A 121,537-nucleotide genomic window follows, 5' to 3' on the forward strand; every position below is an offset into this window, starting at 1 on the left:
AGGTTTTGTATTTCTTGTGTGATATGGCATTTCAAAGCTGGGTCTACAGTATTGAAAAGAAACTTAACTTTCCAAAACTGTTTTGAAGGTACAGAGCTAACTATTTTGTCAACAATGGTAAACTCAAAGCCAAAAGACACTGCTTTGGTTAGGTTTAACACTTTGTGCTCAGTGTCGGAAGGCACTTCTTATTGGAGGAGAACATTATCATCACAGCGGTAATATTCAGTGACACATTTCACTTACATGCTGTGGATTTCTTGAAAATATTTTATAGTTTTTCTGCTGATATTAGATATTTTAGAGACAATGACCACTCACATAATTAATGTGTTTTTAACCATTATATAATCCTGTGATGGGCCATTTTATTAGTTTCCTTGACAAGAGTTATATGAGAAGATTAGTAGCACTCTTTATCCTTCATGCTTACTATAAAGTTTCAGCCAGCAGCTGGTTAGCTTAGTTAGTTTAGCGCAAAGACTGGAAACAGTGGAAAACAGTTTCCCTCGGTCTGTAACAAAATCCACAGACAACACCTCTAAAGTTCACTAACAAACACATTATATCTCATTTATTAATCTGTACAAAAATTTAACTGTAAAAATGACAAGCTGTAGTTTTACAGGTGCTTTGGACAGAGCCGGGCTAGCTGTTTCCAGTCTTTATGCTAAGCTAAACTGATGTCTCCTGGGTGTATCTTCATATTTAGCATACTGACATAAAAGAGGTATCATTCTTCTCATATAACTCTTGGCAAGCGCAGTTTCCTTAATTTCAAACTAATTCTGTAATGATTTTTGCCTGTTTTTGTGTATTTTACTGAGCACAGATTTTCTCAGTGAAACATATTGATGCTACTATTTTTTTCTTTTTTTTTTTTTCTAAGTTTTAATCACATACCAAAAGGCCAGAAATTACCATTATATTTTATTACCTTGCACAGCTTGCCCCATCAGGTGACCAACATCTCATTTCTCTCCTTTGGCTTATAAACCAGTTGTCAGATACTGTATATGCGGCTGGAGAAGCTATTAAAAATCAAACTGCACTGCTAGTGTAGTTTATTGTAGAGACGGCTGTGAGAAGGTTTCATTCTATCATTTCTGGCATGGCAGTCCACTCCTGTATCCTTGAAGCACATTTCTGAATGACTTCTTTCTTTTTGCTGGTTATAACCGATTGAGGGATTTAGCTGATTCATCACTGCCATCAGAGTCGAGGCTGTTTTTGTGTAAGGCATTGATCAATTTCACATTCTTGAGAGAAAAGGGAGTACAATAAGAGTGGGAGGATTATGTGTCGAAAATTGTGTATTTTTTCTTGAAATGCTTGCTGAGGCTGCACATTGTTGGAATGAGCTTGATGTGATTTTCTCAATTTCACAACAAAAGCCTTTTTTTTTTTTTTTAAAAACAGCAGACCTTGTTGTGTTAGTACCTTTATCTTATTGTAAGGTGTAGTGCTGTGATTTAAAAAAAAAAAAAAAAAAAAAAAAAAGGGGGGGGGGGGTAGTGCTGGCTTTAACATTATAACAACAACATGAAACACTTTAAAGCTACGCTTAAAGGATTTTTGGTGCAATCTTTGTAGCTACTGCTGCTGTCACTCAACATACAAAAAAAACATCCTTTTTAGGAACTCTTCATGTACTACTTGCTCTACAGTTGACACTAGTGTTAAAGTATCACCAGGAAATGATATATTACACATGTCACTATACATATTTCTACATCCTCTCTACGGTAGTGGGTAAAGTGTCCAGTCTTGGTCAAGCAATTCTCCGTCATTGACGGGGTCTCAGGCTGCAACTGGACTCACAGCCACCAGAGGGTGATGGTGCCTCTTCCTGGTGCTGGCTCTTGTCCTGTTCTGGCTCATCAGACAGAAAGCTGGGAAACGTCTGTGCTCGGGGGATAAAAGTCATTGTCAGGCCGGTTCCTGAGGGGGAAAAGAAAGTGGTGAAAGAATCAATGGAGCACTTCTTTTTAGCAGAATGACATAAATCTATTCTGTTTCATTTACCTGGATGTCACATCGAAACAATATGTCCTGTTTTCTTCTACAACATACTCATGGTGTAACTGGTTCCTTAGCTACTGTTCATGCTTATATCTTTATAAAGAAATGAAGATTACAGGATCATCCTGGCATTCTCCATTAAGGTAAAATATCTTTTAAAGCCCACTGATGAAGGGCAGTTCTCAGATAATACAAAAATATAAACCCTTAGTTTATAGTAACAGATGCGATGGAAATCAACCTTTCACCTTAAATACACAATTTAATGTCTCATCTTCTTGGACTGCTGTCTATTCATTCCCTGCTCTCTCCCTCTGCACTTTAATTTGAATTAATTGGATCAATTTGTTCTGCAGTGCATATTGGTTAAATGCACTGAGAGGGAGTAATGGATACTTGTGGGTGGAGGGCTGTTCTCTGCAACTGTAAGATCATTAATAATATATTAGAATGCTGTTTGGAGATGTGCACCCTAAGGCAGGTTGAGAATAAAGTGGCTGGCAGGCTGCTGATCATGCACCAAACAAGGAAGAATTGGTCAATATTTCAGGAGGTGCAAACCCAACACAACACTGTAATCAAATCTAACCTATAGTTATATGGTACCTACGAATGCAGCCTGCTAGGAGAAGCTGCTGCATGTCAGTACATTTCAAAATCAATTCACGCACAGATGTTAATTGATATTTGATTAACAAATTAAAATTTGACTTTGTTTTCTTCCAGGGCAATACTGACAAAATTGACAAAGAGATGATTTTCTCATCTGCTGTTGGTGCTGAAATGCTAATTAGCAAATATGATTGTTGTGCTAAGTTGTGCAAATCATTCATAATATCGTGAACACACATAACACACACACAGACACGCTGCATGTCCTGTGTGTGTAGCCCGCAGGACCGGTAATGATGCCACCAAAGGTAATTGGGCTCAGACCACGAGACGCAATGCCAACCCACCACAACGTGGAATATAAAACAAGACCTAGTCAGCCTGGCAATCAATGGCAAGTGGCTTGTGTGTGTGCTTGTCAGAGCCACAGACAGAGTCAAGTTAAAAAAAACGAAAAGTGTGAAGAGAATTGATGCACAAGTAAAGAAAGACACTGAGCAAGAAAAAACACAGACAGAGCATTTTCCTGTGTGAACAGCTTGCAGGAAGAAGCACAGAGGGGCCGGTGTGGGTGTGAGGATGAGACCAAAAAAGTACCAACCATAACAGGTGAGTCATACACACACACACACACACACACACACACACACACACACACAGTTTAAGTTTAAGTTTAAAATGCAGCTCAGTCCATGCTCTAGAAAAAACACTGCAGGTTAAGAAAAAGAAAAGGGGGGACATTTCTCTCCCCTCCCCGCTAAACTTACAATGGTTAAACGACTGGTGCGCAACCAGGCATATCCTTCTCCTCAACCAAGGCCAATTTGGGCTAGAAAAAAAGAAGCAGGGAGCCCAGTGCAGACAGGGTGAAGCAGATCTCATCATCTCCTTGGTCATAAACAGCGATGTTTGTTCTGAGTGCCAGACCCCTGATGAGAGCCACACTTTTGGACAGGAGACACGAATGTAGACACACTTGCACAAAAAATGAGTGATTAAAAAAACACACGGAGAGAAGATGGTGTCACCATCCCTCCTCCTGTCCTATCCCTATGAGAACCAGACAGTGACTTGTCAGTGTCTTTTCATTATCAGAAAAGGTCATGTCATCCTGTCTGGCCTGGGGTGGCAGCTGCTGGGCTGAGCACTAACACACACAAACACAAACACACAGACACACAAACCAGTCTGCACCTTCCTTCCTCACAATGCGATAACTCATATGGCATCCTAGTAACAGCTGTAAGAGAGGGTGCCTGTGCCACAAACTCTGGATTATGCAAGACTGCTGACATGCAGCTTTGTGTGTTTTGTGTAGTAGGCCAGCCAAAGGAGCAACAATACATTGGAACAAATAAAAGATCATCCAATGCATCCTAAAGATTGGGTCAGTTAATTTAAATATGAATTCAAATAATGCATGCTGATGACTGAGATTAAAAAAAAAAAAAACTTTTCATGCATCCGACAGAAAGAGACCAAAACAGTTTAACTCAGTTTTACCTAGCTGTAATTAATTTTCCATGCGATTCAATTTTTGCATCTACATGTACTGTATTCCATATTCACCTGTTGCAGATAAGTGTTATCATCTTGTTCTCCTATTATCTCGTCCCTGTGCCTTTGATACTTGCTCCCTCTCTGAACAGTGCTCCATTAGAATTGCTAATGCTACGGCACTAAACTGTGGAGTACAATGAAATGCAGAGAGAGTGTTTGAAAGGGCAAAAAAAAAAAAAAAACATACAAATGGGTCCAAGAAAAAATACAAGCATTCTTTTCCCCTTTTCTATTCCAATATTAGAGTTGGTAATTGAACCATTTGTGACAGGTGTGGCTGTCTTTTAAAAAAAACTTTAAAGTGCACTTACAGTATTTTTATGCATCAGCAAACACAGAAGTTTCAGTGAAATGCAGAAGCGTGAATTACATTAGCAGAGTAGGGGTGGAAGGCACTAGAAAGCAGATACATTGTATTTGTGTATAGTTTCTGGAGAAACAAAACACAAAACACGTGACAATCATGGCAGAGAAGGCTTTTGGGGTGTATTTGTGAGACATTTCCAGCTAAATAAAAAGCAGATGTAAAATATATTAAAATAAAGGAGTTACAGTCCTTCACTTGCAAGGTCCTCCATTAAATAAGGCAAAGAATTAAACAAATAAGTGAATAAGCGTCAACGGGACAGGATACTGTGTTCCTTAATTATTCCCCCACACCCGTAGGCTATTTGAAAGAAACCTGAGCATGACTCGGCAAATTGACATTGTTGATTGGATATTCATCATGCACACAGTGATACAGCCAAGCAAATGCAGCCAGCCATCATGGTCCAAATTCTATCAGCCAAAACATTAAAACCACTGACATGTGAACTGAATAACATTAATTATCTCATTATAATGGTACCTGTCAAGGGGTGGGATATATTAAGCAGAAAGTGAACAGTCAGTTCTTAAAGTTGATGTGTCTGAAGCAGGAAAAATGAGCAAGCGTAAGGATCTGGCTAGACAACTGGGTCAGAATATCTCCAAAACGCCAGGGCATGTGTGGTGTTCCACACAAGCACTGGTTTGTACCGATAGGGTCATGAGCGCCCAAGGGTCAATGATGCATGAGGGGAGCGAAGGCTGGCCCACATGGTCCAATCTCACAAAAGAGCTAGTGTAGCAAAAATTGCTGAAAAAGTTAAAGCTGGCTATGATAGAAAGTTGTCAGACTTTACTGCCCCATACACAGCTTGCTGCGTATGGAGCTAAGTAGCCACAGACTGGTCAGAGTGCCCATGCTGACGCTTATGCACCGCTGAAAACGCCTAAAATGGGCACTTGAGCATCAAAGATGGATCATGGAGCTTTGGGAGAAGCTGGCCTGGTCTGATGAATCATGTTTTCTTTTACATCATGTGGATGGCTGGGTGCATGGGCGTCGTTTGCTTGAGGAAGAGTTGGCAACAGGGATGCACTATGGGAAGATGTGTGATGCTCTGGGCAATGTTCTGCTGGGAAACCTTGGGTCCTGGCATTCGTGTGGATGTTACTCTGAAACATACCACCTCCCTAAACATTGTTACAGACCAAGAAAAAACCTTCATGGCAATGGTATTCCCTGATGACAAAGGCCTCTTTCAGCAGGATAATGCGCCCTGCCACACTGCAAAAATTGTTCAGGAATCTTTTGAGGAACGTGACAAAGAGTTCAAGGTGTTCACTTGGCCTCCAAATTCCCCAGATCTTAATCTGATTGAGCATCTGTGGGATGTGCTGGAAAAACAAGTTCGATCCATGGAGGCCCAACCTTCTCTTACAGGACTCAAGGATCTGATGCTAAAGTCTTGGTGCCTGATACCACAGGACACCTTCAGAGGTCAGGTCTTGTGGGGTCCATGCCTTGATGTGTCAGAGCTGTTTTGGTGGCACATAATATTAGGCAGCTGGTTTTAATGTTGTGGATGATCGGTGTATCTATAGACGGAGTCAGTTGTAATACCTGAACACTAGTTAGCAATCATGCAGAGTAGATGGTTAGCTAACGGACAAATAGATGGACAAAGTAATGAATAACAGTTAGGTAAATGTTATGGATAAACACAAAATCTATCTAAAAGTAAGGGATAAATTCGTAGATAGTTATTTAAATTAACAAATGATGGCTGAAATACTTAGGGTGAAATTATCGATAAATAGTTAAAATAGACTGCTAAAAGTAATGGAATAACAGTTGAAACAATTATCTAAATGTAATGAATACATAGGTAAAATAGAATGCTAAAAGTAATGGATAAAGAGTTGAAATAGTTAGCTAAAAGTATTGAAAAATGGTGAAAAGGCAAAAATATTGGACAAACAGCTGAAATAGAAACCTAAAAGTAAGGGATAAATGGTTAAAATATCCAGTGCCCCTCCAAGTGGTGGTATTACAAATGTAAGCTTGACCAACTGACCAGACACTGACAGCTGTATGAAAAAAAATACTGTAACTATATCCACTGTTATATAATTAATAGTGAAATCAATTGTTTAAATCAATTCAAATGAACATTTGGAACATGATGGGTGGTGTTGCTGAAGGAGTACATCTGACAGGGCTGGGGGGATACATCAAACATAAATGCCTGGGAACCACTGTGTTAAGAGTCTGTCTTGTGTGCATCACATAAGATGTAAAGGAGCTCCAGGGAGGTGGAGACCTTCTGCCAATGAGGAATCAATGCAATTATGTATATGGCTCTCCTCATCTAAGAATGGCTTGCATGGCTTTAAAAGCAGCACCAGCACCTGACATTTGTAAGGTTCTCCTTACATTCCTTTCATGGTCCAAACATCTCCTGTCACCACAGGAGTTAAACTCCTGTCACTCCCTAGAGTCACCTTTGTCTTCCTTCTTGTCTGACGAGACCTTTCACTGCGTCCTCAAACACACCGATGCATTCAATTTATTCATGGGAAAGAAGGGGAGATAATGGTAGCTCTGAATGTGTATGATCACGAGAAGGTGGAGGATTGTTTTCCAAATCTGACAGACACACAGAGAAAGTGTGGGAGGACCAGTAGAGATGCTGGGGTGATGGATGAGAAAGAAGCTCCTCTGCTCACCAGAGTTTAAAAAGGAGAGTTTATAGAGAATGGGCCTTTAAATAATGACCCTGAGGTGGAAGCTCCTCTATTTAGCATATATGAGTAAAAACATGTTGATGTTTGCTTTTAAACTTATTAAGCCACAATTAAATGATAATGAAAAAAAAATCCAGCCTTCGCTTTTCAAAAGAAAATTAAGAAATCAGAGCTACTTTCATCCTTGCCTGGATGAAGTGAAAGCCAAAAAGCCTATAATCCTCAGATAAGTTTACTAATCAACTAATACCATGGACAGAGCGTAATCTTATCAACCCCCTAAGCACCTTTCTGCCTCTGGTCTACATCTAGACGTTAGCACACTCTCACACACTCACACACACACACACACACACACACACTTACTTTTCCTTATGTGTATGTGTACATTAAGTCCCCAAAAAGGACATACTCTGCAGAACCTGAATGCTATAAAGCACCTACTACACATTTATCTACTTGACATTTATCTCTCTCTCACTTGCACATGCGTTTCCTTTCAAGAACACAGATAATTTTTGTCTCTCATAATCTAATTTAGATTATGGGTCTGTCTGTCTGTGTCACTGTTTTCATTTTTATTAAAGAAAAAAATGTTAAAAACAGAAAAAATGACTAGTCTTGGTCAGTTCAAAACAATTTTACAGAAGATTCATTTATGTTTAAACTCAATAAGAATCTGTACTGGTCTATTACTGGTTGAGTCTTGACCTCAGTGGTAATCGAATTTAGCGTGGAATTTTGAAGTTTCTATGTTACTTTTACTTGAATAAGAGTTTTTATTTGGAGGAATGATTTATAGAGGAAAGGTTCAAAACTGACCAGTGCATGTTACTAGTTTGAATGTGCCCTTTGCTTAGTTATTAAATACCAAGCTTTATTGCAGTAGTACTTCATAAGTTTTTTCAGGCCAAACATAAATTTAAAAGAAAAAGAGTTAAATTTCCCACACATTGTCAACACTTAATTAGCAATACAACATTTTGGTTATGGACCTTCATCAAGCATCAAATTCACAATATGAAACAACAACAACATCTTTACAATAGAGCTACAGACTGCAGCAACCAATCAAAAGAGGAGGCAAACCACAAACCTGTAACAATTACATCAGTAACTGATTATAAACAAAAAAAAAACATCCATAAAATGAGACAAACAAAACGTGTCAAGATCTGTAGAAAAATTTTAAAAAAAATCATTAAAATGAAGTATAGAAAAAGAAAAAAATAGAAAAGCTTAAATAAACAATGCAAAATAAGTAATTTTATCGACACGAGAAGTTCAAATAAGCGGAGGCAGACTGGACAAAAACCATACCATGTCTCAAAGTATCAATTATAAAATTTTTGTTCCCTTTCAATTGGTTGTTGCAACCTGTGGCTTATGAATCTGATGCCTAACAAGTTCAAGGATTTAAAGATTCAAGGATTCAAACACTGGAACATGAGATATGGATTGAGATATGATTTTTTTTTTTTTCTTTTTTTGGGGGTGAGTAATGGGGGACAGTTAGAAGACAGTAGCAGTATGTAATTCAAAATGGGAATGGAAATAAAAATAAATAATTTCTTTAATTTCATAATTCCTATTACCCATTACAACCAAATATACTTGTATAAAAGAAATGTGGTGGCATAATTTTGAAAAGTCAAGATTTACTTGTGAGATTCCACAATTGCGAAATATGATATTTTCCTCTTTCTGTGTCTTCCTGTCTCTCCACCTGTCTTTCCTGGAGCTCATCCAGTGTGCCACACACATTACCACTGACACAAGTAGGTAAAGAAATAGCAACACTGTGCATATGATAATTAGTAATTTCATGCCTGTACCTTGGTAACTGTAGAGATCTCCCACGCTGTTCTGACGTGTGATGTGCTGCCAGTAGGCGCTGCGTGGCAGGGAGATGGACTTGGTTAGCGTGTCTCTGGAGTGGATCTGAAACAGACAGAGAAAGCTTGCAGTGTCTTTCACTTTCTGTCATTCTCAGTCACTCACTCACAACAGGGGAAATTGCTCTGTGTACTTCAGTAAACAAAGAGCCTGCATAGTAAAGGTATATCCGGTTGAATTGCATGTTTCCACTCTGAATGGCTGTTTGGCAGGTAAGATAAGGATTCATTTGAAATCATGATGACGTTGTGTCATTGGATGATGTGTTTTTGTTTTTATTTTCAGTGTCAGTAGTAAATATGCTATTTCACCCATTCTGCAACCCTGAGTGGTGAATTAGAGCTGAGGGTAAATGCTGAATTTGGAAATGTTCCCAAATGGTGGGGTCCAAGAGCAAGGCCATATGGTCAAGGCTCATCAAACACTAGGCAGGCCTACATAAATAAAGAATAAAGATGACAGCAGGGAGCAGGGGAGGAAGGAAGTAGGGAGGAGGAAAGGAAGGGATGGAAGGGTATTGTGATGGAAGGAGGGAGTGGACGCCAAGACCACGGGGTGTCTGAGGGCTCCTGGACCAAGACACAAGGCAGCACTTTTGGGGGAGTAACCAGGCGGCAATATCTACAGAGGACTGTGTATTTGTGTGTGTGTGTGTGTGTGTGTGTGTGTGTGTGTGTGTGTGTGTGTGTGTGTGTGTGTGTGTGTGTGTGTGTGTGTGTGTGTGTGTGTGTGTGTGTGAAGATCTTGTGTGAAAATCATGATTTATTGCCTTTGTGTTCACTGTTTTTCTAAAAACAATTCTGTGAACAGCCTCAATTAAATGCTTGTTTAATCTGATTAAATCAAACAGACAGTGATGAAACCATTGAAATACTAGAGAAACAAGGCATTTTTTAAAATTAAAATGATATGTGCGTGTGTAGAGATGCCATCTTTGTACAAATGCTTCTTGCTCAGTGTTTCTTCTAGCATCAGGTACAACAGGATATTTTAGCAACTGTATGAAAGTGACACACAGTAACTGCGCATTAAATAATTATTCCTAGAGCAATGACATGTTGACATTTGCACTCAATGTTAGCTGTTAGTAATGTTCGCAGTACAAAAATACTGTTGGCCTCATTGTCAGCTGCTATGGGTATCTGATAAACAACCAAAAATGTAAAAATGTACCTGAGAGCTCTTCTCCATGTCCTCCATCATCCTCTCATGCTGCTGGGCAATGGCCAGCGTTGCTGAGTGGACCCGCTGGTAGATCATCTCCCCCTCCCGCGTCTGGAACGTGAACAAACCCTCTCCTGTGTCACACATCCTGCGCCAGGAACACAAACAAACAGACAGATAGAAGTACACAAAATTTGATCGCGCTCACTGTTGGATTGCTGATTTACAAATATGCATGGTTGAACGTGCACTTACAGAGAAACACATTGATGTATAGCCCACTATAGTCAAACACAGCCTGAAGGGCTCTGCGGCAAAAGTTGATATCCTTGGATATTCTGGATATCCAAAGTTGCTTTGTATAAGTTTTTATGACATTTTTCAAAACAAAAGTTTTTTCCCTCCCGTTGACAACATTTCAGTCACACGAACACAAACACAAGACAACACAAGCACAAATCTGCATGAGCACACACCTTCCGGACTCAAAAGTAAACCAGGTGGAGTCTCGACCGTATCTGCGCAAGGAGCTGAGAGGCCACATGACCAGTTTGAGGCGAGCGTTGTGAATGTCCCACAGGTAGATGTTTTCATGGGTGATCTGCATGGTGCACTCCCCGTAGATGTCCAGGTTAGGGGTGGGCATTAGGTACACATTGAAACGTTCTGGAAAGATTCACACTGTACTTCTTAAAAGGTGGGATCTCAATGGTCCAACATAGAATACTGTTAAATTGAGCATAGACTTCTTTATACATCCAGTGTTAAAGGGTTTGTTTGTTTAAATTATAAAATAACATTTTCTTACATACTTCTAGTGGTATCTAACCATGCAGAAAGTTTTGGTTTTATCTGCCAGTGTTTCAAAATTTCTCCCTCTATCCCGATATAATAAAGGTGAATAGATTTTTCTTTGTGGTGCTCACTGCATTAATAAAATCACATTTAAAAAACTAAGAGGCACTATCATCCATAAACTGTCCATGTAACTCTGGATAACCTGCAGAATGTTGTAAACCAATAGTTTAGTTGAAATTAGGGCAGCCAAAGGGAAAATACAATTCTAAACTGTTTGCATGGCAAAATACCACAGGGATTTGTGATAATATTTTAAAATGTATATAACCATATATTTGTTATTTGCACAAACATTGCAAGAAAGGAATAGTTTGACATTTTGCTCATTATGAAAATATGCTCATTCTCTTCCTTGACAATAGTTAGATGAGACAATCAATACCACTATCACATCTGTATGCTAAATATGTAGCTACAGCCAGTAGCTGGTTAGTTTAGCTTAGTTACAAAGACTTGAAACGGGGGACATCCAGCCTGGCTCTGTCCAAAAGTAAAAAGACCTTTAGAGGTACCGGTAGGCAGATATTTTTACCCTTGGACAGATACACACTAGCTGTTTCTTCCTGCTTGCGATTTTCTTCTTCCGCATCATCAGAGCTGTGCTTCCCACACCCGCGAACTTGAACCAGTGGATTGGAGTAGATCTATCATGTCTGCTCTACAAAGAACCAGCAAATCTAAAGCATATTCTTACTGGCTGAAAAACCAGTCTTTTGTGAGGACGCTACCCCTAGAGACACAATCAGGTTCTCTGGCAACTGGCATGTATCCTGGAGTACAAGAGAACTGTTGCCAATGCCCTGTCTCCCCAAAAAACTGGCTTCTCTCTTTGTACCAGCAGAAAAACTTCCAAAGCTTTTAACTCCAAGGATTGAATCAAGCCTGCTGGACACAGCCCGTGACTGAAAGACGCAGCTGGATCTAGACTAGAAGCTCAACTTTCCGCCAGAGATCATGAAAACAAATCTCAGATCAGACCTGGTCTTGTGGTCCACCTCACAAAAGGTCCCTATGCATTGTGGAGCTAACTGTGACTTGGGAGGCTGGAGTGGATGAAGCATATGAATGTAAAGACTGTAATATGCACACATAGCAACTGAAGCAGGGGAGCAGGCTGGAGAGTACCAGTGCTACCAGTGGAGGTGGGCTGCAGAGGCTTTGTGGCCAAATCAACCACCAGGCTCCTGAAAGATACGGGAATTCGAGATTGGGTCTATGGCAAGCCACCAAGTCATTGTCAGAGGCTGCCGACTGTAGTAGCATCTTACTTTGGCTGAAGAGAAAGGACCCAGTCTGGGCGGCAAGGTGACCATCAACCGGTACAAAGGGCTAAGAGTGGAGGGCAGCAAACCTGGGATGCTAGATGTCACCTTTGAGCCCTCTGGCAGTGTTGTGAACAACATTAAATGTGGCAAATGTAACTTGTAAACTGCCTGAGGTAAGGTTTGGATCACCAAAATATGAAAATCATGTAAATTTGATGTAGAAAGGGGATTGAATAATTGGTTAACTTAAGGTTAAGAGGAAGGGTTAAAGCAGAGGGGGGACACCTGGGATGCCAGATGCCCTCTGGAGGTGTCTTGGGCTTATCAGTGAAACACCAGTGAAGTAAGGCGCCACTCAAGAAATCAAGGGAGTGCTGATTATCGTTTCTGATTATCACCTAGCGTTAGCTTCACATTTAGCATAATGGCATGAGAGTGGTATCAATCTTCTCATCTAACACTCAGCAGGAAAGTGAAATGTGTTTCCCAAAATGTTGCACTAGTCTTTTAAGCTTTAATAGACAGAATATCAGATTTCTGAGGATGTTCAAATATTCGAATTTAGCAAGAATTTAAAAATATCCATTGCTAGCCAGTGTCAAAAAACAAACACCAGATTTCATAGGAAAAAATTAAAATTCATAGTAAATGATGATCTGCCCCAAAATTTAATGGGTTCTTCCGTGGCTCCATCCCTCCGCCAAGTTTAGTGCAAATCAGTTCAGTAGTTTCTGCGTAATCCTGCTGACAAACAAACAAACAAACAAAAAACCAGCAAACAAACAGACATTGGTGCTCACATAACCTCCTTGGCGGAGGTAATAAAGTCTAAAGATGAATGAAAGTTAAAATCAAGTCACCTAATTTGAACAGCTTGGGATGTAGCTTTGTTTAAATCTTAAAAAGAGTTGAATGAGAACCTGATTAAGATAAGGGATCAGATCTTATCAATGATGGATTACTCTTCAATCTCTGCTGTGTGGATCTATGATATGGAATATTAGAGGGATGGGAAGGTTTTGATTTTACTACATCGCTACTGCAAGACTGTAACAAAATATAATTTTCATATGATGAAACAAATGAGTGGGGTTTGCCTCACCATTTTGGATAGAGTCAAATATTTTGTATATAAATGCCCATCATATAGCTTATTAATACACAGTAACAATACACTAAATTAACTTTTACCTACTGTACTTACCCATGACTCACTTTTACTTTGTGTTTTCCTGCCTGATGTGGCAACAGTAGAGTAAAACAACACTTCATAAAAAGTAATTCAAGTCAAGCAGTAATTTGCTTGACTTCACATACAGTGGGTCTAACTAGCCATCCTATGACCTGGACTGGGATCAAGGAGCCAAATCTGCCCGTTCACTTTAAACTAACTTAATGTGGCAGACAAAGAGAAAAGAAGAGACATAGAGAGGGAGAGAGGTCTGCATAATCTAAATTAGTTCTCACTAATTACGCTTAATGATTCAAAATAAGCCATGTGTCTGCAGTGGATAGAAAATGGCAATGTCATAGTGTGGCGTATTTTTAGGGACAGTGAAAATGAACTCTGATCTAATTATCAGCCCCTGCTGTTTGGGGAGGGCTACAAATTGAAACATGGTTGCAGCCCCAAGCCTCTTGTTTCATTCATTCATTCAGCCAGCAGAGAGCTGCTGGCTCATTTTGTCCCCATAACACACCACTGAAACTTTTCTATGAGCACCAAACAGCAGGGCTTCAGCCACAAGAGAAGGCAGAGGAATTGTGTTTTTACAGTTCAGTTGGTTCACTGCAGCAAAGTCAAAAACTTGTGTATTGATATCTTAAATAAATGAGGCCAAGTTATGTTGAAGAATACAATTTAACTCTACCGCTGCAGTGAAATGAAATGGGTTGAAATGATGCCAGATTCTTTTCGATTACTCAGCCTTTTACAACTTTAAACTGCTCTTCTTTGCCTGTTGCCTTTTCGATTTCCTCCGCGAGTTTACAAATTACAGAGAATGAGTTCCACTGTGATAGCTGTGCCCTGTTGTCTCCTCTCTTTTCCATTTCCATTTCCATTTCCTGTGAGTGGAATATGTGGGGAAGCACATTTATTTCACATGGCTTTAGGAGCCATAATCTCATCCATCTCTGTGACAAGCTTCATTATGAGGGAAGCCAGTGATGCACAGCACTTCTCATTAGGCCTGGAACAGAGCCCCCACCACAGCCTCCTGTGACCTGTGTTCTAACACACACACACACACACACACACACACACACACACACACACACACACACACACACACACACACACACACACACACACACACACACACACACACACACACACACACTCAAATGTACTTCTGAAGCTGAACAAACATGCTAATGTTTACATCAAGACTGTAACAGGAGACTTCTGATCAGATACTGACCCAAAAAAAAACAAAAAAAACCTATTAGCCAAGCCTAATTGGACAGTGACTGTTCTGCTCCCCTAACCGTCTGAGGGCTCAGTTGCATTAACACATAGGGGCCCAGACTGCAACCACTAACTGCTTGGTGGCGGGCTGAGTGAGATAGATTGACCTTGAATGGCTGTCTTTGTTAGCAGAGACTAATTGGGCACTCACCGTTCTGCTCCCGCTGCACCCCCGCTGCTAACAGGTCTGGCTCTCCCAGGCTGATGTCGTTGAGACGGCAGCCCAGGCACTCCATGCACAGCAGTTTATACCATTCCTCTGCATCCAGCTCTGCACACAGCCACACAGCGCCACAGAGGTAAGGCATGTCCACCATCAAACACACACTTTTCCTCCATATCCAACACAACAGATATGATAAAACATGCTGTCCAGATTATAACTGTGCCTCTAGTGTGTTTACACATGCGCGCACACATGCAAACAAACACATAAATCACTCAAGGAATTTCAAAATAAAATGCATGTACAGGACATGAGTACAGCTAACAGCAACCGGGGGGAGAAAAATCAATCTGATCGATTCGCTGCAGATTAAAAGAGGCAGTGTGTTCAGCAACAGCCAGTGACAGGTGAATGCAAGGTTTCTCCTCCCTCTTTTACCAATACTCAGTTTAAAGTAGCTCTGCTAGAACAATATGGCCATAGTCACTGGTGATCATCTGTTTAATCAATGTTCAATCAATAAGCTATTTTCCAAATTGAAGAAGGGCCTTAGCTTTAGCTTGTTAGTTGGAACAGAAATGTACGCATGAAAGAAAATAAAGAATATTACAACAGAATGAGACGGTTAAAGGAATGAGTACACTTATTTTATTATTATTATATTACTATTATTATATTACTGTTACTTATTTGAAAGTTAGATTAGTAAATAGATAACCCCTCTCACGTTAAATACTTTAATGTCATGTCTTGTATTATTATGGACTGTGAAAATGAACTCTAATCTAATTATCGGCCCCTAGCTTAGTTTAGCACAAAGAGTGGGAATGATGAAACAGATAGCTACAAATGTCTACCAGCACCAGCTCACTAACGTACATGTAATTTATTGTTTGTTTAATAAATAATGCTAAAACTGAAGCACAGAACGTTGGCATTTTACAGGGGTTAGCTAAGCTAACTGGCTGTTGGCTGGAGCTACATTTTTTTTTTTTTGACATTTCCGCTTTATTGACAGTGACAGTAGAGATAGACAGGAAGGGCGGAGGAGAGAGGGGGGATGTCATGCAACAAAGGGCCTGGGCCAGATTCAAACCTGGGCTGCTGCAGGAAGGACTCTTGATATGTGGTATGCGCTCTACCAGTTGAGCGAGTGGGGTGCCCCAGTAACTACATATTTAGTGTACAGACACGAAAATGGTATCAATCTTCAAACTCTAGAGAAGTAAGCAAAGCATATTTCCTAAAGCTATTCCTTTGAGGGTTCACAGGAATAGTAATTTTTTGTGAAACTTATGACTAAATCATGACAATTTTGATTACTGATTCCTTTTAAAGAAGCAGTCTGGGTTTAAGAACTGAGCTTTGTGTCGAAAGTTACAGTATACTCACCACACGTGACAGCCGGCACTAAAAGAAGGGAGGGCATTTAGTTTGAGACTAAATTTTTTTATTTGGAGTAAATGGAGACAAATTTCATTAATAAAATCTGGAAGTCTGCTTGGCAGTCTGTTATTTGTGGATTCCAATTTTCCTTCCTGTTAAATCAGAAAAAAAAGTGTTTACAATGGAGAAGATCTCCAATTCTCTTATGTGAGCTTTTGGTGGGAGTTAACGAGGTATGAAATGAGGCAAATGCTAGAGTTGTTTATCTTTGTGAAGCTCCTGTGTAATATGTGTGTGGAGAGGTTTTCTCACTTCATTCACTTCAAACTATCTTGTGTAAGTGCTGGCAGAGTGAGACAGCCTGTTTGTCAGATCAACTCTAGTGTCCAATGGGACAGATCTACACAACTTTGCAAGGTGAAGGAAAGGTCTGCTGCAGCCTGAAGCATTTTATTCAGGCTTTATTCAACAGAAAGCAGAAATACAGATGCACACAGACACACAAACTTATAGGCAGCTACAGCAGCTCTGCACTTTAGCTCACTGCTCATGCCTCCCCAGATTCAGCTCTTGTCATTCAGTTACTATGGACTTTAAGTGACTCTAAACTCCCACACTTTTAAGGCCACTGAGTGGAAAATCGGCTAAACAAACACTTCATTAGCACTGAGGCAGTCTATGTACCATGCATGAAGAAATATGGTAGGAGGATGTTTCTCTGTCTGTGTGGAAGTGTGGGTGTACGATGGAAGAGGACGGAGAAGCATTTTATGTTAGCATAGTGTGTGAGAGAAAAGAAAAGAAGCAGGATGAGGTTGGAGTGAGACAATACATGAAAACCGAATAATGAGACAGTCAGTATACCTTGTTTTTCCTGCTTTTGCAGCAGGCTGTGGTTTGAGAGAAAAATACAATGTATATATACAGCTGTATTAATATTTCTCTGACCTGATTCAGCTGTGGAATTTAAGGAGCTGACACATTTGTTACTATTCATATCTCATTTCTATCAGATCTGCAGGTCACACTGTCATATCTCTTTTGGATTCATATTTGACAGATGCATCCAAAGCACACAACTGTCAAAAAAATGTAAGATCCATTACCATCTGTCGTTCAGTTCCTTGTTTCACTGACAGCAAACTAAAAAACATGACACTGCTTTGGTGGAGGTATCAAAAAGTTATTTTTAACAATAAATTATCAAGAGATCTTCATGATGCCTTATTACTTTTTGAATCTTTTAGTCTTTTAGAAAACCGTCAACATTTCTGATTTTTTTTTTTTTTTTGCACATTTGTGTAAAGGTCTTCAAACAAGCTTGCAGTTTGCTTTCAAATTGCCAGGTTTAGTTTTCAGATCCAGATCCCATTGATTTTGCGCTGCAGTTAAAGGCTGTATGCCAGGTTAACATCCGAAGTAGGTATGCTCTCATGTAACCTAACACAGCCCTTTTACTTTTTGACTCCATTCAAATTCAAATAAGAAAATTTAAATATAAAAAATTCATGAATATCTTGTATTTCTTCACATACATTTGCTCATATGAGTGTGAATCCCCAAAAGAGGTACTTGGTTGCGAGGGGTGCAAATGTAAAGGGGGTGCAGGAAATGAAGATTTATGAGATGTAAGTGGCCACGGGATGATAGAGTCATCCATACGGTGGTGTGAGAGGGAAGGCTGTGGGCATGGAAATAAGCCAAGAGAGAGAGGGAGAAAGAGAATGAGTGAGCGATCATGGGTAACAGAGCAAGAGAGACTTTATCACACCAAATTCAATAATCTTACCCCTGAGGTTTATTGCTACATCTCTCCATCAAGTATTTCATCATCACACACGTGCACACACACCCACAAGGCTAGAGTGAAGAATTGAGATGTTCATCCTCATCTGTCTAGTTGTAGCACAGTAATGGACATCCACCTTTTCTAGCCTCTTTACATCCAACATTTGCACCTTAAGAGTTGACTCTTGCATCTCAACTAACCATGTACAGATCATCTGGCTTCCTGTCCATGTATTAGAAGCAATCTATATTGTTACAGTCAATAATTGGGTTGAAACACACTGTAAATGATGCCCCATATCATTTTTCATACCTGCGGTATGAAAATCAATATTTCAGAACAGGTGCTCCCACTTCTTAATATACCAGCAAATGAGCATCACTTGGCCAAACTCCAAGTCTCTGCTGCTTCTTTGACCTTTCTTTCTCTTTCTGCCTTTCACATCTGAATGTTCGTCCACTTCCTGCATAACTTTTCACAAACCACCCCTGCAGTCCTAATCTAACACGTACAAGCATACAAACATGTTTTAGGATGCAAAAAAAATCCTAATAGTGAATGCTTTCCTCCCTAGCTGAAAAAGACTTTTTGAATCGAGGAAAATGAACTTACCTGAGTCACAGGAAAATGTCTTGGATGTGTCATCACAGAAGATAATCGCCACAGCATGCTTTTTTGTCTCCCGCGGCATCCGGGTAATGTTCTTGATGTTGTGGAGCTCAGTGATCTAAGGATGAATTGGAGAGTGGCAGCAGCACATTATTTGAATGAACATAGCCAGCAGCTGCAGCAGCAAGACTGAATTGCCAACTTGCACTGCTTCACAGTGCAATAGTAGTTCGAGGCTTAGCATATAAAAAATTGCATAGTAAAACAGAAATGTGTGAGATCTTAAGGGATAAATACTAATAGGCTCTGTTCAAAAAGTAAGAAATCATACATTGTGTCAGCTCGTTGCAGCTTGGTGTCTGCTGCAGTGTTGTATGTAATGTTGTGTTATTTATTTTAAAAGCACAAATGTGACCTGATGGTCATACTATATACACTTTGCATCCAATGTTCAAGTCCCTCTCCTTGAAACTGCTTTTGCAGTCAATAGGGAGGAGTGTGATCAAAAGCATCTTAATCACTTTAGCAGGAGATTGATTGTGAATGAAAAAAGAGAAGATTACATTTAATTAAATATCACCCCCATTTACAGGCCATTGTGTTCAACAGTCTTCTATGAGTTCAGTCAGCCTGGGAGATAAGGCCCATTACATTATTGGAGTCCATTGTGTGCTAACTGTGGGCCCTTTGCCAGACTGTTGGAAATGAATTATCTGGGCTCACTGCCCGTATAGTAATCCTGATTGTTTAGGGTTAACATATACAACATATGTGGACTAAAGATTTCTTTGCTTGAAAACATCCTGTACAAATCAATTTCCTCTCTATAGTCAGATATCCTCTGCTCAGCATTCAAGTTATACATCGAAATTCAGTGAAGTATTTTCTAACAACAAAGCAAGGAGACACAAAAAGATGGGAAAGGGGGGAGGAGGCAATGAATATTGAAAGATTGGAGATATTTTTCATTTGTTATTTCTTAACGCCCTCAAAAATAGTATTTAAATATTTTATAGGAGATAAGTTGATTTTTTCCTTATGAAGATCCAGTATTTATTTGTCCTCAGGCAGGCTATTCATACATATAACTGACAAAAAGTAAGCATTAAGAGTGGGGATTTCTGAGCCATGAATTCCACCAGCTTTTTATCTCTTTCTCTGTTTTTGTTTAGTGTGTAACTGTGCATGTTTTAGCCTCCCTTTATGTGTGTGTGTGTGTGTGTGTGTGTGTGTGTGTGTGTGTGTGTGTGTGTGTGTGTGTGTGTGTGTGTGTGTGTATAAAATACCATAATACATCACATACTACATATACACACATATAAACACAGACTCTGGCCCAATTCTGTAGAGTCCAAGCAAAGAGAATATCCTCTCTTCTTCTTTCCTCTCCATCTTTTTCGCCCTCCTTATTCAAAAGTGTAAGTTAAATCTCATATTCAGAAGACGACTGCCAGGCTAGCGACTTTGTGAGGCTGCGTTCATGTCATATCATTTAAATGCCCATAATTACAAGCAGCCGTGCAGGAAAAACTATTCACGTCAGCCTCCAACTTGTAATTCCAAGTCAGAGGTATCAGAAATTTCTGACGATACTATCTCCCACTTTGTGAAAAGAGCTACAAGTGTGTCAACAAGCTGTTGGCAGGATGGGTGCAAATGCACCACTGCTGGCAGTAACATCAAAATAAAGTCTAATATTAACACTAATATTACACTAATACAATTGAATCAGCTAATTTTACAGAAGATATACACTGTCTGTATCTGGTTTCAATTAGTAACAAACTGCTACAAATACAACACCACAAAAGTAGCTTATTTAGGCTATTTATCTGGTGTGACTGCAAGGTTAGCACTAGGGCCAACAACCTTGGAATAATGCATAAACACTCCCAAGTCAGAAAAAGAGCTGTGTTTCCTGTTCTTTCTATTCTATTTCTTTAAGTGCTTAGAGTTATATGCTAACGCCAGAATGCTAAGATGCTCACAATAACAATGCTAACATGCTGATGTTTAGCAGATATGTTTGCAATGTTCACCATCTTAGTTTAGACCCTGTTAGCATGCTAACTTTAGCTAATTAGCACTAGACACAAAGTACTGATGAGGCTGATGAGAATGTCATGACAGTAGTTTTGCAGGTATTTAGTCACAAACAAAAGTACAATTACAATGTATCCTGAGGGGAAAATTAATGTGTGTACCAGTTTTCATGGATATCGATCCAATAAGTGTTGAGACATGCCATTAAAAGCCAAAACAGTCAGTCTCATGGTAAGCTAGAAGTATAGTGAGGTGGTCATAAAGGAAGTTGGCTTCATCCTCTGGAGACCACGAATATCTGTACAAAAATTCAAGGCAATCTATCCAATAGTTGTTGAGATACTTTACTATAGACCAAAGTGGTGGATCGACAGACTGACCGCACTAGCATGACTAAAAACAATCCCCCTCTTTGCTTTACCAGTTATTTCCAGTACTATAGGCGTCTGTATTTAGACATTTAAATACAACTCCAACTTTCTACTTTTACTGTTTCTGTCAGGGGCTCAGGAGAGCTTGAGAAATGTAGCACATAGAAAAACAACTTTTCAGAGGGCTAAAAATATTGCCAAAATATTCAGGGATTCAGGGAGAGAGTTGGGGAGGTGGGGGGTGCAGAGAGACAGAAAAAAATGGAAAGATAAAGCCAATCCCCTTTGTGTTGATTCTGTAAATAAGCCACCAGTGCAGACTATTTCCTCCCAAAGCATTACAGCGTTGAATGAAGCCTTCAGACGGGACCTTTCTTGATCTTTGTGGCGATGCATTACCAGGTGCAGTGGTGCATGTGTGCACTCATCGCTCACTCCTGCGCTTGGTGTATGAGATGCCTTTGGGGGGGGGTTACAGCCACACAGGATGCCCTGTGTAACAGCATAATGTAGTAGGCAGGGAGATACCTCATTCACAATAAATGGCTGATACTGTAGCAGCGAGGGGTTGCTAACAAAGTGGATTAAAACATCTACCTATCTCATCTCTCAGATAAAAGTTTGTGGTCACTTGCATTCTCGGAAATTTCTGAATTTACAAAAAAATGCAAAATCCATAATCACAAGTTAGTAGAAAGTCTGTTACAGAGTACTAAATCAGCCATCAAACTACAACCACATAAGAAACCTGGTGTCAAAGTCCCCTATCATGTGCCCTTATTCCCTCTCATAATATAAACCACTACTCCTTTAACATCATCTACCCTCACCATGATAATGAGCCATAAATGGGGTTTTTCAAAGGGTCTAAGAGGTGGGAAGAGCAGTAGTAATTTTGATTATTACTTTAAAAGGGAGGGAAAAGGCCCCAGAGGGCAAGATAAAGTTGCAAAATGTATCTTAATGGTAACTTAACTCCATCATCTGTGGCCAACTGATATAACTTTTTACATGGAGATGAAAAGGTTCTTGGTGGGTGTTTTTTTTTTTTTAATCTTTCTTTGAATACAATGTAAAAAGCATCCAACTTTAGTACCTTAATCTCATAATAAATGCTGCATTTTAATATATTTCAAAATCACTTTCTTTAAGATAAATTTGTATCACAATATTTCTGGAACATTTTTCTGTTGTTTAATTAACATGGAGGTCATGAATATCCATGGGAGATTTAATGGCATACGTGTTTTTTAAGATACATTATCCAAGACTTTGTTATTTGGTGGTCTTACAGAAAAGATCAGGGTTTGCCAAATCATTAGGAATCATACTCTGAAAATTATGAATATTGATTCCTAATTTCATGGCAATCTGGTCACTACATGTTGTGTGATCTTAATTGACCAAAGGATTGACTGATCAGCATCCTTAGGCCTTACCGCTAACAACAAAAATGTAAATTGAAACCCTTTGCTTAGTGAAACATGGCTTGTATACCAAACAAAAATAACAATTCATAAAGATGCACAAAGCACCAGACACCACATCCTCCTAGTTGTTTGTGTTTTTGCTCCATTGGCTTTTATTGTGAAGCACTGTGTAAATTTTGATTTAAGAAAAGTACTTTCCAATATGATTTATGGTTTAGGGCTGCAACCAACAATTTTTTTTTTTTAAATCAATAATCTGCCGCTTGAATTAGTTTCTTGATTAACTGGTTTATTGTTTGGTTCATAAAGTGTCAGAAAACAGTGAAAAACACCCATTACACAATTTCCTAAACCCCAAATTGATGTCTTCAAAATATTTTTTAAAATATATTTAGTTTGTCATTCCAGAAGATTTAAAAAAAAAAAAAAAAAAAAATTCTCACAATCGAAAGGATGGAACAACTAGGGAATGTTTAGCATTTTTGCTTAAAAATTGATTTAGAAATGAAAATGAAATGAAAAAACTTGTTGATTAATTGATTAGTCAATAACAGATGAATTAATCAGCAAAGATTTTCAAAATTAATTAATTGTTTAAGTATTTTTTTGTTAAGCAAAAATACCAAAAGAAATCCCTTGTTCCAGCTTCTCAAATGTGAATATATGTTAGTTTTCTTTGTCTTCCAGAACATTCTTGGGTTTTGGACTGTTGGTCCAAGCAGTTGAAGATATCATCTTGGCTTCTGGGAAATGCATTTTTCTCTATTTTCTGACATTTAGGTATTAAAAAAAGACAAGATAATAGATTTAGAAACACTGAATGATAACGAGTGATCAGAATGAAATTTATAATGTGTTTCACTCGTGTGTGTTTACCTTGTGGAAGCTCCTGAAGTAGGCTGCCTTCTCGTCTGGGTACTTCTCTAACCGGCGGGGTCCTTTACTGGAGGCTTTCTTGAACACCAGCCAGCACCTCCGGAATATCTGACAACAGAGAACGATGGAAGCCTCATTGCAGACACAACTCCCCTGACGCAAGGAAATACACTATAGTAACTGGAGATATAGACCACAGCAAAACACAAACTCGCTGTCCAGAGAGGTCCACCCCCAGTAACTGCAAAAGAACCAACACGAGGAGAGGTCAAGATGAAATCAAATCAAGAAGACAGAAAAATCTACTCCTGCTACACCAAAGCAGAGAAATCAGTGCCAGCTGCCATCTAAAATTCAAGCTCACTATAAACCACTAAAATCAACCTAAGCAAAATTTCCAAACATCAAAGCAGGCTTTGTATGGATTTCAAAATATGGATTGGCCCTTAGGGTTCATTACTGCTGTTTACTATTGGAGGGCACTGACACAAAGTAGATAACACTGATTCTTATCCTGATTATGTACTAAAACAAGATGATTTCTAGAGAATGGTGTTTTAACTCTCACAGAAAATAACAAACAGAAGACTTGAGAAAGGAAATTAAACTATTATGCCTCAAGAATCAAACACCTCTGCATACATAACTTTCGGAAAAAATTTAATTTAAATGTTTGAATCTCCTTATTTGTGCATTTGGATAATATCCTGAGATGACTGACAACCAACAACTGGCAACTCCAATTACTCTTCCTTTGATTGTATTGTATGGAATTTGTAATGCTGGATTATTATGGGCTCACAGGACATTAAGACACTGCACCTACTACAGTTGTTAGAGCAAAACATTTCAAATTCACCAAATGACTTGTGTTCCTGAGAGCTTTGAACAAACTGCAAACAAGCACTCTGTACAAGCTTAACATCTTTATAACTTAGTTTCAACCTGGATAATGTGCTTCCTTTTCTTAAAGACTTTGGAACACAAACAATTTCTCTTTCTTTTGCCACACAATGTGCAGACACAGGATCGATCTCTCTCTCTCTCTCTCTCTCTCTCTCTCTCTCTCTCTCTCTCTGGTTGTGAGCGTGAGTGAGGGTGGACGTGCGAGTGGCGGGAGTTGTGAATTGTTTTGTGTGTGTTTCTGGATTATCTCTGCACCTTTTCCTCTGTACATGATCAGGTAAGCTTTATTTTTCTAAATTGGTTAATTGATTTGTTTGCCGATCGATCGGTGGACCTGTCAGGAGGTCTTCGGGAGTGATGGCGTCCTCCGAGACGCCACCTCCGTCTATCCGGCAGGGAGTGCGGATAGTCCCGCCGGATAGCACCGTGACCGTAGAGGAAGTTCTGCTAGCCGCCAGTGAACAGGTGGGATACAATCAGCTGTGTTTTGCCTCCAGAATGAACCGAGCGGTGGTTGTGTTCCTGAAGGACGAGACTCAGGTGCATCGTCTGACCGAGAGCGGTGTGTTTATCAGGGAGAATTTCGTACAGGTCTCACCGCTGTCGGTGCCCTCCACGCGGATCACCGTATCCGGTGTTCCGCCGTTCATCCCAAATGAATCGCTTGAGACCGAACTCCGCAAGTTCGGTAAATTCGCCAGCGGATTTAATACAGTGAGTCTGGGATGCAAGGATCCCAAACTGAGGCACGTCCAGTCTCGGAGGCGGCAAGTGTTCATGTTCCTGGACTCGTCGACCCAGACGCTGGAGGTGTCTTTCAGGGTGAAGCACGGCGATGGCCACTACCTGGTCTACGCCAGCTCAGGCCAGCTCAAATGTTTCGAATGTGGAGACGTTGGTCACAAACGATTTGCGTGTCCACATAGACAACAACTGGTGGAAGCGGCGGCGGGCGGATCCGCCGGGGCCGAGGTGACGGCGGGCAACCCCGCCGGAGCCGGGGTGACGCCGGCGGGCGACCCCGCTCGGGCCCGGGAGGCGGGTGGGCCCGCAGCCTGGACTGAGGGGGTGGAGCCGGTTCACGGTCAAAATGTAACAGCCAACTGCAGGCTTCTGAGACTGCAGAGAACCTGAGCAGCTCTCAGTCTGCAGGGGCTGAGGCAAAACAACAGTCAGAAGAAAAAGCTGAAGAAGCTGCTTCCACCAGTCTAATAGTCAAAGATAATACCGAAGGACAAAGTGTATTCAGTAGCCAGGTATCAGATGCAGGAGGAGACATGGAGTATGACTCTGAGTCAGACGCTGTATGTATTGGTGAGACTCCTAACAGGAACACAAACCTCTACTCTCTAGAGGAAATAAATCAGTTCCTGGATGAAACATTTGGAAAATCTGTTAAAGTGACTGATTATTTCAGAGACACTGACAAGTTCATTAGATCTGTTGGCATATTAAAAAAACTGGTTTGGTTTGACATTTTGGACGAAAAACGCTTCCGTCTAAAAAAACACATCACAACTTTGAGGAAAGAAGGAAAAAGTAAAACTGTTAGAAGGACTAGAAGGTCGCTGACATGATCATGTACCACAAGGTGTTTTTTCCTCTTTACTGTTCCCTGCTTGTCCTACGTCTGATGTTTTTCTCTGTCCCCTCAATGTGGAGCCTCAGAATAGGGTCTCTGAACATCAATGGTGGGAGAGACAAGCACAAAAGAGCTCTAATATCTGAGGTCTCTGCTCAAAAAAAGATTGATGTGCTGTTTTTACAAGAGACACACACAACTCAGACAGATGAGGTAGATTGGGGTTTATGGTGGGAGGGTTCATATGCCCTTAGCCATGGCACCAACTTCAGTGCAGGAGTAGCCGTTAAAACCAACCACAAATACAACGGTTCTGTCTACTAATGAAGTAGTGAAGGGACGGCTGCTGATGGTCAGAGCAGAAATAGAGAAATCTGTGTTCTGCTTTGTCAACATATATGCCCCGAACCAGGGGACCGAAAGAGTAGTCAACTTTACTGCGGACAGGACAAGCGAGGAAACCCACCCGCAGTCATCCCAGAACCTAAACAGCATTATAACACAACTAGATCTGCTGGACGCGTGGAGGGTCAAACGTCCACAGACCAGACAGTACACATGGGTGAGGGTCAGAGATGACACGGTCAGTACAGCCCGACTGGACAGAATCTATATCTCCCAAAGTCTCAGCTCCAGACTGGTTGAGAGCACAATTAGTCCAGTTGGGTTCACTGACCATCACTTAGTCAGCATAGATTTGTATATTTCACCGGGTGAAAGGGTTAAATCTTACTGGAGTTTTAACAACAAACTCCTTCTAGACAGGACTTTCTGTCACTGCTTTGAGCAATTTTGGCAGCAGTGGAAAATTAAAAAAACTGACTTCAGTTCACTGAAACTGTGGTGGGAGATTGGCAAAACACAAATTTGTGTTTTTTGCCAACAGTACACCTGCCATTCCACTGCTAAAAATCAAGTTAGCAGTGCAAGAACTTGAAGCCAACATTAGGGAAATTGAAGAGGGCTTGCATGGCAACCCAGATCCTGCTAAGGGCCAACTGTTGCGGGAAAAAGGTTGGAGCTGAGCTCCTTACTGCAGGAGAGAATAAAAGGAGCCCTCGTCAGGTCCCGCTTCCTACAGCTGAAGGACATGGATGCTCCAAGCTCCTTCTTTTTCAACCTGGAAAAATCGGTCGCCCAACGAAAGCAGATGACCCGCCTTAGGCTGCCAGGAGGCAGAGTGACCGCTAGTCCGGATGAGATGAGGAGCCATGCAATGGATTTCTACACCGACCTCTTTGGTGCAGGCCACTGCAACCATGAGGGTCGCGAGGAACTTCTGCAGGGGCTTCCTCAACTTAGCCCGGACGAGAAGGCTGGTCTGGATCGGGAGCTGACTCTGGAGGAGTTGACGGTCGCCATCAACCAGATGGCATCGGGACGGGCACCAAGAATCGATGGTCTCTCCAGTGACTTCTCCAAGCATTTCTGGAACACCATCGGACCCGATTTACATGGTTTCCTGTTAGAGTGCTTTAGAACAGGATCTCTCCCAGTCTCCTGTCAGAGGGCTGTGCTCTCCCTGCTACCCAAGAAAGGAGACCTGGCCCAACTTAAGAACTGGAGGCCAGTTGCCCTCCTCTGTACAGACTATAAGGTGCTTTCCAGAGCCTTATCAAACAGACTTAAGGACGTCCTGGAAATAATTGTAAATATAGACCAGACCTATTGTGTACCAGATAGGACAATCATGGACAACATTTTCCTCATACGAGATGTTATTGATGTTTATAAATATTATAATGTAAATTGTGGGATATTGTCTTTAGATCAGGAAAAGGCTTTTGACAGGGTGGATCACTCCTACTTGTTTTCTGCACTTAGGGCTTTTGGTATTGGTGATGGTTTTCTGGCTTGGGTTGGTTTACTGTATAAAGGTGCACAATGTATGGTGAAGATGGGGACAGGGCTGAGCCGGCCAATCCCTGTACAGCGAGGGATAAGACAGGGTTGTCCTATCTCAGGTCAACTATATAGCTTAGCTATTGAGCCCCTGCTGTGCAGGCTGAGAGGTCGGCTCAGTGGTCTCTCACTGCCGGACCTCGATCGTCCTCCCACTGTTTCTGCTTATGCAGACGACATTTACATCTTTGTTTCCAGTCAAGAGGATGTTCAACATCTGCAGGACACCCTGACTCTTTATGAACAGGCCTCATCTGCACGGTTGAACTGGAAAAAAAGTGAAGCTCTGTTGGTGGGACAGTGGCGGGATCAGGCAGTGCCCAGTCTGCCTGGAGGACTCCAGTGGGGGAAGGAGGGGCTGAAGGTGCTGGGAGTGTTCTTGGGCACTGAGGGCTTTCAGAGAAAGAACTGGGAGGGAGCTAGGGAGAAAGTGTGCACTCGGTTGTCTAAATGGAAATGGCTTCTACCCCAGTTGTCATATAGGGGAAGGGTTCTGGTTGCCAATAACTTGGTCTCCTCGACTCTCTGGCACAAAGTTATCGCTCTGACGCCACCAAGGGGCCTGGTAGAGGAAATTCAGAAAGCCATCCTGGACTTCTTCTGGTCTGGTTACCACTGGGTCAGAGCAGCAGCCTTACATCTGCCTGTGGCTGAAGGGGGGCAGGGATTGATCAACATCCAGATCAAAATGGCCTCATTTAGACTCCAGACCGCACAAAGGCTGCTGTACAACTGTGGCCCAAGCTGGTTCGACACAGCTCGTCTGCTGCTGAGGAGAGCCGGTCGAATGGGCTACGACAAACAGCTTTTCCTCCTCCAACCGGAAACGGTGGACCTAACTGGACTGACACCTTTTTACAGCTCTGTCCTACAGGCGTGGCAGATCTTTAAGATCACACGTCTTACAAATGAAACTCCAGGTATGTGGTTGTTTGAAGAACCGTTGTTTTTCAACAACTTTATACAGACCCAGACATTGCAGTCTGCCAGCTTGCGAGCCAGTCTCAGGGAGGCCGGCTGCACCAAACTAGGACATCTGATGAAGGTGACGGCAACATCAGTGGACGACCTGGGAAGGAGGAGCAACATCACCTCTACCAGGCTGATTTACAGAGTGGTGAAGGAGGTCTGTGCTGCCCTGCCACAAAACCTGAGAGCATTCGCAGAAAACAGAGACCTGTGCAAACAATGGAGCGAAGGCTGCGAGTACAGCTTCCCCTCTCTGTCCGTCACCCCAGCTGTGGGAGAGTGGCAGGAAGGAGGAGGACAGCTGCTGACGTTCACAACCCCACACCTGGACCAGTTCCAGGCTGTAGGGAAAAATGCAGCCTATCAAATCTGCGTGAACGTTCTGAACCTGCGCTCTTGGGGGGGATGAGGGAGTCGAGGTGGACTGAGTTTTTCGGTCCAGGCGCTTCCCCGAAAGGCAGCTGGCGGGCCCTGTACAAGCTGCCCATTGAAAAGCGGACAGCAGACCTCCAGTGGAGGGTTGTACACGGGGCGATAGCTACGAACAGATACAGAGCGCACCTGGATCCTGAGCTGGGGGAGGAGTGTGTCTTCTGCTCTCCGGCGGAGACCCTGGAACATTTGTTTGTTCAGTGTCCTCGGCTGGTGACGCTGTTCGAGCTTTTAAAAAAGAGGTTTCAGGGTATCGGGGAGAAATTTTCTTTTGAGTTGTTCATTTTTGACCCCAGGTACAGTGCTAAAAAGAAGACGGCACATACACTGGTGAACTTTTTATCTGGTTCTGCCAAGCTTGCCATCTGCCTGACACGCAGGAACCGGGTCCAGAACACTGGCAACGTGGAACCTGTGCCGATTCTGCAGGGACTGTTGAAGGCCCGTCTGAGAGTGGAACATGCTTATTATATAATGATGGACAACGTGCAGGACTTCAGGCACATTTGGGCTGTGGGAGGGGTCTTATGTTCTGTCGGGGGGGGGGCTGATTGTTAATTTCTGATAGATAATTTTTTTTGGCGACAGTTTTTTGCTTCTCTTTGTTTTGCTATTTTTTCTTTCTGGTCTTTGGGTGATGATGTGGGTTTAATAAATGTTTTTTAAAAATCAAATCAAATGAAAGGAACACACAAATGCACACATAGAAACAAACACACACACAAAAAACAAAACAAAGCCTTCTCTCTGAAATGTTCTTTTGTTCGATTTTACACAGACTATTATTTTTATTCCATGTTTATTGTTTAAATATAACATGTTTAGTTTGATAAGCTGTTGGCTAAGTGCTCCATTATATCAATCCTTTATAATGCTTGGGCGGTATTAGGAAAAGCCAGAATTCCAAAACACACCCTCCCTTTTTAAACAGCTGGTGTCAAGGTGTAAAAACCCCAATACAGACAGAACAGTGCAGCTAAAAGGCAGAATAAGTGTGATGGCCAATAGCTTATGAGTCCTGTGTGGTTACCTATCTTTAATAGTAGCACCTTTCTATTTCCTGGTGGAGACAGCCACCATCACTCTGGCTGTTGTAGGATTGCCCTGGGCCACATGGTTGTGTTGGGGAACCATGGATGTATGATTAATTTGTTTACTTAGCTGGTGTACTTCATAAAAGGCCCACTGAGTTGAACTTGGCACTTTGCAGTAATTGACTAGGATCCCTAGGTCCTTATCAGTCTGCCTTGATGGGCCTCCATTCTAGTTAAGTGTTACCCAGGTACATTACAAACAGCAAACAGCACATAACAGTGCACTACACACTCTCTAATGCACTGTGGATCATCATCCACACCGTCCATAAAATGCTTTAAAAAAAAAAAAAAAGTAAGGAAACAAAGGGGCGATTAAGTCTTACTCCAAATTGAACTTAGTGTATTTATTTCCATAATAATGTCTATAAAAACTAAACAAAACTGCAGCTTTGACAGAAACATAGGAATAGATATGAATCCCTTTTGACAATGGCCATTACCACATTTGTTTCTTTAAAACAGTAAAATTAAAGCTACCCTCAATTCCCCTTTGGGAGCTTGAGTCAAAGCAATGCTGCCTGCTTGCCGCACACAAAGTAATTCAACCTAGGAGTTCTCAGATTAAGTAATTATACCAGCACAATAGCAAGCTTAGTTAGATAGCTTGTGCATAATAAGAACTAGTGGGTATGAATGGAGAGGCCTTAATTTAGCCTGTTCCACAGTTGTCATTGTTTTGTCAAGGCAGTCCTATTCTTGGGCTGCTGGTGGGTCTTATTCAGAGACTCTTTTACACTGATTGTAATTACACAGACATGAATGAGACTCTCTGCTGGTTTTGGTGTGACGCATAATGGCATAACAGTATAAAATACGCTGTTTGGCCCTGAAAACCAATTCACCAGTTCAAGAAAAAACAAAAACACAAAAACAAGGAAAAAGGTGAAGAGGACAGCTCTGATGAAAATAAAATCATTCTTTCTTTTTTTTTTTACTTTGAGCTTGTTTCTGCTTTCTTCTGTGTGAAAGCAGTTCCACCTCCACCCATCTGTGTTATCCCTGTGGCCAATTACACAAACTAAACATGGCAAAGCTGTCATTACAGCTTTGACCAAAAATAATATCCCATGCATAAATAAAACTACAAACAAAGTTGACTTTGGCATGTTTACATTGGCAAAACGGCAGGCCTGTGACTGAAAAGCAACAATGCCTCTGGCTTTGATTGCTGCGGTATGCAGAGGCCGGCCAGCCAATTTTGTTTCCACAGGCTCTGTAATTCTGATTGCCCCTGGAACTCATCAACAATATCATGTGATTGGTTGAATTTTTTATGTTAGGTCCTTTGAGCCTTGAATCTTTGATTTACTTCCATCAAATTGTAATGTTGTTTGTCTCTTTTTTTCAGAAGTCATATCCTCTCCAAACACTACTCACAATCAATCAAGCCAACTTTATTTCACTGAGGTAAGATACAAGAAGTGAACAAGAATGCAGATGAATAAAGACACTTTGGCATTGACATTGACTGTGAGGGGTACAACCCTGTAAGTAGTAGCCATTCAGAGAACCCCCTGAGGAACTGCAGACCAGGCATTAACAATGATGGTGGTAAGGTGGTAAAAAAGTGAAGCCACAATACTGCAATGAAAGCAGAGAAATGGAACAGGTACAGTGGTTTAAATATTCTTCAGCTAAGATCCTCATTGGTCCCAATTATTTTATAGGATATTACTGTGACTGAGTGGTGTAGACCTAGAGCAATAAAAAAAATTAAAATTATAATTGTAAAATTATAATCTTTTTGTCAGAGACTTTTTCACAGAATTTAAAAAAAAGGTATATTTATTTATTTATTTATTTATTTATTGTGTTTCTACATAAAAAAGCAGATTTGGTGACACTCCCCACCTGAGTCTTGAGGTTTATCTTCTAATCAAGGATAATACTAAGAACTCTAGGCTAGGGCTAAGTCTAAAAGAATTAAAGTTCAGGGGCCAGTTCCTCCCTTTAATCCTTGGCGCCTATAACTGATGGTTCAGTTTTATCCTGTAAATCTGGTTGAGCTGTAAATGTTTTGTGACATTCAGACATTAAAATATATCTTAAAAGAGCATCAATTTCAGTCTGAACCTTTCCCATAAGCCTGATCGGCAGGTCCAATATCAAAGTCTGGTTAATGAATGACAGGCATGTCATTAAAGAACTGTCAGAGAAGTGTTTCTCTCCTGCACACTCACATCCCTCACTCGACATCTGAGGACTTCTCCACAGTGACAGGTCAAATACAGCATTAACATTTTAGTCTGTTGAAAACAAAATTATTCATGTGATCCATTGGTCGAAATGGTACTTTATGTGAAGAGCAAAATTCAGCAAGTTACAAGGATCGCAAAAAAAGGAAAACCTTACATGAAGATTTAAGGCAGCCATTTCATTGTGTATTCATTTAAATTCTGAGTGGTGGGATGAACCCACAGGGCCACTGGAATCCAAATGAGATTGGGTCATTAAAATTTAATACTTTAACTCAATCTTAGAATGATTTATTAAAGAAAATTATTTTTCAACACAAGTTACTCATGACTATGCATGGTGTGTGTGTGTGTGTCTCTGTCCTCTTAATTAATAAGTAGACATACCAACAACAGAAATGAATGTGAGGAAAATAAATAATCCTTTGCCCTTTTTTTTTTTCTTAAAAAAATTCCTGTATGTTTGTGTATGTGTGTTCGTATGTGAATTAATGCAGCAATACAATGTAAAGTTTATTATCACATATGTATCACCTTATTGGAACTTTTCTCTTAGTCAGCCAGCTAGTATACTGCCAGCTACACGTTAACTGTTTAACTGACAAATTTAACAAATCAGCTAATTGTATAAAATTTGAATTTGCCCAATAAGTAGTCAAATGCATACCAGCGACTATTCTTAGCATTGATGACAGTCAACGCATACCTAAAAACCTAATCATGTCTTTGTGCAATCTCTATGATTTGGTTTTGACTTGAACTGATCGGACATAATTCTGAAGAAAAGATTTTTTTTTAATCAAGAGATTACAGGTAACATGTACTGTGTTGAACACATACAATATCTCATGTTTTATTTAACCATTGTAGTTTTGGAAAGTGTGCTAGCAAATTGTATTTGTCAAGCAGAACAGGACAAGAGGATCTACACTTTTCAATACAAGGTTATGGAGAGCATCTCCAACCACTTTATACTATACAGCATACATCTTTTTTCTGTTTTACAATAGAACTATATTATAGTGCTATCTAAATATACTGTATATCAGCTTAAAGATACAACTGTTGCAAGTTCACAATAGCACAATAACTTTAAAAATTTAGAACTTAAGACATTTCCTAGTGCTATTCTCCCACCAAACTGAGCTATGTGATAATGACCTTGACCTATTTGAATTTTCTTAATAAAATATCTACAGTATTTTGCTGCAGTGGGTGACATAATAGAATAAAAATCAGACATGTGAAGTATTCCTTGAACAACATATTCTGAGGTCAAATGAATCAAAAACCAAATTTTTCATTATGCAAAACTAGAAAAGCCAAGGCTAAGCTCCTAATCCGATTAAACTCTCTTCCATGAAAAACAGTGGTGGTAACATCAGCTGAATCCTTCCTCTTGTAATGATACAGAAAAGAATAAATAGAGTCATATCATACAAACTGTTGATGCTGTTTCAGAGTAGTCAAGGTCTTTAGTTAGGATGACTCTCAGCAACCTCTGAAATCAACACTGAAATGGCTGTGGAGTGGCCGATGTATAACAGAATTGCTTGAAAATCGATTTTCACTATCACTACCCACTCAATTTGTCTGACCTTAAGCAAACGTGTAAATTTGAATGGGGAAAAATATACCAAAACTTCCAAAAGTGTGTTTTCATTTTGTCAGCATATTGTACTTTGTTTAGAGTGTTATCAAAAATGTAAGAAATCCATTTTGTATCCAAGAACACAATAAGATGTGAGAATAGTCAACAGGTTGAATACATTCTGAAAACATTGTACTAGATACGAATAAGACACTCTTCCTTCAGTTCTGAAGTGAATCTCTAGGATTCTATGTTATGAAAAAAAAATTGAGAACATCACCACACATAGCAAAGCAGTGTGAAAACTAGGCAGCAGCAAAAGCAACAAACTGGAGAGAACCTTTTCAAGGTCAATCCCTTCACTTTTAAGGAGATCTGTCTGTGGTGAGGAAAACACCTCAGGAGACACTTGGCTAGGTGCAGCTAGTTTATCAATACCAGCTCTACGACAAAAACCACACTGAGACAGTAGTACGAAGGGACCGGAGGAGGGATTAGAGCCAAAGTATGATCACAGACAGACAGATGGAAGCAGACTGTTTGATGGTGCTCTTATAAAAAGATTCAAAAGGAAGCATCTGTCCACACTTAAAATAAAATAACAATGTACAACTTGGGTTCCTGACAGGTAGTTTTGTCATATAAAAGAATATATAAAAGAATGTGTAAAACCATGACTGAGAGGTCTGTTAGAGAATTTCGGTCTTTAAGTCAGACACCCCATGGACCTCAGTAATGAGTCATCTCTGAAGTCTAAGTCATTTTCTGTAAGTGGCCTCAAACACAAAGTCCATTCACTTCATGGAGCATTATCATACTTTAGGCATTATTGAGGAACTGCCTCACCTCTCAATAAAATATGGGCCCTATTCCCCCCACAGGCAAAATCACTCATCATTTGGATGAACTGAGGAACTGTCTGAAGACAAGAAAATGATTTCCAGTGACAGCCTGCTTCAGGTAAATGACTAATCACACAGCAGAATAAAAATAGCCATCTGTTAAAGTCTCAGAAGCACTAGTGAATATTGAAACACTATCACAATACCTAAGAAATGCAAATGCATTTATTATTCCTCAGATATTTGATTAAAAAAGGGACGGATGTAGGTTTGTAACCTCTTGATGAGTCATATGTCCTGCACTTACTTGGAAATAGAAGACATGAGAGCACTTCAATCAAAGTAGTCCTTCAACACTCAGGCACGATGGTAAAAGACCAGATTTAGCTAGTGCTTAGCATGTAGAATACTGAGCCTTTTAAAATGATTCTGAACAAAGGAGATACATTTTTAGCCATGATAGAGGCATTGTTCTATGGAAAGAAATGTCAGTCAGTCCACCATTTTGATCCAGACTGAAATACTTCAACAACTACTGGACTATATTGAAATACTAACTATTGAATTTATACACACATTCATGATTGCCAGATGATGAACACTGACTTTTCTGTGGCACCATCATGAGGTTGACATATGTGGTTCAGAGTTTAATAGCTTGTTAACGATGGATTGCCGAGAAATTTGGTTAAGACATTCATGGCCCCTAGAGGATCAATTATAGCGACTTTAATGATCCTCTGGCCTTTCTTCTAGCACCATCAGCAGGCCAGAGTTTTCACCTATTTACTGAAATATCTCAACATCTAATTGATGGATTGCCCCAAAAGTTTGTACAAACATTCATGGTTTCCAGATGATATTGTAATGACTTTGATCCCCCGACTTTTTCTCTAGCACCCCCAGAAGGTGGACATTTTTTGTCATTTGTCATCATTCTTTTGTTTTTTTATTGAAATAAATAATATAGGCCATGGAATTTAATAAACTACACGTTCCCACAGGATTTATTGTAATAACTATGATCCCATGAGATTCATCGAGTGCCATCATTAGGTCATGTTTTTGTCCAATACTTTTGCTTATGACCAAATACTTAAGTTTTACTTCATTTAAATTAGGACAAATACAATCAACATAAAACAACCACAAAATATAAATAAATCAGTGAAAAAAAAAAATCAAGAAGAACAAACAAATCATACAAAATCAGACATAAACATCAACTCAGACATAAATGACACCCATTTACTACCAAGCCTAACAACAAAAAAGAAAAATTAAATACTAAATCCTCATTCTCATGTATAAAATATTAACATTGTGTGGAATATTGTGTGTGGAATGAAAAATAGAGACAAATGTATTAATAACAAATAAACACTTCTTACCAACTCTCAGCTACAATGAACTTCTCCCAATGCTTAGGAAACTTTCTAGTCTCAGTATTTCTATTTTCTATATACCCTTCCAAAATAAAGTCTTGTTTGAGAAACATTCTAAATTGATATTCAAAGAATCCACCCCTTCACCTTTAAACATAAAAACTTTTCTCTAAATGAATAATGAAATTAATATAAACTATTTGTTTTTAACAACACCCATTAAAACCAAGAAAAGGTTTGGCTGGAAGCTCTGCTTGATTTTTGAACACATCTCCAAAAAGGCACAAACAACATGACAGAATACCAAAAAAACAAAACAAAATGGTTGATTCAGACTCCACAAAAAAAAAAAAACAGTACTCATCTGACTCAATAATACCCCAAATCTCTAGCATTTTCCTCCTAACGAAAAAATTATTTTTTTAATTAATAATTTATACCAGGCTGGCGTACTATCAGTTTAGTCATACCACTTTTAATTTTTCATCTCCAGTCTGTCTAAAACAGAGATCAATTCAAATCAATTTGTGTTTGGTGCTAATTAGCAATTGTTAGCATGCTAACACACGAAACTAAGGTGGTGAACATGGTAACCATTAAACCTGCTAAACCTCAACATGAGATTATTATTATCATTGCTAGCATGTTAGCAAGCTGATGTTAGCCTTTAGCTAAAAGCACCACTGTGAGTACAGCCTCACAGACCCACTAGCGTGGCCACAGACTCTTACTAACCTTGTGACCACAAAGAAATCATTAAAAAAAATTGATAGAGCATGTCCACCTGCTTAAAATGTATCTGTGTGTTACTTTTTTGTGTCCACCAGTTCACTCCAACCAGCAGTGTTCATCAAGTCTTCCTCCTCATTCAGCTCTGCATAAGGTTTAGTATATCCTGGTGATAATGACGCCTGATGGACTATGATAGACAAGGCCCGGGAATATCAGCTCCTGGTGCTGGCAATCAATTTCAAACACTGGCGGGGTCTGTGCTGTGGTCTCCATCTTTATAATTTGATTTGTTATCCCGTCAGACAGTTGTTACAGCAATCACTGCAGCAATCAATCCACAAACCACGACCCCAGTCTATGGCTTCTCTCCTCAAATCCTTCCAGGACTATTCCGCTATTTCAACAATTCTCTGACAAATGTGATGGCTACAAAAGTTTGTCTTAAATGCACCCCTGCTTCCTCTGTCACTCTCCTCCCAAGCCGCCGGCCATCACCTTTGACTTAATACGTAACTTTCATCCCACCTTCTCCCCCCTTACAGAAATATATTTCCTGTCACATCTAAAATGTTTGGACATCCCAAAATTTTTTAATTCGCCCCCGAGTACAGCTGTTGGCAGGGTGGTGAGCCAGCCGCGCCCCAGTTAATCATAGATTACTTTATCTGGGCCATTCCAAATCCTCATGTGTTATGCAGTGCTACCTCAGCAGCAAGTTATCACTACCCCCCCACCCCCACCCACACCCAACTCCATCCCCAACACACACACTCTCCCTCCTCACTTTCTCTCAAAGCCTGATTTGTCTCTGTCTCTCCTCCAGCCCTTCTCTCTCTCTTCTAAATTTCTCTTCTCCCATTCCTCATCTCTTTCTTGTGTCTATGCATGATTGGACATTCTCATCAAACATTCATGAGCCAAACTGGTCCCCAATTGTAATATCATAGTCTTAGTAACCCTTATTTCATTTTTTAAGGCCTTGGTTGGGACTGGGTGATATTACACAGAGAGTAATCATAGCTGAAAACTAGATCCCGGTTACAATGTGGCATGATATATAAATGACAGCAGATTCCAGCTGATTCCTCGCCAAAAGCGAATGGTCTGTCTATCCAATATAACACAGACTACAAGGGTAGGTGGTATTAAAATGAACATTTAATGGAGAGAAAATAAAAGTGGGCAATGGAGAGATTGAGAGAATGCAAAGGGAGAAGAAAAAAAGAGTATAAAATCAAAAGATAGAAATAAGAGGCCAGTAGAGAGCAGGAGGAAAGACAGTTTACTTGATAGAAAGCTTCAAGAAGTAAAAATGATCATGAGGTGATGGAGCAGAAGTTGAAAAAGCAGAGGGTCTGAATAGGCCAGAGCGATGGTAGCAACTGGCTACAGCCCTATATTAGGATATATGATAAAATACACTTAAATACGACTTGTTGTCAGAGCATTGATGATCAGACCATGATGATTACCTTTGCTGTATATTTTAAAGAAATACTCTTACCCCAAAATTTCAGACATAACATCAAGTAAACTACTGTTTTCCAAACCTTGGAAAACTACAAGATGAGCTTTCTCAAGCAACCTTACAAAACTTCTTCAGTTCTCATGCAAATAACATCAGTGAGCGCAGGGAAAGTATTTCTATAGTTGGTGATTACTCTGGTGGAGACAAAGGAGATGTTTGACCCATGCTGGGCAGCACAGCCCTAAGCAGAGAAATGTTAGTTAAAATGTCACGCTGTGCATATCCAGCCATCATGGCTACTGTAGCAGAGCATTTTTTAAGTACAGCAAAAAATAGCAACTGAATTATTCTGAAGGAGATGTAGGTCACTATCTTTCAGGTGTGAGGAAGTGAAGAAGAGTAAGAGGGGTGGATTTTTTTACGGCATAAACAGGGTGGCTATTGCTCATCAGCGTCGAGGCTGATGAGCAATAGCCACCCTGTTTATGCCGCCACCCTGTTTAGCCACCCTGTTTATGTTTATCCACCCTTTCGGAGTATTGGGCATGAACAGAGTCAAACTAACATAGGCTAGGAGAAGAAACACTGATTTTGCAGGAAAGGAGAGGACAAATTTTCACCTATTACATGGCAATCATAATCCCATAACCTACTCCATTGTGGTAAAGTTATTCCATCGTATACTTTAGCCACTGTTGACTCTAGCGACACTGAGGTTGGCAGTCATGGTTTGCTACAGTATATAAGGCTGCAGTGAACTCACATGCATGTGTAAAAACATTTTTATGGTGGGACAATTTTGCTTTAAGTTATCATTATGAAAATTGCCTGTTCTTTAAACCATCCTTCATCCAAACCTCTTTATGTATTACAGCTTTAGTCAGCAATCCTCTGCACACACACACACACAAAGCGATTTCCATTTAATCCATGTACAAGGCTGGAGCATTCACAGACAATATAATGCAGACAAAGGAGGATTTGGGTATGGGAGAAAAACCTCGCCGACAAGCATACGGAGACCACAATAGACAGAGACCAGCAATAAAGAGCAGTGTTATTTCCTTTACAAGACTGGATGAGTTGTACACCACTGTGTATCCTCTAGCCAGGCTGAATGTTAAACTGAACTAAATCCATAAACGAAGGAGAATATGGTCTGAATGCATAAAAGCACAAAATCCCATCTAGGTTTAGCTATAATGTAGGCAAAGCCTTATTTTTCACCTTAGTATGTTGGTGCCCACGTCAACAGCGGCTTCCAGACAAGCAAAATTAGCATCTAGGCCAACAGGTGAGGGGTTGCTACATGGAAACCAAATACAGTACTTCAGAGATGACCAACTAGCCTGTGTGGGAAGAGAATATAAAATAAGAGGATGAAAGGAGCTCTTGCCCAACACCATGATGCAACTCCACCAATTGCCTAGCTTAATTACCATTAGCTGACCACTTGATTTTCATAATCAATAAAGACTGAAATCAAATGAGGCAAAGACCACTATGCGATGTTCCAGCAAATATGTGCACATTTAGCATGATATTATGAAACACTGAGTGCACTTTGTGCAAGCATTTGTTATTTGAATTTTATCACAAGCCCTAAAAGCAGTAATCCTCATGCATTGGTGTAGTACCTCCCTCCCCCTTCAAGGATTAATTCTACTGTAAAGAGGTGCTCGCTCACTGATATCAGGGCTGCTTCTGGTTACCTGGAAAAGAAGCAGCCTCTGTGTTTGCAACAACCATTCCCTAACAACCAGAAAGCAGAGATTTGTGCCACATTTGGTCTGCAAATCAAAGAGGACACTGGGGGAATAAACACGCATGTGTGCAAGGCAGGGAAATGTGGAAGTACACTTACATTGGTATATATATTGGTTTTGTCTCATTACCCTTCAAAGACCACACTCCCTTGGATTAAATGGACTGTGATTCAGTGCCCCTGTGTGTCTCAACATGAAATCATTCAAGAATGCAATTATCACTTCGTCCAAAAGACATTTCTCTGAAATGAGAGCGAACAACTGAGAACATAACAAGGGAATGGGGAGGGGGGGGTATAAATGGGGAGAGAGTTGAGTAACACCAGTTAATGTTGACCCCAGTGTATGCTCTCGCTTCAAACTTCCTTTTTTTTAAATTAGTTAAATCCTAATCGGCTGGCATATTAGGCCCCCACTATGATTCATGATGGGTCAAAAGTTTGCCTTACTAACTAATCTTTCCTATTTTATATATTTCACTCTAAAACTCTGTCCAGTAACCTCATGTTTTCAATCGTTTTATGACTCTTAAGAGCCATTATTTCCCCCATGACGTTTAAATGTTCTGCCCAAAGTGCCACTGCCAAGGCTACTATTGTGTGCTCCATTTCCCTTGGCAGACCTTATCCAAAATTCATTCCCTGAACAATAATTCTTTGGTAAATATTAAAAGCTGTTTAATAGAAAGGGGATCAGAACGCCATGGCCTACACTTGAGGTCAATTCAGCTCATTACAATGGAGTGCAAATTTAAAAAGCAGGCAGATTTGGCAACGTTAGCAAGTCAGCTGTTGCCTTTCATGTGGCGCTGGGCAGGTACCAAACTGTCACACCGGTGCTCAGCGAGAGGTAAACTGTCATCTCCTTACTATTAAAAGAACTCCCCTGAGAAAGAAAGAGGGAGGGAAGGAGAGTGGAGAGTCATCTCCAAACAAACAGAAACAAGCATTTCTCCCACACAGGTGGGTGACATGAACGACCTGCTTTTTTATTCCACTTACACAAGACTCCAAGGTCAAGGTTTTTTTAACAGCACATTAATAATAAAGTGCTTATCAATTAGTGACACATAGAAAAAGTATTGTTTATTCGACAGCTTGGACAAATTTACATTATTCAACAAGGCTATTTGCTCGCTTTTCAAGGTGATCAGGTGTCGTTTTTAATTATTTTTTTTAGCAAGACTGTAATAATATTTACCCATGCTCCGCATTGAGTAAATTAAGAAAACAGGCACAACGACAAGCCCCTTAACACACAGACACACAGCTGAGGCTATCTTTGTCAGCACACTGTACTGAATGTGCTTGGCAAGCAGGCTGATGAATAATAACAGCAGGAAAAGAACTCATTATAGATCGTGATTCAAATATAAAAAGGTAGGTGGAACTTTTTTTTTTCTTAGAATAACTTAATCCGGTCCACTTTTGATACAGTATACAACTGTGCTTGTCACCTTTGACAACTCATTTCATGAAACCTGATTTGATACAATTTCTCCAGATCAAATAATGAAGCAGAAGCAGTTTGAGAGGGATGACTGACTGTTATCATACTGACAAGACTATACAAGACTATACTGACAACAATATCTGGGGGAATCTCTGAAAAATCTGAGGGTTATTCTCAGATTTTTAGTCCTAGATTTAATGGCAAGGATTCATACAGAACGAAAATCCCTTTGGAAACTGGACATCTTCACATATCAGAACACACAGTGCCCACATACTGTATGCACACACACGCAGACACACAAACTGAAAGTGAGCTTAGCTGCAGGGTAGAGCCCTGGGGGCTGGTCTGTTGATTAATGAGGGGAGGAAGGCGAGGAGAGGAGGAAGAAACAGAAGTGTTAATGGAGCTATGATAGTTTCCTCTAGACCTGGTGTTTTATAGGTGATTCTCTGGTGTATCTGCAGAATGTAGCAATACAGTACCACAGAGAACTGTTAAGCCCAAGCCCTGCGTGGGAGGTGAAATATGTGGATCAAATAGACTTGAATATGGGGGAAAATACATTCACCTTTCCAAATCACACAGCTAACATTATTAAGGGAATTAATTTAACTGTGAATGAGTATTATTGCAACACTATAGGTGTTTTTTCAGCCAAAAAGATAGAGAATCAACTCAAAAATACAAATATATTCACTAACTTTATTGAGAACATCTTTATCAACACTAGAAAAAAGAGCAAAGATTCTCTTGTAAAACACTACTGAGAGAAACATCCTTGACTAACCAACTTTCTGACAACAGTGACAGCATTCTTAGCGACTTAGTAGGAACAGCCAATGACTGTTAGCACATTGCCGAAATTTGTATTTAACAGCTTGGTGAAATGTTCTGAGTCAACAGTCTGCCCTCAGTTCATTGTCAGAAGCAAGAGAAAAATTATCTCAATGACACCTCATCACAGATAGTACTGAAATAGTTTTGAATTTCCGAATACTCACCGACCTGAAAAAAAGTGATAATGCAAAGCTAAAATTAAGCAATTTGGGCTAACATAGAAACTTTATCTTTGAAGAAAAAAGTGGGTACAATCTAGGACTATAATTTGAGCATGATGTGACTCATTGTAGTGCTTTCATTTGCAGTAACTACCAGATTAATTATATAGACAAGAACCCACAAAACAGGGCAGGAAGCTTTTCACTATTTGGCAGTGATGTGTTAGCTTTTGCTTGATTGCAGCTTTTAATATTGTATTCATTTGTTTAAATGATTTGTTGTACTCTTAACATATAACAAGGAGCTACTGTCATGCTATTGGCTCTATAAAGTTGTGCTAAACACCACTTAGGTACACCAGTGCTTTGAGCTAAATGCTAACATCAGCATGCTAATATGGTCATAACATGCTCACAATGGATGCTAAAGCATGCTAAAATTTGCTAATTAGAACTGAACACCAGATTTAGCTGAGGCTGATGGCAATGTCATTAGTTTTGTGAGTATTTTGTCATAAACCAAAGTATTGGAAAAATTACAATTTTGACCTTATGATGGTCCTACATGAAAGGTCAGAGTAATCACAAGTCATCCTGAGGGGGATATGAATGTCTGGAGCAAATTTCATGGCAACCCATCCATTAAATTTGTCATATTTCACCCAAAACCACAAAACATGAACATCATGGTGGCACTGGAGGAAAAGTCAGATGATCACCAAAGTCTGTAGGTTTCATCCTCTGGAGGCCACAAATGTCTGTACGGAATTTTATGCCCATCCATCCAGTAGTTGTTGAGACATTCAAGTCTGAACCAAACTGGCTGACTAACGGACAATAGATTGACATTGCCATCCATATTTGATAGCATGGCTAAAAAACATGAAGTGAATGAAACAAGAAAAATGATAGAAAAATCTAAATTTGCTTGGATAAAATAGTTGTTCTTTCTACTTTTGCTTAAATGTATGGTGTCGAATGTGCCTTGTGTGTTGTCAGGGTGCAGGGCCTGCTGGGATTCGAAAGATTCAATAGCCATGAAGAGACCTCTTCTACTGAACTATGACTTCTCCCCCGGCAGGATTATAGAACTTTGCACTCTACAAAGCAGCTCATCTGAAAAAATTGGGAGCACAAAGCTGTTATGGACAGTGCAGACTTGGTGTAACGTGTTTGTAAACGGATTTCAGAGGTACAGAAATTAAGCCTGAGATAGCAGGAGAGAGAAAAAGAGAAAAAGTGGTAAGGACTGAAACTAAAATATATTACACAAAATACAATACATAAAACACGATGGGGCCGTATTAGCCACCAGGCTTTTTATAGTGCATTACTCAATCAATTGGGTTTTTGACATTACTAACTACTAATAACAACATTTGTCCCTGCTCACGACAAAAAGCTTTTTTGATAATTAGAAACAACGGGAATCAATGATGTGAACTGCTCAAGTGAGGTTCAGGCAGAGATTTATTTATGAAAGTGACTATATAATAGAGGCACATTTTTCACAGCAAATAATGGCTATTGGGCTGTTATTCCTATATCCTACTCGCAATGCAATTCATCAGGGCCAATAAGAGCTGGTAATTTTTCTTCAGATCTTTGTCTGATGGAGGAAGCTGATAGAAACCAAAGGAAATGACCACACAATGTATTGGCCTGCATATCTGTGAATTAATGCACCGAGTCCAAAAACATCTATCATAAAAAGAAGAGCTGAAAATGGGTGACATGCACACCCAAGTCACAAATAAAATCATAAACAAAACTAGGCATATTAAAAATCATCTTTCTGCTACATTTTCAATTCTATTTGGTATCATAAAGATGGAGTGGAAAATACAGCTAACTGTGGCCGTTGAATGTAAGAATCTAATGATTTGGCACAAGTCTAACACAGCGGACTATATCTTTTCTACGGTCCACTGACAAGTACAGTTCCTGTGGTGAAAAATCTCCTGACATCCACCATTCTAGACAGCCTGTCATTGTTAATAGTGAGTGCATGAAAGTGGCAAGGTCCTATCTTAAATGGCTGTGCCATCTCGGACAATAGACACATTGTTCTCCACTTCTTTGCCTCTGCTCTGGTGGGTGCTTGTTCACCAAGAACATACCCACACACAAATACAATACACGCTGTCCACATAAAGGCCACTTGTCACTGGATACAAATACCCACTTGTAACTCCAAAAGAGTTGAGAGAGAAAAAAGAGAAATAATAACTGATAATGGAGGGAGATATTGTAGACAGAGATAAGAGGAAAGCAGCAGTGGGTCCAGAAAAGGACTTTAAGACTAATAACTCTTGCTTTTGTCCTCAAATCTAATAACCATAACGACAAAAAAGAGCTTTATTTGCACTGTTACTGTCTTTATCAGTGACCACTGAAATGCAGTTTTTCTCTATAGGTTTAGCATTCGGACTTAAAGGTCTCCAAAACCTAACATTTTAAAAATTTTTATTAGCTTTTCAATGAGATTTTTGGAAACAGCATGTAAGAAACCTTATTTTTTATTCTTGTCACTTAATGGCAGCCATCGTTTAAAAGGGAAATTGTAAAATTGGCTTTTGTTCTGCGGTGGATTACCTTTAATGACTGAACTGCTGTAGATGACTTGGAAGTTGTTTACTGTGTTGCTTGAAATTGATTGCAAGTGGACAAGCCTTAAAGTTAGAACAGAATTTATTTAACATATTTTGTTTTGTGGTATATGCATCAGCAATTAAAAAAATAAAGACAACTCAAACTGCAATGAAATTAGGGCTGCAACTAATGTTAGTGTTCTTTATTGATTAATCTGCCAATTATTTTCTATGAAATGGCAAAAAATGACAAAAAAAATTACATCCCAATTTCTGTGAGTGACGTTCAAATTGCTTTTTTCATCTGGTCAACAGTCCATATAACCCAAAGATATTCATTTTACAATAATATAAAACAGAAAAAACAGCAAATTTTCAGATCTGAGAAACTGGAACCAATGAGAATGTTTTTTGCATGTTTGCCTAAAAAAAAACTGAAACAATTAATCAGTACAATTATAATCTTCTGGTTTTACTGCACATTTGTTTGTATTTAAAAAGAAGCCAATGTTGAGTTTGTGTACTATGTGTACTATTTATTCTGGTTAAAATACAGTGGTGTTTCTGTGATGTGAAATAAAATTTTAAAAATAACCTATCTGTGAGTGGAGTCTACATGTGAAGTGCTCTGCGTTCTCTTAAAATATCACATATTTGCCCCTGAGCCAGTATCGAATCTACAGCTCCTTTGAAGTGTCAAAACATGTTTGTGGATGGAGACACTGAATGGCAGACAGACTGACCTGCAGCAAACTTGAAATGACCATTTTTGTTAAGGCTCGAAGAAAAGTTGAACAGACGGGGGAAAATATTAAACAGCTGACCTTTTCTGTTTGCCACAGTGATCCTAAACCTGGGAAACATGTACCTGCACTGAGACTGACACACACAAATTACTCAAAGGTCATGTTATTCATATTTTCAAGAGGAGTCCATCCCACTGATAGCATCAACCAATTTTCACTGATAGGGAAAGATTTTATGTTTTTCTCTTTGCGGAGACACCACTTGTTTTTGGCTTTTGTGAGCATTTAGTCTTCATGTAGTAAAAAAAAAAAAAATACTGTACGGTACAAAGAAGCCACAGGATTAAGATAAATTAGAATCCACACGCTGGCCGCAGATTGTTTACTTGTTTGTCGGATGCATGTGTGTGCCAATTCTTCAATGCTGAACTAAGCCAACTTGTGCGTGTGTGTGTGTGTGTGTGTGTGTGTGTGTGTGTGTGTGTGTGTGTGTGTGTGGTCACAGTGTCAGAGAGAATAGCCTGTTCGGGTTATGGAGGGTGCAGTGTGGGGTGATGAATAGGATGCATTTGTGCTCAGTCTCTAAACTGTCTGCAAACCAGTGAAGGAGAGAAAGGTAAGGGAGAGAGGGGGATGAGGTGACGGAGATAGTCAGATAAAGGGGAAGAAAAGAAGAGAGATAAAGTAGGGGAGAGGAGATGAGAGAGACACTGAAGTGTGGGGAGTACAGGTGAGACGCTGGAGGACAGGAGGTGAGAGAATGGGTCGTAAGGTGAGGAAGAGGAGTGGACTGTGAGAGAGGAAAGGAGAGAGAGACTCCTTGTGCATGCAAGAACACTGCACCGTTGTCTCCTCGGCCAACAGTGAGACAAAGACGTTGGCTAATGTAGGAAATCGTTACTATTCATGTCAGTGGAAAAAGAAAACAAATGGCCCCGGATAGAGAAAAAAGACAAAAAAAGAGAAAGGAGAGAAAGTGCCCTGGCTGGTAATTTTGATCACTCTGCAGAACACAGACCTGACCTCATGGCCTCAACCTTCACACATGATGGGGTTTGGAAATGAACCAATCATACTGACGGATGCTGTTAAATTCACCTAAAGCTGCTGGTGTTGGTGTGGCCACTTTAATACATATCGCATAAAGAGAACCATTCGACTGTACCACTTTCTAATAAAAAATAATGTACACTAAATTTTAAAAGACACAGCATTACAATAGAGACTGAGGTGGGAGCATTAGAAGGTCAACTGTGATGCAAAGTCTTGATACGTGATATTTGAGAGACCAAACCAATTTGTGCTTTTTTGTTGAACACTTAAAAAAAACAAAAACATTAAATAACCATCACATGAACAGGAAAACACCCAAGACCTTTATGGCCTAAAATTCCCTCTGAGAAGGTACATTCAGTTGCTAGGACAGGTAGGGCTGGGTATCAAACATTAATAGTTTATTGGTACCACAAGAAATGCGTCTGAGCAATGATCATCAAAAACTGTCAAAAACTGAAAGTTGCCATCTAAAGATGAAACAACTATCTGATTCCTGCTTTTCTTTATCTCGTGATAGTAAACAGAGTATTTTTGGGTTTTAGACTCTTGACTAACAAAATAATATTTTCAGATATTTTATAATGCAAACAATGAATCAATTTATCATGAAAATAATGTGCAGATTAATTGTTAATGAAAATTATTTGTTAGCTGCAGCTCTACTGGCATCACGTTTGGTCAGATTTGTAATCTGTTTAATCCTCTGAGCAGATAGTTCCTTTTTTAAAATCAAATTAATTTTGCCAGTCCTAGACTGTTTATTTATGCAACATTCCTAACCAGCTGCTTGTGTTTATAAGTTATACATTTCAGATTTTGGTTTTGAAACAGTTAGTTGACTAATAATTAGTAATTGAAAGAAATTTTAATTTGCTGGTTTCAGCTTCTCAAATGTGAATATTTGCCAATTTTCTTTGTCTTTTATCATGGTAAATTGAATATCATTGAGTTTTGAACCATTTGTCTGGGCTAAACAATATGAAAATGTCACCATGGGCACTGAAAACTTCTGATGGGCGTTTTAACTATTTTCTGACATTTCATATACCAAACAATTAATCAATTAATTGAGAAAGTAATAGATAGAATAATCCATAATGAAAATAATCTTTAGTTGTGGCCCTATTTGGATTATTATGTCAGATGAAATATAGGAATTTGTTGAAAATAAATCTTATATTCCTCAAAGTAAAAGCATTTTAAAAAGTATTGTTTTGGTATCAGTAACAAAACTTAGGTATCATATCGCAGAGTACTGAAACATTTCAAATGATACCCTGTCATAGTGACAGAATTGACCATTGGATGGAGGTCTGTGTTGCACTTTTGACTGTAATTTTATGAAGCGAAGAGGGCAGTGCATCTCTGTTTACATGTTACTAAATCTGGGTCTGCATGTATCCAGTTATCCCTCCACTCTGGCACTATGTACGGCATTTTGTTATTTTTCCATCTAATTCAGATTGAAAATTGTCCTGTAATAACTAACCCTAGCATGGACATATAAATATTTTCTTTCTACTCCCACCAGGGTCCTCTGAGGCCATCGCAGCATGGCTTTTTTATGATGAAACAGCAGTGAGCAGTGGAGGGCTGAGGGAGTGGGCGATCAGGACACTGTTTCCCTCCGCAAACAGCAGGATGAGATGTGGAACTGGCAGAGATATGGCATCCATACCTTGGACACAGCCAACACAGCATGCATACTCACAAGCTTTGCAAAGTCATACGCTCTCAACACTCACACTGCCTCTTTTTCTGAATGCATCAAGCTAATGGCATATGCAAAAAGTAAATAAACTGAGTCAGCTGTATAGGAGCAAGTTAATTTGCATGTTAACAATAACAAATGTCTTGTGCTTTCATTTTTTATATCAGGATTATGTTGTACAAGTCCTTTAGGGGACGAAAACGTTTCTCTTACTTAACTATGATTACTCTCAAAGAGTAATCAAAGATAGCCACAATAGCAGCAAACAATAGTAGAATAGTGTTGATGAAGCCAGGTGATGATGTGAGGAGACAGACATCATTAGCCTCCATCATCACACTTCATCAGAGGAGGAGTGTGCCCGCTCTGTTAGTGTAATGAGCTGGAAGTATTAACAAAAGCAGATGGCTTTATGAGTCAGACAATAGGGCATTCATAATTGAATATATATCATTCATTTCAATATAAGCAGTTGGGCAATTTTTCTCCTTGCTGTATCTCAGTGGAAATCCATTATCATGGCATGGAGGAGCTGCAATCTCACCTAATCAGCTGGAGTTCAATGAGACTTTTCATTAATGGGAATAATAAATCGAAGCTGAAAGAGAGTTAAAGTAAAGTAAGGCTGTGCTGACTGATAACAGGCTGATGATCATTTGTGTAGTAATACACGACATCCCCAGTATTCCTATTATGTTGTCCATCCTGGAATTCATGTGACATAATGTTGATTTGCTCCTGACACTATAATGAAGGGATGTATAGCATTTCGAGCTCAGTTGTAAGTGAACTTACATTTTATCTCTTTATGGGTAGATTACTCTTATATAACTACAGTTCTGGTTGTAAAAGTATGTTATATGTCTAAAAATATTGCTACTTAACACAGTCAGAACACTAGATATAACTCAACTTTCTAAAAGAAAAGAAAATTACATGCCAGAAACTGGAAAACAAATAGGAAATATGATTTTCAACTACATGCACATGACACCGAGCTTTCAATCATTTAGACTTAACCAACATCTCAGTATGAGCAAAAGTATTTTTGCACAAAGCTCTGAGTGAAACTTAGCTGCTGCTGCTAGCGCTGCTCTAATCTGTTTTTCCTCTTGAAGAGCTCCCAGCAGGAGCAATTAAAAAGCCTTTTTCTTAATCCAGCCGCCCCTGATGTTAAAAAACCGCAAACAACTGGAACTCCTCATCCTCTTCATCTTCCACCGCCACATTCTCCCCTCAGTCCCCTATTTCTCCTCCGCCGAGAAAGACAGCAAGTGCAACAGTACTCACCCCCAGTTTTTTGCTCCGTATCCTCACGTATCCCTGTTTGACTATGTCGTTGAAGTTGGAAGCCATGGTGAGGGGAAGCGGGTAGCTTCCTGCCCGAGGTGAAAAATGAAATAAAGTAACCTCTATTTTGGGTATCGAAAATCTGTTACTTGAGGCTAGGTCGGCGAGCGCTGGGCAACCTGCTCCTGTGTAAGCGCTCAGGCTGCCCGGCTTCAGCGGTGCGATCTGTCCGGGAGAGGAGGGAGATACCATTCGTCAGCTGATTCATTTCAGCCGGAGAGGAGAGCAGAAGAGAGGCGCTCTTCCTGGACCACACCATCCCCGAAACAGTGAGGGGGTGGGGGATATTTGCAGAGGAGTGCAGGGAGGTATCAAGGGAGGTGGCCACCACTTAAAATGCTCTTACTTGGATTAGGATTTTTTTTTTTTTAACCATTGTTATTGTTCTAAAATTGTCAGAAGGATACTGTAGCTGGGGTGATAAGAACTCATTTTCCCAGAGTTGAAAATCGACTTTTCTCAGTTGAAATCGAACTAATCAGGGTTGCCTATGGATTAGTCGACTGATATTTGTACTTGGTCGGTAATTTATGTGAAAAAATAGCTCAGTCATTATATCATAGTTAAATCTCTGGAGTGAAATAATAGCCTATTAAAAATATACTTTGACCTGAAAAGTCACATTTTGTAACCTTTGAATGAAGAAATAACACATTCTTCCTCTTGCAAATAAAGAGTTAACTTAATTAGCAAAGTTTTTTTTTTTTACAGCCTTATTTGGTCAGGTATGACGACTAGCTTATGATTGCTCGTGTTAGCTAATGTTAGCATTATTAACAGTGGCTAACTTTAGATGGATATTGCTCTATAAGTGACATTACATGAATTTTTTGTGATCAGTTATTTATTGAGTTTTTCATGCAACAGCAAATTACATGGTAGAGTTTGCTGACTTTATGAATCCTCTCTACCTGTGCTACTATGACACTTTAGCATTTAGCATTATTAATGGTCACTAATGGCCACGATATTCAGCAAAAGTTATAGGCTCGCTTTTAATTAAGTGCCAAATTTAATTCCTATAAGTGACTGCATTCATATGAGTGACTACAATACAGATTTAATACAGAAATATTAAGATTTTTCTGTTTAGGCTAATAGTAATAAATAGAAATATATATTTTATGATTAGTCATTGAAGAATTTGGTTGAACTATTAGTTTTAAATAGAAAAGAATAATATTACTAAAGAGACAACTGTCAAGAGATTGGGAGAGAATCGGTGACATGATCAAGTGAAAAATTAATCGAAAACCATTTAGTAATTGATTATTCATTTCAAGCAATAATACCAAATATTGATTTGTTCCAGCATGTAAAATGTGAGTATTTACTGCCTATCTTTGTCTTATGTGATAATAAACTCTTTATTTTTGGGTTTTGGAGAACTGGTTGCACAAAACAATCAATCTGAAGATGTCACCATGGGCTTTAGGAAACTTATAATCCATTAATAGATTATTAGAGAAAATATAATCACCAGATTAGTTGATAATAAAAATAATTGTTGGTTGCAATTGTAAGCAGCAGCCGTATTTTTAGACACCATATATTGTCACTGTGAATTTCAACAAGGAATTTACAATAACTTTTGCGTAGCAGTGTAGGGTTGATAGGTCACAATAGGCCTACCTGGAGTCAACCCATATTATGATGTTTTGCTATATACTTTACAGTAGAGGCCTGGGCTGCAGTGAGTTTGGGCACATGTCATTTATCCTTTTGACCACTAAAATCATGTAAACAAGTGCTCAAGGTCAAGATCAAGATGCCTGCCTTGATAATTTATAACACTCAGCGTATTTAACAAAACTGCTTGTTTAGTGAATTTTGATTTACCTTCTAAAATCTGAAATAACCATTCAAATGTTGGCCTCCCCTTTTCCCCCAACAATATGTTCAAAGAAAATATGCAAATATACAACAGAGCTTAGTGTTTAGACTAATTTGCAACCCACTTTGTACCTTGCCTTTTGTTTATTATGTATCTGAGTATGAATATATTTTCCATATTTTTCACCAGACAGCCCTGCTAATAAGGAATGTGTGTGAGGACTATGTTTTGTCATTATTAGGTGGCCTTGAATTGATGTTGTTTGATTTGTTGAATAATAAAACCAGATAGTCCAGTGCCCTATTAAAGATTCAAACACATTGTAAGCGAACCAGACCATACAAAGCTCACAACCACCGCCTGCAGCTTGTATATTGTAGACACATTGCTGCAGATTAGCAATCAAAAAGCACTAGAAAATAAAAAAACAGAAACAAACTTTGATCCCTGCCAAAGCTATAATCCTGATCGGGATGTTGATGTGAGAGGCATAGCTCTGGTTGTGCAATAGTACATAGTAATATCCTTGGTATTAGACAACAGATGTCTCAGGTATGTTGACATGAGGGGATGCCATTACTGATGTTGATTAAAATGTGGAAAAGAGAGATGGCTTATGTAACAGAGTTATACAAACAACTACATGATTAAGTGAAGATCATTGTCTTTTATTTCCAGAATACCTCTTCAGATTCCTAAATTTTACACTTTTCTAAAAAACAATAAGAAAACACTGTAGATTAATGTTGCATCATCAGAAAAAAGATTTGCTTTTATAAATGAGGACGTGGCTGTTCCAGCACAGCCTTTTCTTTTGTAGCTCTGCACAATTATCCTATTGCTCATACTAATTTATTTATTTGTTGTGTTGCACTGAAAGAAAATATCCTCTGCTGAGAAAGATGGGTGGCTTTGTTTTGTGTGGCATAGATGGCTGCCACTTTGATAGAGCTATTCAGTCAAGTGTCAGCTTCTGAGTCCAGAGGTAAAACTCAGCGTCTGTATTTTCCATCGTGTTCAGCGTATTCACAAGTGCACACAAAACAGAAAGCTGCCACCCCTCCAACAAACAACTTGACTTTGATAGTCTTCATATCTCCCTGGAAGTGTCCTCAAATTTCAGACTCGTCAAAGTTGTTTTGTCTTCATAATCTTCATAAAACACATCCCGGTTCCATTCCCACTGCCTTGACATCTTCTCTAAGAAAACAATGCTGACAGCAACACTGTCTTTTCATTGCACTAAATATTGTGATCTTGTGACTGTCATTAACAAGAACTGTCCTAGTTTTGGGGAAGTAATTGCCTGCTGTGATACAAGACTAACAACCGGTCTGGCCTTGGTTGGTCTCAGGTAGAGAGGCTGCATGCTCGGCATGCAGGATGCCACACAATCCAGCATATGGCCCTGACATACATGAATGGCTGCCAACAGGGTCAGATGTGTTGAGAGTCACTCAAGAGTAGAGAGACCTTCACCAAGGTTACGAGCAAAGAGGCCAGTATCTGCTGAGCTGTAGAAAATAACTCTTGTCCAATACAGCAGTTTATCAGGTATTGACCTCATAATCATCACCATTTTTCATAGACGTTCCGCATCGCGTATCCAAGTCCCTTTATGTCTTTGAGGATTAATACTGGGACGACTGAGCTGCTCACAGAGAAACCATGCCATCCATTAAAGCACTAAGCATTCTTAAAAACTACCCTGAACTGTTTATTTAGTCACAGCCACGGCAAAAAGAAATTTTTAAATCATTTTGATGGTCTGGTGAAATGTTAAAATTGCCTTTCCATTAGATGCTTAGCTTGTCTCAGTGCTATTTGGCAAACATTCATAAGCACAAACAGTTCAATAATTAACACATTCTAAAAAGATAAGCGAGGTGAATGAGTGGAAGGGGGAGAGCAATGCCTCTCCATGCTTATTGTTCGCCAAGTAAGCATTTTTACATGTGGGTGGAGGAGAGAAAATGATAATGTTCTGCTCTGGGTTCCTGTGCTCAAGCTTTTTACAGCAACCCGTATCAGCCATATATGTTAATAGGCGCAATGGGATTTGAGTTTGATTAAATGTCAATGCCTGGAAGAAAAAAAGCAAGTGTGGACACAGGAAAAAAAAGGCACATTTCTCAGAATAAGAGATGTGGGCTGATTTGGGCTCAGTGGGTTCTTGGCCATGCAAGGAGGACATTGGTTAGTCATACAATGCCGTTCAGCTAAGGTTGTGTGTAGTCCCAGAGGATCGGGGCATGACATGTTTTTGATTTACTCCATAACAGTTAGAAGTAGAAATGGTTGGAGGGCCTTTCTGTCATTCTGTAGAAGGTGAGTCGTGAGTGTCGGCGATTTGAGAGGGTCATTTACTTCAATCACAGTTGAATGTGTGAGTAGCACATATCAGCCTATTACAAGGGTTCTTCGCATTACCAAATTAACTAAAATATTTTATCAGAACAGCTGAGGATAAGGTTTAATTTTCAGCAGCATGTCTTCTTGTGCAAATTGATTTGCAAGGTAATCTGGCAGGTACAGTTTTAATTGATTGTCCATTTAAATTCTACCCAGCTAAAATGAGATGTGTGCATTTGCATTCAGAGAAGATTTATAATTGTAAATGAGTGCATGAGTCAGAAAATAAACTTTAGAGGTAAACTATGTAGGTACAAAAATGATTATTATGGTAATGGCGGAGGATGGATGGTAAGGAAAGTGAGTTAGGGGGAAGATGGGAGGAAAACAGGAAAGAGATGCAGACAGATGACAGTGAAGCAGAGGGGGGAACACAAAAAAAGGATTTGAATCCACAGTTCATCACACTCGGCTCCTCGTGGAAGATAGAGGAACTAACTACTATAGGTTCCTCGCTCCAGCCCAACAAGACTTCTTTTTTTTCTTTTTTCTTTTTTTTTGTTAAAGACAGCAAATTTGGAAACCGGAGGGTGAATTCATCAACTTTCTAAGTCAAGGAGTGGCTGGTCTTGGATCATTGACCAGGTCCTTCATGTGACCATCTCATTCATTTTAATTGTCATTTATACTCAGAGACACTTGATAAATTAGTGCCCATGTTCCTAGAATAAATTCATATCATGTCTTTTGGAGTTATTATACTGATCAGTCTTCTTAATCATTTTTTAAATTACATTTCACATTATTAAAACATTATTATTTTTGTTGTCAACATATTAATTTGATATTATAAGACTGACATCATGTTTGTTATAGATGCCCTTACTCTTTAAACTGTTTTGGAATTGTTAATTTCCTCACTATTTTTATTTCTATTTCTCTTGCACCCTCCAGAGTTAGGCCAACTACAGAGCACCACATGTTAAACTAAGTAGGGATTAATGCTAAAGGACACCCCAGCATGACAGATGCTGGATTCTAGAGGTTGTGAGCCAGGGTCTTTTAGGTCCTCACTCTGCCACTCTGCAGCCCCTGATCCTCCATCTCTCTAAACACTGTGTAATTATACATTCATCAACACTTGTGGTGCTGTGTCTCTTTTAACTCATCACAGCATCTCCTTGAAAAAAGAGTGGTGACAGACAAGCGTGATGAATGTGTATGCCCTGTAGAGGGCAATATTGTCTGCAGCGTAAGGAGGAGTACTTTAAAGGGGCTGTTTAAATGTCTTCATGTTCCTACTGTATGATAATGAGATACTTGTTCAAAAATTTTATAAGGAGATGAATGAGCAACATATATACTGTGTATCAGATGGTTTATATTGCTGTTTAAAAACAAAAAATCAGTCTGTTACAGAGCAAGTGCTTTGTCATATTCATTTTAAATCCAGGCCTAAAACAGAAACTAAGATACTCTGTAGTTTGTTGTAGCTAGGTCCCCCACTTTGCATCTCATTTAATATGGCAGTGCATCAACTGGTCATGTGCAGATTCATGAATTTCTTTGCAAAAGGTATCCTGCCTGACCCTCTACTCAGCTTGAAAACAGTTTTAACAAGCATGATCAGTGTAGCCGAGGGTCAAATTTGACTAAAACTTCACCTTGAGAGCTGCAGGTTATTGGCTTCCTTATTTAATCTGTGTGATTTAATATAAAACAGATGATGCCTGTGCTGTCCTCAATGGTCATGGCTTGTGGGCACTTCATCGGGATTGGCAGAAGCACATGACTCCAGTGCTCACCGTCCAGGTTGGGACAAAGCTACTCTTTTACCTCCACAGCCCTCTTCACAACGGCTCATGTGTATGTGCATGGAAAAAGAGTGGAAATCAAACCTCCTCTGTAAATACACGAAAGGTCAGTGATGACGTCAGAGTCCAGGGACGGCCTCCTCCATGATTTTGCGGCCCATCGTCAGTGCCTGATTCGTTGCACCTCTTTATATTTTGCACTCTGTGCACCCTGACCATGATCCCAATATAAATGCAGTAGCAAACGTCTGTCATAGACTTGTGTTTGGTATATCACCCACTGCTCATAAGTCTGTCTACTGTACCCTGTGTTGCAGTCAGCTACAAAAGGAATAATTTTTGCTGACTTGCACAAAAACTTGAAAACAAACTTATTTTGGGATTCCTTTTGAGATAGTGTACTATGAACTGTAGTTTTTCATGAGTTTTTTCATTTTTTATTTTTCATGCTCTGTTCTTCTTCCACTACCCCTGGGCCCTCTAAGCCTTGGCTCAACACTCTCCCACTTCCTCTTTCTTGTATTATGACTGACTGCAAAGGAGTGTTTGTGCCTGTCTGCCAGGCATTGCCTTATTGTTTGTCCATGACCCTCAACTTCACTGTATGTAGCTTTTCAGACTGTTCCTTTTTGTCTTACCAGGCATCTTAGACTTTGTTCCAGTTCTTTCTCAACATTTATATTCCTTTCTATTGCAAACAAGTGTTTGATTTACACACAGGTTGTCCGATTGGGCCTTAGATAGCAAAGGGTCTTTGAAACTCAGTCTGTTTCCTCTACTATGGATGGTTTTGTGTGTGGTGATTGATGCCACATTCCTTAGCTACAGTTTTGTTATTATTGTTATAATAGTTGACCCACATCTGGAGGATAAACAAGAAACCTTTGCCCAGTTAAACAGCTGACTTATAGAAATGTCCCGAGTAAGGCATCTATAAAACATTGATCCTCTGAAGTATCTGGAGACAACTGGGAGGCTTAAATAATGGCCTTAAACTCTCCTGAAGGAAAGATCTGAATTTGTTTCTTTAAATGCCCAGATTTTTTTCAGACTTGCCATTATTTATTCTGAGGGGCAGATCTAACAGCAGAGCAGTCTGGGAGGCAGCCAGCCCCTCCAGGAGAGGTACTGTAAGCACAACTTTCCCTATTCCACAATGCTTGTTTTAGGAAAGCCTTTTACATGTGGCCCACATCTGCATCCAGAGCATAAATCTGCTTCACTCACACCCATTTATACAGGAACAAATGTCAGTGTTAGTGTCTTTTGTGTGCAAATGGTTGACAATAAATCATCTTATATTTCCTTGGTAATCAAGCATATAATAATATGTCTGTTGCCCTGCCTGTCATGCGAGAAGTAAGATGACATGGTTTGCATACAAAGACTGTCATGATCTGTTCCTCTGTTCCCCTCGGCCCCTGTTCTTCAGCCCCTTCTCATTTCTCTCAGGCCATGTTTTCCCCCCAGATGTGCCAGTCTCCTTCCACCCACCTGATGTCTTCATTCTTTCCTCCCTGATCCCATTCACCTGACTGCCCCGCCCATCTGCACACCTGTTCCCACTTATCATCATATACAATGTATACCAGGTCTTTTCTTTTGTTCCTTGTTTAATTGTCTGTTTCTGTTCTGCATTGTTTCCCTGCTTCTCTGCTACCTGTGTTTTGGAATCCTGCTGTCTGTATCTGCCTGCTGGTTTGCCAGCCTGTTAACATGCTTGCCTGCCTGTTTAAAAGCAACTTCATTACATCAGCCTGCCTTTGTGTCTGCATATGGGTCCTCCTGATCTGTGCCATTATCAGCAAATAGTGACAAAGCCACCTGTGTACAAGAGGGAGGGAGACAGTGAGAGACCATAGAACATTTAAATACGTAGATGTACAATACTGTGTTTAGCATAATCTTTAAGGAGTACCTTTGGCTCGATGTCCTTAATTGGGTTTACTCACCTTAGTATACATGAACAAAATAATCTTGCAGCAGCAAAAGCTCAAGAGCAAGAGCAAAAACATTTAACACATCTTCAACCATCCCTCTTTCAGTCCCTGATTGACACATTTAAAGTATCAATTTGAATATCTGGTATTCTGATAGAATTCAGTAACTGAATGGACTGACACAGTAAATTGAGTGCATGCTTAAAGATTTTCAATTTCACTCCAACAGTTGGGTGGGATAGTCACAGGAGAGCCAGTTGGTAATGAATGGTTATTATAAATCAAATGTCTAAGATTTGTCAGAGGTTTGTTTTTGAAAACATAGAGGCCTAAAATAACTCAATAATTATGAGTCATCTTGCCATTCAGGAAAAACTTATTTTTTTGGGAGTACCCACTCCATCTTTGCAAAAACACCTTCACAGTGTGGCTATGTACATGTAATATTTTTGGATCATGAGGAGAAAAAACCCACTCCCTGTCAAATTTTATGTTTTGTTCATCTGCCAAAGTAAAGGTTTGACAAGAAGGAACACAGTCATTACCACTGGCAACCATAACTTTCCACATCGGTGCTGATGGCTTCCCTGACTGCATCACTGCTATCTGATTCCCATCCAACCATTGTAAAACTGGCAGCACAGACACAGCACAGAAACAGGTAAGCAAAAAAATACAATTAAACCCAAATATACAGCACATGCCCACAAACATATACAGTGCAAAAACAAATTCAGAAGCAAACACAAACTCTGTCTGCTTCCTGTCTTTCTTACCATCTCCTCAGGTATATATGGTTTCTTTGATACAGTCTGCCAGTGTGCTGCCATGCAGTGCCACATTTAGCTCTGCAAGAAGCGCCAAACTGCAGCGGAGCAGAGCACAGTGAGGAGGTTATTAATTGCCTTCCTCATTTTAAACGACAGAATGAAAACACTGTTGGCACCATGCAGACCCTGTTAGCTGCAAGCTTGTCTTTCATCCCATCTGTCTTCACGGCACTCAGTCTCCTCAGTCCTAATGGGTCCGTACCTGTCACTCTGTCAGTTTACTCCTAATGCACCCTAGTCTGTCTGGCAAGTCACATATGAAGGTACACAGGAAGTTCAAAAATTTCCCCAAACAAATTTTTACTTTGTGAAACCAGATTTTTGTATTGTTTTCATTAACTCTAATAGGAAAAGTTAAGGAACTCTGCAGATGGTATTCCAATGTCATGCTCATGAAGGTGTCAGAATCAAACCTTCACGCTGTTTTCTCTAGCCTTCAAGTCATCTCTCTGCCCTTAACTCTGTCAAGAATTTTCTCCCCTTCTCTGTCCTCCTCTTCCTCTTGCCTTTCATTTGTCAGAGCGTCTGAACGCCACCTATCACCGCACCCTGCTGTGAATTTTGACACCTGTCTGATGCATGCCTCTCTTTTCTCTCACAGGACCTATGTGCACATGGATGGCCTATCAATCACTCCACATCCCCTTCTCCTGCAGAGCTCACTCAGTAACAAGTGACTGGCTTTCATCTAAACACGATGTGTGAGAGCGTAAATGAGTGTGTGCATGACTGTTTGAGCAAGCAAATGCGCACGTGTTTGAACATGATGTTTTTCATGCAGAGTGTGTGTTTTTGGGCAACTGTACGTTCAAAATGAAGTAAGAGAAGATGTCAAACTCCTACAGACACACATACACAAAATCTCCCCTTTCCCAAGGTTTAGGACCAATAGGTTGTTTTCCATATGTTGTGAGCGTCAATGTGAATGTACCATGTACTTTACCATGTGTGCAATGACATTTACTAATGCAAATAGATGTGTAATTACTATTCCCGAACCTGTAAAACACATAAAAAAATCATTTAACAAGATTGCATTTATATTGGGTCACATTGGTGTCACTGGGACAGTGGCTGTATATTCAACCCATCAAGATTTAGTAGCACTACAGACTGGCAGCTTGAGTCCCAACCTACTGCAGCCCTCCAGACATCATATAGTAGAACCCATTATGGATTGGTCATTTTAGTCTACTGCTGTTTAGAAGCAAATGAGGAGTGACGACTTTGTTCCCTGGTGACAGACCCTAAGAGGGAAGCTGGGTCATTTGAAATCAAATGCTTCCTCTCTCCAAGGTTTAAATAATTAATTTGTACGGATATTGGGGAGAGTTGTGTCACATCCTGAGAGACTTTCACATCAGGAGTGCAGGCTCTCCCTCAAATGGAAGTCTGAGGGAGTGTGTTCAGTCTTCATCCAGTCTCCAAAAACTACCACCTCAGTGCTTCCCTGAGGTACTTTCATCTTTGGTGTTTTGGCTCTGCATGCTTGGGTTAATTGGGTTAGAGCCAATGTGAAATGACTCACTGCCACTGAGGTTTTAGTGCAGATTGTCAATTTTAATATAAGGGTATTATGACTCATATCAGATGAACTATTCAAGGACCAATGACACCCTTCTGTGGATATAGTTTCCTGGTTTCAAAGTGCCAATATTCAGCCGGTTTAAGACATGTTTTGTGTAGCTTTAGTATTTGTGGACTATTAAGAGAAGATTTCCTGTCAAAGTCTGCAGCTACAAAATACTATTTTACGGGTTCATTTTCAAAAGATCACATTACATGCAAGATTTATCTTTGACTATGCTTAGAAATAAATCTGGGGCAGTGTGCTGTGTGAGGCTGGGATTAATCAGTACACGTAAAAATTAATCTGGGTTATGTTCATGATACTTTAGAAATCTTAAATAACAGGAATAAATATGCAGCACCACCCCCCATCCTCATCACCACCACAGGTTTGACTTTGAGTGATTTGAATGCCACAAGCAAATGTGAGAGAGAGTCACAGAGACTGTAATATTTTATTGCAAAAATGAACTTTTCCTAACAACCTGATGTAGGAAAATATCCTACATAATTAATAATTGTTATTATTATTATTATTATTATTATTATTATTATTATTATTATTATTAATTGCCAATTATAAAGATTGCAGCTTGAAAGAAAGCTGAGAGCTGGTAAAAAATATGAGCAGGTATATTTGTTGCTTTACAGTCACCACTCCCCAAAATACTGCATGAAATAAAACTGCTGCATAGTATTGTTTCTGTTTATCATGGCAAAAGGAGATGAACAGATATGACCTGAAAACAATCCAGTAAAATTCAATGCAAGATAAAGTAAGGCACATAAGTTTTGTTTTAGGAATGTCAACTGTAAAGGAGTTGAGTGTACTTCCCGACCTGCGGGGGAGTTTAAACTAAACCAATTTATCTGCAAAAAAAAAAAGAAAGAAAAAAAAATCCATCACACTGGCAATTACAATAACAATACAAAAAAATATATAGCAGCATCCTTTATAAATCATATCGACGTAAAGTATAATCATATAAAAATAAATGTATAACAATCTGTTCTCCAATCATTAAAAAGTAAAAAATATGACAAGTAACCTCCCAAGAGCACCAGTAAAAATGTGCCGGACAATAAAAATAATAGTCATCCTTAATACAGAGCTATTTTTTAAAAAGGCAAGGCAATGGCACAAAACGTGTGATACTATTAACATATATGTACAACAAAATATTACTGTAGCAAACCATTCAGAGATATTTACAGTTTATAAAATTTCTCGCTAAGGATGACAAAATTAAATTTCCATGGAAGGGAATAGAAACAGGTTCTTAATTGTGTATGTGTCAAGTTTTTGTTGCTGGGTTCACACTGTCATGGAGATGACCCCTAACCCCTGAAGTGTAGCAAAGCCAGAAACATTTCACTCATTGAGTTTGACAACAGGGCTTGATTACCGCCTATTCAACAGCCCAAGTGCACTTTCTGTTTGGTGAAGCCGCCCTCTGGGGCACTCAAATAACAGCGAACACTCGGAACGCCTTCCCTCCAGGAGGGTTTTGAAGACTGCAGGGAAGAGAGAAACCAGAGGGAGAGTAAGTCTGGGTGTGGCGTGTCAGATACAGAACATGTCCCAGCCTTATGCAAAGAGACGCAGATGACAGATACACACAAACAGATAGACTTCGGGTTTTACAGATATACAGTACATCTGCGTCAGTGTGTTTACTGACACTCTGATGATAGATTGGAAACAAACAGATAGAGGCTGAAGCTCCCTGAGAAAACAGATAAACCAGCCATTTTTACACAAACATTGGTGTTAATCCAACAAAGACAGACATGTTGTGGGGTTAAAGGAGAGAGATAAATGATGGGCAGATAATAACGGACGTTAAGCATCTCACCAGAGTGACAAAGATAAATGTGGTGGAGAGAGACAAGGGAACAGATGGAGAGGAAAGAGAGAGAGAGAGAGAGAAGGCCACAAAAATAAACGAAACTGTGTGTGTGTGTGTGTGTGTGTTTCTGTCCTCTACAAAGGTCATTTTAACAGTCATTCTGCAGACCACAGAGCAATTGTCAGAACAAAAAGTTGGTGTAATTTAATATCTCTAAAAATATGGAAAACTATATGCTGTTGTAAACTGGTACATGGATTCAACACATGCTCTCACCTTCTTAGAGTCTTTTCACAGAATCCAGACTGACCAAACACTTAATGAATAATAGTAACTTCCTTACTATTAATTAATCTCTTGATTCAAAAAGTCAAAGCTACACAGTCTTCTTAATGCAGAAGAGCTCTATGACTACCAGGAATAGTAAATTTTACACTCTGCATAGACTTGAATTGGGTGAGTCCTCTATTGCCTGGGTTAAGCTTCTTAACATTCCAATAGCCAACTTACAAACCAATGATGTCTCTTGTTTCCTACTCTGTGTTAGCATGTGGCATCAAATAAGGTTGTCCACTCTCAATCCCTCCTCTTCGAAGTAGACATGAAAAATGCTGGGGTGATATAAGCGAAAATATACTTCTGTGCAGACAATGCTCTTTTTGAAAACCTGCCATTTTCTACTTGAGGTGCTTGATCCTATGAATACGTTTGGTGTTTCATGGAGTTTTTTCACAGACTATGTAGACAAGGTATCTTACTGTACATTGCCTACACGGTCAATATGGCCTCAGTGCTTTGGTCCCTGCATGGGTGCAGAAAGTCTGTTATGCTTCCCACTACTGAGAAACCATTCCTTTTATACTCTAATAATAAAACATCACAGAACTATAGAGACTGTAGTGGTCATTTTAGGCCACAGGTAATGTCTGTACACACTGTGTCAAAAACGTCCCAGGCCTTCCCTGTTTTCCATCCTTTTATTTGATAACACATTTTTCACAAGGTTCAAAGGTTTGGTGAGACAACATGCCACCATCTAAAAATTTGCAGATTGGTCTGAAAGGTTGATTTAGTTTTTAGGTGGCTGTTTCCAGACTTAAATGTCAGTTAATATCAATATCAATATACTGGTTGTAAAGGTATCTATCAATAATCAAGCAGTTTTAAAATGTCTAAGACAAATTTCTCAGACATATAATAAATCAAGATTTTGTCTTGGAGACTATACCATTTATAGTATAAAATTTACACAACATCAATCTAAATATAACCAGACAAAGTTCTAGACTACAAAACTAGTGTCTACACAAAATGAGTTCCTATTCAAAGTAACCTGATATTCACTTCCATGTTTTCTCCAACTTTTTTGGTGAGATAGCACTTAGAGACCGAACTTTGAACTTTGTGTTTTCACAAAAAGAATAGGAAAAGAAAGAAAAGGAATAGTAAAGAATAGGTCTGACACAGAATCCATTCCCTCTTTGTAACCATATCTGGTTTAAGTTCATCCACCATAACAGTGGGGCTAAGTTAAACCTGTCTAAAATTTAACATTTAACAATATTGATCTCTTATGAGATCTTGTATTCTCAATGCATATGTTTTGGCTTCTTCTTTTATCTTTATCTATCGTCTTTATCTAAGCTGCTGTACTAAGCTTTTGTCCGGTTGTTGCCCTTTTTGGTTTACTACTAAAATACAAACCCTCTCATGGAAATGCACTCATCTTCTCTACTCTAAGGGCCAAGCAATTAATTATCTTAAACTAGAAGCATGCTAATCACCCTCCTATGTGTGCTGCATGAGAGATGTAATGAACTGCCTGAATCTTGAAAAGATTAGGTCCATAAGGGAAGGCGGAGTGGATAAATTTCTCTCCACCTGAGAGCCATTGATTTCTCATTCCTCCTCTCTGAGCCCCAGTAAATTACCCCTTCACTCCTCTCCCAAAATCTGAGAAAGAATGCTGACATAGGACTAGTTATCTCCTTAGACAATTAATTCTATATTGTTATACCAGACAACCTGATTTTTAATGTTTTTTTTTCAATCATATTGATTTTATAAAGTATACCCAATATAAGGTATTACTATCGTCAGCGCAGATACAAAGTGGCATAGTGGGTCTTAAATGTGAATTATATCTGAAAATTAAGATTTTGAAGAATAGTTCTGGTAACTCCAAAACTGCAAACAGCACTTGAAATCCATATGTGCTACATTCCAGCCTGACACATACCAAACACTACTTCCAGATGAGCCATGAGTCATCACATACCTCTCTGAGAAAATGCCATTTTGGTATGAAGCAATGTAGTGTTTTCGTTTGTCCACTGCCATCACATCAATGTAACCACCCACATTGTTCCTGATGACCCCGGCGTGGACTGCTGCCCGGCATACACTGGACTTCTACAAAGGAAAGGTAACATGAGAAACATTGATTCATTTCTGTCTCTAACTTCATTAAAAAAAAAACACACAATTAGGTTTTTACCAATTCAGCTTCAAAAAGAGGGACTTACATCAGAGTATATTCTGGTGCCAATAACTCTGGATATGTGAGGGTTCTCCTCTAAACAGCTTCTTGGGCAGTATAACCTACAAAGAGAACAATTGGACATGGATAAAGACTAGAATTAACATAAAGGTGGAAACCTTACCAAAGAGAACGACATGAAGGCAGACACAGTATGATTCATACCTTGGACAGTGCTTTGTGGGCTTTTGGTAAGGACACAGCTGTGCAACTGTGGTCTCACATGTGATGGCTTTGACTGTAGGAAAGAAATACAGTCAGTGCCAACAAACACATCTTCAGCACAGCTTTTAGTGAGCGATTTAATACAAAATGTAACATATCTGTAATTATAGTGTCACAATGTTGTCAGACTAACCTGTGACTCTGGAAACTGTGAAGGAATTAGCACTTTGATATTTTCTGTCAAGAGGAAACACACAACATTGACATGAGACTTCATTATTTTTACCTATTGTATATTTTACCAATCTTGCTATCAAATCACTATGATATAATTAATATCATTAATATGAATTATATTTATATATTTAATTATGATATTATTGTCTCACCCTAATGAATGGACTCCATTCTTGTTGGATTTGATGAAAAAGTCCTTTCTGCCTTGTCTTGTTACATCCATCCATCCTCCATCATTATCTATGACACCAGCATGTAGACCAGCTCTGCACACACTGGATTGCTGCAAAAAAGAACCTTCATGACATCTGCATTGGAGGTCCTTTGTTAACACACCAGTAAGCAAGTGTCTCTTGGATGTCTTATCCAAGGACACTTAGGTCAGAACACATAGCTGTGAACTGGCATAATACTGAACCCATCCAATCAGACAACACAATTTTGGACTTGCATCAATTTGTGTACTCACCATTTCATAGTATACTGTTCCAACTACTTTTCCTGTAGCATCAAGGCACCCAGCAGTACACTCATATCTGTAGATTAATACAAAAATAATGATGAAAATCATGTGAAATGTACTGTATACTCCATTTTGTGTTGTTGATTTTATTATAGGTCATCTTACTTGTACCTATTGCATGGCGTTCCTTTACACTGATCTCGAAGCTTAGTGTCACAGCTCACAAGCTGAGCTGAAACACACAAACATAAAGGCCTTTGAGTGCTTGTACAAGAAACAACACGCATGAACTGAGTGCTCCGATGCAGACGACTAACATCTAAAAGCCTGGGTTGAGTGAAACTCAGAGAAGACTATTGTTGTGATGCTTCAAGAACCAAAGAAAAGAATTCCTTTCCTGCAGCAAGGTTCACGGTTTTCAGTAATACTGGGGGAAATGTCTCAGCTTACAAGCACGGGCCCCATGCACTGTGGAGAGGAAGCCATTTAAAAACCACAGCGAGCCCCTCTCGCCCCTCAACCCCTCTCAGCCAGGCAAAAGCAAACACACACTCAGGGGATCATGCTAAAAAAAACCCCCCCTGCTCCAAAGAGTGACTTGCAATATTGAGTACACTTCAGAAACTGTCAAGGGTAATCAGGGAGATGACAGATAAAGAGTACAGAAAATCAAGGCAATTTAAGATAAATTGAAAGTAAAATATTTCCGGTCAAGGCGTATGGCTTTTTTTTGTTTTTTGCTCTTGTTTTCCATTACTGCTTCTTCATCACTGAGCGGACAGGTATACACAAATTTTTTGGTTTTGACCCAATTTTAAAAAGCTGTTTTCCCTTTTTTATTTATTTATTTATTTTTACAGTAATTCTTGCCAATCTCTGCACCTCCCATCCCTAAAACCAGATCCTAAACCCCCAATTTTGAGATGTAACTAGATCCAGAGTAAACAGTTCAATGGCAGCTTACACATCTGCTGTGTGTTGACCACTTCATTTTTCTGCAGGTCCTCTGTGGGGGGCTTGGTGGGAGCTGGGGCAGGGAGACTGGGAGGCTCAGAGTTGGAGGCCTGCAACCATGGCTTTTGCGGTGTACGGGGGGCCTCCTGCTCGATGAAGTTGTTTTCTTCCGTTTCCTCTTGTGGAGGATAGGAACTGTCATCTTCAAGTAAAGTCACAAAATCAAGGTATAGTATGCACATTTCTCCACATGCTTTCTTACTCTGACTTTCTCTACTTTTCCCCACACATACCTTTGTAGCAGAGGTTGTCCTTGCAGCCACCTCCATAGCTGGGGGGACACGCAGAGCATGGGGTGCCATGTTTGTAAGGCGCATGGCCCCACCAGTTTCCCCTGTTCAGGTCACATAATAAGCAAGGCTTATTAAACAGATCACATTGAACTTAAACAAAACTGATATTCCATACTTCTTTCTGTATGACCATTTTGAACATCACTATGAGTGACAAAACATTAGGAATTTAGCCCCAAATTATACTGTCACATCAAAATGACACAAGGATAACTTATGATTCTTGTTTTCTTGCAGTCTGTATCTCAGTAATGTATCTGTGAAAGTGAATCAAAATAAATGTGCTTACTTTGGTGAGTAGTTGCAGACAAGATAGACAGCTTTGGCCCAAATCTGTCCCCACACATTCATGTTATAACACAAGTTGATGGCACAGCCAATCCGACTGCTTGTGGACCAGACCAGCTGCAAAAGAATGACAAGTCAGACATAGAAATACAAATTACAGTACTGATTGTACATCCTTAAATCACTTGAGTTTTCAAAATACAGACAAAATGGTATGATGCAGACCTATAGGAGCTACCTGTGTGTAATGAGTACAGACTGGGCCAGAGCATCTGAAGGGGCAGTAGGGGTTACACTCCTGAGGGTAAGGGAAGGAGTAGTCTTTGACTTCATCATACCAGGCCTGCACATGGGATGTGGGTGGACGATACCTGGAGAGATGAGTAACCTACATTGTCAACCTATCATGACAATGTTCAAAAAAAACATTTCTATTGTCTTGTCTCCCTGTTGGTGTGGGAGTAGGTATTATGCATCAAAGCTGTTCTCTGCTTACTGCAAGTCCTCTTTCAAGAACCCATATGTATATCAATACATGATACCCATACAGTAGGTAACCTTTATGTGTTGGCTTGTATTTAAATAATTGCTAGCAAATATAAATGGTAAATGAACATTCACATATATCCTTTCCAAAACATTATAAAAATGATCTTCCAAATGTGCATAGAAATATAGCTGGTAGCAAAGGAGAAAAATACAGCAAATCCTAACTTCAAAATATGGCCTGACAGGGTGACTTGAGACCCTGTGGGCAACCTACCATCATATTACAAGGCTTCTGGACCAAGGAAGCAATTGTCTATTTGATAAAGAATATGTGTAATAAGAAAGAAAGTTATTTTGGACTATGCTCAGTCATACGACAAACATATGTAGTTACCATCTGCAGTTAGCATACATTGGTACCAAAGCAATGTAAACACATCAAGACTGCTTTTAAGCTGGCAGTCAAGCATTTGTGCTCTTTAAATAAATTGCAGTAACCACAGACTGACAGTGATTTGGCACCAGGTGTTGCTAGTTAGTCTGATTAGAATCAAGTGGACATCTTGACTGTGGACTTATATGATAATATGTGGACCAAAAGTCTCTTGTGTGAGGCAGTGCTGTTTTCAGATGCTCTGTGGGGGGCTGAGTGAACAAATTAACAAAGGAACACATGTAACAATGTCTCTAGAGTGTGTGATTCTACTTGCCATATAGCCGGTAATTCACAGGTTTGTTGGCTCTCCGTTGCATAACTTCGACAGGTCATGAGAGACATGCTCAAGGTAGGTTACATAGCTCAGCGCACAAATGTCACAAATTCATATTAATTTGTGCTCTGTATGAAGATTTTAGTGTTTTGGCTTATCGAAATGCTACTACAAGATGTAACCACTGGATTTACTGCATTTTACAGTGCTACATTGGCATTATAAAGTAAAACACAGCACATGGCAAACAAGCTACCTAGCAGTTGTGCTGGCTAGCTTTTTACTAAGTTACTAAAATAACTTTGAAAAAAGTTACAAATTTAAACTATTTAAAATAACAATCTGAGCCGATGATGAATAGCTAACTGTATGACTAATCGGTATATTTATGGTGTTCCTAATCAGGTACATATTTTCTTGCAAGTGTATTTTCTATTGTATAACATAACCATATCATGAGAGATATGCCTGTGTGTGCTGCACCAACTATAGGACCAGTATATATATATATATATATATATGTATATATATTGTTGTAGCCAATATAATAAAAGGCAATGCAGAATTAGGCACAAGCATCCCTTCAGTCATTCTTCCACCCAACACAACGCAGAGTCAAGGGGTTGATTGGTGTCTGTCATCAAGTTAGACCTTAAATCTTTTTTACCCTCAACCTTTGATTAAATAAAAGTCTATATGCAGAATCTTTTCATTCTGAACATCTTTTTACCTTCCCCAGTGCACTCCCAGGTTCTGTCCAATCTGTGGCAGTAATCCAGCAGGACCATGCTCCCACAAACAGGTCTCAGCCCATTCTTCCGCTGTACGCTCCAACTCTGTGTCCCACACCTGCACAAAGGATGACAAAATAAAACAAAATGAGGTGCTTTTTGGACTATAAAGTACATTTGAAGAGCGGAGGAAATAAACTGAAATACACAGTGCAATACAATGCCACTTACATTGCTACTATTTAGCTATAAGATACAGGAATGTCTAATGGATAACTGGATATTTTCACTGCTGCACAGAGTTCGCTCAGCTCTCAATAATGTGATGTGAGGTGTTATCTGAACACACACTGAACAAGTGTTACTTATCATGAGCTGCTGTGGCTAAGTGACTGCACTGATTTCTAAACTAAATGCAGAACTACAATGTGCTGACCTTTTGTTGCTGCTGTATGAAGAGCTTTCTGGCTTTCTAACCTCCCCTGAATGGGTTTTTCCGTAAGATTGGGCGTTATTCAAAAAATCCAAAAGCTGTTTTTTCTTAAGTAATAACTTCCATATGTCTCTGGTGGGATGTCTGGGTCAAGCTTTTGTTTCACTTTACCTCTCTCTGAATTGCCCTCTCAGTCAAGTTGGGCTCTGGTTGGATACTAAGTTATCATATTCCCATTCTGGGATTTTCTGGGAATGCAAAGAGTGTCCTTCCTCTCTGCTGACCTACATTCTGCCATAATAAAATGTTAGAATAACACTAGCTGTAATTTCTCTGAAGGACACTGTATGCAACTTTAATTGCACACCTTCACTTTCACCTTTGGAGTGGGATTTCTAATGCAACAGCTTTCTAAGAGGAAGTTAATTAGTTCACGTGTGTGTATATAAATGTGTGAGCACATGAATTACTATACCAATGCAGGTGTCAGATGTTTTCACATTTCACACGTTGAAGCCCTGGAAGTCACAGCTCTTTGAAATATCATCCAATAACAGACACTAAAATAACTCCCACACTACCACCACCTACAGCTCCTCCTCCATCGTCCATCAACCACTTTCGGTCCCACCAGAAACAACTGCTGTTCCCTGCATTACATCCAAAACGCACACCTACCTAACAACAGGATCTCTGGCAGTGCTGCAAATTAACTCTTACCTCTGAGCAGTTTCTTTCACCCTTCCTGTTGGCTCTTGACTGGATTTATTGGTTTAAATCAACAACACCAAGGTAATATTGGTTGACCCACATACAGTGTGGTGCGTCAGATTTCAGGACAAAGCCTTGTAGAAATGTTACATAACTGGTATACAGAACAAATAAAAAGTTGGAGGTGTGGTGTACATTCTTCATTCATCTCTACACCTGCAAAGAGGGAGCATATCAGTGTTATAGCAACCTCATATGTATCTGCCTGTTATCGGTCTTGCACAATAACGATAAATGATGAATGACAGAGCCAGGGCTAAAAGAGAAATGAGAATTTATTTAGCTGAAACTCTACCTTTGCTCAGAAATTACCTTTATTGGTAGTGAGCTGCAAATCAGTGTCAGTATATCAGCATTGCCATATCTAGTTTGTAATCCCTAGTTATATGTTTTTGCCACTACAATAGCTAATGATGCTGAAACAGAAACACAGAAGAGATCCTGTTCATCATCAGTAGTGGGAGACTGCTGATAGAACCTTGATTTCCATCCATGTTATTTTCCACTTCGATTTCCTTGACGAGTGACTTCCTTGCCCTAAAAAAATCAATGTTTACACTGATAAACAGTCTGAAATGTATTGCATTGTGCTGTGGTAGCTGCCAAATGAGCTGCAGACCACAGCACATAGGACATTCTGTACTTCAGCGGGGTCAACAAAATGCTTTTGACCAATAATGAATGTTTATGGGTCTGAAAACATTTTTTTTCTGTGACCACAACTACAGTAGATTTCCAACCAAAAATCACGAAAATTTTGGCTACAGGGTCTTGTTGGGGAATGTTACTGATCATGGGTTCTATCACAAAGACATGATTTGTGATGTCCCTATGTCTTAATAAAAATACAATAGTACCTTGCCAGCAAAGGAACCCATTCCATTGTCCACAAACTTGCAGAGAAAGCAGACTCAGAATGTGTCGAATGCATCACATATGTTTCGGCTGTTGAATCTGGTACAGAGTGCAGCCGGCTTGTCAAGCTTTGTACAGTTAGCCCAGCAGGGAGACATTGCAACCAAGACGCCCCCCAACTCACCACCCATCCCAACCACACTTCTGCTGGGGCCCGTAAAGAAAAACACCTCCCTTGCAAAAGTCTTTCAGCACACTGTGCACACTGCATTGTTTATTTCGCTTAACACTTCATTTGTTGCAGTTTTTTTTACTCCTCCTTGGTCATCTGGTTGCAGTCCAAAGGGTACAGAGGGATACTCTCTTTGCAAGTTTGGGTTTCCTGTTCATTATCAATGGTGCATGCAGAGAAGTACTGAAAAGAAGGGGTAAGATGTGGGAATTAGACAAAGTGAGGCTGAGAAAAAAGTAGATAAGTAAAAAATCTGACGGAATAGAGGGAAAGAGGCGATAGGATGGTGTGAGAGAGAAGAAAAGGAGGCAAAGGGGTGTTTTAATAGGAAGCTTAAAGGTAGGAAAAGTAATAGTTTAAAAAAATACTGTACATGACATTAAGGAAAAATTTATATATCCTTTGCCTGCACCAAAATACTTGTAGAATTTCCACCAGCAATATAGAGTATACTGAATGGTGTTTGCATGTGTTGGGTATGCCATTTTTCATCAACAGCCCACATCAACTCACATCAGAGAATAGCATAGCCAGTTATTGTAGGCTTAGCATGCAACTCAAGATTCAGTGCTCCCACAGAGGTTTTAGAGAAAGTTGGTGAGTCAGAAATGAAGGGCAAGAGTTTGAGGAGTTCCTAAACCCAAAAGACATCCCCATCTGTACAGGATGCAGAACTATGAGATTTGATCTATGGCCAAAGTGGGTACTTCAAAAAGAGGAACCAGAAGATGTTTTCCTGGAGTGAAGGTATTCCAAGGACGAGTAAACACGACATTAGGAAAAGTGTCAAGCCTCAAGTTGAAGGGATGTAAGTTTTGTCCTCTTGGGCATGAAGCTTCTCAGATCAAGTATCTTAGGGATCACTGGAATTTGCCGATTTGATCTACGGGTGCTTTGTGCCCCTGCAAAGTTACTATAAGTATTCTGTGAAAGTGTTATTGTGATCCATTCACTGTAAGTGTATTTTACACAAGAGCTATGTTTACATTCTTGTCATTTCATTAAGTACGTTCAGCGTGGCCACTGGACACTCACTGGGATATGCCCTGTTGCTTCTACTGTCTGTATTATTTGTGGTTTTGATGCAGCCAATGCAGAAGAGGCCTGGAGACTGTCCAGTTTGATGACATAAGGGTGGCATCTTTGCTATCTGAGATAATGTTGTCCTTTTAGTTTCACTGGAGCATGACCTTGGACGTTGACTGGAGCACTCTTAGAAACTACAGATAACATGGTATAAGCTGCTGCTCTCTACATATAGAGAAGCCAGTGGATATGTATTGAGCACCTGTTTCAGATCTCCCTTGGCACCTCCCTTCGGAAGTTTTCTGGATGTAACCACCTGACTGGAGACCCTTGGGCCGACCCAAGACACATTACAGTAGTGAGGATCAATCTTCCACCTGGCCTGTGAGTACTAAGGGATCCTGCAGTAGAAGGTGACAAAGTTGCTGCGTACAAAAGAAGTTTGGACTGCTCTACCTAATCTTTTACCACTAGGGTCTCATAATTACTTTCTACATGAATGTATTTGGCAATTATATTATTCTAAACCAGTTTTGCCAACAGTGAAGCTGCCTAAATACTGTTTCAGATGCTCGTCCACATGATCATAATTAAACATCTCAGATTAATTCAAGACAAATTTATTAGTCTACACCTTAATTATTGTGTAATTGGCCTTCATAGGTTGTTAATCACAACAGCCACATTATCCAACAATAAATTAAAATGACTGACATTGGCAGCACAACTCTGAATCATACTGAGCAGAAAAATGTCAATATAGCTTCATCCTAAACAACAAATATCACCACCACCTGAGTGCAGCCCAGCGAAGCCAACTTACACATCAAGACAGGTGGGGCTCTCTCTCCCAAGTTGCCATCTGTTTATCTTACAGCACTTCAAACACTGACACCTCTGTGTTTATACCTGTGGGTCAACGTTTGAGTGAGAAGCAGAACTGCTGTCCCCCTACTCAAGCTGCACTTAAGCTTTGTGGACAGCTACAGAGTATGAATGCTTATCCAGGGAATTTATGGGCCTCTGTGTTGGATAATGACAAAATGGGAATGAAGCCACGGGGATAAGGGAGAGGGATGCAGAGGGAGAGGGCAAGAAAAGCAAACAGGTTAAGGGGGAGGAATGAGGGGGATCAGAATTGATGTTATCTCTGAGTTGCTCTGATGATTGCCACAGAGGGTCACTCAGGTTATGTTCTCATACATTGGCAGACAATGACAGAGCTGATGGGCACATGGCTATGTATGTGCACCAGGATTTGTGTGAGTGTGTGTGCATCTGCATGCATAAGTGCATAGGGAGAGCAGAGGAGCATGTCCACGAAGTCTTCCAGTACAGTGAAGCTATGAGGTTTCTGAAAGATGACAGCAGTTCAACAAAGACAGAGGGAAAATTTGAAAAATATGGAGCCCCTTTCAAAACAAAGCACAGAAAATCACTGAAAATCCCCTTTACTTGTGACCTGAACAGTTTTGTGCCTGAAAGACATTGACATCAACAGATTTTTAAGTAAGATTTCCATGCTTATTCTTACAAGTCATTGTCTCTTCTTATTTTGTGCCCCTTTAACATGTCTCTTTTTTTTCTCATTTCCTCTTTCCTCACTTTTATTCAATCTACATCTTATTTTCAGTTATTTTGACACCTATTATCTCTTTCTCCATCTGTTTTCCATTGCCTATCATTTCTATTTGCCAATCTCCTTCATCACCATCACACTTCTATTTTTCTATTTTTATTTACCTACTGTATTCCTTGGAAACTTTCACTATCTTTTTCTCCCCTCATGCCCTCTTTTGCATGCCTCTCCATATTTCACCCCTGGGTGCCCCTGTAGCTAAAAACAACCCAGCCAATTGTAATACGAGACAGTAGAAAAGGAGCTGTACACTGCTGGCTCAGCATTTCTCTACTAGAGTGTGCCTCAACCAGAAGCCTGCCAGGCAGAGCTTCACACACACCCTCTCTCTCTCACACACATACACACACACACACACACACACACACACACACACACACACACACACACACACACACACACACACACACACACACACACACACACATACACAAGGGGTCCTCAAGTCCAATCTCTCAATTATACAATTACACAGTCCAGAAATTTCCCCCCTGCACGAACTGTTTATTTGTCTTTCCCATAGAATAATACTGCCTTTTGTTTCTGCAACGCTTTAAGTGGAGATGAAACGATGATAAAACCTCACTTTCCGCTGCACAATGTATTGATTTTTAACCTCCTAAGTACTGTTGGTGGCAATGCACTGTGGTAGTTAAGCAGTGCCTACACATGTAGTGTATCTGGAAAACTTCCAAATCTGTGGAGCACTAACTTTTAGAAGGTGCGGTGTGCCTCTGTGAGTATGTGTGTGTTTAGTAGGGGGTGAGACAGCTGCTAAAACAAGCCGTGGTGCCGTGCTCCGATTCTAATTGCACTGTGAAAAGTGATCTGGCGCTGTACACACACGTGACAGCCAGAGAATAAAGTCAAACAAATCTGTTAGCATGAGTAAAAAAGAATTTATTAGTAATGTGATCGTTGGCAAGTTGGTGGAATTCTTCTCTCCTGACAAAACAACCAGTCACATGTGTACAGATTTGTGTGTGTGTTTGGGTTCATGTCTGAAGGTGCTTAGATACTGGCATGCTGCTTGTGAGTGAGCCAAGTGGGCCAAGTTCCAGCTGGTCTGGTGACTGGGTCAATTCACTAAGCTATATGGCCCACAAGTGTGCATAACTCTTGGGAAGTTCAAAATGGGGTGAAAACATTTTAACACATATAAACTCCATGAAGTATAAATGTACTACTTCGTGGGAATCAATTTTAAGATGCACAGACGACACCTCTGCATCCTCCATCTACCTACCATGTACTCCATGTTAGAAGCAGGAGGGTAGACCTGGCCTCTGAGCTTGTTGTGAAGGTCCAGAATGAGCTGAGCATCACTGTCGGTAATGGCCCTCTTCCCCCTCTGCTTAGCTTCCCACCAGTCCCCATCTTCGTCCAGATACTTGTCCAGAATCTTCTGCCAGCCTGTGGAGTTAGGAAGCATCACCATGGAAGTGGCCATCTGGAGCAGCAGGAGCATGGACACGCCCCTCAGCCAGTTCAGGGATACATGCCTCATCCTTGGAAATCCTGTTGATAGTGATGGTGTTGATCCTTTCAAACTCAAGTGGGATGGGGTGGTAACAGTTGTATGCCAACACAAAAACACACTTCTTCGTCTACAATGTGAGCTGGCAAAGGAGCTGAGGAGAGAGAGGAAAACAGGATTATTAGAAGGACTGGAATTGGTGTTCTGTATCAAATCTGCTGAATAATTTGGGTCAGAATTGGACTTAGTGAGGACAGTGCATTGGCATGCAGACACTTGGTCTGGTCCTATGCCATGGTTAACCTCATGGAGTTCACTGAGGGTAAGCTGGCAGGCTGAGGATGACTAGTTCAAGTGGGGATGAAAGGAATCCCTACCAGTGTTGAACATCCTGGAATATTTTACAACCTTTTTCCCAAATCAAGAACTAGTGAAGACAGCTTGGGAGCTGTTAAAAAGAAATGCTGCAATTCAAATCACAGTTAAAAGTACAGCTTTAACAAATGTAGTTAAGTACTCAGAATGATTCATAATGTAGCTAATGTATTCACAATATCCAGCTGAACATTTTGGTATGCATACTGCAATGCTGACAGAGGCTGATAAAACGAGCCAATACCTAATGGAAAAATGTGAAGAGTAATGCATAGTGAAATAGAAATGGAGTGGTGTGATTTAATGTAGACTTTGGAAATAATTTACCTTTAATGAATTAGAATTGAGCCCGCTTCTTTAGATCCTGACAGAGATCTGGCTGTGAGAAAAGTTCTGCAGCAAGGAGAAGAAAAAAAAAAGAAAAAAAAAATCCGCCTTCAAAGTAATTCACAGAGCTCAGGTGGAGCGGGGATGACTGTCGTTGGCTGCCATATGATATAAATCAAAGATGTGATGTGGTTTCTTCACTCCGTTTTCATCAGTTTTAAAGAGAAAGCTGATCTTACTTCTTTCGGGATCCTTCCACTGAAGCTGCTATAGCATCACTTATCCACATTTTATCCTCAACTTGGCTACGCTTCGAGAGTGCCGCCCCTGACCACGCCTCTCCAAGGACAGAAACGGCCCACATTCGTTCATGCCAAGAGTGTAACCTATACAGTATAATGTAAGCAGAATCTTTTTTTCTCCCTCTGTGTTGTGCTCAGCAAGTTAAACTTTAGACCCTCTGACACACAAATGCACAGCATGTCTCTGTTCCCCTGCATAAACAGACAATCCAATAATATTCCTGCAAAGACTTTTAGTGTTTACTATAGCCAGTAATAAGTTTATATTGACCTTATTACTTTTATTTATTGGTTATGGTATTCGATCTTCAATATACCTCTATAAACTTTAAAAAAAAATTCCATTCAATTTTTTAAAATCTCAAGTGTTATAATACTAACTTATATTTTACTATGATATTTATCTTAAATAGGATTACTGTTATTTATTTGAGAATGTTAAATATATTAACTTAAACCAGATCTGCCTCCTCTGTGGGGCCTTGCAGCAAGAGCGGCCCCACTCTGCCGGGTCTAACTGTTTACAGGTGACTCCTTGGGGGGATTAAAACACAAACCAACTCTCTGTTAATTCCAAACCCTGAATTTACCATCACTGTTTCCCCTCCTGGCTGCAACACAGTGCAAATTCCATAATGGAAACAGGCGAGTTTTGTCTTTTGTCATCTGGTCATTTTCACTGGTAACTGTGGCACATGTGGAAACAGCACCTTATCACCAGGCCTCGGTCCCTTGTGTGGACTTACATTCCACAAGGGGAGACACAATCTTCCTGTATTTTACCAGACAAACATAAGTAACCAAGCTGGCCAAGCTTGCATCGATTTTGCTGTCTTTTTAGTAAATCCTCCTTTTTCCATGACTCCTGGATGTTTTTTTTTTTCCTTTCAGCCCTTAGCCATCATCTCTCTCTCTCTTATTTGTGGATATGTTTGACTATCAATAATACTTGTAAGATTCATGATTCAACATGATCGCTGGAAGCTGAGAAGGATATGGATTGGTAGATAGTGGGGTGAGAGGATAGGGTATGCTATTAAAGGTAATACTCAACAATACAGTCTATAATATAGACTATGTATCCTCCTTATCTTCCCCTAGTCAGATGCTTTACTAAAGTAAAAATACAAATACCACAGTGTGAAACTACTCCACTAAAGTTAAAAATGATGCATTTAGCTGATTATTCTTACTTTGAAGAATTATCAGCCAACTGTACTTAAAATATCAAAAGTAAAAGTACTCGTTCCACAGAAAAAATGTCTGCTCTGACCGATGTATTATTATATATATTGGATTGTTAATACTGATGCATAAGTAGCATTTCACTATTGTCTCTGATTGAGGTGGAGCTAGTCCAGTGTTTTCCAACTTAGGGTCTGGCCCCCTCCAAAGGGTTGCAGGATAAATCAGAAAGGATGTGAGATAATTTTATAGGGGTACAATGGCAGAAACAAATGAATTCTGCAACATAAATTTGTGTGCACATTTTGGACTATTCTCTAATCTTTGTTTTTTGTGAAATAATGGATTCTACCTCTTTGTGCCTTGAATAGTTACTTAAATTATACAATTTTAAAATTTTAGAGGGGACATTGTTCTTTTGTGGAACTGCAAACAACTCTCAATATCTGAACCCTTCTACAGTTTTTGGGGTTTTTTTGGTAAAGAGTAACATGCCAGAAAGGGTGGGAAACACTGATTCAATCTTTAAAAATGTAATGTATTTTATAAATTTATGATAGATTTTTTTAATGTAAGGTCTTAATCAAAAATTACTAGTAACTGTAGCTATCGGATGAATGTAGTAGAGTAAAAAGTACAACAAATCTCCCTGAAATATCAAAAAATAGCATAAAATGAAAGTATAAGTACTTTGAAACTGTACTCAAGTACAATACTTGAGTAATGTAATTACATTAATGTAGTTACATTCCACAAATAGTCCCTATTAAGATGCACCAGATCAGTGTGTAATGGATACTATAGACATGTATAAGAGCCTCTCTTTTCAGGGCGCTGCTGCTGTCTAACCTACTTGTGTAAATGTGATACAAGAGCTCTCTCGATTTTACTGTCTGCTCCCTGGGTCAGTAGCAGGGGCCTCGGCCACAGCCCCAGCAGCGGCCCTCTCTCTGCGGTCAGACCCGGCAAGCTTCCCCCCTTCTCTTCCACTGCAGCTGAAATAGCAACATTCTCACTACCAACTCCCAGGAGGGAAGCACCGCCGAAAACACTCATTCATTTGCTATTGAATTAATGCTGCTCTACATTTAGATGTTTGTGTGACAGGGAGGAAGCGAGTGCATTTGTGTGTCTTTATGACAGTAAGAGAGTGAGAAGTGAGGCAGCAAAGGAGCGACAGGGTGCATGTGTGTGTATTTGACAGGAAGAGTTAGTACTGAGTGTGTGCATTTTTTACACATGCCTCCGTAATGAGAAATATATGAGTCAATACATAAAACATGCAATTATTTTAAACACTCAAAATAAGTTTCATGGGCTTTGGATATGAAATGATCTATATTACATTAAGGTTTCAGCTGAAATATACAAAGATTGACTGTAAGTTCATGTCTCTGACCCTTACTAGGAAAATGAAATTGTGTGGATAAAAGAAATATTTACCAACCGCTCAAGGATTTGTATGATTTACAGTGTGGTAATTTAGGCCAGGCCATTTTCTAACAGACAAGACATTCTCTGATTAATGTTTATTACAATACTTGCCAGTAAATATACACTATTTGTGCATGTGGTAGAGCAATATAAATGATTTCATGCTTGGGCTTCAGGTATTAGCAGCCTTTCATGAGATTTCTTTCTATCACTCCTATTTTATCGCATCTATTGTTTTTCTGTCATTCCCACTGTGCTGTCTGTCTTAATATTTTATGTTTTTACTTTCTGTTACTACGTTACTAACTCTCTACCTGTATGTTTCTACCTGTACACACACACAATCACTTTCCGTTTTTCCCTTGTGTCTCTCACACACAAACATTGACTTTGCAGTCCTCTGCTTGTCCTCCTTGCTCTCTGTTGCCGTTTCCCCCTTGCTCTTTCTATCTCTCCCACACACTCATTGTTAAGCCACGGGTCCAGATGCTATGTCCGGTGCCTCCTCCATTCAGCATGTGGTCTTGTGAGAAACCCCATGAACCCAGCAGAATGCATGAGCTGTGCCAGACCCGGCATCCACACAACAGTAGCCTCTGGACAAAACAGCAAACCACACAAACACTCTTGAAGAACACTTTTTGTTGGCCCATGTTATCTGGCACATTGCTCCCTAATGGTTCTGGTCCAGCTGAATTCAGGTCAGAGTGTTGGAACGGCGTTGGGGCAAGAATGGGAATAAAGAGCATCAAGGTAATTTGGTAGACATTCTACATCATTGCTTTTGTGACATTATCAGCATTGTTTAGCAGAAGGCGGCCTCAAATATCCACTTCAAGTCAGTTTGGGCTTAGTTTGTCTGCCTCTACCCCCTTGTGGTGAATAGATGTCAATGCATCTGTGAGCAATGAACACATAATTGTACTGTAAATTCTTCTTTGTTTGATTCGCAGGTGTTACTGAAGACCTTTAGGGTTGTAATGACGGCACTAACAGGCCTGGGACAGCGGTTTCATTCAATAAGATTTTGCTATATTTTTGCTGGAACCCATATTTTCAATGAATGTTTCTTTCTTTCATTATGTTACCCACTATCCTCCCAATGTGCCATAAGTTACGTGTAAAAATAATGAAATTTAATTCCAATTCAGACCTAATTTATACACGAAAAACTGTTTCTCATTTCAGAATAAAGTTTCACATATATCTATACTTATATATATTTGTATATGGGCATATGTGTTTCTATCTATGTGTGTTTTCCACAGCAGTGTCTGTCACAATTGGAAGAAAACTTCCTTAATATCTTCCATATGTTCCTCTATGTGGTTTATGTGTTCCGAAACATGAGGCATTAGTCTTGCATATAAATGCAATGGGTAATAATACACAATGGCCTAAATGACCCTGAATAGAGATTCACACATTTTAAATTTCCTAACAACATACAGACAGCACTCTTTGGTCTTTAATTTACTATCTATCAAATAGCAGTGACTTCCCATTGCAACAGTGGATATAAGTCTAAAAGATGTATGCATTTGGATCTTTAATAACATGATAACACTGAATACAATCCACATATGACAGTCTTCATATAACATAAAGCAGTTAATTGAATTACACTTATGTTTTTCCTCTTGAACAGCGGTGGCTTTGTTTGGTAATAGATTTCTCATGGTATTACTGTTACATAAGGCTTTCAAGGAATTTTGTCAGGAAATGTTGACATATTATGAGAAAATGCAAGGAAAAGAGCACACTCTTCAAATAGCCACCAGGTGTCAGTGTGCCTTTACACACAAACAGCATGCTGTGGCTTTCAGACAAAGTGCATCTATTAGGCTGGAGGGAGAAAAAAAGGAAAAATTAGCTCATGATGATGAACTACAATGTTTCAGCTCCCCCACTTTTAATCCGCAAAGGGAAATATGGGCAAATTTTTGCAAGACTGCAGCACCTTATCCATCTCCCAGTGTATTACAGTACAATCTTGAACAACAAACAAAAAGGCTAAAGTTTTGGTAAACTGATAATGTAGAGGCACAGGACCTGGGGGAATTGTGAGTACCCCAAACCCCCTTGTTTTACATCATATTGTGTGTTTTCTGCTTTGTGTTGAAGGTTCTATGGATTGCTGCTTGTGGTGCAAACCAACTAAAAACCAAGCAATTTCCCAATAATGACAAATGCAGTCTGGTCTAATGTCACCTAATACCATCGTCACGATAGAATGCAATAATCATGCATTTTGTTGGATTTGATATATGGTTTGGTTCCCCATGTTGGATGTCAAAACACTGTCTCTTTAATCTTCCCAGAAATAATAAAAAAGGACATTGAAAAGAGTTGTTTTTATGAGCTGAGGTAATAATAGAGTGCTCATATTTTGTGAATTTCTTGTGTTTGCACAGAATGTCCCATTAGAAGTTATTACATAATGCTGCAATACATCATGAGAGCAAAGAGGTCATCGTACTATAAGCCAGTATCAGCATCAAAGCCTCAGTGAGCTTGTTGACAACGGGTATAAAAGAGAGTTAAGAGTGAAGGAGGAAAGCCCATCTGATTATGCAGCACTTTCCCAGCACTGTACTTCAGAGAGGACATTGATTTTGGCCCGCGTCTTGCTGCTGCAGGATGTCGTTTGTCTGAAGTCCCTGCTAGGCCCTGCAAGAAGGCTAATGTGGCCCCGTCCAAGACAAAGACTACAGTAGGATATAGAGGGCAAACACAGAACACGGGCCACCTTTGCATCAGTTTGTGTTTGTGAACCAGAAGAGTCAAGTCTAGTCTGTTTTAGGGTGGGGCACACTGTAGATTTATTCTTATAGTCAATGAGGTGGAGTTCAACAGTGCCAGGGTCTGACATATTGGATTGACAGCATGTGATTACTTTTAATGTCACATATGAGGTGAGTATAGACTATACAGTTTCATTACATAACACCAGCTTATGTCCTTTGTCATAAAATGGAATATCTATACTGAGGTATGCCAGATATGCTGTATTTGTATTTAACTAGACCATGTGAGGAGGTTACTTGCCAGGGAAAAGTCACTAGACAAGAAAAATGACCATAACATAAGCCATTCAGCTCAAAGTTAAACGGTGTCTTATTTCATTCTGGCTGATTGCATGAAACAACAGCACTTGCATGCGTGTTAATAGCATAGGGAGTTTATGTAAGTTCAACCTGGAAAACCTGGAAAGAATGAAACATTTCTCCACATGTTATGGTGACACTGTCCTAAATAAACAGAATCAAAGACCAAAATAGGCGCCCGCGACACCACAAATGATTTGTGTACCTGAAAAGCTTTATTTTTTACTCCTTGTTTGAAGTAAGGGAGACTCCAACTCAAAAGAGGAAAGACTGCTAAAACGTGCCCTGCAGTTAACTCTGCTGCCCCAAGAGATTTATGGTAGAAAAAGGGTTGTAATATGTACATGCCAACATTTGAGGAGATCCCAAAGCATGCTTCTAGTAGCTGACATCAGTCTCTGGTAAACATATATGTCAACAGTCTCTCACCTGACCTCTGCACAAGTCAGATATACCTATATACAGCCAGTTTCCTCCAGATTAAAAATTATATTGCAATTACCTGTGAAAGCCCTGAAAATGTTCTATAGTGGCCATAACAATGATGATTATGGTGCAGGTAACATACAGTATATACCTTTTGCTATTTCCTAAAAGTGTCTTCTATTTAATGTCCTGATATACATATAGCCTAATATATATACAATATAAATAAGTGCATCCTGTTTTATTGCAGATAGAGGGGTTTGTTTCCTTGTCATTCAACTTGAGATTCAACTTGTTCAAACGCCCAAATATTTTTGAAACTTTGAGCGCTTTTAGGAGTTCTCGTCCAAGCAAGAAAGTGGACCTTGAGTCGAAATCGTAAACTGTTTATTCCAAGGTCAAGAATGAACTGTCAAACTTAAGTTTGAAACCAACATGGACAAGAAGTCACATTCATAGTAATGGGAAGGTTGAATGTCTACAGTTTCATGACAGCTGTGGCTGACCCAGTTAGCTGGTGAAGACCATGTAATATGGCCAAAAACTCTTAGAAAGTGGACCTTGAGTTGACACTTTTATGTCAAGATAGTCTGTTATTTTGAATAGTACAGTAAAGGTACCATATGTACAGTAAAGTAATCAATAGTCATTTTCAGCCAAACTGTTAATGCTTGAATAACAAGTCGAATATTGATGTTGTCCAAAATCAAATTTACAGCATAATTTTTCTAAATTGAGCATTAACTCTAGCTCCATTCTATTGTCCTCGAGTTCTGTGTCAGTGGTGGATTGTGGAAAAGCTTTGAGGACAGAGCGAGGCTTGGATCGGGCACTGGCTGCATTTCCGATGGTAGAGCTACAAAGGAAGCAAAATAAACACGGGGTAAGAAGAAAAAGATAAAATACAATGAATTAGAAAGAAGCCTCCTCGAGGCACAAGGGAGCCAAGTTTTCCATGCCTTGGTGTTTGAGTCAGAGAGGTCAGAGAGGTTGTCGAGTACAGAGATGATAAATTTTTCTGTAGCTGTGCAACAAACAACAACAAACCTCTAAACCATTACGAAGCTCTCTCCACAAAAGTTTTTGTGTGTGTTGTATTCACTCAAACTTAAACCTTTTCTCATACTTCTCAGCATTATTGAAGTTGGAGGGGCTGCTTACACATTTAGAAACCGACTCCCCCAATCTTACCTACTCCCTGTTAATAATCTATCACTTTGCTGTAGTGCCTATGAAGCCTTCATCTTCTTTCCAAATGAATTTTTCACCACCTTCACACTTCAGGGAGATAAAACTGTTTTAGCAATAAGTTTATCTGACAGGTCAGTAATTCACATATGTTATTAGGAAAAGTGGTACACCTTCAGATGACCTTACAGATGTGTCATTGTAGCCTCAGTAGGTGTTGGCACAGGCTGATAGCAAGAACCAGTTAAACTGGATTTATTGCTGCACTAAAAATCTGTCTGTTTCTTCTCTCCGTCTTTCTGATTGTGTTTTCCGCACTCCTCTTAGTCTTCAAGTGAGCTTTTGTTGTTCTTGCTTAACCACTCTAGATCCGGTGAAGAATTAACATTAAATAACAATAGTTTACCATCAGAACAAGCAAAATTAAGACAAATGTGAAACTGTATATGCAAAATACAGAAGTTTCGCAGTTGAAATATTTGAAATAGTTGGAATACTGCGACAGTTGAAGGTAAAGTCAAAATACAAATACTTAGAGAAGCTGAAACAGCAGTTAAAATAGAATTGCTGAAATAAGTTCCAGTTCCAGTTTAAGTGTAAACACCAAATTAAATTGAAGTTATAATTTAAGTATCAATTTAAATAAACTGCTGAAGGAATTCGAAGATTCAGTTTAGGTTCAAGTACTGAAAATTAAATGAAATGTAATTGAAGTGTAGATAATAAATTAAGCTGCAAGATTGAAGTCCAAAAAAAAATGGTGCCAGTTGAAGTGTATAAACTGATGGATGAAGTTAGTGTTGGCTGAAGTGTAAGCACTGCAGTGTAGTGTAAATACGAAGAGTGGAATTTGTGTGAAACTGAAGAGCCGAAGTTTTTTTGTTGTTGTTGAAAACAGAAAGGGTTGAAGTGTCTGTCTATATGTAAGTATTGAAAGGCTTTGAAATGTCAGTTGAAGATATACACACACAATTTCAGTTGACGTGTAGGTGGCAAAAGCAGTTGAATTATCATCTGAAGACTAGGAAATTGAAGCAGTTGAAATGTTATTTGATGAATAACTACTTAAAGCAGCTAAATTGCCATTTGAAAAGTAGAAGATAGAAGAAGTCAATTACCAGTTGACTCATAAGTCAGAAAAGTAGTTGAAATGTAAGATAAGGTGGAAGTGTAGAAAGTTGAAGTATATGCTGTGAGAGCAGTTGAAGTAAATTGTGTATGAACAGTGGAAATTGTGTGAGTTAGATGGGATTAATAAGTTTTTTTCATTGTTGTTGCTGTTGTTCAATGAGGACCTGAGACCTGAAAGGGTTTGAAGTGTTAGTCAATGTGTAAGTATCTGAAAGGACTTGAAATATCCGTTGTGGACATTAGTGAATGTAATTATCAAAATGTCTGGTGACATGTAAGTGGTGAAAACAGAGATTAAAGCAGTTGAACTGTCAGTTGAATAGAAAGAGATTAAAGCAGTTGAAGTATCAGTTGATGCATTACACCGTGGTCACCAGTGTTTTTCCAATATATTACCCAATGACCCAATATATAATCATTGTAGTTACAGTAGTAAAATGGAAGAAATTGGTTAATTCAGTTTGAGGACAGAGCACGAGTAAAATGCAAAATATTACACAGTCTGTGTAGACAGTTGGATTGATTAAAATAGGACAATATCTGTTCCATCAGACACATTTAAGGACTGAAAAATGTGACTGAAACACTTTCTGTGTAGACATGCCGCAAGGGATGAAAGCAGTTGAATTGTCAGTTGACTAGAAAGTAATTAAAGCACTTGAATAAAATTCCGGTTTAAGTGGAAGAGTTGAAGACAGTTTGAATGTGTGAACTGAAAGCAATTGAAGTAGATTGTGTATGAACAGTTTTGTGAGTTAGAGTAGTTAAAGTCGAATGTAAATAGCTAAAATTTTAAGTGAAGTATAAGATCTGAAAGTAGTTGAAATGTCAGTTGAAGAATAAAAATAAGTTCAAGAGTCAGTTGGTATATAACAGGTGAAAGTAGTCGAAATGAGAAAGTATAATGAAAGTGTGCAAATGAAATGTCATTTAAAGCTATAGAATGTAAATTTTTTCTAATATTTTCTACAAAACATATCTTAACATGGGGAAGTGCTCCACATTAAGTGGTTTGCTTTTGAGGCTCATGCTAACGCTAGCTTGATTTCCAGAAATTGCCCATTGTAGCTTTAAAGAATAAAAAAAAGTTCAACTGTCAAGTGGTATACAGGCTAACAGGTGAGAATATCTGAAGCGTCAGAGAAAGTGTTGAAAACAGTTTAAATGTCATTTAAAGTGTAAATTAATGAGGCAGTTGAATCTCCTGTGAAGCTTAGTAGGTAAATCCCACAGTGACCCAGACAATGTCACCCTCTCGAGTTCTGAACACTGTGCTCAATACACACCAATTTTAAAATCTGAGAAGCTCTGAAAAGTTCATAAAACCTAACCTGCAATGACAGAACCAATATAAAAAGTATGAAAAAAGTTGAACTAATAAGATAAAATCCAAAGAGAGGTGACTGTTTCAAATTTTGAATGAGTTTTTGGGTCAAAGTACGAATGAGTATAAAGAGGTTTAATAGGAGTTGAAAAGTCACAAAGATGCTATTCATTACAATGGATGACAAAGTTGAATATTTCAAAAATTATGAATGATATGAAAAGTTTGATAAGAAGTTCACTAGTCCAAAGGAGGCTGAACACAAGAATATGGGTGTGCATCACTGATGGTGTAATGTATAATGTTATTCCTTTTCAATTACACTCCATTTGCAGGTGTTTTTCTGTCCATATCCTTGAACCATCAGAGGCTGCTTTGATCCTGACCCAAATGCATATCCTTAACCTTTTCTCTACCTCTACCACTGATGGATAAGCCAGGTAAATGTTGACAGCAAGTTGTCTAACTTATCATTGCATCCTGTATCTCATCCCGCTTGTGTGCCTGATGTGCCTTTTAAACATCCACCAATCATTTGTTTGGCTTGGGGCTTGGCATTTGCTACAGAAGGATTTTTCCAATGCATAATAATGTGTTCCTCGAAAAGTCTCCGCTTGTTGGTTACAGGGCTGTCTGGGTCACTGTGGGATTTACCTACTAACTGTTAGGACTGGCTGTGTAGATTAAGCTACTCAATAAAGTACAGGAATTGATTCAAAACTCTCACACTATGCAAAGTTTAGCATGAAAATGTGAGCAATGGAACTCCTGCCTGCCAAAGTGCATTGCAGTACAGCAAAGCATTTCAGTTTGGAAAGATGTTTTCTCTAACTCTTTTTCTTTTTAACTTGAACTAACAGAGATGTTCATCTTACATATAAAACATGTTGCATTCTTGTTTTTTTGTTAATTTGTTTGCCTCATAATCTGTTGATCTCATGCATTAACTACAATGCAGGCTGGCCCAGACCCATATGCTGCAATCCCCGCTGGATAAAAGTGCAAAAACTGCAGCATCTGCCCAGCACATCAGAGCATTTATGGCTTTCCACCTCTGTTTGTCTCTACTTCTTATTAACTTTCTGCTACTTTCTCCGTTATCATCTATACAAAATGTTAGAGCTGTACAGCAGGAAAATGTCATATTATTTTAGACTGTCTGTCTCTCTCCGGGGCTTTAATTTTGTCTGGAAGTGACACACATTCTCCCCTTTCTGCTTCCAGCATTCCACTGTGCTCCCTGTCTCTCCTTCTCAGTGAGGTCAATGGTTTCATTGGACAAACTCGAACAAGAGGGTGCCCTGAAACCCTATCAGTGTTCTGTTCATATGTGTAGATATGGATGGACGGGGCCAAAGTCAACCCTCGCTTACTAGGAATCAGTTGTAGCCCTGGCATGTTTTCTCTTCCCCCTCTCATATGCAGGATGTAGGACTTTACAATGGCACTGGTTAATTGAAGATGAAACCTCTAATCAATATCAGACACAAGGAAGAGTTCTGAAAACTCAGACAACACAGCACACACAGTGGACAATGATAGTGTTTTGGCCATAGGTAAATGTGGGTTGATTTGTACAAAAAAAAGAACACAATCAAAATAGACCATTTTATTTTGCAAAACACAAAAAGAAAAACGCAGTTCACTGCATAAATAGCTTGTTGTGGATGTTGATTTAAATGATATCAGTGTGGAACTTGTAATTTCTTGTTTTGTAATGCATAATTTCCCGCTAAAGTTTTTTTTTTTTTAAACAAAGTCAACATTTTTGTGTCTTCTTGAATATATTTTCATTACACTGCAGATATGTACTTAAGTCCGTCTCAGTGATGGATAGTACTGAGAAACTGTTCTGATTTGAAAAGGAATTCTGATCCATTTGCCAGGTCAAAGGGGTTGAAGCAATTACTTGCCAATACAGTATTGTGCTAGTGCTTAGTTCATATAAATCTACCAAGTTCATTTACATTATAAATGGTAAATTTCCTTCACCATCATAAAAGTTGACATGCAAATGAACCATATAAAGTACCTTTAAGTTGTATAGATATATGTACAATTCTTTTACATAACAATAAAAAATTACTATCAATTAAATACTTTCCCATATAAAAATGAATAACTTATAGAATACTTGAAGTTTAAGGATAGTCAATGTGTAATGATTATCTACATGTACAAAAAAATAATAATTTCCTGGTATTTTGGAAATTTACAAACAATTAAGGTGCACTTGAGTGCCAAAGTCCAAAACCTTAGCTACAACATCAGTGAAAATATCATTACAACATACGAACACTGCATTTGTCCAATGTCCCAAGACATTTATATATATTGATATATGGTATACCAATATACTCCATAACAAATGTGATTATAGAACAGATATGTGGGTCACATTTATTGTATGTGCGCTCTCTAGCATAAATATTATGTGAAATGAAATCTGTGAAATCCCCCAAAGGATAAAATGTTTGTAATGAAACACAACCTAGTCAGTGCAGATTAAAACTACAAATGCACTGTGTAAATGAAGAAACAAACTTTTGACAACAGAAGTGTATGTGAAATGAAGACATCTCTGTCTTATTAATGTAAATTCCTTTTGTATATGGCTGTTATACACTTTTTGGTTACAGTAAGTGCACTTTTGTCAACAAATATTTTGCCAATTTGTTCCAAGATAGAAATGGAAATTGAAAAAGACTTGAGTATGAAGTTTGTAACCTACTGCAAGGATCTACAGCAGATAAGAAGCTGACACCGCCAGTGTAGGTTTTCCCTCTGAGGTCAAAAGCTTTGATCTTTATATCACAACATTCCTCTGAGGGCAGAGCACACAACATGAAGGTGTGATGCCCATAGCACCAAAGTGAGCAGGTTTGAGCAGCTATGATGGTGTTATCTCCTTAATTACCACACTGTCAGTGGTAAACAAATATAGTAAAAACAAAAGTATATGCAGCACCACATACAGTATATACTGTGTTTAAGGACCCATTTTACATATAAATTATATTCATCAATTAAAATAGTAACAAATTAATTTACAGTTTATTTACAAGTCATCAACACTAAATTGTCTGCTGCCTTCAAATGTATGTTTGTGTCTTTAAATAAGCCCATATATACAAAATAGTGTGGTCCATGACTGTTGTGCAAATCCTTACGGGATTAAAATAATGTCTCTGTGGTACTATAGGTTGTCAGCTTATGTCAGGAGGAAACCTGTGTTTATTTGAACCAGTGCAGGTAGTTTGTCTTGAGAGCAGGGAAGCACATGTTGTTGCTGCAGGAGCCCCCGTAGCTGGGAGGACAGGCAGAGCAGGGCACGCCTACTTTGTATGGAGCTTCTCCAATCCAGTTACCCCTGAAAGACAGAAACATGTAGTATCAGTGGACCTGGGAGTGATCACAGAGCTGATTTTTAAAAGTAAAACCTGAACTTGAATTGGTATATCTTTCTTGTAAAGTAATAGTAAAAACACCGAAAATGGACTGATGATAAGATATTGGGAAAGGCTTAATGTGGTCACATATTCATCAGGCCACATAAACAACAAAACTGTTTATTTTCAGAGAGGTAAAATATTGAGCATGAAAGTTTGTTTTTGAGCTTGGGATAGCAGTTTACCAAACAGTTTCATCTCAGTGACCATTTAGTAGCTGTTCTGGAGCAATTATATTACATTATCATCTTTGGCAGAGAGAGTTTTCCCAGTTTGCCCAGATGTCCTCGAAGCAATCAGAAGAAATTGAAATTTGAACTACACTTCCATGACAACTGGGCATACCCTATCTAATGATGAAGATCATGTGATACGATCATAAACTCCGGACCAGCTGCTAAATGAACCTTGAGGTGAGACGTTTCGTCAAGAGCAAAATATTACTTAGCAATCTGTACATTGTGAGCAAATGAGAAATCCGATTTCAATGTGTGTATTAAAGACACATTGTGCCATAAAATGTAAATAGCAACTGAATTACATAAAATTATATCATAACACTTTCCTGAGTCACGTTATTGCCAGCCGGTATCATTCACAGAACTGCCTTTTGCAGATGGTGACAACAGTGACTTCTGCAGAACAGAAAGCAGGATTGTGTCCAAACCCACAACTGTGTGTCTCAAAGAATGGAGGTCACATTTCCAATTAGCAAACTAAAATAGGTCATCGGTGTCCTGAGCCTGTTACTCTTACATATGTCTCAAACCGTTGGGATTAGGGAACCTAGGTCACAAGTCAGTCACAAGTCTAAATGGGCTTTGATTCCTGGATTTTTTTTTCCGAGAATTTGTCTTCTGCTTTGTGGGTCTCCAGAGCTTTGGTAATGCAGTACCGGTTCACAGACTTGTATTGGGGTTGTCTGAATCACTCAGCAACATGGGTGGCATTTCACAACTCAGCACAGAACAGAGTTAACTGTGTCGGGCTTAAAGCATGTCGTCACCCCATCGTCATCAGGTTAACAGGTTCACCAGAATTAACAGGCCTCCTTACTGCATGTAATTAGCACCTTATCAGATTACCTGAAGTATACTTACTTAGGTGAATAGTTGCAAACTAAGTATGTTGCCCGCTTCCATACCGCACCCCATACATTAATATTGTGGCATGTGTGGACAGCACAGCCAACTTTATTGGATGTTGCCCACACCATCTGCAAAACAGAAACATCAACTATCAGTTAATGGCACTTTTACACCAGACAGACATTAGACAGTATTACATTTAATACTGATTGTTGTCTGTGTACCTGTGTATAATGTGTACACATGGGTCCATAGCATCTGAGAGGGCATCGAGGGTTGCAGTCTTGGGGATATGGAAAAGAGTAATCTTTGACCTCATCGTACCATGGTTTCACCAGCTGAAGAATGGATCGATAGCTGTGAACAAAGACAGGCATATTCAATAAGCGACATTGCATATATCACAACTGATAGTGAGCAACAGCTAACATTATTCTCACTAATACAGAATGACCTTGTCAGTGGTCATTATATTTAAGAAAAAATGACTGAGATGGCAACTTAGGTGCTGTGCAGGTGTATTCAGGGGTGATGGAACACGAAAACCTTGAAGACAATGACTTGCATCAGTAATTTTGGCTAAGGCAAAATTAAAACAGTGGTTAGCATAGTAGGAAACCCCTGATTTTGAATCTTGCCTCTGTTCTCCCTGTTCCTATGTTTTCCTATGGTCCTGAAGTTTGCTGTTTTTTTTCCAGATGTTTGTGCATTCCCTCTCTGTGCTTGAGTTTCCTTCCTATCATTTTTTTTTCCTATTTTTTATGGATTTAAATAGACTTTTTTTTAATTTCCTTTCTTATTTCATCCAAGTCATTTCTTGGACGTGCAGCTTCAGTGAAAAGGAGATGCCAAAACGTTTACAAAATGCAGTCACAGTGTGGACTTGGCCCTCAAAGACTATGTTACCATGAATGGTTTTGGTTCTCGTGTTTAAAACATCTGCTACATTTTTCAAGCTTGTTGGACCAAAATAACCATAAAACAACCCAAATTCAGCAACAGACTTGCCACTGTCTGCAGTATCAAATCACATGAGACTGTAAGAAACATGGCCACGTTTTGAAATGTCAACAGGGTAATTCTGAAGATGCTAAAGAGAGTCAGAGTTTGTTGTAAAACAGCCACAATTTTAATATTTGGAAATTCCCCTATGTTTAGTTTTTTTTTTTCCAGCTATAACAGCATGCTCTGCACTGAAAAATGCTGACTTGCAGAGTTATATCCATTTTCTTGTTGAGAATGGTCTGACAGCACCAAACGGCTCCAGCCCCCCATGACTGTGAATGTGAATAGTTTGGAACAAAATTTATTTATGATGTTTAGTTTACCTGCTTAGACTTATTCCAGGTCAAACTGTCTTGAACTTTTTGGTTGTATCATGGCACAGGCCTTCTGAAAAATCTACATCCATCTGTGCACATATTCATTTTATGTGGCATGAGAGTATTTCACCAGATACTTATCAAAGGTCTGAACCCTAGCAAGTGTCATACTAAACCAGATAAACATTTTTTTATTAAATAAATCTGTTTTTGAATTATTTTCTGTGCAAGTGAACAGAATCGTTTACTATGTAGGTCTAGTGTTTTTTTTAGAAAATAACTTTACTGTAAAACTCTCTCAGTGAGTCACAAGGAACAGTCAGAATAAGCTGTTCCCCATTGAGTCTCATGTTGTTCCTTAATATTAGGAACACGTGAAGGTGCTCTGTGTTTCCAGATGAAAAGTCAAGACCCACTAAAGGGATGCGCCTTTGTCCTCATGGTTCATGGCTGAAAACACAGCTTTTGCTTATTTGTAGGGTCACAGGAGCATTCCTCAAGCAGTCACTGGGTCACAGTGCAAAAACCTTTAGGAGAAAGAAGAAGGGGGCTGCAAGGCAACGACCATGACTGTTGAGAGAAAGGCATCCGAGAGAAGCAGCAGATGTCGGGGAGGGGGAGGGGTGTCAAAGGTCACTCACCGTCCTGTCCTGACGGAGAGATTTTGACCCAGGAACCTGAGGAGGTGAGGTGGCCCATGCTCCCACAGGCAGGCATGAGCCCAGTCCTCGGCTGTCTTAGCCAGAGTGTCATCCCACACCTAAACACACAGAGAGACATGGTGGGATCATGGAAAGCCATTACATAACTGATGAAAAAAAATCAACACTGGATCTTATTCAGCAGCAAGATGTGAGATAAGAGTCGACACTTTCTGAGTTCATAGCACTGTTACAGGTGTTACCGTGGCAAGATGCACAAGTCATTCATCAAATCATTTACGTAAGAGGAGAAAGTTGCCTAGTGCCCCATATACTATAACTCTTTAATAAATCTTTACTCTGATGAAAGAGGGTTGAATAGCTTCACAACATAGTGGTTTAGAGAATGACAGATATCCAAACATGTAAACAGTCACACTTATGTACACATGGTGGTGCCCTGGAGCCCTAATGTTGTCCTCTGATGATTTCATTCTACAGAAGCTTCATCAGAGGAAGTGACACCTGAAATGCATTTTATTGTTGATACAACAACAGAGCTGGAATTGATGCCAAATTTAAACTGAAATATGTGAGCCTCAGTTGCTTTGTTGTCAGCAGAAATTCTGAGAAAGTCTGATTTAGCAGCTTTGGGACTTGCAACTATTTAAATCTTTTCAATCATGTCTAACAGGTCTAAAACTAACTAACATCGTTCTCCCATACTACACTGCCAGCAGTCTACTGGTACCACACATGACCCCTCTCCCTCTGGAAGTGACTACTTTGGTGGTCTACTGCAGTGCAATCTGCCGAACAGCTGAATGTGCCAAATAAAACTTAAAGACATTTGTCACTTTACTTTCTTAGAAAACAACAAGTCAGGTGAGTACTTTCTGTTAGTCCCCATGAGAAATCATTTATATATCTTTTACTCCATTCATGCAGTTTGGTCATTCATGATAATGCAAATAGAGGGCATACAGCCTACAGTATATGGAACCATAACCATGCACTGATTGAAAAAACATGTACCTTGATAAAAATGAATGAAAGCTTTCACTTACCATGTATTCCATATTGGATGCTGGGGGAAAGACTTTCCCTCTTACTTTGTTATGGTAATCGAGAATGGCAAGCATGTCATTCTGACTGATATAACGCTTCCTCCTGGTTTTGGAAATAGTCGTGGTGTCTGTTCCATAGCTCTGCGCTGCACCAAGATCGGTGAAGTTGGCGGCTGGCAAGGACGTGGACACAGTAGGGATACTCGTTCCCAGTGCACATGCTCCGCAAGATACGCACAGAAATACTACCTCTATGACAAATAACTGAGGTTTCATTTTTGTCTTTAGGAAACTGCAGTCAAAATATCCCGCGTCCTGGAATGCTCTGAAAAGAAACCCAGAAGACAAACTTATAGTGTTGTTGTAGTGCGCAAAAATAAGTTCAGTCATGGTTAAACCAAGCTGCAAAACTCCCTTGCTTTACAATACAGGACAGAAATACCAGTGACATTCCTTCACACAATCTGGTCCTACCTTTTCTTGCGCGGCGATACGTTGTGCCAGCGTTGCCAAGGCTGTATCACCTCTAAAGCTTAGATTGGAGAGAGGGAGGGCTGCCTGGCTACAAGTGAGGAGTTTTTGCGCTTTGCAAACTTTGTGAGGGCTCCAGGAGAAGTCCGTCTTTGCGGGTTTATATAATGCAGAGGGCGATGCAGGAAATGTGCCTGCCTCGGAGGTAGACGCACAGCCCCCTCCATGTCACCTGAAAAACAGCATCATTTGGAAACGTTGTGTTTAGTTTCCCCGAACCCGTTCCCGACAGATGTTGCCTAATTTCATCAAGACATCTGCTTTAGGTTTGTGCAGCTGCAGGACGTGAGAGGACAACATTTGATTAACAAGTACACTGGGGAGGATGGAGCATATTAAATGACTATTATTACGTTTTTCTGGCATCTCAAAAGCAAAAGATAATTATGATACAAATCTTTATCATGTATGTTGTTGGTGTGATGTATATGGAATCTAATATGGATGTAATTTATGATAATATTTGAAATTGGATCTTTTTAAACATGGACCCACAATCTGAAATAAAATTGATTGAATTAACTTAATTGGAGTGTTAATAGATCTTAACAATCTGTCACATCAGCTCCATGTACACGTGATAAAATTTACACTTGCCACATACTCCACTGGTCAGTGGTAAGGACAGCCACATAAACTCAAGGTTGGGAGGAAAGCCAGCCAGGCTGTTATGAGTCAAATCAGTGTGAGAGCTGGGTCCATGTCTCCTATCAGTCTTCTGGTCGTATTTATTATACTGTAAATATTACACTTGTTCAGTGTGTGGCTCCAGCTGTGTGGTTTGCCAGGGAAGATGCAGAGAAGAAGGGAAGAGAAAAAAAAAACCTTCTGCAGGTCATAATTTTCATTGGCAGCTGGTGAACAAATTAAAGCAACGTGACGCAGGAACAATTTTCCTCCCCCTTTTTCTTCTCTTTCGCTCTTTCTCTCCTCCTCTCCTGTTGCCAAAAACTGGTGCGTTCCCAAAAATCTTCTTGGAAGTGATGGACTTTTCAGGTGCTGGAACTGGTGGAAGGGATTTATCACTCAGGAGTGGTGCAAAGCAAAGATTTTCTCCTCCATTTCACTCCATCCATACATTTCAGATCCTACTCTCCACTGCTGTCCTTCCTCAGTATACGGAAGGTATCACTGGGATGCAACGTTGTCAGAGTTAGTGGCTTAACCATGACAGATTAGTTGAATATTTCTACTTCCTAGACCTGATCCAATACTTCACTAATAACAGGACACCAAGCAGAAATGTATTTTTCCTGTGGATTTTTAAATTCAACAGGAAATACTTAAAATACTTAAAGGTAATGGTCCACGGGTGGTGGGAGATGTGTTAAATTTTAAAGCCATTTCCTCAGAATTAAACCCAACAACGACATTTATATTCATTGAACATATTCAATATATTTTGAGCTATGACGTGATTTTGTTTCCTTTTTTCATGTTATGACTATAAACCATCCTATCTGCTTAATATTTTGACTCATCCTGTCATCTGGTATCAGTAGTCAGGCCACTCTCCAGCCAAATCGGCCTGCCAGCCAAAGATTCTGATCGACACAGTGCTGGGATCCTATCCCCAGGTTTATACGTGTATTGTAATCCATATCATCGGATTATTTTAGAAGAAAATGTGAAATTTAGCGTACACCTGTTCCAAAGCATTTCACACTTTCTTCATGTTCATTTGGCCATGGCCTTCTGATCCGAGGTTAAACAAAGCAGTCAAATGTTTAGTTTCAATGTGGAGAAGCTGGAACCGGGATTCAATAGTATATTGTACTTCTACAGTATGTCTTGCTCCCTCCGTCTCTCTCTCACACACACAAATACACACACAGTTCCTTCACGTGCAGTCTCCTCAAGGCCCCAGATGATATTCCCTCAGTCTCATAGTGCTGGTCCTTGTTTGCACAGTGAACCCAGTGACTTCGAAAGAGGTTGAAGCATTATTATCACATTATCAGAGGGGTAACTAGGGCATTATTTGGGGCACATGCTGCTCTGAGGGCTCTTGGGTCTGTTTTGGAAAGGCATTCTTTTTAAGACAGAGCCTTTATTTACCTACAATATATTGTTCCAAGTTTCCCCCATGCTTCCCCCCTCTCCAGAGGCCTCTCAAAGCCCAGTGTTGATGCAAGAAAAGAGGAAGAGTCCAAAGGCAGACTTAACAAGTGTTGCATTGGTTATATTTCTAGATGGCAGACAAATTCAAAACTCAAAGCAGAAAGATTTTGAGTAAATAGAATTTACATTGTTTTGACAGATATGGAGTATCATGTACAGTTATGTAAAGAATGTCCAAAACAAACACTTTCTGTTTTTCAGGAAAGTTTTAGCAATCGTGTTATTGGACACTTTTTGACCCAGGTCTGGAGCACAGAGTTCTGACCTGGACAATTCAATAAGCAAAAAAAGCTCCAAAGAATGGCTCCCCACTCTGTCCTCTATTCCAGCAATCACAGCACATGCTGTAGACTCCAACTCAGCTGTGCACTCCACCCAAGGCTATTGTTACTGCGCTGGCAGACTCCACTGTGCATGGGAAAGTCACTAACAGATCGGCAGCTTGCGATTGGATGGATGAAAAAGCGGTCTAATATGACTTGAAAAACCAAAACTTTTGGGAGTGGTTTGAAAGCTGAAATAGTAAGCTATGGATTATGTTGCTCACAGGGCCACCGTGATGGTTTGTATTTGGATAAGCATTTATTCTGTTATTGTATTAATTTGATCTAAAGGAACAGCTCGAGATGTTGGGAAATATACTCCTTAACTTTCTTGCTAAGAGTTAGATTAAGGTGACCAGATTGGGGAACTGGGGACATTTCCAGTTTGGCTAGCAATATATCATTAACATATCCAATGTTTTTATTTATGAAATAAAAAAGCGGGACAGTTCTGGTTTCATGTATTTTGATGATGGTAACTCTTGTACTGCAATAAACTATGGTGATGGCCGACTGATAAAATTGATTACTAACTAAGTAACTTGTTAAACTGTGTCAGAAAATCATATAGTAGCCTACCATGGTGAGTGAAGCTAAGGTAAACTATGGAACACTCAATAAAGAAAATGGTCTTTAATAATAGATAGTACGCTATTAGATAAAATACTTCGTTTAACAGATTCCCATTGCTTGCTTCCTTTTTGTATTTCATTGTTTAGAATAATATACAGTCTCTGTAATAATTTCTTTACCTAAAAATGATACTATGCACTATATTTTTAGATCCCATGGTAGCCTATATCCAAGTATCCAGCTACCTATCACCTGGTAGTACAATTCCTAAGAACCGTAACCCCACCCCTCACTCTAACCCTGGTTATCTCCTGGCTTGAAAAGACATTTGTGGTAATGTTGTGGATTCATTTGACACTTGCTAGTGTCTCGTCGAGTTTTACACATCAGTTTTCTCTAAAACAATGCGAGCAAGTGATAAGTAGTAGAAGAGGAGTTATATGAAGCTGCTGTAGCGAGCAGACAGCCCCCTTTGTTTGCCAAAACAAGCACAACGCGAGACCTCAGCCTGTCTGCTCTGCTGCCTGGTCTTTCTTTCCTGTCTGTTTTTAATTCACAGTTCAAAACAGGGACATTTCCAGGGACAGCTCCAGCCGGGGACAGACCACCAAAAACAGGGACTGTCCTCGGGAACAAAGGGAAAGTCTTGTCACCCTAAATAGTTAAATAAGGAGACTGATGCTACTCTCATGTCTGTATGGAAAATATGAAGCTAGAGCTACTGTAGGAGTCAATTAGCTTAGCAGAAGGGGAAACAGCTGAAAAAAAAGAGAGAAGAGAAAAACTGCCTAGTAGAACCTGTAAAGTTTACTAATTAATATTTTATATCCCGTTTACTTAATCTGTGCAAAAGTGTAAAAATGACAAATTGTGGTTTTATAGGTGGTAGCTTTTTGAGCTAAGCTTGCTGTTTCCTTTTAATGAGAAGCTAAGCCAACTGTCTCCAGGCTGTAGCTTCATATTTTGCATACAGACATGAGAGTTAGGTACGGTAAATATGAAGCAATACTGCCAGCAGCTAGTTAGCTTAGTTTAGGGTTTGTCTGGCTCACTTATATGCCAGACTATTTCTTGTCCAGCTGCAGTCACTTCCTGGAATCTCCTCTGGTTGCCTGGCAACCTCACGGTGATGATAGTATGCTGGGAAAACCCCTGGAAAACCACAAAATGTTGTTTTCACACTTCAGTTTTTGTACAGAATAAACAAATATTAATTAGTGAGCTGCTGGGCAGATCTTGATACCTTCGGACAGAGTTTCAGTAGCTCTTTTCACATCTCCAGTCTTCATGCTAAGCTAAACTAACCAACTGCTGGCAATAGCTTCATATTTACCGTACAGACATGGAATCAACCTCTTACTGTTGGCAAGAAAGCAAATCTAATTTCACAAACTGTCAAACTATTCCTAACATATGCCATGGCAAGAGTAAATAATATAACCTAAATAAACAGTGAGGAGTTTGCTAAGAGAATAGTTGTCACTCCAAAAATATGTTTTATACTCTGTATTGTTTTCTTGAAAAGTAGTTTTATTGAGGTAGTTTTGGGGTTTGGAGGTTGTGATGTCATGAGTTGGTTTATGTTGGCTGGGGGGCAAAAAGAAATAATGACATTTCAAGAGTGGTTTACATTGGTAAGAAGCCCAGTCTCTAACTTCAAGCTGTCCAGGCTGCTTCCACACGCAGCAGCGACATTGTATCAGTGGAATATACAGTGACATAGCAAATACAGTATGTTTCACATAGTCTACTAACTTACAACAGGGTGAAGACTTGTTGACAGTGAAAAAACCTGTGGGTGAGAAAGCTTCAACCCTGTGTCCCCATCAGAGAGTTCAGGAGTGGATTATTACTCCTCCTTTCTCCAATGAGTAAAAAGCACAGTAATTATGTCAATAAATATCTTAGTCCTCTGATCAAAGAGTGTCCTCACTGAGCTTCAATTTAATTCAAAATGAAATTCCGGCTATGTTTATACTGTATGCACCAAGGTGTTAATATAACATCACTGACAAAGTAACATTTTTTTTTCATAGAATCCAACTGAGGCTGGGTACAATGCCAGCTGGTACTGTAACTACAATACTTATTGCCGAAAGACCACTCAATATAACCCAAAGCCACATACCCTCGTAATTACTGACTAACGACATCCACAAACATGACTGTAGAGAACCTATTCCAGACTGGATGTTTTCCCCCGTTGTTGTCTAGATACAAATCTGGCTGTTGTTTGGCAGCTCAGAGGAATCTAAGGTGACTTTGCCCCAACCTCGGTCACAGGAAGGAAAAAGACTGTAAAAACTGTTAAGGCAATATAGAGAGTAAACTGTAAATCACAGTAAGAGCCATTGAGGATCCGGCTCAGCAGAATTTGAAGAACAAATTTCTTACAGATTTAGTGGATAATTCCTTGAAGTAAATGATGAAAGGTTAGAGACATAGACAATAGAAAAACTAGCCAGTTGCTGCACCATCAGCTTTATGCAAGGACCTGTAAAGTGCTTCAAACAATCTTAACAAACATTATGTCGGTAGAACATACACAGTGAAACCCCCCTTTTCCCATAACACTGTTTAAAGTGTGGGAAAAACCTGAGGGATTACTAGAGGGGGGAGTTTTTCTTCAGGAATAAGTCACTCAGCTTGTGTATCTATTTTTGACATGTTACATTCTTTTGCCCCCAGATATTCTCACCCATCTATAAGACATTTACAACTATCTTTGATGCTCAGGCCTTGTAAGACTGGGCAGAGACGGGCTGTGGTCACACACAGACATTTCTCAAGAGGTTCAGATGTCAGCTGAGAGAGACAGGCAAACATCAAAAACCCAGAAGGACCTAAAGTTAGAGCTCAGACATTTTATGATGTATCTACATGACAGCAGGTAACAAAAACTATCACTTGGGACTCAGAAGTGAGCATCCAAACCAAAACAACCTATTCAGAGTTTTGTGAAAAGCTATGCTTTTTTATGCCAGGAGATTATGTATCATTGTCTGAGAGCAGACATTATGGAAAAATGTAGCATTTTTAAAGCAAACAGCCCCCATAAATTTGCCTAAAGGGCCTTAATAATCTCAACATCACAACAGCCTCTGCCCTCATTCCCTTGAATTGAACATGGAAAAAATATGGTATGGATAATCAGGATGAGAACATTATCAGTTGTAAACTTTAATGGAGAATATGATCTGTGAAGACATCAATCAACTTCCAGGTGCCAACAACAGATAGGACCTGAGTCACACAACCACCTCTCAACGATGATGGGGATGTTCTAGCTTTTATTTTTTTATAACATATTTTACAGTCGGACATTATGTGTGAATACTTAAAAGAATAGTTTGGCTTTATGGGAAATGTGCTACTTAGCTTTATACTTAGTATTATCACTGATGCACATGTTAAATATAAACCAGTGTGTTACGGCTCTTGATTGTTACATCAGGTGTTTGTCACTCTGTGACCTGTCTTTTGCAATATGGATCTTTAGTTTGTGTGTTACTTGTTTGGCTGTGAACCATCCAGGTTATCATTGTGTTGTTGGTCAAAATGCACCCCCCCACACACACACACGCACACGCACACACACACACACACACACACACACACACACACACACACACACACACACACACACACACATAAGAATGGTGCATAACTCTTTGCAAGAAAGCAAGAAAGTGCATTTCCTAAAAGGTACAGATATTTCTTTGAATTGTCCTGCGGTCTGCTCTTGCAAAGTTCAGGCGCAAGTTTAGCACTCACGGAAACTAGTAAAATCTCTTTTCTGGAAGTAGATTGGATGTAAATTCTTCTGATAAAGGTAGATTTCCTGTGACATACCGTGGCCAGCTGGAAGTGAAGGTGATTTTAGATGCATGCGGAATGGCCATCAGGCTAGCTGGTTCAGGCTGTGACTAGGTAGGCTTGGAGGCAGTCTAGACAGCAGATGAGCAATGAGCTGGACCCTGGCATACAGGCCCTGTGGCTGCTTCTCCCTTGAGCAGGGCAAGGGCCTCCGGGACCTGTCCCTGACAGAAATAATACATACACTGGACTATCCTGGGGTTAAGACAACCTAGCCTGTGATTACAATACATGATTCTTATTGATGTAGAGAAAATGGGAAACAGATCATAAACTAGCTGTTGCCTAGCATAGCTCATCCCTTTCCTGAAATCATGAGTTGCAAAAATCTGTTTTTCCTGCAATCATAGCTTACCTCAAGATTTATGATTTGACTGAATTTTTCCCCACTAGCCCTGAAGAAGTGTTCATTATCACAAAGTGGAGAAAAAGCTTGAGTCCCAGTCCCTATTTAGGTGGCTCAAGGCTTGATCTTTGCTTACTTGGCACCTGGTAAAGGCTTTTGTCTGGCTGGGAAGCACAGCCACTTGCAGCTGCAACTTGCAACTTTGTGTCCAGAGTGCAGCGGTGACATCTTGTGAGTTGTACCATTCATCGTTAAAGAATATGAAAATTCCTATGTTGGATTATTTTTTATGTCAGCTTTTCTTCCTTGATCCTATTAGGGCCTGTTCAAGCAGCTACCTGCCAGAAAACCATGCAACAAGTACAATAACACAAGCAATACCATTGTTACACTCTCGGTTGTTCCTTTCATGATCTAAGTAGACACCATTGTTAGAGAAATTTTCATCATACAGTAATTAGATTTAAAAGTGGATTTCTGCACTATGGATTTGGCATAATAGATTCAACAAGATGTTACTAAATCTTTATTCAGCTTTATTTTGTTAAGTATGTTATAAGTTTATTGAACATGCCCAACCTAGCTGGGACATTTTCCAGCCCTGAACTTGTTTCAAAATATTGTTCAGTGTGACCGAAATAAATGTGTTTCTTCCAATATTTACTATTGCTTGGTGTGATGCTTTGTGCCGATCTTTTCCATTAGCTAGGGAGCAGATGAGGCCACAAACAATTAGACCTGAAACTGAGTAAAAGCTAAAAGTTTTATTCTGATTATTTCCTCTGTTTCTCCCATTCTACAATAGTTGTTGTTTGCTCTCTTAATTTTGGCCTGAGGATGACAGAAATCTGGATATCAAGCCACAAAGTCCAAAGAGAATTAAGGGGGCTGTGTACTAAAAGAACTTTAACACTGGAATTCAAACAGTTTCTCAGCTTCTTACATTTGATTTGTGAGTAATATGATATCATAAAAGAAGGTCAAGATGTTCTGTGTCAAACTGACTTGCGTATTTATCTCACTTGAGTTTGGGTCAATGACGTCTGCCATATTCATGATGACATCAGTGTTTGTGTTGGATCCAGCTTATCAGAAGAGCCTGGGCTTTCTTGTGGTCTGTGCTCCATGGATTTTAAGTTACGATGAAACAAAGTCTCTGTAGACTGCTGGGAGTCCCCTCTTTTAGCCTCGTCTTCGTCATCCCTGTTGTGCAGTTTCAAGGTTTTCCCAAGTTATCCCAAGTGCACTTGATTGGACTGGTCAAAGTGTCTCATAATTTATTGAATATTTTCCAAATACTGCCCAAGAAACCACTTATTGTTTGGGGTCACGGCTAGAGTATTACTGACGTAATTTTTTTGTTTATTTGATCTATCAAAGTGATTGAAAATAAATAGTTGAGGGGTTTAGTGTTGACTTGAGACTCAATAATAACTCTTGGTCCTCCTCTCACTCGGCTTGTTTTGGTCCAAACAAGGTGACCTCATATGTTTTGCACTGCACCCACTTTTTGGGAGGCTTGAACCGCTGTAGCAGGTGGCATTCCTCGTGAGAGTTTACGGCTTGGTTCTTCTGGTTCAGTGCAAACAAACCAAGTTTTATGGAGCAAATACTGAGAGGTCATGCTCCCTGCAGTTTGATTGTACCATGACAGAGAAAATGGTTTCATTTAGCCTGTGGTACCTTTCCAGAAATTCCAAACTACGGTTTTCCCTGCATTTTAACTCTATAACATCGAGAAAAACACTCATGTCTGTTCACATTTGTCCCTGATTGCTGCTACATTTTAACTCAGTGAAATTATGGGGCTTTTTCATGTTGCATTACTTACATTAATACGTAACTTTCTTGGATGGTTGGCCCTTTGAACTTTGCTGATCCCATGACCTTTTCTCTAGTTCTCAAAATACATTCGCAATGTTCATCATGATTAAGCCACATGTCATCCAGTGCAACAATGTGGTTCATTTATTGTATATGTTCTTAATAGTTTTTGGACAACAGCGGACGTCCATGGTACAGAGAAATAAGCTTGTCCTTTAACGAGAGAGCTGAGAATTTTGAAAGCCTGTAAGTTTCCAGGAAAGTGATGAAAGTTCATAGAGTATTGTATTTTCCCCTCCTCAAAAAAAAATCAGTCATCTCTTTCATTTGTCATGTTTGTGTAGATAGGTTCTTTCCTTCTTCCCATTTCTGCTGTTTACATGAATATGAACTAGAGCAGAATATAATCAACATCTTCTTGAACCCGGGTTAAAATTTCTAATATTAATGAGCTCTGTCAAACTTTCATTCAAAACCTTACATCATACAAGGAATATTTTGTAATTCTATCCTTTTGAATCTTTCCGTATAGTAAACTTTCTCTTTGTTTCCATGAACCTTTGACCCATGTGACATAAATATGTGGTTGTGTGTCTGGCTGTTGTGGATTGTTGTGGCAGTTTTTAACCTGCTTTGAATCAGCAAGTGTTTTGACTCTTCTCTGCAGCATGGTAGCTTTCCCATTTTTCTATTGGCACTGGGTCTCATGGTAATCCCATCTGCCAAATCATTTCACACACTACAGAGTGAAATTGAATTCACGGAAAACATCAGGCGCATTTCAAATCATCCTAAACATGCACATGTATAGATTATAAAATGACTGACCCCGCCATTGACATACAGTCTGCACTGTATGCTAATAATCACTCTGACTCTAGGAAACAACAGATTTGTTTTTCACTTACCAGTTTATGACCTATTTATTAGACAGGTGGCAGCTATTCATGTTTATCTGCAGTAGGACTGAACATCCAAAGTTCAACGTGTCAGATGAGAAGAAAACTAAGCCAGTTCACTATGAGGACCATCTAAAGGTCATCCTTATTTTTCATGTTATTGTTGTATAATTGAAAACCGCCCCCTTATTATCTAGACCTGCACCTGACCTGAGCAGCCTGTTCAGTAGTGCTTAATGTATCAGTTTTTGCCTATGATGTGCTTGGCAATAGTTTAACCTTTTAAAGTTTTATCACTGTTACAGGAAAATCCCAGACTCAGTTAGTCTTAAACTTTTATATGTCCTCTGCACATAATGCTCAGTTTATTCCAGGTGTTATTTTGTGAAAAAGTGGTGTAATTTAGCAGTTATGTTCTAACTACTTCTGTTTAATCTGTCTTGTCTTTTATAGTTACTGGCTACCTACTCTTTCCAGAATACGCCAAGACATTTAATTTCCATCATTTCAGCTGTGGATGTAGATTGTATTGCACGTGTTTGGAATAAATATGTGGTCTGATTTGTAATTTTTCCTTCTCCATGAGAAATCACATTTATTAACATACACATGCAAAATGGCAAACCATTAATAACCATTTATTGAAATATAATTGTGTGTTTATACAAAAGAAAATTATTGAACAGTAGTTATAAATTGTCTTCCTTACTTGGTAATTAAAAACACATCACTATGCTTAGCCTAAACATTATGTAGGTGTAAATATGGCAGCTGAGCATTGCAAGTAACTAAAAATCAGCACATACCTTGTAAGATTATGTAAATGTTTGTTGCAACATTTACCTGTCTTTGGAGAGCTGGGCAGACACTGCATTTTTATTTTTTTCTTGTACATTGTCTTTCCGTGGAGCCAGAACCTGCATCTTTTACACAAACACTCCTCAACAAAGTTGACAAAAAGAGAGAAAGGTAGCATTACTTAGTGCAACTCTACTATAAATTGGAAAAAAAATGATGATGGATTAAAGTTGAAGACAATATAGTCTGTCTTTTCTCCAGCATGGTTCTGTTTTACATTCAGTGAGCATTTTATTAGGAAAACCTGTACACCTACTTATTCAAGCAGTTATGCAATCAGCTAATCATGTGGCAGCAGTGCAATGCATAAGGTTAAGCAGATACAGGTCAGGAGCTTCCATTAATGTTCACATCAAACATCAGAATGGGGAAAAATGGGATCTCAGTGACTTTGAGTGTGTCATGATTGTTGTTGCCAGAGGGGCTGGTTTGAGTATTTTTGAAACTGCTGATATCTGGAAATTTACACGCACACCATTCTCTAGAGTTTATTCAGAATGGTGTGAAAAACAAAAAACATCCAGTGAGTGACACTTCTGCAAACAGAAATACTTTGTTGATGAGAAAGGTCAGAGAAGAATGGCCAGACTGGTTTGAGTTGACAGAAAGGCTATGGTAACTCAGATAACCACTCTTCACACCTGTGGTGAGCAGGACAGCATCACAGAATGCAAAACACGTTGAACCTTGGGGTGGATTGAATGCAACAGCATAAGACCACGTCAGGTTCCACTCCTGTCAGACAAGAACAAAAATCTGAGGCTGCAGTGGACACAGGCACATCAAAACTGGACAATTGAAGACTAGATAAAGGTATTCTGTTCTGATGAATCTTGATTTCTGCTGAGGTACGCAGATGGTAAGGTCAGAATTTGGCATCAAGAGCATGAGTCCATGGACCCAACCTGTCTTGTGTCAACAGTCAAGGCTGGTTGTGGCGTAATGGTGTGGGTAATGTTTTCTTGGCACGATTTTGGCCGCTTAAGACCAGTCAATCATCGTTTGAATGCAACAGCCTATCTGAGTATTGTTGCTGACCATATGCATCCCTTTATGGACACTATTTAGCCATCTTCTAATGGCTACGTCCAGTATTATAATGCACCATCCCATAAAGCTGAAGTAATCTCAAACTGGTTTCATGAACATGACAACGAGTTCAGTGACCTTCAGTGGCCTCCTTGGTCACCATATCTGATTCCAGTAGAACACCTTTGGGATGTGGTACAATGGGAGATTGGCTGGATGAATGTGCAGCTGACAAATATGCAGAAATGATGTCATGCAATCATTTCTCCAAGGACCAGAATCTCAAAGGAATGTTTCCAACATCTTGTGGAATCCATGCCAGAAAGAATTGAGGGTGTTATTAGTAGTTAGAAGTTAGTGCTTGGTGAGTGTATATCATAGTTGTCTCAGTAAAGACTACTCACAACATGTACAAAACTATTCCAGTAATATTAGAACAAGCTCACTACAGTTCATAGATATTTTGACAGCAACCATATAGGAAATCAGAAAGTGAAACTGCTCAAACTGCGACACAGCCAACCACAATTTCTGACATGCCATAAATCCATCCGATCTTCCAACAGCCAGAGTGTGATCATTTTGGCAATTAATCAGGCGTTTTGACCCCCCTCAAACTGCACATGAAGCAACAACCAATCTGACAGAAATTTTACCTAATTCTAAAATTAGTTGGGGGCGTCAATTTGGGATTAAAAAAGTTTAATCCATACAGTGTCAGCCCAGCTCAAGACTACTTTAGCATTACATATACTTTGCTGCTCCCATCCTGACAAAATAAGCTTTACTTATCCCCAAACACTCACCTTTAAACATGCATATTTCTGCTTTTCAGTTTATGTTTTCTACAATAAATTATACTTGCAATAATTGATTTTTGGCCATTTGGGCACAGCAAAACAAGCTGCAAACACATTATTGCCATAAAGTCATGTTATAAAGTTGCTAAAACACTGGTTAGCAAACACATATGGCCAGCTAATTTCCATATCCACTAGATATGGAGCAATATTAGCAATCATTTGGAGTTGTGTTTGTGTCCACCTGACAAATGTAAGCCTAAATTCACTCTCCTGTTTCAGCTCTGTTTTGCTTTCCTCCAATGTCTGAAGGAAATATCTGGGTCTTTAGCATCTAAAAGTTCCACTAGTGGATTAGCTATACTCTCTAGCTAGTCACTAACTTTGTCTGGTAGATGTTTGGGGCTGGGCATGTAGAGTATAGCTGGTTTTTATAAGACAGCTACCTGCAGCTGCTGAAAACGACACTGATGAGAGTGTTGAGAGTGAAACAAAACAGTAAAGTTGCGGGCAATAAAACTTTAAAATAATAATAATAAGTTCAAAGACACTAAAACATTCCTTGGGATATGCAGAGTCAGGTGATAATTTATTGTGGATGTGTCACTATGAGCAACTCCTTTCAAACAACATATTTAAGTTCAGTTATTTTTTTAAAGTGTATCATGTGACATAGTTAATGTGAAAAACTAAGTAGTTGCTGTAAATAGCCACATCCATTTCTTCAAGTCTCTTCTCCACAACTGTTTCTAACACCGTGTTATTGTGAGTGTTTAAGGGTGACTTTTCTTCTATACACCATTCTGACAGGTTTATGTACCACTCAGTCTATCTTCCCAAAGCTGTGCTGCTTGTTGTGAAAAAAATTGCTTGTTATCAACCAGGAAATTTGTCTGGGGCTTGCTAGACCCAGGATTGGTCAGCCCTGGGCCAAAACAAATTCAACCAGCTGCTGGATTTTGCTCTGTTTTGTTCAGCGGTGAGTGTGTACGATGTATCCCAGCATCCCCAAACCAATACACATTTCTTTTCCCTGTATCCTGTTGAATGTCTAAGTGCTATAGAGAGTCATCGAGAGACACTGCTGCTACACGTGGTCAGTTTTCGCAAGGGCTGCACATGGTTTCAATTAGTGCAAGGTCTTTTCTCGTCTTATTGTCTGTTTGTATTGCCTTTAAGCAGATGAACATCATCTGAGAATATCAGGCTGAAATTGAGGGCACAAGAGGAATGAAAATACAGCAAAACTAAAGTGAAGATACTTTTCATTCTGGGATTGCTGGCAAAGGAATTTGTCGTCCTTGGAACAGCAGGTTGAATGTATTGAAAAACATACAGTTGTCAGCTCAGTGAGAGCAAATTCACATTGGTAGGATTCAATGACAAATGAAAAGGCAGAGAATTCAAAGCCATGCTCATTTTTCACTGCTCTAAATCAAACCGTGTCTGTGATTTTATAAGCTGATATTTGTCCAAAAATGGCAAAAAAGAAGAAAAAAACTTATGTTGATTTCATTGACAGATGTGAAACAGTGGTTTCCTTTCCTTCGGCCCAAAATATCCACAGCTGTCCTCATAGATCTTCGAGGAGTCTGTTGCTATGACTGTCCCTGCCCCACCCTACTGTAATGTAATAAATGTAAAATATTCCATGATCTTACTCCACCATATATAGCAAACCTTATAACTTCTTATGTTCATTTGCATGCTTTAAGAACTCAACAGGCAGTCCTTCACATTAGCCCCAGAAAATCCTGAGGCGATAGTGCTATCCTTTTAGCATTCCTAACCTTTTATTTTCATATCGAATAAACACAGCCATGATAATGCATTAACAAAGTAATTAAGTTTAGGCTCAGCCTTAGTTAGGTTGTAATTCAGGCCTTGTCAGATGCTTAGTTAGCAATCCTTCAATTTAGTGAACAGGGCATAGGATCCAACAGTTAAGATCCCCATAACATTATATGGTACTTGATAAGGCCATTCTTTATATTGATCCTGCTAACAGTTTCTTGTCTTCCGAGGACATGCCAGATATTGCCTCAGGATACCACCTGTTATAAAGAATATGTGTGAGGATAGTGAAGTTTAGCCGAAGCATGAGGTCCTTTCTGTTGGTCTACCCCTGGCTCCTCTTTGTCAGGTTGCTGGACTCTGCTCTGCTCCTCTCTCTCTTTCTGGAAGAACCATCGTCCTTATTTCAAATTTCCCTGCCCCTGACTCCAAGCCTCCTGCCCCAAAGTCACACTGTACGTCCTGCAAGCTTCCCAGTGCACTGACCCTTCCCACTAACCCTTACCCCACCTAACTGGTACTTGAGACTTGGTAAAATGTGTAGAATCAACCATTTTTTGACTTATTTCATTGGAACTGTAGGAGTTGGGTTTAATACATTACTAATGTATCTATTTGTTCATTCTATTATAACCCCAACTGTTTTTTGTATCAGGTATTTTGTATTTTTGTATTTCCCACCTAATGAACAGCTGATATTGCAGCTCTTGTTCAGTTTTTTCTTGATGTGCTCTATCAATTTCAATTTATTTCATCAGGATAATCCACTCAGTAGCAACGCTGCTTTCCAGTATGGTTTTCCTTATGAGTTTAAATGTTAAGGACTTCTTCCATGACTTCCTAACCAGCCCTCACTCGGTTGGGAATGGCCACTGTTCTGTCCCTGTAAATCCCACTGAGAAATTGTATGGGATGTTGGGCTTCAATTAAGCTTGACTTGACTTGAAATTCTGATTAAATGTAGACATGAATGAACATTGTATTTTTCTATAAAGCCAAAACCATGGCATCAGTCGAGTTTAGGCAACTAACTTTGCTAAGTGTTAGAATTACAGACTGTCCTCCAAAGAAGAACATAGCATCAGTTGTGTCAGCAAGTGCCCCAAAACAACATCGGTTCATGTTGAAGTTACAAAGCCCTCTAGTGGGCATGGTAGTTATAAGGGTAACAAAGGAGGAAGTCAGGGTATATTATTATGAAGACAAAAGTCTGCGTAGGGTGGAAGTCAGGTTGGTTGGATGAGTCAGCATAACATAAGACTTTAACATGAGAGACATACTATGCATTGTTTTAGAGGACATGGACAACATATTTTGTTGTAATTTAGAGGATTTGCTGAATTAAGTTCAACTAAGGTGAACAGAGGTAACTAAACTAAGAGTAAACTGGAAAGACTTAAGTCTTGGTTGAATAAGAAAAACTAAACATTAAACCCCTCAAAGTAGAAATCTCAATATAAACTTTGTCACTTTCACGTAAACAGATGTTTTGGAGTTGAAGGCAAATATGTGATTCATCTATGTCATATTATTACCTGTTTTTATCTTCTTCACATAATTCTTTGGTGGTGGGAAAACTTTCTCTCACTTTTTTTGTTAACTGCAGTCATGTTTTTATTTTAGCATATTGTTCCCAAAAGACTGTCATTCCCATCAGCTAGCATTACACCTCTTCCTCTATGTCTATTGTTATTATTGGAGAGACCATGGATCAGCAGAGAAGCAGTGTCCTTCTGAGGTATTTCTCAGCACTGTTGTAATGACAAACCTTCCTCTGCCCTCTGACCCACAGAGCTCAGTCCCCAGACACACAGTAGCAGAGTGATTCCAGATGGAGGGAGTCTGTGGTAGGAAAGGCGTTGCTGTTCAAGCGTCATCACCACAATTTCATGATTCAATCACATGCCAAGATTGACCAATCCCAGTAAAACCAGTGACCGAATATGGATTCATTATTTCACAGCATGCATGCTTTCAGACAATCAAGTCCATTACCTAAAACAAAACCAGGTGTTAAATGTAAAAGATTTGATTTATCTTCTCTCTCAAAGCTTAATAGCTTCTGTGAAAGTCATTCAAGGCAATTTTTCAATGCAGTGTGCGTTGAAAACGGAATGGTAGAGATTCTTCACTACCAAATGACTTCTCACCGAGTAACATTTCCCCTGCGCCACTAATGCAGTCTGTGAACTTTCCTCAAAATCCAGTGCAAGTGTGAATATGCTAATGGTATAAACAATCCCATCAGTAAGAAAAACAGGTGCTCTCTCAAATGTACTCATTTCACATGTCAGGATACATTTCAGCTGCCATGATGGCAGAAGGTACGAGAAAGAGGTGGTCCCAAGCCTTGTGGCCTTTGGGAGGAAGAAACATTTCCAAAAAAGCTTTATTCACCATAAAAATAAATACCAGTCTCAAAGGTGATCATTCAGTCTGGAGCATTCACTTTCTCTTTCTCTCTCCCTCCCATTTGGAGAAATCACTGGGAAATAGTGATCTTTCTTGGACACAGACCAGGAGATGCCAACTGCTATGAGGACACATTTGGTCACCAAATTATGTAAAACTATCTGCTCTTAAAATTCTACTATGAGATCAGCTGGCAAAATATCCTTTTCTTTTTCAATTTTTTTGTAATGCATGGTAATACCGAGTCACCAAAATTTCCATGAATAAGACACCAGCTGGATTACCTTTTTCGTTCTGCACCGACTGAGCTGGCTATAGTGGGTATATATTTGAAGTAAAAGTTGAAAAAGTTCGAGGTGAACGTCCCTTCTCGGAATAGTTATATATGCTTATTTGCTTTCTTGCCAATTGTTAAATGAAAAGATCAATCCAACTCTTATGTATGTATGGTACATACAAAGCCACAGCAGGCAGCCAGTTAGCCTAGCTTAGCCTGTAAAACCACAACATGTAATTTTTATACTTGGCTTTATGTATGGATTACAAAAATGAGACTTAACATGTTAATTATTGAGCTTTAGCAGTACTGGAAGGGGAATTTTTCATTTATTTACTTCTTTTTTTTTTTTTTACAGCCAATGTGAATCTCATCCTGATTATATCAATCTGTAATTTCAGAGTGCTTTAACTTTGATGGAAAGAGTCAGGCAGTTTTATCAATGTGTTTTAAAAATACATTTTGCAAGAGGTATTGCAGATTAATTAGCTTTAAAACATTAGTGTGAGAAGAGTTCAGGCAGTATAACAGTAGAGGAGAGGAACATGCAGCTAACAGTGCAATAAAGATACATCACCAGAATTGGAATCGTCCAGACATTGTAAAATATTTTGTGAGGTCCCAAGATTTTTTTTTTGGACATGTATTCTAAGAGTCTACAGTCATGCTCTCGGCTTTGGCTTTGAGCTACCTGCGAACATCAGCATACTAACGTGGTCATGATGACAATTTTACATGCAGATGTTTAGTGGGTATAATAATACCCATGTACCCATAATACCCACACAACAGTTGCTGGTTAGCACTAAACACAAGTAAAGCTGCAACTGATTAAAATAGTCATTAGTTTTGCAGGTATTTGGTCATAAAGCAAAGTACTGGACAGACTGAAATTTTGACCTGATTACAGCACGGACCACAAATGGCTCAGGGATAATGCTACAGTATGGGAGAAAGTCAGGTTCTGTCTAATGAAGTGTTTGGATTTGGTTAAAAGTACACTAAAATGGGGGGTTTCCAGCCTTCTGAAATTTTTGAGTTTTACTGTGTTAATGTTGCTCATTTCATTGATTTTTAGTGAGTGTAACATATTCATCATATGGAGTGAAGAAAAATGAGACATCTAGCCAAAAAAAGTAAAGTCAGTCATCCTGCCAGCAGAAAAAGAACCTGTACTGGTCTTCCTCCATCACTCGCTTTTATTGAACTGTCATGGAAAAAAAATGAAATGGTAAATCTTGTTCCAACCCCAAATCTTCTCACATCACTGCTCTGAGATGAAAACCCCTTATCCTGTTTCATTTTTTCAAATTTAAATTTGGACCCTAAGGAAATAGTTTGACATCAAGTGAAATAGGCTGATCAGTTTTCTTAGAGAGAGTTAAAAGAAAGGATTGATACCATTCTCCATCTGTATGGAGCCAAGACATGGTTAGCTTAGCTTACAAGAAAGAGTGGAAACAAGGGAAACAGTTAGACTGGCTCTGTTCGAAGGTAACAAAATTCGCCAACGAGAGTCCTCATTTATTAACACCTTATATCTCATTTGTTTAATTTGTACAAAAACTGAAGTGTAAAAATGACAGGTTGGGGTTTGACAGGGAGTTATGTACTTGACTATTTCTTGGACAGGAGTATTGACTTTCTTAAGTATTCACTGGTTGCCTGACAACCTAACAGTGATGACAAACCACAACTTGTTGTTTTACACTTCAGTTTTTATATAAGGTGTTAATTAGTGAGCATTAGACTGATTTTGTTACCTTTGGACAGAGCCAGGCTAGCTGTTTCCTTTTGTTTCCTTTCTTTATGCAAAGCTAACCTAACCAGCTGCTGGCTTCAGCCCTTTATTAAACAGACAGACCTGAGATTTATATCAATCTTCTCATCTAGCTCTTGGCAAAAGAAAGTGAAATTCAAGGTTATTACCCAACAACACTGAAACTAATATCCATCCTTCATGTTCTCTAAGCCATGAGTTGTCAGTCCATCTCTCGCCAGCATGTGCAGTGTCAATGAGGTGACCCATGTCATCAAGACCAGGCTAAGGAAACACATTCCTGGAACTCAATCATATGTGGAGGAAAAGCAGTGGGTGGTAGTGACGTAAAACACGCTCAAAGAACATACTATTAAGACCCCCAAAACAACATTCCCCTCTTCTCTGCTTTTGCTCTCATCCCATACTCATAGGTTGGACATATCAGTAGGCATTTTAAGAAATAAAATATTTGCAAGCAACTTTAAATGGCAATAAAAGAAGGTTTACGCATGTTTGGGTTAGTTGCCATGTGAAGAATGTTAGTGTTCAAGGTTTGTATCCTTTTTGTTCAGTTAGCTCAGTGTTAGATGTTTTGGCCGCTCTTATGCTTCTGCATCTGTTTCAGGGAAATAGCTCAGAGAAACTACACAGGATGAACGTCACGGATGTGAAACTTTTCTCCTCAGCTCACTGTCATGTTACTTTCTTTATACAACATCCCATAGTTTCACTGATCAACAAGACAAATACTGTACATAATCCTAACAATAATTTAGTTTTTGTCATTTCCCATGAGAAAATATTTTGAAAAATAATGTGTTTTTTTGCATGAGTGTTAACAATAACAACTGCTTCACAGTGTTTAGTTAGTGGGCTTTTATCGAACCTAACTGTATCCATGACTGGTTCTTTTCCTGAATCTCTGCAATTCCCAATGGATGTAACTGACGTAACTCTGCCAGTGTTATTGCAAAGAGCCATTAGAGAGATGACGCAGCCTGGCACAAAGGCTGGTGTAGTAAAATACATGCAATTCACAGAGGAGTTCACACACACACACCAGAGCATATTATGTACAGTGAGAAAGAAAGTTTGCTAAATAGACTTGTGGGGATGGTTGGAAGAACTCCTTCAAGTAGAGGGAGAGTCAGAAAGCGGACTACAAGTCAGATGGATGGGTGTATGCATGTGTGCAAATGCCCATATTTGTATGTCCATGTACAGACTGCTGTGCAGGTTTAACAAATTCTAATTAATAAATTATTGAATGAATGGTGTTGTTTTAATTGTCTCCATCCTTCCCTTTTCTTTTTCCTGTAAATCACTTTGTAATTTGTGCTCTAAAAATAAAGTTTGTTTAATTGCTTGCCACTAATATGTATGCTAAATTATTCAGACACGCTCATGATGTAAGACTGAATGCTAACCTTTTGATTAGCATTCATCCTAATTCTCCATTAACACTTTTGCATAAACTTTGTCACATTACTCATCATTTGGAGCGCTTCAGTGGCATCGGCTCACCTAATTGGCAGAAGAATTTCTTGTTTAAAAAGTCTTTTCAGTGTGTAAACCAAAATAATTTTAAGAGACAGCATGATTCTTTTTAAAGTTCAAACCAGTTTATTGCATATTTATGGATTTTGGAGGCAATGCAATCCAAAAGTGGAAATATTCACATTATGTAATTTACTGTAAGGGAAATGTTTTTATATGGTCATTTACAATGGTCAAATACACCCTTTATTGCAACAAGTCATGTGCCCACAAATTTTCATTGAAACCCATAATAATTTTAAGTAATTTGGAAGCCTTTTTACACAGTGTGACCTTAGTGACATTAGCAATGGTAGTATGATATTCCTTCTTGAATTAATATGAAACTCAGGAAGCAGGTTGTTGCCAAGGATTTATATTTGTACAGTAATCATGCATTCACCAAGCCAGTATGCTTGAATGGAATGGAAATAATATTATCCAGCACAATACATCATCCAACCCAAAATCCAAATAATGGTTACCCACATTTTAGGCAAAATAAAGCCAAACACAGCTTTAATTGCCTGATATACAATCCCTCCCTTACCTAATTTTACCCCTTGGATGTTCAATTTAACTTTCCTAGTAAGATGCGGATTCCCCTTCTTAGACAGAAATACTGTCCAACTGTGTAGGTGTTTCCTTTTTTTGTATGTATGGAGCATTTGAGTTTCACCTAATTCAGTTCATAATGAGATTTATTTTGCGGTCACAGCGGTCGAGGTCGAAGGTAGTCCGGGTTGGCCTGGGATGGACAGAGCAGGGCAGGGTTGGGACAAGCAGTGGTCAAACACTGAATCTGTCTGCACGACTGAACTTAAAAGTTAGAGCTCCTCCCTTGTACGTCTGCCTTCATTCACTGAAATATCTTTTTCATAAATACTTTTCCATAAAAAATGTGCAGTTTCTCAGCAGTGCCCCTCTTTACATTCATTCAGTTACACACATTCTTTCTTTGCTGCTAGTCAGCACTTGGCCCCTCATATACTGAGCCAACATATTCATATTTCTTCATGAAATGAGTAGTAAGTCAAGTGTTAGAGACACAAACACATAAAAATGCATTTCCGTCATTATGATTTGCATGTGAAAATAACATTTATCACATGAAAACAGTTAAGTTAACCAATCAATGCAACTTTAGTTACAGTTAATATTAAGGTCAGGAATAGAATCAGGTTTCAGCAAGTGCTATGAGTTAACTTGTCAACAGTCCATGTGGAGACAACATCACATAATGCTGATACTTCTATATTGCGTAGAAAAGCATATGACTCAAAAAATAGGGTACACAGGCAGAAATTTTGGTCTGAACATTGGAGCAGCTATTAAAAAAAAGTTAAGTCATATCCCAAGGCATCACCCAATAACTTTTTAATCATGCACAATCATGATGATATTGGTTCTAATATGGGTTCTGAGATTGGTGAATAAGAAGGCAGTGGTTCACATTACGGTGTATTTCGCTGCTTAGATGTCTTGTTCACTCTAATGTCCATGATCACCATTTCTGATAGTTTCCTGTCTCCTCTTCACCTTTCCTTTTAGTACTTCTCATATTCTTTGCCTTTTCTCTTTCCCTCTATCCCAAGGCGAGTGTATAGAGAGAGGAATGATGGATGAGAAGAATGACAGTTTGTGTTTAGTCCCATCTGACCTTAATCCTATTACTTTTGAGGACAGGGCAACATGGGTTGCACATTCCTACTTGAACACACACATTGCAGCATCACGTATGCTCAAACGTGTGTTGCTGAAGGACAATACAAATTGCTTCTCTCCCCTGTATTCTTAACAGCTGTGTTCTGGTCGATTAACCACAGGAATTCCAGTGCATTTCATTTTCTAAATAACACCTCAGGGTGAGTTTCAATTTTCATCATTGTTTAGGTCCACCCGATCTAGCCAAATGCACACAGAATAATACAACAGTGTGAAAGAATGACATAGATGGTAGTGATGTATAATTTTTCAGAAAAGGTCTGACTCAGAGGACTGAAACACAGTATTTACATTTTGTTGGTTTGAATGCAATTCCATATCAATGCAAATTTTTATGAGTACAGAACTACCATCCAGAAATGGTGCCATCACACCAAACCTTCAAAAGCATGAAGTCCTAGATGCATCCTTCTATTTCCCACCTTGAATGCCATGGTAATAAAACAGGGGAAAACATAGGTAATTCTCAACAGGACACCCCATATTCCACTGATTTCTGTAAGACATTAAACTGTCATTTTAAATTTTTAATCTGCTTTTGTTCATTCTAAGGCCTGGGCTAAACAGTCAGCTTCAACTTGAGAGATGTGTGACTGGAAACACCGCAGCTCCATTTCAGCTTCTCTCTTACATCTCTCAGATAGAAGTGGAAAGGAGACACAGCTCAGCTCAGCTCCTTTTCTCTGGAGAAATACAAAAGAGAGTAATACAGAGTGGAAGATCGATACAGAGTTTAATGTTGTGAGAGTGTTGTGTTTCACACACAATATATGATGAATGGAACAATTGAAAGTACTATGTGGGACTACTGTTCTGTTGGCTCTGCTGGATAAGGTGTGTCTAATGTTACCATGACACGCTTGGGACATATATCACACATCATTTTCCTTTCTTGCTTCCAGCTGTTCCTTCTTCTCTCTATTTTCTCCATAATAAAATACATTTTTTTTTTTTAAAAGAGTAAGCTGTGCTCCCGCTGGTTGAAAGTTTCATGTGTGTCACCCCTCTGAGTACAACCAGCAATAATGATAAGTTTTGTTTATTATCATATGATATGCACAGAAGTGTGCTCTGTTGCACCTGTGAACACGCTCAACAGTGATGTCATGGTGTACTGGCACACCCTCTGGTACACTTGTGCATCACTGCATCAGCTGGTGTTAAGTTACGCTTTAAAAAACTTATGGATATGTGCATTTAAAGTACATTGTCACATTTGTTTACAGTTATTAAGTGTGTGGAGTTACCAATCACAATAGGTCAGGTAACTGTAGGTCAGACTACACTAGAAATGAAGTGATCAAATATTGAAACTTAGTTTTATAATGCCAGCATGGAAGTTAATTCTTTACCTCAGTATATGTGTTAGTGTAACCTCAACTCAAGATCCACTTCCCATCTTTTTCAGAGCTTTCAACCATACCTCATTGGGGGCATTATAACGTTAGCTATCACTGAAGACCGAACCAAAAGAGTCACAACAGGACTGGTAAGGGGTCCAGGCCAGGCCAGGAGTCAGGAGAAGGCCAGTAGAAAAATCAAGGAATCACATCCAACGGCAAAGATCCATGAAAGCTTCAAAAAAGCCTGTAAGTGGACCTTGAGTTGAGATTATTTTGTCACGTTGAGTTTATTCAGTTTAAACTTCGCTGTCAACCCATGTCAACTGATGGAAAACACCTGCTGTGAGTTTGTGAGATCACCAACTGGGGTGTGACCAAAGTGCAACATGCTTAAAAGTTTCAACCAATGGAGGGCAGTACAGGTGCAGTTTTCCACCACATGTGGTTTGGTCTAGCTCTATTTCTACAAAGCAGCAGTTGCTTCCTGCAGGACCTCAAGAGTACCAACACTAATAACCTTATCAAGCCTGTATAATCCTTTGGCATAAAGGAATAGCTTGGTTGTAGAACTAGAGTTTGCTGTGTGGAGTTCACTGACTTACCAAAGTACGAAGTTGCCTTTTGTACAAAATGAGAGGCAGGTGTGATGTTTGTCGGCATGTCATTTTTTCATTAGGAATGAGAACTTGATGATGTCAACTTCACAGCTCAAAGATGCATGCTCTCTTAAGGCCTTTAGCAGTGGTTCTAATCTAAAGTGATCCACAAGCAACCATAAATAAATAAACGTCAGTTTCCGTGGCTGAAATCAGAATCAGAAGGATGCAATCCAGACCAAACCACCATGTAATTTGGCACTCCTACACTCTCAAACTAGAGTTTCGCCAATAACTACAACAGTTAATTCCACTATCTTACAACCTGGCAATATTATGTGAGCTCTAGCTAACACTTGTGTTTTCTCTCTGATTAAATTAATAAGGAGACTCATAGCATCCATATGCTGTCTATAAACCAAAAGAGACTGAGTGGCTATAAAATGCAACAAAGTGCCTAAAAACACCTTACAAGAAGAATTTAACTGAAAAAACGTTACTATCACTTCCCTTGCCCTTGTATGGTCATAGTTAGTATTTCATTTCCTTGGCTGTAGTCTCAAGATTGAGAACTCCAAGCAGTGGAAAAAAATGTCTCTCTCCACTGGCCTGATGTTAATGGGTTCAGGCTACTCAGAGAAAACAGACCTCTCTAATCCTCCATGGATACAGCCGTGTCAGTAAAACTCTCTGCCATTTTATACCTCTGTTTGTAACAGTGAAACAATGCTGAGATACACAGCCAAACGAGAAGCTTTAAGAGCCCTTTTTATTTTAATTTGAGGCAGCATTTCCTGCTTTTTTTAACAAGTCAACAGAATTGAAATTGGCATCAAATAAACAAACACAGAATAACTGTGTATGGATCTCTATGTTTCTTGTCAAAGTAATATTACAGTGCAATTTTCCTCAACTCTTTGCCACTGATACATTCACTTTGAAAGCCCAGTGTTGTAATTACAGAACTGTTTTAGAGATAGTGAGCATAGAATTGACCCTTAGCATCACACAAACCCATTGGTACAGTGATTGTGTGTATGGAATTTCTTCCATTTTTCATTTTGCCTCCATATTCAACATGCAGAGGACATTAGGCTGATGGAGTCATAATTTTGTTATTTCAATTGATTTATGTTTTATTTGTTCTTGGACAATATTCAGTCATACAGAAACTTATTGTATATTCATTTGTTCTTTCCACAATAGTATGTCATTTTGGGAATGTCTGTTGGGCTACAAAAGGGTCCAGAAGAAAAAGAGTTCACAATGAGACAGCAGTAAAGAGAAAGGCAGGTTTCCTGGGTAGCAGTTATGAATGCGACTTGTATTGCAGTCTCTCGTTTCAATTCATTTGCAATGCTTTGCTTTCTCCTCAAAATACTGTGCTGCACACCTCCTGTTCTCCACTTATGATCTACACTTCTCAGGCATTTATTAAGTAAACAGACCTTAAATCTTTATGAGAGATGTTGTATGTGAATATTTCAATGGCTCTAAGCCAAAGCCACCAAACATAATCAATGTTAATGATATACAGTAAAATATTGGCAAACTTTGATGCTTTTGAATGCTGTGTGGCTTGGTGGATTGTTCATTTTGAAACAAGTGTTTCTCATTATACCGAGTATTGTGCTTGGCAAGGAGACCACAAAAACTTGCCAGTGCAAAATCTGCTTTCCAGTGCCTGCTTAGAATACCATATATAGTTTCACCTGTTATCCTGCTCAACTGTTAGAGATAAACCATATAGTCAGCATGTTTCAATGTCTGTTACGTTTTTAGAAGTATGTTGTGGCTGATAACCCGTAAAACTAAGTACTTTGTGCATATACAGTTAATTTAATTTCAATGCTCATTTCAAAGCGTTCTTTTTGTTGTTTTTTAATGTTCAGATTCAGAGCATAATCCTCTGAGCTTCTTGGTTTGTCTTCAATGACCTCACTGATTTGTTGGTAGTAATGTAGGTACTAGCTGACCTTTGGAGCAGGAAGAGCCATGCATAAAACATCAAGTAGAATGCTGAAATAAACAATAATGAGATCAATGACTGTGTCATCAAAATTAGTCTAGTAATCACATTTTATGATTTTAAAAAGCCAGAAAAGCTCTATTTGCCCTGCAAAACAGTAATAACTGCAGCAGCAGGGTATGCCTTCATTGTGAGCTTGAAGTTGGGTTTGAAATTTATCCAGTCTCAATGTTAAATGCTCTGCTCCAAGTGAAGCATTTATTTTTCTGGCAGCCATCTTGAAACTAGCATGTTGGTTTGTAACAGAGACGTGGAATTTGTGACAGACTGATGAGAGTGTTCCAGCTTTGACCCATCTCTGTAAATGGAATGTCTCTTTGAAGATAAGTGGACATTAAAAGAACTACACCAACAGTTCAAAGGTTGCACACTAAAAAATGACCCAAAATCTCACTGATATCTGCTCACGCAGGCTACATAGAGATCATTCACATTTGAGAATCAGATCATCTCACACAAACACACATGCACACACACGCGCACACACATACAAGTTTTGGCAGCTATCATTGTTAGGACATTGCATTGACTTCCATTCCTTGTGGACAGCCTAACCCAAACCCTAACTTTAACCATAATCAATTCATGCCTAACCCTAACCTTGACCTAATCTCAATTCAC

General features: G+C 39.3%; 3 protein-coding genes across 8 annotated transcripts; all 3 read right to left on the reverse strand.

The window, feature by feature from the left end:
- Window positions 1–1,509: 1,509 nt before the first annotated feature.
- On the reverse strand, window positions 1,510–50,591 carry dok6 (docking protein 6). Of its 3 annotated transcripts, none has more exons than XM_040127642.1 (9): window positions 50,286–50,591; window positions 23,572–23,679; window positions 18,855–18,969; window positions 15,053–15,172; window positions 10,785–10,974; window positions 10,318–10,456; window positions 9,084–9,189; window positions 3,402–3,563; window positions 1,832–1,941 (listed from the first exon to the last, which is right to left on the reverse strand). In XM_040127642.1, coding segments are annotated over exons 1-9 (1,194 nt in total). In that variant the 5' UTR covers window positions 50,538–50,591; the 3' UTR covers window positions 1,832–1,939. The 3 variants fall into 3 exon arrangements, with proteins under 3 accessions (XP_039983577.1, XP_039983576.1, XP_039983575.1); XM_040127641.1 differs by having other exon boundaries at window positions 3,402–3,578; XM_040127643.1 differs by lacking the exon at window positions 3,402–3,563 and having other exon boundaries at window positions 1,510–1,941; window positions 50,286–50,590.
- Window positions 50,592–61,263: 10,672 nt separating this feature from the next.
- crispld1a (cysteine-rich secretory protein LCCL domain containing 1a) lies at window positions 61,264–75,926 on the reverse strand. Of its 4 annotated transcripts, XM_040127139.1 has the most exons (14): window positions 75,666–75,926; window positions 69,463–69,581; window positions 67,772–67,904; window positions 67,535–67,650; window positions 67,186–67,286; window positions 66,903–67,094; window positions 66,110–66,170; window positions 65,945–66,011; window positions 65,628–65,758; window positions 65,432–65,475; window positions 65,239–65,311; window positions 65,060–65,135; window positions 64,813–64,946; window positions 61,264–62,199 (listed from the first exon to the last, which is right to left on the reverse strand). In XM_040127139.1, exons 1-14 carry the CDS (start codon window positions 75,924–75,926, stop codon window positions 62,148–62,150), a joined length of 1,560 nt encoding a protein of 519 aa, XP_039983073.1. In that variant the 3' UTR covers window positions 61,264–62,147. The 4 variants fall into 4 exon arrangements, with proteins under 4 accessions (XP_039983073.1, XP_039983075.1, XP_039983076.1 ...); XM_040127141.1 differs by lacking the exons at window positions 69,463–69,581; window positions 75,666–75,926 and adding an exon at window positions 68,417–68,467; XM_040127142.1 differs by lacking the exons at window positions 69,463–69,581; window positions 75,666–75,926 and adding an exon at window positions 68,297–68,453.
- A 12,381-nt stretch (window positions 75,927–88,307) lies between these two features.
- Window positions 88,308–94,889, reverse strand: pi15a (peptidase inhibitor 15a). The gene is made up of 6 exons (XM_040126374.1): window positions 94,737–94,889; window positions 94,263–94,587; window positions 93,196–93,314; window positions 91,457–91,589; window positions 91,245–91,360; window positions 88,308–90,065 (listed from the first exon to the last, which is right to left on the reverse strand). The coding sequence occupies exons 2-6, from the start codon at window positions 94,536–94,538 to the stop codon at window positions 89,930–89,932; spliced, it is 780 nt and encodes a 259-aa protein (XP_039982308.1). The 5' UTR covers window positions 94,539–94,587; window positions 94,737–94,889; the 3' UTR covers window positions 88,308–89,929.
- Window positions 94,890–121,537: the final 26,648 nt, after the last annotated feature.

The sequence above is a fragment of the Xiphias gladius genome, chromosome 5, assembly GCF_016859285.1.
Source record: "Xiphias gladius isolate SHS-SW01 ecotype Sanya breed wild chromosome 5, ASM1685928v1, whole genome shotgun sequence".
In the NCBI taxonomy this organism is placed as follows: Eukaryota; Metazoa; Chordata; class Actinopteri; order Istiophoriformes; family Xiphiidae; genus Xiphias; species Xiphias gladius.

Coding starts and splice junctions, on each gene's coding strand:
- dok6 (XM_040127641.1), bottom strand. CDS start 50,537: ATGGTATCTCCCTCCTCTCCCGGACAGATCGCACCGCTGAAGCCGGGC. Junction 23,680..50,285: donor TACGGAGCAAAAAACTGGGG/GTGAGTACTGTT, acceptor CTCTGTTGTCAG/ATATTCCGGAGGTGCTGGCT. Junction 15,173..18,854: donor GACATTTTCCTGTGACTCAG/GTAAGTTCATTT, acceptor GGCTGTGTGCAG/AGCTGGATGCAGAGGAATGG.
- crispld1a (XM_040127139.1), bottom strand. CDS start 75,926: ATGAGGCATGTATCCCTGAACTGGCTGAGGGGCGTGTCCATGCTCCTG. Junction 64,947..65,059: donor GCACCAGAATATACTCTGAT/GTAAGTCCCTCT, acceptor TTTCCTTTGTAG/AAGTCCAGTGTATGCCGGGC. Junction 62,200..64,812: donor AATGGCATTTTCTCAGAGAG/GTATGTGATGAC, acceptor TCTTCCCTGCAG/TCTTCAAAACCCTCCTGGAG.
- pi15a (XM_040126374.1), bottom strand. CDS start 94,538: ATGAAACCTCAGTTATTTGTCATAGAGGTAGTATTTCTGTGCGTATCT. Junction 93,315..94,262: donor CATCCAATATGGAATACATG/GTAAGTGAAAGC, acceptor CTGTGTGTTTAG/GTGTGGGATGACACTCTGGC. Junction 90,066..91,244: donor GTTTGCAACTATTCACCTAA/GTAAGTATACTT, acceptor TCTGTCTTTCAG/GGGTAACTGGATTGGAGAAG.